The sequence below is a fragment of the Nerophis lumbriciformis genome, linkage group LG17 (assembly GCF_033978685.3).
Source record: "Nerophis lumbriciformis linkage group LG17, RoL_Nlum_v2.1, whole genome shotgun sequence".
Classification (NCBI taxonomy): Eukaryota; Metazoa; Chordata; class Actinopteri; order Syngnathiformes; family Syngnathidae; genus Nerophis; species Nerophis lumbriciformis.
In genome coordinates this window covers 15,108,750-15,252,928 of record NC_084564.2, presented here as the reverse complement: position 1 = coordinate 15,252,928, position 144,179 = coordinate 15,108,750, and the positions used below count along the sequence as shown (strand labels likewise).

The following is a 144,179-nucleotide window of genomic DNA, read 5'->3' as shown; positions in this document are numbered from 1 at the left end:
GCCATTTAAAATTATGTGGCAGGCCAGGTATGGCCCCCGCGCCTTGAGTTTGACACTTGTGCTGCAGGCTAAAGAGTAAGATGAAAGATGTGATGACAGCTGGAGTGAGGAACAGCCGAGACGACATGGCTCATTTGCAACGAAAGGAAAGGCGGTCTAGTGAAAGTTTGGAAAATACAAACAAGTAAAGTAAAAGCACCTTTTTCAGAAGAAACACTTAGGCTGCCATGATCTTTCTTGAAATGAACACATTTGTCTTCCAGGAGTGTTTAGGAGGCATTTTCAGTAAAATCATGCGTTTCCCTGACCACAGGAAACATTGTGTTCCCAAATCTTGAGCAAAAAGTTGTGTACTATATTTAGACAACAAAGTTATGTGCTCTTTTTAAACCTTGTTTTGGTAAACCTAAGAAGCACTTTCCGCTTTATTTTTAGCACAACTCTAAAAGCTGCCACTTGGCCTTGAAATTTCCCTTTCTTAAACGGTGATGCAAAAGGACACAACAATAAACAATGTGCTTTTGCTTTTATTAGGTTTTTGGAAAAAAACCAATACAACAATCTGATCACAGTAAATACGCACTAGACTGAGCCGCACCCTCAATAGTATTTTCTTCCATAAGGCAAACAAGTACCGGTATTCAGTGCATTGACATACAAAGTTCAGGTTTATACTCAACACTACCTGTTCGTCCTCGCCAAGAAACACACTAATGGAAATTTCCCTTATGTGTCCATGGCCAATTATGCAAGTTAGACAATGATGTCATCTATTCACCGCCCCGCAACCCAGTTTCACAGATAGATTGCAGCCCTGTGTGAAACAACACTGCTTTTCAAGGCCAGGACGTCAACACAATTTGATTGTATGTTTGATTGTATGCTACTTAACTGATTCCTCCAGTCCTTGGTGTAATGTAAAAGACCGTTGATTTGCACGTTTATCCAGATTTGCACCTAAATGCATTGCTTTCTCCCTTAACATAACCTCTGTAGCAGATATATTAATTGACATCCTTAGCATTAATTCGGCAGACTAACAATCTGCAGATAGAATTCTGTTGACACGTTTAATCAATTCAAGGAGTTTCGTGGGTCGTGTGTGCTTTAGTCTTCTCTGAGGTAAGCCTCGGGTATGTCTTCCTCAGTGTTGCTCTTCTCCAGCGTGGCGGTGTGCCGACTCATGGCCTCCACCTCCAGCACCTTTGCCTCGGCCAACTTCTTATCACCGTCCTTTGAGACTTTCTGTATCGCGTCCACTTGGGATCGGGCCACCTGGATGTTGTTCTGCATGGTGATGGATGCGTGCTCGGCCCCTGCAAGTACAAAAGGTATGTCACTGTGGTCACAGGTGGGCGCGATTGTGTCCGTCATCCCAGTTTCGCACATAAATCCATCCAAATGTCCCGTTTAGAAAGTCGTATCACTTCGGAATGCACGCATAAACACACACCTGAAGTGTACGCCGCCTCCGCTGCAGTTTCACACAACTTGAGAGCACTGACCCAGGATGACTCGAAACGCTTGCATTCCTCTTGTCTGTCGTTGACCTATCACAGTAGAGAATAAACTATTTTCTTCAGGGCGGGGGTGACAGTCGTACCGACAAACTGAACATTAACATCGACTCACCTTTGCTCGCTGGCCAATCATCACCTGCCAGATGGAGTCCTCCTCCGTTTGGCTCAGTTTACCAAGTGAGGCCAGGTAGTGCTTTTGGAGCGCTATGAGCGTGTGCACAGCCTGTCAGCAAGCAAGCAGGGTTTAGTCCAGTTCAAAGTGTAAACAAGACCAATGACTTTTTAATATTCATGATTACATTTGGGGTATATGGTCTGCACTCATTGTAGGGGTGCTTAACAAAAATAGTTTCACATCCGAATCGTGATTCTTATTATTCCGATTCTACATCAATTCATAATTTTCAATATTGAAAAAAAGTATATATTTTTTTAAATTACAAAAAAAATATGAATTACATTTATTAATTAATTTAAAAAACAATGTAATAATCTGTTTTTAAAAATACATTTTTAAAGCCATCTCCAAACTTACTCGCTGCACATACACGACAGCAGCTAAGAGGCACTTTTGTAACCTGTACACTGTTGTATTATAGATTTTATTATAATTATATATAATTATATAAAAGTTTACATGAAATATGTTGTGAGAATCTGGTTGAATCGAGAATCTATTCTGAATCAAATAGTCAGCGCAATAATCAAAATCCAATCGAATTGTGAGAAGAATCACATCTCTACTAGTTGTGCTTTCTACTGAAGAAAAGCAAAAATGTCAATACGTCATCAAAATCAAAGCTGGAGGTACAATTTTTGATCTTAGGTACTGTTATAAGCAGACAAACCCACCATGAAGTACAAGCTCAATGATACCCTTCCACTCCAGTACAACAGGTGGCGATAATGCCGCTGCGATAAAAATCACCTTTCTTCCCGTTCAACATAATCAGGTCACTAATTGACAGCAATGTTTGTTGACTAGTATTTTTAATGTTAGTCATTTATTATTACGATTTAAGCTAAGTGCTGGTTATCTATACATTTGTTGGTGGAATGTGTTAGCATATGCAACTTATCTTTAATCTTATTGTAACAGTAATACCTCAACTTACAAGCTCTATGGGTTCAGATAGACAGACAACATTCACACTCACATTCACACACTAGGGCCAATTTAGTGTTGCCAATCAGCCTATCCCTGCCCATTGAAATGAATAGAATCAATTTATTCCGTGCTTGGCCCTCTCAGAACAACACCATTTTAATATGTAACGTGACTTTTAAAAACAAAAACAAACTTCTAAATAGGAAATATTGTTTGAAAAACATTACAATAGCATGTACTACAAAACCGCTACAGTAGTTTTATGAAATAGAGTATTAAATATTCTGTAGAATTTAGCTTGCGGAGTAGACTTTTGTAGGTGTCTCTTACTGACTGCTTCTCCGTTGTGTAACAATTGGAACTAGCAAATTCTTGTTTATATTTAAGTGATGGAAAAGAGAGCGAGTATGTATGTCGGTGTACCAAAAGTAATGCTCGACCGTCCAGTTTGTTGAGTCAGGACTAGTGTTGTCCCGATACCAATATTTTGGTACTGGTACCAAAATGTATTTTCGATACTTTTCGGTATTTTTCTAAATAAAGGGCACCATAAAAAATGTAATCATTGGCTTTATTTTGACAACAAATCTTACGGTACATTAAACATGTGATTCTTATTGCAAGTTTGTCCTTAAATAAAATAGTGAACGTACAAGACAACTTTTCTTTTATTAGTAAGTAAATAAACAAAGACTACTAATTTAGCTGCTGACGTATGCAGTAACATATTGTGTCATTTTCCAATCTATTATTTTGTCAACATTATTAAGAACAAGTGACAGAAAATGGATTATTAATCTACTTGTTCATTATATATATAATATATAATATCTGGTTATTTTCTCTTTTAACAAGTTATACCTACACTTATGTTAAAAGGTAATAATCACTTATTCTTCTGTTGTTTGGATGCTCTACATTGGGACGGCGTGGCGCGGTTGGGAGGGTGGCCGTGCCAGCAATCTGAGGGTCCACCTTCTACCAACCTCGTCACGTCCGTTGTGTCCTTGAGCAAGACACTTCACCCTTGCTCCTGATGGGTCGTGGTTAGGGCCTTGCATGGCAGCTCCCGCCATCAGTGTGTGAATGTGTGTGTGAATGGGTGAATGTGGAAATAGTGTCAAAGCGCTTTGAGTACCTTGAAGGTAGAAAAGCGCTATACAAGTATAACCCATTTACATTAGTTTTGGATAATGTATCAATCTGATACTAAGTCGTTACAGGATCATACATTGGTCATATTCAAAGTCCTCATGTGTCCAGGGACATATTTCTTGAGTTTATAAACATAATATACATTTAAAAAAAACTAAAATAGATTTTGTGATGCTAAAAAATATTGATGTAATCATAGTAGTATAGACTAGATACGCTATTGTACTTGGTATCATTACAGTGGATGCTACGTGTAGATCCACCCATGGCATTTGTTTACATTCAGGAACGATGTCATAAGCGGTGACGGCGGTGAGCCATGGTGTGTAGTGAAGCATGTTTAGCTATTCCTCGTCCTGCAGGGATGATACTTGTAAGAAACTTACTTTATTTGTCGCCATGGAGGCGAGGATTAGTGATTTAGAAGTAGCTAAAACACTGCCGACTGCAGGTGGACTTTAGCCGCTAGCTAGCTCGCCATGTCTTAAAGCAGTGTTTTTCCAACCACTGTGCCACGGCACACTAGTGTGCCGTGAGATACAGTCTGGTGTGCCATGGGAGATTATGTAATTTCACCTAATTAGGTTAAAAATATTTTTTTCCACCCACTAATTATAGTCTGCAAATTATTTGTTGTTGTTGAGTGTCGGTGCTGTCTAGAGATTGGCGGAGTAATATTCTTTCATATCAATAGGTGGGAGCAGGTAGCTAATTGCTTTATAGATGTCGGAAACAGCGGGAGGCAGCATGCAGGTAAAAAGGTATCTAATGCTTAAACCAAAAATAAACAAAAGGTGAGTGCCCCTAAGAAAAGGCAATGCAGCTTAGGGATGGCTATGCAGAACAAAACTAAAACTGAACTGGCTACAAAGTAAACCAAAAGAGAATGCTGGACGATAGCAAAGACTTACTGTGGAGCAAAGATGGCGTCCACAATGTACATCTGAACATGACATGACAATCAACAATGTCCCCACAAAGAAGGATAAAAACAACTGAAATATTCTTGATTGCTAAAACAAAGTAGATGCAGGAAATGTCGCTCAAAAGGAAGACATGAAACTGCTACAGGAAAATACCTAAAAAAGAGAAAAAGCCACCAAAATAGGAGCGCAAGACAAGAACTAAAACACTACACCCAGGAAAACAGCAACAAAGTCAAAATAAGTCACAGCGTGATGTGACAGGTGGTGACAGTACACCTACTTTGAGACAAGAGCTATAGTGATGCATGGTTGGTTATGGTTTAAAGTCGTATCCAACAACTGCGACGACTTTTTACTGGCAACTGAGTTTCTTTTCTTAATGATTTATGCTGGTGGCGTGCCTTTGAATTTTTTCAACGCAAAACATGGGCCTTGGCTCAAAAAAGGTTGAAAAACACTGTCTTAAAGCACCTCTTCCTAAGGCGCGTCACCTTTATCTTTAGGTTTTTTTCCCTTTTCTGTCTACACACATTGTCTGCTTGTAAATCGTCCGTGATTGTGCGCATGCTCGTCTGATCGTAATACCAACAATGACACGACGTCACGACGACGGGGTTAACGGGTACTAATTAGAGGCGATATAGTACCGAATATGATTCATTAGTATCGCGGTACTATAACTATACCGGTATACTGTACAACCCAAGTCAGGACTAGACAGTACAAACTGAAGCACAGCATCTGCGGCTTCTCAATATTTTTTTGGATAAATGTTTGAAAACGTGCATGGCTGCATTCCACAGGGACTGGTTGCATCTTGTGTGATGCGAACTGAAAGCTGACTCACTGGGTCGGCTGCTAACTAGTAGGACATATTTTTAATGTTTTGTTTCTCTGATTCGGTTGTCCGCTTCTTCACCTTTGTACTAACTTTCTCAGCTCTAGTGGTCGGAAGGCAGGATTGTGTCGATCTTTGAGCGACACTCAAACACGCACTTCGATTGCCTAATCGAAATGTACGTTTGTTTCTTGTGTAAACAAAGCAGAAACAGCAACGTGTAATATAATAACTCTTTATTGTTAAAACGGCACAACTCTGTAACAAATAGTACTTCAACCGGGTCAGGCTTGGAACTCAAACTATGCGCGCGACAAAAAGCATAACCAAGAGCCGAGACAGCTCGTATCTCAATTTACACTTAAGTTGAGGTGCCACTATATTGCTTATATTTTGGCATTGCGCATCCAGACCATTTGTAAGCAATAAGTCAAATTTCCAGTTCTGTGGTTATCACAACACTTTTCCTATCCCATCACATTTGTGTAGTTAATCAGTTCCTTTAAGATACTGACTATGTAATGTCACACAATCACAGCTTGACTACATTTTCTTCAACTTTTGGGGCATACTTTTCTCGAGTTCTGGATGTACTCCCAAAGTTCACACCTTCTGGGACATAAGGCAACATATAGCTTTTTAATCAAACTAGTAGTTCAAGGAAACTCACCTTTGAATACTCCGTAATGGCATCTATGAGCGCTAAAGTGGTCTGAGAGAGGAACGTGCTGCAACTATCCGTAACCAGAGAGGCTGTTCGTCTGATCAGAGAGTCCTGAGAGCGACTTTCAACCTACAGCACAGAACCAACATTACCACTCATACGGCAAACAAGTCCCAAAGGCGGGGGACATGCTGAAATACACCTGTCGCTCTTACCTGAGTGAAGGGTACGGCGCACAGAAGGCCGCCACCCACAGCCAGAGAGGTGCCGCCTATGCACACAATGTTTGTCCATCTTCCTACTTTGTGTCCTGTGGGTTTGCTGATCCTGCACAATGTGCGAGCATTGCTCCTGCAAGAAAGGGTAGTTTAAACTCTGAGGCTTTTAAATTATAGTGTAAATTAGGGATGTCCGATAATATCGGACTCGGCCGATAAATGCTTTAAAATGTAATATCGGAAATTATCGGCATCGGTTTCAAAATTATCGGTATCGGTTTCAAAAAGTACAATTTATGACTTTTTAAAACGCCGCCGTGTACACAGACGTAGGGAGAAGTACAGAGCGCCAATAAACCTTAAAGGCACTGCCTTTGCGTGCCGGCCCAATCACATATCTACGGTTTATCACACACACAACTGAATGCAAGCCATACTTGGTCAAGTGCCATACAGGTCACACTGAGGTTGGCCGTATAAACAACTTTAACACTGTTACAAATATCAGATATTCGCCATAATGTGAACCCACACCAAACACATTTCGGGAGAACATCCGCACCGTAACACAACATAAACACAACAGAACAAATACCCAGAAACCCTTGCAGCACTAACTCTTCCGGGACGCTACAAAATAGCCCCCCCCGCTAGCCCCTATCCCCCCCACCTCAACCCCGCCCACCTCAACCTCCTCAAGCATGTCCCAAATTCCAAGCTGCTGTTTTGAGGCATGTTCAAAAAAATAATGCACTTTGTGACTCCAATAATAAATATGGCAGTGCCATGTTGGCATTTTTTTCCATAAGTTGAGTTGATTTATTTTGGAAAACCTTGTTACATTGTTTAATGCATCCAGCGGAGCATAACAACAAAATTAGACATAACAATGTGTTAATTCCACGACTGTATATGTCGGTGTCGGTTGATATCGGAATCGTTAATTAAGAGTTGGACAATATCGGAATATCGGCAAAAAAAAGCCATTATCGGACATCTCTAGTGTAAATGCACTTATACTACATTGGTAAACATTACCTTTATAGCAGTGTCAATGAAAAATTGGCTGTTATTTTTGTAAATATTTTGAGATAGGCTCCAGCACCCCCCGCGACCCCGAAAGGGACAAGCGGTAGAAATGGATGGATTTGCTCTACTCAGTTATATTAGCTTGAGCAGGTGTACCTAATATTATGTTACATACACATCATTGGCGGCTGACTAGTCTACCTTAATAGTAACAAACTAAAGTAGGGAGAATAATTTTAAAGTGATCTTGTACAGAAAACGTTGGAATTGTTCATTATGCTATAGTTTCACTTTTGATTACACACATATTGCGTCAACTTAGGTGGGTCCCACTGACTTCCGGTTTAATTGACGGCAAAATACAAACGCCTAATCAATCGCTTTTTATTCTTAAATCACCAAATTCTTAGTATTTTTGTTTTTAAACGTCGCAGTGGCGATGTAGTAAAACGTCATCTTAATTCAAACTGTCCACCTACCGTAAGAAACGGAGGAAGGCTGTTCCTCTGCCGAGCGCGGCCATGTTGGTCCGCCACAATAAAGCCTTCCCTCAACTTTGCACTTGTTCCTGTTTTACATCCGGTATTTGCTGCCCTCTAGTGATCAAAAATGTTTCTACAAGATATTACAATATAACATACAACTAAAGCACTCGATCGATCACTATGGCAGGGCATCTGTCGTTTCATCCTGGACAATATTCATGACAAATGTATTCTATTTATATATATTTATTTACATATATATCTATATAATATCTATTTATTTATATCTGCACCTTATTCGTTTTTTATCCTGCACTATACCATGAGATAATGGAACGAAATTTCGTTCTTATCTGTACTGTAAAGTTGAAATTTGAATGGCAATAAAATGGAAGTCTAAGTCTAAGTCTAAATTTGTGCTTTGTTTTAAAAATGTGCTATTTGGATTTACACAGTATGAAAAAAAATGTTTAAATGAATTTTACCTTTGCAACCTCATTATACTCATTATACCTCATTGGCTAAGTTTTATATTCATAAATGTGAGTTTCTCAATACCCGACCTGTTTTTTGTGCCTTTAAAAAAAATAATTAGAACTTTACTTTAAAACGCTTTCTACCTCTAACAACCAAAAAGCTGTGAAAACTATGATGCTGTGCTCCAAATTTGGATTATTTATGGAACCTGTGCTTCATACTTTGTTACATATATATATATATATATATATATATATATATATATATATATATATATATATATATATATATATATATATATATATATATATATATATATATATATATATAGTATTCTATTTTAGTTGCTTTATTGAGTTTACAACCCCCTGGCGCTGTTTTGTACTGTTTCTCTACTTGTTTTGTTTATTTTTATTTATTTGCTTGTATGTAAATATTGCATATTATAAATAAAGGTTTATTAACAAAAAAAACCTTATAAAACAACTAAATATGTTGCATCTATTTAGGGCACATTTTCAATTAATTTAAGAGCAATTTAATTGGGTCCCTATTAGAAGTGTGGGAAAAAATCGATTCGAATTCGAATCACGATTTTCACGTTGGAAGCGATTCTCACTTTTTTTAAAATCGATTTATTTTTATTTTTTATTTTTTTTGAAAAATTTTTTGAAATTTTTTTGTAATTTTTTTTTTGTAATTAATCACTCCAACAAAACAGTACACAGCAATACCATAACAATGCAATCCAATTCCAAAACCAAACCCGACCCAGCAACACTCAGAACTGCAATAAACAGAGCAATTGAGAGGAGACACAAACACGACACAGAACAAACCAAAAGTAGTGAAACAAAAATTAATGTTATCAACAACAGTATCAATATTAGTTACAATTTCAACATAGCAGTGATTAAAAATCCCTCAATGACATTATCATTAGACATTTATAAAATTAAAAAAAAAAGAACAATAGTGTCACAGTGGCTTACACTTGCATCGCACCTCATAAGCTTGACAACACACTGTGTCCAATATTTTCACAAAGATAAAATAAGTCATATTTTTGGTTCATTTAATAGTTAAAACAAATTTACATTATTGCAATCAGTTGATAAAACATTGTCCTTTACAATTATAAAAGCTTTTTACAAAAATCTACTACTCTGCTTGCATGTCAGCAGACTGGGGTAGATCCTGCTGAAATCCTATGTATTGAATGAATAGAGAATCGTTTGAATCGGGAAAAAAAATCGTTTTTGAATCGAGAATCGTGTTGAATTGAAAAAAATAATAATCGATTTTGAATCGAATCGGACACCAAGAATCGATATTGAATCGAATCGTGGGACACCCAAAGATTCACAGCCCTAGTCCCTATGTGGTTTTGGTTCATCTATTTGGTTACATGATAAGGACAATATATAAATGACTGCTGCCAGTATTATGCATATGCAAACTGCAAGCACACTGAATATCTTTTTAATTAATAACAAACAAAACGGAACATAGATACAACGTAACATAACACAGTTATGTCGTAATGTTTATTTTATTTAGGTGGCCTTGTGGTTAGAGAGTCCGCCCTGAGATCGGTAGGTTGTGAGTTCAAACCCCGGCCGAGTCATACCAAAGACTATAAAAATGAGACCCATTACCTACCTGCTTGGCACTCAGCATCAAGGGTTGGAATTGGGGGTTAAATCACCAAAACGATTCCCGAGTGCGGCCACCACTGCTGCTCACTGCTCCCCTCACCTCCCAAGGGGTGGAACATGGGGATGGGTTAATGCAGAGAGTAATTTCACCACACCTAGTGTGTGTGTGTGTGTGTGACTATCAGTGGTACTTTAACTTTAACTTTATTTATTGTGTTTCTTTTATTATGTCTCATGTATGCATGTGTATCCTATATTTATGTGTAGCAATACACAAGCTGCTGCATGAATTCAAATATTTCATCATCACTGTCGCCCGATTCATTCTGTGGATGCGTATTAGGCGACACAAACAACAAAAGCATCAACAGTCTTAATTTGGATCATTAATGATGCAATTTGGCTGGTAAATATTTGCAGTGGGTTTAATTATTTATACCCGAGGCACAGATGAGCATCCCATGACATCATTACATCTAAGAAAAACAAGCTGCAACTTAACTCAACAGAGAATCATTTGAATAATTCATGAGCACTTTTTTTTTTTTTTACCTTTAATGGGTTCCTTGGGAGTATTTTACATAGGAGAATAGTGCAAGTTGGGATTACTGTTCACTTTGGACTCCAAATCCACATGGACGACTTTACATAGCTATCATCAACACAATAGCTCTCCTCGAGTCCCTCTTAGCTGCTGCTAATGGCTCTAAAAGCAAACGTTTAAAAGTAAAAAAAAAAAAAAAAAAAAAGCGTCCAACACCAGTATTAAATCTTAACTCTTCATAAGGTACTCCTGCAACAGGGGTCGGCAACCCAAAATATTGAAGGAACCATTTTGCACCAAAAATACACAAATAAAAAATCTGTCATGAGCCGCAAAAACTTAAAAACCTTATATAAGTGTTATAATGAAGGCAATACATTATATAAGTGTGTATATTAGCTATATTAGCCTACTATCAAAACGACTATGTGTCGCAGACTGACGCAAATCTTCATTAACATAAATGCTGAAATGAAATATTTATTCTACACATTTTTACAACATTGGAAAACATTAGTAAAACACAGGCTTCTCAGAGTGTCAGATAACTCCTGGAAATTACTGGCTTAGAATGGCTACAGGTATAGATGTGTGTGTCCGAAAAAAACGAAAAAAAACCCGAAAAAAACGGCAGCCGGTCTTCTTCTAATGGATTTATTACCATCTTTGCAAGCCGGGTAACGTTTGCTGTGGTCTGGAACAACATGGCACACAAACAACTATCAGAAATGCAGCCAATAATACATACAGATAATGTGTCATGAAACAAATATAAATTAAAAACAGAGAAGACATAAGTAAAGGAAATTAAATGAGCTCAAATATACCTACAAACGAGACATAATGATGCAATATGTACATACAGCTAGCCTAAATAGCATGTTAGCATAGATCAGCTTGAGCTTGCAGTCATGCACTGACCAAATAGGCTTGATAAGCACTCCAAACAAGTCAATAACATCAACAAAGCTCACCTTTGTGCATTCACGCACAGCATAAAACATTTGGTGGACAAAATGAGACAAAGGAGAGGTATAAAACACGTCTTTCTGTGGCAGAATCAGGGACATTTGTACTTGTAAACAAACTACAGTGAGTTCAAGGACTGCAAAAATTAGTAGGGCAAAACGGCGCTCGCCAAATACTCTCATCAGTGAAGCATGTTTAACATAAACAGTGGGATTGCTAACAATTAAGAAGGTGTGTGTCATGTTAATGCCTCTAATGAAACCATATGAAAACAAAAAATATATTTGACCCCCATCTTTTTCTATTTTCGTAAATGTTTAAAAAAAAACTAGGGCGGCTCTAAAGAGCTGCATGCGGCTCTAGAGCCGCGTGTTGCAGACCCCCGTTCCATACAATCGAAAGCAGTGTTTCTTAACCATACAGATGTGGTCTGTATGTGCCGCAGCGGCGCTCAGTTGTTATACACGTTTCCACCACTTGCGGCAGTAATGACAATATCAAACAAACAGAAGAAGTCTGGAGCAAAAGTCATAGAGAAGTTTCTTAAGCGCAAAAATTATGACTAAAGTGGCGAAGCTTTATTTTCATTTGCACTTAAATTAGATTGAAAGTTTGTTTAAGAAACATATATTATTATTATGAATTTGGTTAGAATCTGTTCATATTAGTAATGCGTATTTTTCATCACTTTTTGAGTCCCTTCTTTTGCAGTATATTTTATACATATTTATTCTGTAATAAACTTAATCCAAGCCTTGATAATAATCTTTGTGATTAACACATAGTTTCCTATCAACTGACAAGGTATATCCTGTTAAACTGTAAGTAGGTTAGATATCATTATTGAACACAATTACAATCAAGAGTAAGATAACTAATTTAATGTTGATATTTGAGTGGGCCCTGGGTCCCTATGTAGTGGAAAAAGTGGGCCCCAAGGTCAAAAAGGTTAAGAATAGAGATGTCCGATAGATATTATCGGCCGATAAATGCTTTAAAATGTAATATCGGAAATTATGGGTATCGTTTTTTTTTAAATTATCGGTATTGTTTTTTTGTTTTTTGTTGTTGTTTTTTTTAAATTAAATCAACAAAAAAACACAAGATACACTTACAATTAGTGCACCAACCCAAAAAACCTACCTCCCCCATTCACACTCATTCACACAAAAGGGTTGATTCTTTCTGTTATTAATATTTCTGATTCCTACATTATATATCAAAATATATCAATACAGTCTGCAAGGGATACAGTCCGTAAGCACACATGATTGTGCGTGCTGCTGGTCCACTAATAGTACTAACCTTTAACAGTTAATTATACTCATTTTCATTAATTACTAGTTTCTATGTAACTGTTTTTATATTGTTTTACTTTCTTTTTTATTCAAGAAAATGTTTTTAATTTATTTATTTTATTATTTTTTTTTTTTTAAAAAGACCTTATCTTCACCATACCTGGTTGTCCAAATTAGGCATAACAATGTGTTAATTCCACGACTGTATATATCAGTATCGGTTGATATCGGTATTGGTAATTAAAGAGTTGGACAATATTGGAATATCGGATATCGGCAAAAAGCCATTATCGGGCATCCCTAGTTAAGAACCCCTGATCTAAAGGGTATCATGCCCAGGGCGTCATGAAGGTGATGTTTCGACCATTGAACTCTCTACCAGAGCTAAGCATTAGCTAGGCATGAATTATTATACATTTTTCAACAAGTCTTCCAAATATGTGTCAGAAATTGTGATTTAAAAAAAAAAGTTAGGCACTATTTTCTTCACAATGATGTACACACATCAATAATACTAATAATCGTATAGTACAGTATAGGTATGCATATGTAAATATTAATGTACAATAATACGATGCTGAAAATTGATGTAAAATATTACAAATATAATTTAATGTAATCTAATTAAAGCTGTTTTAACTTCACCAAGCATTGATTCATGTCAAGTACATAATGCAAATAATGTTAAAAAATAAAAAATAAAAAAAAAGTTTGAATAAAATTATGACAAGGCAAACAATACATTAAAAAAGTAGTAATTTATTTAAAGAAAACGCAAATATATTTTACAAAATGTCAGCCAGACGTTTGATTGTCAAGAAAACGAAATCACCTTTTTTTATTCATAACACACCAGCACATGTCATTTCATAATGCCAAGTCATCAACTGTTGTTTACCCAGTAGCTCCAAAAGCATCAATGAATCAAATAAATAGTCTTAAATAAATCAATGCCTCAAGAATTAAATAGTCTCATTTGTATGAAGTCAAAATACAAATATAGTCTCAGTCCTCTCGTAAATAAGCCTCGTGGATGTCGTGTTCATCGCAGTCCTCCAAGGGTGAGGTGAACTCGGCCATCCTTTGGATCTCCTCTACTTTGGTCTCGGCTAACTTCTTATCCGCCTCCGCTGACATTTTCCGAGCCTCGTCCACATGGGACCGGGCAAGCTGGATGTTAGCCCTCAGCGTGATGGACGCCTGCGCAGCTTCGGAAGAGTATGCGGCCTCAGCAGCCATTTTGCACAAGTTAACCGCCTTGATCCAAGTTGTCTCCAAGCGTTTACATTCAGTGAGCTGCTCGCTGACCTGTTGTGTGAACATCATACAGCTCAATACCATAATAATATGAAACAGTTTTTTTGAGGGTGGCTTTATATTTTATTTTCTGATGTTAAAAGGAGTTGGAGTGTCATATAAAGGGTTAAACTGACCTCAGCCTTTTGTACAAAGATGGCTCGCTGAAGGGAGTCTTCCTCAGCTGGGCTCAGTTTTCCCAGTGAGACAAGATAACGTCTCTGCAGGGCAATGCGTGTGTGTACAGCCTGAGTAGAGACAAAAATAATATATATAAACTATGTACATACACATGACTGACATATATAGAGCCACTCGTAGTAGTTTAGTGGGTCAGTGGAGTATGTCTTACAATAGTATTGATAATATTCAATTCACATTAGATATATTCTAATTCTAAATGTATACATTTTAAGTGTGCATATATATATATATATATATATATATATATATATATATATATATATATATATATATATATATATAAATATATATATATGTATTTAGAAATATTTTTAATCAGAAAAAAATATGTATAGCAAATATATGTATAATATATACTATACTTATATAGAATATATATATTCTAAAATATATGCATGATTCTAAATACATTTCATGTGTGCATATGTATTTTTAAAACTATTTTTAAATTTTATATATATATATATATATATATATACAGGTAAAAGCCAGTAAATTAGAATATTTTGAAAAACTTGATTTATTTCAGTAATTGCATTCAAAAGGTGTAACTTGTACATTATATTTATTCATTGCACACAGACTGATGCATTCAAATGTTTATTTCATTTAATTTTGATGATTTGAAGTGGCAACAAATGAAAATCCAAAATTCCGTGTGTCACAAAATTAGAATATTACTTAAGGCTAATACAAAAAAGGGATTTTTAGAAATGTTGGCCAACTGAAAAGTATGAAAATGAAAAATATGAGCATGTACAATACTCAATACTTGGTTGGAGCTCCTTTTGCCTCAATTACTGCGTTAATGCGGCGTGGCATGGAGTCGATGAGTTTCTGGCACTGCTCAGGTGTTATGAGAGCCCAGGTTGCTCTGATAGTGGCCTTCAACTCTTCTGCGTTTTTGGGTCTGGCATTCTGCATCTTCCTTTTCACAATACCCCACAGATTTTCTATGGGGCTAAGGTCAGGGGAGTTGGCGGGCCAATTTAGAACAGAAATACCATGGTCCGTAAACCAGGCACGGGTAGATTTTGCGCTGTGTGCAGGCGCCAAGTCCTGTTGGAACTTGAAATCTCCATCTCCATAGAGCAGGTCAGCAGCAGGAAGCATGAAGTGCTCTAAAACTTGCTGGTAGACGGCTGCGTTGACCCTGGATCTCAGGAAACAGAGTGGACCGACACCAGCAGATGACATGGCACCCCAAACCATCACCCAACCATGCAAATTTTGCATTTCCTTTGGAAATCGAGGTCCCCGAGTCTGGAGGAAGACAGGAGAGGCACAGGATCCACGTTGCCTGAAGTCTAGTGTAAAGTTTCCACCATCAGTGATGGTTTGGGGTGCCATGTCATCTGCTGGTGTCGGTCCACTCTGTTTCCTGAGATCCAGGGTCAACGCAGCCGTCTACCAGCAAGTTTTAGAGCACTTCATGCTTCCTGCTGCTCACCTGCTCTATGGAGATGGAGATTTCAAGTTCCAACAGGACTTGGCGCCTGCACACAGCGCAAAATCTACCCGTGCCTGGTTTACGGACCATGGTATTTCTGTTCTAAATTGGCCCGCCAACTCCCCTGACCTTAGCCCCATAGAAAATCTGTGGGGTATTGTGAAGAGGAAGATGCAGAATGCCAGACCCAAAAACGCAGAAGAGTTGAAGGCCACTATCAGAGCAACCTGGGCTCTCATAACACCTGAGCAGTGCCAGAAACTCATCGACTCCATGCCACGCCGCATTAACGCAGTAATTGAGGCAAAAGGAGCTCCAACCAAGTATTGAGTATTGTACATGCTCATGTTTTTCATTTTCATACTTTTCAGTTGGCCAACATTTCTAAAAATCCCTTTTTTGTATTAGCTTTAAGTAATATTCTAATTTTGTGACACACGGAATTTTGGATTTTCATTTGTTGCCACTTCAAATCATCAAAATTAAATGAAATAAACATTTGAATGCATCAGTCTGTGTGCAATGAATAAATATAATGTACAAGTTACACCTTTTGAATGCAATTACTGAAATAAATCAAGTTTTTCGAAATATTCTAATTTACTGGCTTTTACCTGTATATAAACCATCTTTTTATGTGCATCTATGTGTATATATATATATACACATAGATGCACATAAAAAGATGGTTTTCAATGAAAACATTTATATGTGTCCAGTGTGTCCACTATATATTATAAACTAGTTAAGTAATATGATAATTCCAAAAATATTTTTTAAATTTATATATGGTGTATTCTAAATACATTTTATGTGTGCATATATATTTCAAAACTTTTTTTTTATTCTAAAAAATCTACTTTGAAATATACAGTATATTATATATATAGTTATTTCAAATTAAAATAAATATGTTATAAATGTACAAATTTTTCTCATGCATATATATATATATATATATATATATATATGTATGTGTGGGAAAAAAATCACAAGACTACTTCATCTCTACAGGCCTGTTTCATGAGGGGTTCCCTCAATCATCAGGAGATTTTTTTTTTGGATAACCTTATTAAGACATATATATATATATATATATATATATATATATATATATATATATATATATATATATATATATATATATATATATATATATAATGTGTTTTTATTTCAAAACTTTTTTTTTAATTCTAAAAAATGTACTCTGAAATATACAGTATATATGACATTATGTATATAACTTATATGGTACAGTTAAAAATATATATGCATAGATAAGGTCTATATATGCATATATGTAGTCTAAAATATATGCATGATGTATAGTAAAAAATATATTTTGAATGAAAATAAATGTATATGTCCACTGTATATCATAAACACTGAAGTAGTTCAAAAAATATATTTCAAATTCAAATGGATATATTCTAAATGTACACATTTTATTCATCTAAAATATGTTTTTAAATTAATTTTTTTAAAATATATATATATATATATATATAGTTGTATATATTGCATATTTGTATGTATATATATATACTATATATATACGTTTTGGTGCAGATCTGGATACAGATGCAAATACTCATATGGAGCTTTAACCACATATTTAACTAGCTTTTGTGCAATAATCCTGCACACAAACTACTTTTGATTGAGCTTTTGCACTGGATGTTTAGACTCCCCCAAAAAATCACCTTTGTGTAGTTGGCGAAGGCATCGATGAGAGCCATGGTGCTCTGCGAGAGGAGGGTGCCCGAGCTGTCAGTGACCACAGAGGCCGCTCTTTTGATCAGGGAGTCGTGAGTGAGATGCTCTGTTTGCTAGAAGAAGGTATAGGCACTTTTAATGATCATGATCCACTGCATGAGAAAATAAATATATACAGTCTAGGCTCACACACCTGCACAGACGGGTTCAAAGTCAACGATGCTGTGTTTGCCTGTGCGGCGTCCTTCCATTGCACCGTCTTCCTGATTGTGGCCTGTCTGCTGCTGATGAGGACACTGGCAGAGCTGCTGTTCCAAAACAATTGCAACAAAAGTGTCAAAAGAAGCCATGCTACCATGCCTGGTGATACAGTTACTCTAAATATACTGTACCTGAGGAAGCGGCTGCAAGCTGCTCCCCTCCTGAGGACGCTCTTCTTGCTCTGCAGCGCCGAAACATCTGCTTGCAACCTCAAAAGTCCTCCTGTGGCCCGGCTGGCACACGCTGAACACTGTCGTACTGCTTGCATTTTCAACCTAGGACTAGATTACACTGTCTGTCTTGTTCTGCTGCCAGTCTGCTGCTTTTGCTTCCTCCAGTCGCGCGCCGCTTGTATTTATACAGCCCCCATTGCGTAAAAGTCATTGATCTGTTGACTCTGCCTGCAAATGTGCGCATTTGTCTTTATCTCGCAAAAGGCCACAGATCACGTACGTGCAGATTGCAGTTGGTCGGAAGTAAACCGCTCTCCTTGGTGCACTCTTGCTTGGAGAGATGTTAGCAGTAAACAACAATTCATCGCCATCATTTCTGCATCTATAACATGTTGTGCTTGATTGCAGACACTCAACGCAGTCTGCAAGGTTGGTTTTCTCTGCGATTTCATGGAAATGCATCATAAATGCATCGGAATGAAAAACTGCACACTAAACTCATCAGGTGTATGGACCACAAAACTCATTTTACAATGTATTATTTATTATTACAATCATTGATGGACAAATAACTTGCAAAGCAAATGCTAGCTGTGAGAATGTTGAGGATTTCTTTCTTTTTGTTTTTGCATTTCAGCATTTTATCACTCAGAAAATGAAACGTTTAAATTCAGTTTAAAATGATTGGATTCATATAGAAAATACAACTACAACACATATCAGCTGTAGGGAGGGCACATTAATTCAAGTCAGTTTATCAATATTAACAACCAAAAAGGGGGCAACAAAAAGCCAGTGAGTGAACAAATCGTTATTATTCTTATTCTTATTTTTTTTTTTTGACTGCTCGTCACAATACTGCTGCCAAGCTACTGCTATTTTATTACAGTACGCTGACTCTGATTTTCAGGGTAAAGATTATGTTGCATATAGTTTGAAAAAAAAAAGAAAGACATTGGCATATCTAATGAGATTTCATCAGCTCAACATGCATATAAAGGTTTCACCCGCTGAATCAGTGCATGATACATTTTCTTTGGCATGTTTCATGCTTATTTGTGAGGCCGGCCACAGAAATGTACACATGTGATAATAACCGTAGAACAGGAAATGGAGCTTTATTTTGACATGGTCAGTAACATAAGAAGAACTGCAGAATGCACTGTGGCGTCAAAAGAGCGGCAAATCCTCGCGCGTAACAACGAGTGATGTGCGGATCGATACGGAAATAGCGATACCATCGATACCAGATCTTGATGCTCAAACATCGATTCTCAAACCAAAATATGAATACTTTTGATACTTTAGTTCAGGGGTGTGCAAACTTTTTCCACCAAGGGCCGTATATGTAAAAGTCATCTTTTTTTTTTTAAATGCTAAAAACAGATGTTGTTTCATCTTTGTATTATAGATGATAAAGTGACTAAATATTTAAGTTGGATTATTATGAATTATTAGTTAGAACATTTCAGCTTTTTCTCATTACTCACAGATTTTTTGCTCTTTTTTCCTACATTTTTACTGTTCTATTTTCCCCTTGTAAGTATAGAATACAAATATTAATATTACTGCATAAACTAGTTTGTCAAAAATTCTGCCTTGACGAAAATATTAATGTTCAGTTACACTTTCAACATTCTAATACAAAACCAAAGAGTCCAGTTGCGATTAATTGAATGCCCTGAGTTTATTATGGTATTTTTTTTTAATTAAAATGCAGCTGAGATAGGCTCCAGCACCCCCCGCGACCCCGAAAGGGACAAGCAATAGAAAATAGATGGTTAATTTTTTTTTTTTTTATTAACTAAACTTTATATATTTATTATATTTAATTTTTATTTTGAGACCTTTTAATGTTGTCTTCTAGGATTGTCTAAACTTTTTCCACCTCGAGCCACATACTGAAAAGTCAAGTAAGGGGCGCCATTTTTAGAATTTTTTTTTTTTTTTTTTTAAATGATTTTTTTATATATGATTAAAGACACAACTTTCTGTTATAGGTGACTAAGTATGTTATTACTAATGATACGTTTCTCGTTACATTCCAATTTTTCCTTACATGTTTTTTAAGATGGATATTATCACGTCGGTGTCGCATTTTACTGCGTGGGTCGTTCTCCCAGGATGCAGGCGGAAACTCCGGAGGCAAGGTGTAGGTAAGACAATGATTTATTCTCATAAATCAGGCAGGAAATAAACAAAAGAGAAGTGTGCCGATCACACGGGGCGCTAAGGCAAAACTTAGCACAGGAATCACGAGCAAAGAAGCAAGAAATCCTCCAACATAACTGTTGCATAGCGCAAACAAGGAAGCCAGACAGTGTGTGGCGAAAAACAGGAAATAGGAAAGCTCTCTGATTAGTGCCCGGGAGCAGATGAGCGTCCCGAACACTAATCAGAGGCAGGTGAAACTAATTTGCACCCATGGCAACTAAAACAAACCCAAGGGTGTACAAAACAGGAATAGAGGGAGTCAAAAAAGTAAACAAACATGATCCGGGCAACGGATCATGACAGATACAGTATGTTATTTGAAAATACAAAACCTTTTTAATTTTTGCACATAGTATTGGTATCTACGATAACAGTCTGGATTTTATCTGGTATCGGATCGGAAAGAACATCTGCGTTATCGCACATCTCGAGTAAAAACCACAGCCCAAAGACTCATTTTACAATCTTTTTGCTCGCGTTGTGATGTGTTTCGCCTGTTCTCTACACACGCAACGTTCCATGGTGTAAAACATTTATATAAATGAATAAATTACAAAATACACTAATGTTAGGTTATTTTGTTTAAAAACTCTAATCTAAGCGACACACAACAAGCCCCCTCAGATTGGCTTTGACCAGGAGACAGTAGGCGCTCAAAGTGACCAATCAGAAGGGAGGGGAGTTGCTGGGCCGTGTATTCAATGCCCGCCCTTAAGCCCAAAGAAGCCAAAGCACGCAGAGTGTGTCTACTGCATACTTGCCAACCCTCCCGATTTTTCCAGGAGACTCCAATATTTCAGTGCCCCTCCCGAAAATCTCCCGGGGCAACCATTCTCCCGAATTTCTCCCGATTTTTACCCGGACAACAATATTAAGGGAGTGCCGTGATGGCACGGCCTTTAGCGTCCTAAACAACCTGACGTCGCGTCCGCTTTTTCACCATACAAACAGCGTGCCGGTCCAGTCACATGTTGTATGCGGCTTCTACAGACACACGTAAGTGACTGCAAAACATACTTGATCAACAACCATACAGGTCACACTGAGGGTGGCCGTACAAACAACTTTAACACTGTTACAAATATGCGCCACACTGTGAACTCACACCAAACAAGAATGACAAACACATTTCGGGAGAACATCCGCACCGCACCGCAACACAACATAAACACAAGAAAACAAATACCCAGAATCCCTTGCAGCCCTAACTCTTCCGGGCTACAATATACACCACCGCTACTACCAACCCCCGCCCTCCAAACCCCCCACCCTCCAACCCCGCCCACTTCAACAACACCCCCCAATCTCCCGAATTCGGAGGTCTCAAGGTTGGCAAGTATGGCTTACTGGTGGTTTACGCACAAGGGTTTTGCCACTGTTTTAAAGCCGTAACGCACGCTGCAAAGTCAGCCATGTTTAGCGTTAACAGTGTGACAATTATTTGATTGATTGAAACTTTTATTAGTAGATTGCACAGTACAGTACATATTCCATACAATTGACCACTAAATGGTAAAACCCGAATAAGTTTTTCAACTTGTTTAAGTCGGGGTCCACGTTAATCAATTCATGGTAAAAACTGAACACACCTCCCAGTCCATCACTGCCTTACACATCAAAGCTTTGATTTTCACTGTTTTACTTGGTTTTACACTTGTCCATCCATCCATCTATCCATTTACTACCGCTTGTCCCTTTCGGGATTGCGGGGGGTGCTGGAGCCCATCTCACCTGCATTCGGGCGGAAGGCGGGCTACACCCTGGACAAGTCGTCACCTCATCACAGGGCCAACACTGATAGACAGACAACATTCACACACTAGGGCCAATTTAGTGTTGCCAATCCACCTATCCACAGGTGCATGTCTTTGGAGGTGGGAGGAAGTCGGAGTACCCGGAGGGAACCCACGCAGTCACGGGGAGAACATGCAAGGACCTTCGTATTGTGAGGCACATGCACCAACCCATTTAGCTGTAGAATGAGTAATTTCATTTATTATTTCCAGTGGTCTTTTTCCATTTGTCGCTATAAAGGGGTGGGGAATTCTTTTGAAATATGATTGAATCAAAAAGCATCCCGGAATGGAGTGTTTTAATCAACCATCATGTCATAAAAATAGGGTCCCACAGTAAATTTTTGGGGTTCCACTTTTTTGTAAGAGTTTTGAAAACAAATGATAAATGTATGCATTATCAATCAATCAATCAATCAATCATCAATCAATGTTTATTTATATAGCCCTAAATCACAAGTGTCTCAAAGGGCTGCACAAGCCACAACGACATCCTCGGTACAGAGCCCACATAAGGGCAAGGAAAACTCCCCCCAGTGGGACGTCGATGTGAATGACTATGAGAAACCCCCCCCCCCCCCCCCCAGGGGAGACCGAATGCAATGGATGTCGAGTGGGTCTGACATAATATTGTGAGTCCAGTCCATCCTGTTATATTTTGGAAAAAGGTTGTCATAAACGTTACTTGATTCATTAAAAAAATAATACAAAAGAAAAAAGAAATTTATGCATATGTAAATGTATTCAGTTATAAACATTCATTCACTTTTTTCTTTCCTTATGGATCTAAACTTTACCTCTGCTGGTATTTTTTCTATATTTTTATTGTAATATTTTCAGAATGTGTTTGTTCTATTTTTGGCCAAAGTAAGACAAAGAAAACAATCTGAATTGTCTTTATTTTTTTGTTTTAATACCATGATTTTAATAGTCCGGCCCGCGTGTGCACAGATTTTCCTCCATGTTAAAATGACTTTGAGTAATGGATACAATGAAACACCAACGAGCATATAAAGTCAACTTGTTGTTCCACTTTACTGGTACTTTAAGAATTGCAAGTTGAATAATAAAGAAGAAAAGAAGAAGAATCAAAACCTTATTTCGAGCTTAAAAGTCCTGCTAATTGCTTAATTTAGGATGTCTCACCAAGTAAAATTAACTAACTGCATGGACTAATAATTTCACTACTTTTTAGTATGTTTCCCTTAAAATATAGCCTTTTTATTTTATTTGTGTCAGCCTTTTTTTTGCCAAGTTGAATTTTTCAAAAGCACATCACTTCTATTCCATAATTGTCACCTACTGAAGTGGTTGTTTTCCCTCTTAAAAAAAAAAAAAAAAAAAAAAAAAAAAAAAAAAAAAAAAGCATTTATCTTAGTGTGGCATAGCTAAAGATATTAATTACGATTTAGTTGAATGATCTACAAAATAAAGTTGTTTGCCAGATGTTTGGCAATGGCGTTATGTCGTGTGTGATATTTGCTCTGGCAGCCTCGCTCCAAGAGTTTGTTTTGGCCCGTTGCTTCAATCCCCAGCAGTGCGTCCACCGGTGACGCAGAAGCGAGGCGCTCCCAGCAGAGTCGATGTGTTTGGCAAACAGTGGAGAACATCAGGGTTGCGCAATAACCCCCCCAGCAGCTTGACGTTAATGATAAGCTTGTCTGGTAATTATTAAAACAGAGAGATAGAGAAACTGGGGACATTGGCTGCTCTGGAGATGTTTGTCTGCACTGGAGCCTGTTAGGAGCTGCATGTTCTACTTAAAATCAAAAATATGCTGCAGCTACTGTAATCTCCATACAGTTTCGATAAAATACAGAACACGTTGGAAGGCAGTAACGACACATTGCCGAGTCATCAGAAACTTGAGTGCAGTGACTTCTATGGTCTGAATTGAACTCGCCAGAATTGTACCAGTCCCAGCCGGTGTAGTCCGCTCAAACATGGCCAGCTTCATCGTCATCATCATCATCATCACAGTCAACATGGCAGGCGTCCATCCAACCGGGATGCGTTTCGTTTAAGGGTCGTTTTGCCACGTTCCTCTGATTAGTGAACGCACTCAATGTTTTTCCAGTGTTGTGTTTACGTGCGGCGACATCATTAGCCAGGTCCAACTTCCAAGCATGTTTATGCACTGGAAAGCTTTATCTGGTGATTTGGTTCCATTAGTGGGGGGGAACAACGCACACCTTTCTAGTGGATATATGAATGTCTTTGTCCCTGGGAATATTGAAAGGGCCAAATACTGGAAAAAAACTAAAGATGCAGGGGCATGTATATATATATATATATATATATATATATATATATATACATACAGTCGTGGTCAAAAGTTTACATACACTTGTATGTGTATATGTACAGTACAGGCCAGAACTTTGGACACGTTTTCTCACTGAATGCGTTTTCTTAATTTTTATGACTATTTACATAGATTGTCACTGATATATCCATCCATCCATCCATCTTCTTCCGCTTATCCGAGGTCGGGTCGCGGGGGCAGCAGCCTAAGCAGGGAAGCCCAGACTTCCCTCTCCCCAGCCACTTCGTCCAGCTCCTCCCGGGGGATCCCGAGGCGTTCCCAGGCCAGCCGGGAGACAAAGTCTTCCCAACGTGTCCTGGGTCTTCCCCGCGGCCTCCTACCGGTCGGACGTGCCCTAATATATATATATATATATATATATATATATATATATATATATATACATATTTTTATATATATATCAGTGACAATCTATGTAAATAGTCATAAAAATTAAGAAAACGCATTCAGTGAGAAAATGTGTCACCTACTGATATATATATATATATATATATATATATATATATATATATATATATATATATATATATATATATATATATATATATATATATATATATCAGTGACAATCTATGTAAATAGTCATAAAAATTAAGAAAACGCATTCAGTGAGAAAATGTGTCCAAACTTCTGGCCTGTACTGTAAATATACACATATATGTATTTATATATATATATATATATATATATATATATATATATATATATATATATATATATATATATATATATATGTGTGCGTGTGTGTGTGTGTGTGTGTGTGTGTGTGTATATACATATATATATATATATATATATATATATATATATATATATATGTATGTGTGGGGAAAAAAAATCACAAGACTATTTCATCTCTACAGGCCTGTTTCATGAGGGGGGGTACCCTCAATCATCAGGAGATTTTAATGGGAGCATTCGCATACCATGGTTTATATAGGGCACAGAGTGGGTGGGTACAGGCTGGCTTAGGGGCGTGGTGATTGGCTCATGTGTTACCTAGGAGGTGTTTCCGTCTATGGCGGCATGCTGTTACAATTTCGCTGCGCTTGTTGAGGGATGACAGGTCTGGACGGTAAATAATAAACAGTTTCTCTTTCAAGCATAGGTTGCATCTTTTATTACCACTATTGTAAGGTGTGCTGGATGCAAGAATTTGCCATGTTATTGAATATTCAACATTATTGTCTTTGAGGTCCCAAATGTGTTTGCTGAGTTCTGTGGTATTTCGCAGGTTTTTGTTCCTGAAAGAAGCCTTGTGATTGTTCCATCTGGTTTTGAATTCTCCCTCGGTTAATCCTACATATGTGTCGGATGTGTTAATGTCCTTGCGTATTACCTTAGATTGGTAGACAACTGGTGTTTGTAAGCACCCCCCGTTGAGAGGGCAATCAGGTTTCTTTCGACAGTTACATCCTTTGTTGGTTTTGGAGTCGCTCTGTCTGGGGGCCGACGGCTCATTTGCAATTGTTTTGTTGTGGTTTGAGATGATTTGTCGTATATTGTTCATGCAGCTGTAGCTCAATTTAATGTTGTTCTTGTTGAATACTTTTCTTAGGGTGCTGTCTTTGGGAAAGTGTTTGTCAATCAGATTGAGGAATTTGTGTCCAATGTTAGTTGAGACGTTTTTGCTGTATGGGGGGTTGTACCAGATGATGTCGTTTCGTTTTCTGTTCTTTTTTGGCTGGTTTCCTGGCGTGGGTTCATAGGTGAGGGTGAAATTGTATCCGCTTTCATCAAGGGCTTTTTGGTACGGGGGGGTTGCTTGGTCAAATTCAGCTTTGCTAGATGACAGCATCGATAGCCTTTTATTGATTCCGGTAGGTATTCTTTTCGTGGTGGTGGGTGGGTGGTTGCTGTCATGGTGCACGTATTGGAGTGTTGTGTTTGGTTTCGTGAATGGTTGGTAGCTGTTATTTCTCAGGTTGAAAGTGACGTCAAGGAAGTTGACGGTTTGCTTGTTGGCTTCAATCGTAATCCGTAGGCCGTTCTCTTTGAAAATTTGGCATATGCGCTTCTTGGTATTCTCGCTGCTCCTTGGCGAGGCGCGACACACTGCCAGTCCGTCATCACGGTAAATACCAAGGTTCAGATTGAGGCTAGCGAGCTGGGAGAGGAGGAAACTCCCAACGAGTTCACACGTTTCTGCTCCGTCAAAACTTCCCATAGTGACGTCAAATGTTGCATTGTTCTTTTTTTGCCATGGTGTACTGTTGTGGATGAGAATGGAGTTTTTTGCGTGGATGATGATGTTTCTTTCGCTGCCTGTGATTGAGTCGTAGTCTGAGGCGAAGTCTAGTGCTTGAGTCAGTAGGTCTTGCGTGATGGAAGGGTAAAATTCCTCGATATCAAAGGAGATAAAGTTGTGCTGTTGTTTGTCTTGGATGTTGTTGAACCATTTGATTACTGCTGCTGTATTTCTCCATTGGTTGAGTGGTGTTTTGTCCTTGATTTTTGTGTTGACTCTGTCCAGGATTATTTTGCTGATTTTTCCTATTTCAGATTTAGTTGGGTTTATTAGTCGGCATGTTGGGTTATTTGCGAAGTTGGGTTTGTGGTCCTTCAATGTGATGAAGGCTTCCTTGTTGGCTGTGGCGTCCACCCTGTCCTCAATGTCCAGTTCAGCCGCGATCCTTTTATTTTCCAGGTGGATGTTCTGTAAGGTGTTGGGTTGCGCTTTTTTGTATGATTTGGTGATGCTTCTGTCCAGTAAGGTGTGGTGTTCTGGTATGTCCATTCTGTAGAAGTTTGTGGTTTTATCGGCAGCTATGATGAGGTTGTTTACTTTCTTGATACGCTCCTTGTCATTTTTCAGCATGGTGAGGAGTGGGTTGCGGATTGGCTTGAATTTGACTGATTGTATCATTTTGGGCATGTCGTTCTCAAAATCCTTTAGTTCCTCAACTGTGGGTGGGTTCTTGGTAGATTTGAATCCGTAAGTTTTCTTTTGCGTTCCTTTTGTTTCAGGGTGGAGGAAAAAATGTGCTTTCCACCGCATCCTTCTTAGGAAGTGTTCCGTCTTTTCTATGAGCCTTAGCTTGTAGTCATTCTGCGCGGGTATGGGAATGTTCTTCGTGGAGTAGTCGATGTTGAATTTTTCCATTTCTGATCGTCGTACAGTGCTCAACAAATGTCAATTTGGAGCGGAGTATATGTCTTAATAAGGTTATCCAAAAAATAGTGCTCGATACCGTAGTAGGGCTCCAAGGCAAACAATATTTTCTTTTGATGCACATATATATATATATATATATATATATATATATATATATATATATATATATATATATATATATATATATATACATACATACATACATACATACATACATATATATATATATATATATATATATATATATATATATATATATATATATATATATATATATATATATATATATATATATATATATATATATATATATGTGCATCAAAAGAAAATATTGTTTGCCTTGGAGCCCTTCTAACTTGCCTTGGTGCCCTAAAATATGAGCCCTCCTTTAAGGCAACACTTGACCATAATAAGTTAAAATTCGAGGCCTGCATCAAAGCAGGATTATGTTGGACTTTATTAACATTATGTTGGCATTTATATGTTTAATATTTCCCTTAGAGTGTTTTTTTGTCACAGAAAACCTAAATATGATAAAATCACACAAATTGCATCTTTAAAGCATTGTCTCGTTGTTGTTGTTGTTGTTGTTTTAAACATTGCTTGGAAGTGTGCAGTTGGGCTTCTTTCTGTCACTATGTAAATGAGAACAATTATGCTTTATGACGCAAGCGCGTACATTGAGCGTCTCTGAGGCAATAGGGCTATACTGTCGTAATAATAATGAGGACATCAGATAAAAGCGGGCATGCATCCCTGAGACGATTCCGACTGAGGACACACCTCATGTTGACAAGGTGAGTTCTGAAGCGTGACATGTTTACTCCCTTACTGTTTTTGTTATACTGCCTTTCATTGTTGTGTAACATTATCATGCTAAAGATGTGGTCTCTGACAGGTGGGCTCATCTGCGCTGCAAACAATGCAGCCTCACAACCTGTCGCTCAGCTCCAACTCCCACAAAAGCCTCTCCGTCATCATCAAGGTGTGCGCGGTCATCCCTTTCTTCTGCCTCTTCCTGTGCTGCGTCATCGTCATGCTCCACATCTTCGCCTCCCACCGCCACTTCCTGGAGACGTCCCGCTACACCCTCTTCGCCTGCATGCTCGTCAACGACACGCTGCAGCTGTTCTTCTCCGTGCTGCTCTTTCTCCTCTCTATGGGCCAGGTGACGCTGGCCCTGGTGTACTGCGCCCCCTTGCTGTTTGTCTCCCTCGTCACCTTCCAGAACACGCCCCTGATCCTGGCCGCCATGTCTCTGGAGCGCTACGTGGCCATCGTTTATCCCCTCCACCAGCCAGCCATGTGGCGCTCGGACCGGCTCTGGGTGATGGTCCTGGTCCTGTTCATCTTAAGCTGCGTCTTCCCCATCGCCATGTTCTCAATACGGCCGCTCGACCCCGCCGAGGACATCCTCACCACGCAGCATGTGTGCAAAAACTTCAATATCAACTCCTCCCCGACGCAGACCCTCCTCAAGGTCGGCGTCCACGTGTCCGTCTTCTCCTTGGTGGCCATCGTCGTCCTCTTCACCTACGTGCGCATCCTGCTGGAGACCAGGAAGCTGAGGCATGACCGGGCCTCTGTGGGCCGTGCCATGCACACGGTGATGCTGCACGCCATCCAGCTGCTGCTCTGCATGCTTGCCTTCTTGTACCCCATCACCGTCAACTTTATCCAGCTGCACGGTGACTGGTCCAAACAGGACGTGGCCTTTTTTAACTACTTCTGCTTCATGCTCATCCCCCGCTTTCTCAGCCCGCTCATTTACGGTTTCCGCGATCAGAGCCTGCGAGGCTACATCGGGAAGACCTTTAATTGCTGCTTTAAGAAGGCAAACCTCCAGGTCCAGACCTGAGACCGCCAACTTGGCACTTTCTTCAATTCTGCCTTTACCAACATAAGTTTGTCATATTTCCTGCTTCCACGGTGACGCAATGCAGTTATACGCTGCAAACGACACTAATAAACAAACATTGCATCCGGATAGTATTCACAGCGCTTTATTATTATTTCACACATTTGGTAATGTTACAGTCTTATTCCAAAATGGAATAAATTCATCTTTGTCCTCAAAATTCTACAAACAATACCCCATAATGACGTTTTTTTTCTTAGATTTTTGCAAATTTATACAAAAAACAAAAAGCAAGAAATCCCATGTACATAAGTGTTTACAGCCTTTGCCATGAATTTGAAAAGTCAGCCTGTTTCAACTGATCATCCCTGACATGTTCCTATACAGCTTTATTGGAGTGCACCTCTGGTAAATGCAGTCAGTTGGACATGATTTTGCAAAGGCACACACCTGTCTATTGTCACATATCTTGTATGTACCGTATTTTTTGGACTATAAGTCGCAGTTTTTTTCACAGTGCGACTTATATGTTTTTTTCCTTTTTTATTATGCATTTTCGGCAGGTGCGACTTATACTCCGAAAAATACGGTACATAATGACTTTCATTAACTATGACGATGATGATGTGACATTTAACCCCGCAGGTCTTGTAACCCCCAGTCAGCATTTTTCATCGAGTGTGCCTCTGTTAAAAACAAACCGTATGCACACAATTCTGCAAGAGTTTCACTGACAATTACACAATTGTGAGAGTTCATGATCTAAGTCGCAGGTGTGTTAGACTCAAGGCCCGTTTTATGTGAGCCCGGAATAGGATGGGATGGACTTGGTTTATCCCACAAGGGGGAAATTGATTAGAAAAGCCCACAACAATAAGGTAAAAACACATAAGAACAAGAGGGAAACAGTAAAGAACACGAGAGACACTACATACATTAAAAAGAGCACAGAGCTGCAAGAGAACAAGAAAAAAACAAAAAATGAGCAATAGATAATACACATTGTGCACATATGATTGTACTATGCATAGACAAACAACATAACACAACAATAACACCATTATACATCGTGGTGGAGTATAATGGAATGGTACAATGTAATATAATGTGTGTCAATAAAGCATGTTATCTTTCCTACTAAATGTATTTGTTAGTTCTGTATGCAATTGTGTGCCTACTGTATATGTATGTATGCATGTATACTAACCTATATTGCAAAAAAAAATGTGGTAAAAAAAAAATGCTTCAATATCTGCTTGTCACTGTCATGTCTGTGATCATATTTTGTTTAGTTATGTTTTGGTTAGTTTTTGGACACTTTTTAGTTCTTGTCTTCACTCCCTTTGTCACCATAGTAACTATTAGTTTCACCTGGTTCACATCGTCATGTCACGCACCTGTCTCACGTTTTCACATTTTGAGTCACGCACCTGTTTTCACTAATCATGTCATCACTATTTAAGCCTGTAGTCGCCAGGCAGTCAGCCTGGTGACATCACTCTTGACACACTCCTGTCACTCTGTTTCATGTTCATAGTCCATGCTGCTCTGTTCACGTCATGTCAAGTAAGTTTTTTTTCTATTTATGCCGCAGTTAGCGACTTTTGTTCATGTCCATAGTTTTTTGCCCACATGCAAGTATTTGTTTCATTAGTCAAGTTTGTACTTCCGCCTTGAGCGCGCTTTTTGTTCTTTTGTTAGTGTAAAAATAAAAATGTATTTACCTTCATGCCATGTCCGGTCCAAATCATTTGCACCATGGGAAAACAAACCACGCCATAGTCCTAGTCCTGACAGTCACCCTGTCTTATGATTTTGCAGCAAGTCATTAACATTAATATAATCAAATGCAAAGGCAGTTGTGTAGTACTATCCTGAGGTATTATACAAAGCGCTATATAAATATCCTCCATTCATTCATTGATTACTATTTATATATACCGTATTTTTGGGACTATAAGTCACAGTTTTTTTCATAGTGCGACTTATATATGTTTTTTTCCTTTTATTATGCATTTTCGGCAGGTGCGACTTATACTCCGAAAAATGCGGTATTTGCTTTTATAAGGGCAACCATGATGTGGCCCTCAATGAAAACCAGTTTGACAGCCCTGATCTAAGTGATTATGTGCAGGGTGGTCTTCCATATAACGTGCTGTTTGGCTAGTTATTTCTACATTGTGTCCACTTTCTGCATGAAGAAGTCCACACAATAACATAACACATTATTGAATGCATTTGTCATAAAAAAAGAAAAGAAAAGCGCATCATTAGTGGTGGGGAGGACACACATATGAATGTAATGACACTGAACCACCTACATGCTGCAGTTTGAGCGCTGCCTAGAACTCAGAGATCACATTTCTCTTGTCTCTTTCTACTCCATGAAGCTCTATTACCTCTTGACTCTTTTTTTTTTTTAATAAGATTTTTTAACACACACACACACACACACACACACACACACACACACACACACACACGCACGAACGCACACACATTCTGGTTATCATGTGGAATGGGGATCAAGTTTTTGATCATCACTTGTGTGGACCACCCTTTACCTACGCATAGGTGATGTGGCGCAGTACCCGTCCACACCAGCAGATGGTGCTTAGATGGACAGAAAAATGTGTCACTTTCTCTTTTAATTGTGAAATTAATTTGCATAAATAATCCTGTAATTGGCTTTCTATTTCTTGCCGTCCCACCTTATCCTTTCTTTCAACTGGGGCGGTATAGCTCGGTTGGTAGAGTGGCTGTGCCAGCAACTTGAGGGTTGCAGGTTCGATCCCCGCTTCCACCATCCTAGTCACTGCCGTTGTGTCCTTGGGCAAGACACTTTACCCACTTGCTCCCAGTGCCACCCACACTGGTTTAAATGTAACTTAGATATTGGGTTTCACTATGTAAAGCGCTTTGAGTCACTAGAGAAAAGCGCTATATAAATCATACTTGCCAACCTATATACAGTATATACTATATATATATATATATATATATATATATTTTATTTTTAATTTTTTAAATTTTATTATATATATATATATATATATATATATATATATATATATATATATATATATATAAATAAGAGAAATACTTGAATTTCAGTGTTCATTTACTTACACATATACACACATAACACTCATCTACTCATTGTTGAGTTAAGGGTTGAATTGTCCATCCTTGTTCTATTCTCTGTCACTATTTTTCTAACCATGCTGAACACCCTCTCTGATGATGCATTCTGCTTCGTCTCCTTGTTGTGTGCGCAGTTGTGCACTGCACTCTTTAAAAGCTGTAGATGTTATTGTCATATATGCATGCACAGTAGATGGCAGTATTGTCCTGTTTAAGAGTGTCACAACATTGCTGTTTACGGCAGACGAACTGCTTTACGGTAGACGAAAACGTGACTGCTGTTGTTGTGTGTTGTTGCCGCGCTGGGAGGACGTTAATGAAACTGCCTAACAATAAACCCACATAAGAAACCAAGAACTCGCCCTCCATCATTCTACAGTTATAACGTGATTGGGCAGGCACGCTGTTTATATTGTGGGAAAGCAAGTCCACCTGAATTTCGGGAGATTTTCGGGAGAAAATTTGTCCCGGGAGGTTTTCGGGAGAGGCGCTGAATTTCGGGAGTCTCCCGGAAAATCCGGGAGGGTTGGCAAGTATGATATAAATATAATTCACTTCACTTCACTTCACTTCTTTGCAGTGTGTGGCAGCAAAGAAAAGTGCTAAAGGGGAAGAATTGATCGTGCCTTTGGAAGTCTGCCTAGCAACAAGTAGTGAAGTGAAGTGAATTACATTTATATAGCGCCTTTCTCTAGTGACTCAAAGCGCTTTACATAGTGAAACCCAATATCTAAGTTACATTCAAACCAGTGTGGGTGGCACTGGGAGCAGGTGGGTAAAGTGTCTTGCCCAAGGACATAACCGCGATAACTAGGATGGCGGAAGCGGGGATCGAACCTGCAAACCCTCAAGTTGCTGGCACGGCCACGCCACCAACCGAGCTATACCGCCCCAAGTAGTAGTCACAGGGGCGCCGCTAGGGATTTTGGGCCCCATGAAAAGAATCTTTACAGGGCCCCCAACACAGTCATTATTTTTTCTGTATTATAATTTCATCATCATTAGGGGCCTCTCTGGGCCCCCCTCCATCATGGGCCCCTAGAATCCGTCTCCTTTACCCCCCCCCCCCCCCCCCCCCTTTTCGGCGCCCCTGAGTAGCCATACACATTTATGATGTGCTACAATAAAAATCAGTTTTAATTTATAAGTAAAATATCCGACAGTAAGAAAGAGCGAGTTCTGTACATGTGTGCCTTTCACGTCCTGCAGGTGTCGCTGTGTGTCCAATTACAAATGTTAAGACGCGTGTTTCTAAATTAATAATGCATAGTTTTTTATTTAACTATGTGATGTCATTTGTTTCATTCCCTCATAGTTTAAATAAGTTATAGTTATAAATTATAAGTTATAAATTATAGTTTAAGTGTCATGATATGAGCGCCCTCTGCATGCGTGCATGTCCACTCGCTGCAGCAAGTGATGCGGTCGTGGAAGTGAGAGGGTGGGTCGTGAGTGGAGTGGACCTCAGCCTTCTTGAAAAAGACATCCACGCAGTTTGTGTTTGCGTGTACTGTGTGTGTGTGTGTGTGTTAATTTATAGAGATGAAGTGTGTTTGCCTCCTGTGGGGCTGTCTGCTCTTCTCGACCGGCAGCGTGGTCCCGGTGTGCGTGGGCGAGATGTTCACGTCGCTGCTCAACGTGCGGCAGGCGATCAGCGTGGAGAGGAAGCTGATCGACGAGCTGAAGACTTACATCGATCACGAGTGGGAAAGGCTGGAAGACATCAAGAGGTGACGTGTGCACACTGCAAGAAGTTATTCCACATGCAGCAATTATACTTCTTATTTTAAATGCTAGTTGAATTGATGGAAACTTTGCTCAAGTACTCATATATATATTTTTTTAAAGTCATACTACAAGAATGCCTTCGATAATTTCCTCTAAAGCCGTAGTCTTCAACAAATACATACAGTACTTACGTACATACAGTCGTGGTCAAAAGTTGACATACACTTGTAAAGAACATAATGTCATGGCTGTCTTGAGTTTCCAATCATTTCTACAACTCTTATATTTTTGTGATAGAGTGATTGGAGCACATACTTGTTGGTCACAAAAAAACATTCATGAAGTTTGGTTCTTTTATGAATTTATTATGGGTCTACTGAAAATGTGACCAAATCTGCTGGGTCAAAAGTATACATACAGCAATGTTCATATTTGGTTACATGTCCCTTGGCAAGTTTCACTGCAATAAGGCACTTTTGGTAGCCATCCACAAGCTTCTGGTTGAATTTTGGACCACTCCTTTTGACAAAATTGGTGCAGTTCAGCTAAATTTGTTGGTTTTCTGACATGGACTTGTTTCTTCAGTATTGTCCACACGTTTAAGTCAGGACTTTGGGAAGGCCATTCTAAAACCTTAATTCTAGCCTGATTTAGCCATTCCTTTACCACTTTTGACATGTGTTTGGGGTCATTGTCCTGTTGGAACACCCAACTGCGCCCAAGACCCAACCTCCGGGCTGATGATTTTAGGTTGTCCTGAAGAATTTGGAGGTAATCCTCCTTTTTCATTGTCCCATTTACTCTCTGTAAAGCACCAGTTCCATTGGCAGCAAAACAGGCCCAGAGCATAATACTACCACCACTATGCTTGACGGTAGGAGTGGTGTTCCTGGGATTAAAGGCCTCACCTTTTCTCCTCCAAACATATTGCTGGGTATTGTGGCCAAACAGCTCAATTTTTGTTTCATCTGACCACAGAACTTTCCTCCAGAAGGTCTTATCTTTGTCCATGTGATTGAAAAATTGAGCTATTATTGGAAACTCAAGACAGCCTTAACATTACCGTATTTTTCGGATTATAAATCGCATTTTTTTTCATAGTTTGGCCGGTGGTGGGACTTATACTCTGCAGCGACTTTTGTGTGAAATGATTAACACATTATCGTAAAATATCAAATAATATTATTTATCTCATTCACGTAAGAGAATAGACGTATATCAACACGTTCTCAGTTGGTTATTTATGCGTCTTATAACGTACACTTATTCAGCCTGTTGTTAACTATTCTTTATTTATTTTAAATTGCCTTTCAAATGTCTATTCTTGGTGTTGGATTTTATCAAATAAATTTCCCCCAAAAATGCGACTTATACTCTAGTGCAGTGGTCCCCAACCTTTTTGTAGCTGCGGACCGGTCAACGCTTGAAAATCTGTCCCGCGTATTTTTTTTTATTTTTTTTTTTATAAAGAAATACAATCATGTGTGCTTACGGACTGTATCCCTGCATACTGTATTGATATACATTGATATATAGTGTATATATTGTGTTTTTATGTTGATTTAATAATTTATTTTTTTAATGTGCGGCCCGGTACCAATCGGTGGTTGGGGACCACTGCTCTAGTGCGACTTATATATGTTTTTTCCTTCTTTATTGTGCGATTTATACTCCGGAGCGATTTATAATCCGAAAAATACGATATGTTCTTTACAAGTGTATGTAAACTTTTGACCACGACTATATATATATATACATATGTGTATATATATATATATATATATATATATATATGTATGTGTGTGTGTGTTGGCAAAATATGTAGTTAGCTAAGAATTAGCGTGCTAGTTGGGAGCTAGAAATTACTGTGCTAGTTGCCAGCAAGTGATTAGCAAGGTAGTTGTTAGCTATTGATTAGTCAACTAGTTTTTAGCAAGTGATTAGCATGCTAGTTGGCAGCGAGCCATTAACAAACAAGTTGTGGGCTAGTGATTTAGCAAACTTGTTACCAACGAGTGACTCATGCGCTAGTTGCCAGTAAGTGTTTAGCGAGCTAAGTGCCGACTAGTGATTAGTGAACTAGTTGCCAGCTGGTAGTAAGCATGCTCTTTGCCAGCTAGCAATTAACGTGCTTGTTTGTTACCTAGTGATCAGTGTGTTGGTTACCAGCTAGCGATTAGTATGATTGTTGCCAGCTCGCGATTTACAAACTAGTTGCCAGCTAGTTTTTTCGTGCTAGTTGCCAGTTAGCATTTAGCAAGCTAGGTGCCAGCTAGTGATTAGCGTGCTAGTTGCCAGCGATCAATTAGCATGCTAGTTCTGACCTAGGAATTAGAAAACTAGTTGTTTCCTAGTGATTAGTTCCCAGTTAGCTTTTACCCAGCTAGGCGCCAACTAGCGATTAGCAAGCTAGTTGCCAGCTAGCGATTAGCAAACCAGTTGTTAGCTAGCTATTACCATGATAGTTGGCAGCCAGTGATTAACAAACTAGTTACCAGCTAGTGATTGATTGATTGATTGAGACTTTTATTAGTAGATTGCATTGTACAGTACCAATTCCGTACAATTGACCACTAAATGGTAACACCCGAATAAGTTTTTTAACTCGTTTAAGTCAGGGTCCACGTTAATCAGTTCATGGTAAAATTGATTTGCGTGCTAGTTCCCAGTTAGCTTTTAACCAGCTAGTGCAGGGGTAGGGAACCTATGGCTCTAGAGCCAGATGTGGCTCTTTTGATGACTGCATCTGACTCTCAGATAAATCTTAGCTGACATTACTTAACAGGATAAGTACTGAATAATTCCGCTGGTAATCAGTGTTAAAAATAACGTTCAAAATATAAAACATTCTCATGCATTTGAATCCATCCATCCGTTTTCTACTGCACCTGTTCAAGAAGTCGCATTAATGGTAAGAAGTATTTTATTTATTATTGGTTAGCTTCAGAATAACAATGTTATTAAAAAGAATGAGAGACTTATTATACTCTAAAAATGTTGGTCTTACTTAACAATGCACGCATTTCGTTGTATTCAGTGTTAAAAAAAAAATATTATATTGCTCTCACGGAAATACATTTTAAAATATTTGGCTTTCATGGCTCTCTCAGCCAAAAAGGTTCCCGACCCCTGAGCTAGTGGTTAACGTGCTAGTTGTTACCTAGTGATTAGCGTGTTAGTTGTGGGCTAATTATTAGCAAACTAGTTCTTAGCTACTGATTAGCTTCTTAGTTGCCAGCTACCGACTAGCAACCTAGTTGTTACCTAGCCATTAGCGGATTAGTTGTTGGCTAGCGATTAAAGAGCTAGTTGCCAGCTAACGAATGATTGTATTATTTCAATGCCTTAGTATTTTACAATAACAAAGTACCTCTCGACAATTTTATACCGGTAGTGGTTCCCGCTCCATCGCTCAGTTTGGGGATCCTTGGCCCTACAATTCAAAGTGAGTGTTATTTTTTCTAAAGGCAGATTTTTGGACACAGCTCTTGTATTGGATGTCAGGGGTTTTTAAGTCACAAAATGGGTTGCTGGACAATTTTTCATTGACAATCAGAGTCAAATCTGTTTTTACTAATGACCAACCTGAAACAGCATTTCATTGCGAATGTCTTTTGCATGCATTTTACTGAAGTAAACCGATGTCTTCCACATGAAGCTTGCCACCTAGCCCTGAGTAAAATGTGCATAAACTCTCTCACTGTTCAACTCAGACGCATAAGCTTCTTTTTCACAAGACAAAGGAGATCTGCTTTGTAAACATTGTAAAATCAAATGTTGCCATTTTGTCAAAGTAGCTTTAATCGTCGTTCATGTTGGAAACATCAAATTGGATTGTGTCATGATCCGTGGTCCGGATCATGTTTGTTTAGTTATTTTCTGTTAGTTTTGGACTGCTTTAGTTCTTGGTTGTGCACCTGTGAGTTTGTTTTGGTTGCCATGGTCACTCATTGTCTGATTAGTGCTCGCCCGCTCACCTGCTCCCCGAGCACTAATCAGAGGCATTATTTAAGTTGCCTTTGCCAATCAGTCGGCCTGGCTTCATTGTTTGCATCACACCTATGCCACGTAAGTTTTGTTTATTCCATGTCATAGTCTATGCTAAGTCTTAGCTTCCTATGTGAAAGGCACGCTTGCCTTTTTGTTGTTTTGCCTGCATTTTTTGTAGTTTGGTGATTTATGTTCAATAAATCAAATCCTAGCTTCACGCTGTCGTCCGGAGCCGTCCATTTTTGCATCTTGGGAGAACAACCCCATAGCAAGCTGCGACCCAACCGTGACAGATTGTGCTGTTGTGCCTAATAAAGGGTTAATTCTATAATGCAGGTTTTATTCCAAGGTGTCACACCTGCACAGTGACACCTACAGAGGCTCGCCAAACGCCATGGCCAACCCACTGGTGGCGTTCACCCTCATCAAGCGCCTGCATTCCGAGTGGCTCAATGTGGTTTACAGCCATGAAGCCTCAGAGAACGCAGAAGGTAAACAAACAAACATACTTTTTAAAACAATATATTATTATTATTATTTATTTATTTTAAATTATTATTAATATTATTATTAGTATTATCTATACATATTTAATTGTATTTTCTTTATTATTTTTTCATTTTGTAAATATTTTCTACGCACACATCTGGTGATGATGACTCAGCCCCCCCACCCACTCTGTCCTCTGACCTGCGTCCAGCCCTCAGGTCCAGTTACGAGGAAGAAGAGGCCAACTTGCCCAAACTGGAGGACCTGCGGGGGGCCGCCAGGGGCCTGATGAGGTTGCAGGATGTGTACGCGCTCCACGTGGCCAGCCTGGCGAGTGGTCGCTTCCGGAGAGTGGCGGACGGAAAACTGGTGGAGGTTTACAAACCGGCTGTGTCCGTGTCGCTGTCTGGTGATGACTGCTTCCTGGTCGGAAAGGTACATTATATAGTTGTTACATTATGCACTACAACAGGGGAGGGACTAATACGGATCTCGCGTGAGAGGAAGAGATTCGGTCAATCATTTTGCAAGGCAGTCTGCTGAAAATTATGGAAACTACCACTCTATATAGCAACTGATGCTGTGGTCAAAGTTGGAATTGCAACAAAACACATTTTAAAGGGGAACTGCACTTTTTTTGGGAATTTTGCGTATGGCTGACAATCAATAAAAAAAAGACATGACGACTGATGTATTTTTTTAATGCATTCTAACTCGTAAATAAAGTCGGCTTGAAATGGAGCCCATGGCAGCTGCTGTATTCTGCCCATAAAGCCCTTAAAAAAACATCCAAAAACCTCCATTAAGGTTTTATAAACATGCTGTAAGTATATATGTAACGTAGTAACAGGCATATTTATAATAACATTTAATATCTACATCAATCAATCAATCAATGTTTATTTATATAGCCCTAAATCACAAGTGTCTCAAAGGGCTGCACAAGCCACAACGACATCCTCAGTTCAGAGCCCACACCAGGGCAAGGAAAAACTCAACCCAGTGGGATGACAATGAGAAACCTTGGAGAGGACCGCATATTTAGCTAATTTTAAGCATACACGGTGCAATAATTTCAAAAACGCAGTTGGCTTTTTTTTCCCAACTCCATCACTTGTTATAACTCACTGCAGAATTCATGAGAGCCGACAAGCATAATAACATATCACTTACTGTACAAGGTCTACTGTCATTAGGATGCCGACTGCTAGGATGTTAATATGTTCCCATTTAGATGAAGAATGACTCATAATTATTTTAAAGAAAAGGGGGGTGGAACCAAGCGTCTTTTCGTGTCGTTGTTATCATTTCCGGGATGAAATTGGCTTTCCCAGTGTACCAACTTGTTGGAATACGTCCTCATCCTTCTTCTGTCCAGGTGATAATAGGATAGGATATCACTAATAATTGGTTAATATTCACGTCACAAAATGTAAATTAGACTTAGACTTCCTTTTTATTGTCATTCAAATTTGAACTTTACAGTACAGATAAGAACAAAATTTTGTTGCATTAGCTCATGGTAGTGCAGGATAAAAAATCAATGAGGTGCAGATATAAATAAATAGATTACTGTACAGATAAATATATTACACTTTTGCATATGCGTCCACGTTTATGGAAGTATGTTATATTGTCTTTATATTCCAGCGAGTTAATCCATTTTTGGGGGGAATTGAGGGGATTATTATGATGCGTTCAAGAGTCTTACGGCCTGAGGGAAGAAGCTGTTACAGAACCTGGAGGTTCTGCTACGGAGGCTGCAGAACCTCTTTCTAGAGTCCAGCAGTGAAAACAGTCCTTAGTGGGGGTGGGAGGAGTCTCTGCAGATTTTCTGAGCCCTGGTCAGGCAGCGGCTTTTTGCGATCTCCTGGAGAGGAGGAAGAGGAGTCCTGATGATCTTTTCCGCCGTCCTCACCACTCTCTGCAGAGACTTCCAGTCTGAGGCACTGCAGGCTCCAGTCCAGAGATGCTGTTGGTCAGTAGGCTCTCTATAGTGCCTCTGTAGAATGGGGTGAGAATGGGGGGAGGGAGCTGTGCTCTTTTCATGCAACGCAAAAAGTGCATGCGCTGCTGAGCTCTTTTTACAAGAGCTCCGGTGTGTAGGGACCAGGTCATATTAAATGATAAATGGGTTGTACTTGTATAGCGCTTTTCTACCTTCAAGGTACTCAAAGCGCTTTGACACTACTTCCACATTTACCCATTCACACACACATTCACACACTGATGGAGGGAGCTGCCATGCAAGGCGCTAACCAGCACCCATCAGGAGCAAGGGTGAAGTGTCTTGCTCAGGACACAACGGACATGACAAGATTGGTACTAGGTGGGGATTGAACCAGGGACCCTCGGGTCGCGCACGGCCACTCTTCCACTGCGCCACGCCGTCCCTATATTGTCAGTTATCTGCACCCCCAGGAACTTGGTGCTGCTTACCATCTCCACTGCTGTGCCGTTGATGACGAGTGGAGCATAGCTGGACTGGTGCTTCCGGAAGTCTACGATGATCTCCTTGGTATTGTTGACATTCAGGACCAGGTTGTTGGTTCTGTACCAGTCAAACAGATTTTTCACCTCCTCCCTGTAGTCCATGTTGTTGTTGTCACGGATGAGGCCAACTACTGTTGTGTCGTCCGCATACTTCACAATGTGATTAGTAGTGGACCTGGCGCAGCAGTCATGGGTCATCAATGTGAATAGCAGCGGACTCAGGATGCAGCCCTGGGGGGAGCCGGTGCTCAGGGAGATGGCACTGGAGGTGTTGTCGCCCACTCTCACAGACTGGGGTCTGTCTGTGAGGAAGTCAAGCAGCCAGTTGCATAGGGGGGTACTGAATCCAAGGGGGGGCCAGTTTGCTCACCAAGTGCTGCGGGATGATGGTGTTGAACGCCGAGCTGAAGTCCAGAAACAACATCCGCACGTGTGTGTATGGAGTATTGTTGGCGGTATTTGGAGGGTTATTTATTGCATTAAAAAAACAAAACATCCATCCTCATGTTTTGTTTTGTGACTGGTAGGCAAAATTCCCCAAAAAGTGCAGCGCACCTTTGAGATATTCTCTATCACACTCTCCTGCCACATGGCGGATAAAGTGGATGGTGCACACCTCAAATTTGTCACGTTTCATGTGTCATGTAAACCGTGACGAATGGGGCCAATGAATCCCCTTCCTACTGTATGTCAGTGCGTACAGTAGCCATTGGCATAAACACTTTGTGTCAGGGGTGTCAAACTTGTTTTCATTTACGGTCTATTTTTAATTGAGGAAGTCACCTTCCTCAATCTCTTTATTAAGAGCAAATGCAAAATGACTGCTGTTGACCTAATGCTGCTTTTCATTTACCTGGGAAGTCGGAGCTGGGAATGACGTCACACCTGAGTTGTGAGCGTTACAGTGACGATGTCGGAAATGAAGATGGCCACATCCACGACAGCTATTTTTACGCGTGCCTTGTCTGAATATAAACAACTTATGGAGAAATATTCACTCTCTCTGCAAACGTCAAACGGGGTGGATGAAGAAGAAACACAGACACTATATACACCACATGAAATAAATGCAGTTTACACTACAGTGGCATTACCGCGTACAAACGTACAACAATACATTATGTATATGGCTGATTTACTGCCAAGAAAACTAATCAGAAGTTCAAAAAACTGATTTTATAGAAGCAGAAATCATTGTTTACATCCAGAGCAGCTTCTCTGAAACCAACTCGGGGGTGGTGAGAGTCAAAAATCCGACCTCGAGGTGCGTTCAGTTGAAATTCCGACTAGGGACTCGGAAATTCCGACTTCCCAGTACAAATGGAACGCACCACGATGTCAGGACCTGTCATGTCAGGCCTGACCTTATTTCTGTATTAGGTTCCTTTCATGCGCTTTTATTTTCATTTGACTTCCTGTTTGCCTTCATTACTCTTCTGGTTTAATCGTTGTCACCCTCACCTGTCCCTGATTGGCAATCTGGACTCATCTTTTCCACGTTGCCAATCAGCATACTTGCCAACCTTGAGACTTCCGAATTCTGGAGATATATATATATATATATAATCCGTACATGAATGAGTATGTCCGTTCGGCCACCATGTTCAATGGTGAAGTCTGATCTACAAAATGTGCAGGCAGCATACCCCTTCCCCTTCGAGCTGTCCTGGATGAACTGAAATTATTTTTTCCAATCATTTTGGAACTTGCAAGCGTATTTCTTCTTCTTGCTCGTCGTCGCCATGTCTCTACTTCGTTCTTCTGCTTCGTCTCTGTTATGTTTTTGGACATTACTACTTGCCGTAGTTTTGAAGCAATGCATGATGGGAATCCGGATGTTGTGTGTCAGTGTATTAACGTGCCGGCTGGAATAAACACACGCTGAGAAATAGCTCCGTGCCTGCCTACTTTTTTGGGTTATAGATAAACTTATGTATAACGGAGACATCCTCTCCCACCTTAACGGGTGAGAGAGGACGCTAAAGGCAGTGCTTTTAAAGGGGAACATTATCACAATTTCAGAAGGGTTAAAACCATTAAAAATCAGTTCCCAGTGGCTTAGTTTATTTTTCGAAGTTTTTTTCAAAATTTTACCCATCACGCAATATGCCTAAAAAAAGCTTTAAAGTGCCTGATTTTAACCATCGTTATAAACACCCGTCCATTTTCCTGTGACGTCACATAGTGATGCCGATACAAACAAACATGGCGGGTAGGACAGCAAGGAATAGCGACATTAGCTCGGATTCAGACTCGTATTTCAGCGGCTTAAGCGATTCAACAGATTACGCATGTATTGAAACGGATGGTTGTAGTGTGGAGGCAGGTAGCCAAAACGAAATTGAAGAAGAAACTGAAGCTATTGAGCCATATCGGTTTGAACCGTATGCAAGCGAAACCGACGAAAACGACACGACAGCCAGCGACACGGGAGAAAGCGAGGACAAATTCGGCGATCGCCTTCAAACCAACGATTGGGATGTGTTTGTTTGGCATTAAAGGAAACTAACAACTATGAACTAGGTTTACAGCATATGAAATACATTTGGCAACAACATGCACTTTGAGAGTGCAGACAGCCCAGTTTTCATCAATTAATATATTCTGTAGACATACCCTCATTCGCTCGCAGATTTCTTTGACTTTATCGTTGGAAATGCATCTGCTTTGAGTGTCGCAGGATATCCACACATTCTTGCCATCTCTGTCGTAGCATAGCTTTTGTCGGTAAAGTGTGCGGAACAAACATCCAATTTCTTGCCACTTTCGCATCTTTGGGCCACTGGTGCAACTTGAATCCGTCCCTGTTCGTGTTGTTACACCCTCCGACAACACACCGACGAGGCATGATGTCTCCAAGGTACGGAAAACAGTCGAAAAAAACGGAAAATAACAGAGCTGATTTGACTCTGTGTTTGTAATGTGTTTGAGAAAATGGCGGATTGCTTCCCGATGCTCCGAGAGCGAATAACAGAAAGGCGTTTAATTTGCCAAAATTCATCCATTTAGAGTTCGGAAATCGGTTAAAAAAATATATGGTCTTTTTTCTGCAACATTAAGGTATATATTGACACTTACATAGGTCTGGTGATAATGTTCCCCTTTAAGGCACGTCCCCAATATTGTTGTCCGGTTGGAAATAGGGAGAAATTCGGGAGAATGGTTGCCCCGGGAGATTTTCGGGAGGGGCACTGAAATTCGGGAGTCTCCCGGGAAAATCGGGAGGGTTGGCAAGTATGCCAATCAGGCCCCTTTTATAAACCAGCCTGTCCTGTACTCGATCATTGTGTCTTGTTGTAACTGGTTTTGCGTGTGCTAGCGTTTTCTCTGCAATTCCCAGGTGCATGAATCCTACTGTTGTCTCTGCATTTTAGGGTTCAAGACCGACAAAGCCTAACATGGGACACAACGAATTAATGAAGTGTTCGTATACAGAGACATATTTGGCACGATCTAACAAAGGTTTGTAAATGGAGGTTCCTACTGTAGCTGTTGGTTTCAGGGTGTGTTTGTAGAACCTTTACATGTGTAAATGTCCTTAATTAGCATCAACTGGTATCATTGGACCGGTTAGCATAAGCAGCAATGTTGTTATTAATCGGGCTGGAGCAGCCACTTGTTGCTAGGCAGAATTACAGTAGCCTTACAGTCAGTATGTCTGCTGCTCACCGTGCCTTGAACACAACTGGATTCCCCAGCGCGTTGGTTGAAATCCAACGCGTCTTATTTCACGTGAAGATGAGTCTGCAGTACGGGGAGCATGAAGCCACAACGCCACAGCGCATTCCAGCGCAGATGTACGGCGGTGTGATGTGTCAGGGCAGGGAGACGAGTGGAAAAGACATTCTCTCATGCTGCAAACGGTGTTTGGACAAAGATGAGGCCACGTGCACACGTACGTGCTCGCGCCCGGGGTGTTGTCAGTCAAGCAACTGCCTGCACATGTCTTAAAAGCCTTCTTTTATGACTCTTGGAGTCCATTAGGGATCCAGGGCTCTGCGCTGTTGTTTCTGCTCCACACAAGAGCAAGATGATTCTGTTTCAAATCAGAGATCATAAATTGCATGTGAATACTGAGATCAACAATATTGACTAGAGCGTCATAGTATATTATAGCCATTGATACGAGCACTTTGACGGGTAGTTAAGAAGTATTTTCCGAAGTGCTGGAAAAATGAGTGTATAGAGAATTTGAAAACATTTGTCTTTGACTTTATCTTGTCTATTCATCAGTATGGTTTCAGAGAAAAAATGTCCGGAAAAAAATGGCGCTGCAATAAGATTGCAACCAATTTAGATCATAAGAAATATACTCTCAGCATTATTTTAGATTTGATAAACACTGTGGTCATTAAACTTTTCTTTTTTTTGTTTTGTTTACCAAGTACCACATCAGAATATACTTGGCTCTCCAGGTACAGTATATAATATATCAGCATGTATTATATACTGTATATATAATATATAAATATTATATATGTTATATATTATAATATATTGCTACTATGGTATATTTTTAGTCAACTTTATACCTGCATTATCCTTTCCATTCTTTTTTTTTCATTCCTTTCCATTCTTACCCTTTACATCCTTTGTAACTGAGCTACTGTGTGGAAAAATTTCCCTTGTGGATCAATAAAGTTAGTCTAAGTCTAACTACCATCATATGGCCATTATTTTAGTCAAACTTGAATAATGCTATCCAGTAACAGTAGAAGAGGAGGTCAAATACAAATAGACAGAGTAGACATTGAAATAGGAAATTAAATCAAATTTCTGGGTGTAATAATTGGTGATAAAATAAACTGGAAATCTTATACAAAAATATTCAACATAAGGTGGCAAGAAATAAATACATTTAATAAATTAATAATGAAAAAAGCTAAATATGTATTGGACAAAAAAAATCACTCTATATTCTTTACTGTTTACTTTACTATGTTACCATATCTGAGTTATTGTGTAGAAATATCGGGAAATAACTACAAAAGTATTTGATTGTTTGAGTGTCACAGTCAGTTCCATATCATAAATGTAGTACATAATATACATACATATATCCAATGGCAATATTGTTGTTTCACAAAAAATAAAATACAATTTAATTAAGAAAATGAAATGAAATTAAACATAACTCAAATGGGTAATGGGAAGAAGTATACACTTTTTGAATCCCCCACTTTTTTTTACATAGTTCACTTTAACTAATATGCAGTTTCCTCTGAACCACATTTTATCACATTCATCTGGATCCACACAACTCGATTTGCCCAGAACAATGTGCTTTCAATTCTCAACATATCATCACACGTAAGTCATATAAGTCATTCATACTCATATTCAAAATAAGCCTAGACCTCACAATACCGAACCAAATAATTAGTTTTGTACAATTTCTTAAAACGCTCAATGTTTGAGCTCATCACTCAGGCTGTTCCATATTTTCATCCCACAGACTGAGACACAAAAAGTTTTCCTTGTGTTAAGTGCTAAAGTGTGTTTATATTTTGCCGTTCCTCTGAGGTTATACTAATATTTGCAGGCAATTGATAACTTCTTGCTTTAAACATGATAAGCCCTGTTAAATATTCTCCTAAATCAGGAAAGTCCGCCATTTTCTCACTTTCGTCGGTGTGTTGTCGGAGGGTGTAACAACACGAACAGGAACGGATTCAAGTTGCACAAGTGGCAAGAAATTGGACGAAATTTGTTCAAAATACGAGGCTGTGGGGAAAGCCGACGAAATGGTCAGACGTTTGTTCCGCACACTTTACCGACGAAAGCTATGCTACGACAGAGATGGCAAGAATGTGTGCATATCCTGCGACACTCAAAGCAGATGCTGACATCAACTCCAAAACTGGACAGATCAGCTTTCAGGAAAAGAGAGCGGATGAGGGTATGTCTACAGAATATATTAATTGATGAAAACTTTATTCATTACTCGCGGTTTTATGTAAATTATTATACATAAACTGTGTTTACCAATAATTTAGCTTAAAAACATTAATTTTTTTCAATCATTCGAGTACATTCGGGTAGTCTTGTGTAATGCAGTATTTTGTGTCTATTTAGGTATGGTTAACCTGAGTGCTGAAATCGTGGAAAAATATATGTTCTTAGCGCGCCTGAAATGGGTTGTCTGCACTCTCAAAGTGCATGTTGTTGCCAAATGTATTTCATATGCTGTAAACCTAGTTCATAGTTGTTAGTTTCCTTTAATGCCAAACAAACACATACCAATCGTTTGTTAGAAGGCGATCGCCAAATTCGTCCTCGCTTTCTCCCGTGTCGCTGGCTGTCGTGTCGTTTACGTCGGTTTCGCTTGCATACGGTTCAAACCGATATGGCTCAATAGCTTCAGTTTCTTCTTCAATTTAGTTTTCGCTACCTGCCTCCACACTACAACCATCCGTTTCAATACATGCGTAATCTGTTGAATCGCTTAAGCCGCTGAAATCCGAGTCTGAATCCGAGCTAATGTCGCTATACCTTGCTGTTCTATCCGCCATGTTTGTTTGTACTGGCATCACTGTGTGACGTCACAGGAAAATGGACGGGTGTATATAACGATGGTTAAAATCAGGCACTTTGAAGCTTTTTTTAGGGATATTGCTTGATGGGTAAAATTTTGAAAAAAACTTCGAAAAATAAAATAAGCCACTGGGAACTGATTTTTAATGGTTTTAACCCTTCTGAAATTGTGATAATGTTCCCCTTTAACAGTTTTGACCTTAAAAATAAGCTATTTGTGTGCTTCTTGAAGCCCACATTATGCATAATTCTAAGCGCCTGTTTTTGTAAGATTGTTAAGGGATGTATGTTGGTTTTATAATTATTTCCCTAAACTTCTGCACAGTAACTTAAGTAAGGATAAATGAGTGAATAGTATAGTTGCTGGAGGGATTTTCCATCTAGCTCTTGTCGTGCTTTTGCCAGCACTCCAACGCTTCTTGATCATTTCAAATGAATATATTTATTATGTGCTTTCCAATTTAATTTTTCATGAATTATTACATCGAGGAATATACTTTGCTCAACTCGCTCAATGTTAATCCCTTCAATCATCATTTTTTTATTTGTGTATTTATCTTATTATTTCCAAATAGAAATATATGTGTACAGTTCAGTCACTAAGTTACAAAAAAGATCAGTTAATACATGAGACCCTTTATTTATTGAATCAAAAATAGTAAAATTCCACAATATAGTGAATTTGCAAACCGCTAAAATGATGTACACGCTAGCAAACTATAACCTGCTACCCAAGAATGTACAACAATTTGTCTCAAAAAAAGAGGAGAAATATAACCTTGGGGAAAAATGCAACTTAAAACATGTGCACGTACAACACTTAACGGAAATCGCTACTTTCCCGAGCGCGGCGCACAGGAGGTGAACTTGGGGATGGGTCAAATGCAGAGGACAAATTTCACCACACCTAGTGTGTGTGACAATCATTGGGACTTTAAAAAGTGGCGACGCTACTGCCGATCTACTGGGAAATGTAGTTAAGCTACATAGCTGATGGTGGCACAGGCATGCTCCATATTTGCTTGTGCGTTGTTGTTGTGGGTCAGTGCAGTGGCGGGGAGACGACAAGCGCCGGTTGGAAGGGGGAAGGTGAGGGGTTTAATAGCCTATGGAGTATTGCGGGGTGAGAACAAGGAACACAACAAATAAGCGGCGTTTGGTCATTTTAACGTGAAAAAAATGATATCGATATTACGATATTTTCTTAATTCAGATCGTATTTAAAAATATATCGCTATATCTTACAAACTCGATATATCGCCCAGCCCTATGTGTTTATTGGATTTTTTACATATACAGTCCAGAAATACAACTTAACACATGTTATTTCTCCCCCAAACAAGTGACCCACAAAAAGTGTATATATATATATATATATCAAATAATAAACTAAGAAAATAAACACATAAATAACATGCGTCAGTCAAATATTGACATGATGCCACAGACAACTGCTCTCTTAAAATGTCCCCAATATGGCGCAGCAATATACAAAAGCAGACAAAAGGCTCATCAATTATCCACCTTTCAACTACCAAGTTATTTGACTCTTAAGGTGTTCGGCTACAAAATTGGCTTAAAAAAGTTAGCATGCGAATGTTAGCGTGTGTTGAATACCAAGTTATTTGAGTCTGAGGCGGTCGGCTGAAAAATTGCCTGAAAAAGTCAGCATGTTAATGTTAGCAATGCTACCTGAGCACGAGCCAATCAGTGGCCACGGTATTGAACAGCGCAGTCTCATTGTTTTGGACTCGTCTAAATGCCAATACTACAGTAGTATTGGAATTTTTCGTTCAATTAGCCATTTTTATGCTTGAAAATGCTTAATTTAGGGCAAAATTACATAAAATATGGTTTGTTACTGATAAAACAAAGCTAAGATATTGATGTTGTGTTCAGATAGTTTAGCATATATTGATTGGCCTAGATTGCATTGGTTTTAGTATTTTTATTGTACAAAATGTATCAACGTGGCCCCTTCAATTTTTCTGGAAAAAGTTTGGACACCCCTGATTTAAAGGATTTACTCCAGATGTGGGTTTTTCTGTGACGCCACCACGGAAAGGGTGGAAAAGTGTGATGATAACCATAGACGCATGTCAACGTATGAGTGTCTCGACACAGGTGGCATACGAGCAGGAGGACTACTACCACTCGGTTCCATGGCTGGAGGAGTCGGTGCAGCTCTTCAGGGGCCCGGGAGGAGAGTGGAGCCCCGAGAACGAGGGCACGCTGGAGGACGCCCTGGACCACCTGGCCTTCTCTCACTTTAAAGTAAGCCGGGACACTTGTAAAAACTGTACCACGGTCCTCTGATTGTCTCTCATTGTTTCAGACGGGGAACATCTCCCACGCTCTCAGTCTGTCTCAGGAGTTGCTGCATCATGGTAATCGCTTTCACAAACACATGATCAATGGTCCATAATCCCACCTGTTCACCTTTCAGACCCGATGAATGGAAGGGTCTTGGAAAACGTTGAGAAATACGAGAGGTTACTGATAGCGAGGCCGCCCGCGTCGCTCCGTGACCGAGGCCTGACGAGACCCACGTCCAAATATTTAAGAACCAGGGACACTTACGAGAGACTGTGCCAGACCCAAAGCTCTCAGGTAAACTTTGCTTCCCACTCACTGTGACTCAAGCAATTTAGCAATACAGATTAGAAATAATCTGTTCCAGGGTCAAACTGTTGCCATCATAAAACATTTATCAGCAGAACCGCAGACTGTTCTGCGACTACTTCACCAACGGGAGCCCGGCGCTGACTATGATGCCTGTAAGACGAGAAGTGCTGAGCCTGCGGCCGTACGTGGTCAGGTACCACGACTTCATCACAGACGCGGAGTCTGACGACATCAAGACCCTCGCCAAGCAGGGAGTAAGTACTCTTTTAAATTATTCATTTGGTTCAACCTGTGTCTCTTTATTGTTCCCACTTAGCAGTACTCTTTGGGTCACTTCAATTTAGTACTTATTTTTGGCGGCCGTGTTTGGTTTTGTTTGTCTTGCAGCGAACACACAAAGCCTGATCGGATTTATGGATACATGCTTTTCTGAGTCGAATTGAACTTAATCAGTTTGTGGGTTTAGGGATTTCACATGTGCAATATTAGAAATACTGTCATTAAATTCCGCCATGGAACTTTTATACCATAAAAGTGCATTCGGGAATCAACCGCATTGCAACTTTCCGTCAAATGAAAAAACAGCAAAAATAAAGTATAGTTTATCATGCAAGTTCTCAACTGAAAGGTCATTTTACTTCACTAGTGGATGCAGCAATGTACATAAACAGGATTGTTTTGCCACTTGTTGCTAGGCAGTATTTGAGAGCACAATGATTCATTGTCCGACCCATTGGCTGATGAATATACTTTTATTCTGTAGGTAGTGATCGAAGTCCGCTGGTGTTCTGTCGATATAAGCTCCTCGTCAAAATGAGCTACCAAACATTTTCTCAAGTTAAATACCCATCAAAATGAGCTACCGCAAAAAAGAGCAGACGAAATATAAACATTTTAAATCTAGTGAAATGATCTGGCTTTGCAGCTAGTTAATTTTACTTGATAAAACTAAATTAAAATGTGTACATCTAGAAATTAGCAGAGCTTTTAAGCTAGAAACAAGTATTTTATTTTTAAAATGAGCAATATTCAACTCGCAATTGTTGAATTAAGCATCCTCGAGATGTTGCAGAATCTTTAAACAAGATTTTATATGTGGGGGAAAAAACAAAATAACATATTCGAACAGTTATTTTTTTAGTGTTAACATTTTTAAACGACAATAGACAAAATATATTTTTTCATGCTAAAATTATGATCAATGATGTAAAGTCAGTGACTAAAAATAAGTAAATGACTCTTAAACTAGGTACATGTCTAGAAATAAAAATGTGTCACTTCCTGTCAACTCTCGGAGGAGAGTTAGCTGGCATCTTCGAACTGCTTTAGATACGGTGCGAGGCACAGATTCGCTGGAATAGGGCGAATTGGAAGAGCCGTTAGCCTCAAGCTAACAACCCCCATCGCAATTCAAAAGCGGTTGCCTCGTAACCACAAGCTACACTGAGATTGTACGGCGAGAGTTCAAAGCTGTTTTAAAGTGTTACCGACCACACAGAGTGATCTCAGTTAAGCAATATGTGAAGGTAGTCAAACACACACCTCTGCAACGCTAAAAATATCTTGTGGCGTACCCCAGGGATCAATACTGGGAACAAAATTGTTCAATCTTTACAAAAACGACATTTGTAAAGTTATAAAATACTTTTTTTAAATTATTTGCAGACGATACAAATGCATTTTGTTCAGGAGAGAACACACAGAAGCTAATACAAATAATAACAGAAGAAATTAACAAATTAAAAAGATGGTTTGACCAAAACAGACTATACTTAAACCTCAGTAAAACTAAAATAGTATAAGCGAAAGTCAAACACAAATACAAATAGACGGAGTAGACATTGAAAGAGTAAATTAAATCAAATTTTTGAGTGTAATAATTGATGATAAAATAAACTGGAAATCTCATTTAAAAATATACAACATAAGGTGGCAAGAAATACATCAATAATGAGTAAAGAAAAATATGTATTGGACAGAAAAACCCTCCATATTCTCTACTGTTCACTAGTGTTACCATATCTAAATTATTGTGTAGTAATATGGGGAAATAACTACAAAAGTACACTTCAATCGCTAACTGTGTTACAAAAGACGTCAGTAAGAATAATACATTATTGAATCAAAAATATTGAAATTACACGATATAGTGAATTTGCAAACTGCTAAACTTATGTACAAAGCAAACTATAACCTGCTACACAAGAACGCACAACAATTCTTCTCAAAAAAAGAGGAGAAATATAACTTCAGAGAAAAATGTAACTTAAAACATTTGTATGCATGTACAACACTTAAAACCTTTAGCATATCTGTATGTGGAATTAAATTATGGAATGGATAAAGTAAAGAAATCAAACAAAGTACTAATATGATCCAGTTTAAGAAACTGTTCAAACTTAAAGTGTTTACAAAGTACAAAGACAAAGAACCATGATAATGTCATGACTTGGTCTGTGGCTTGGTTTGTTCTCTCGAGGTGCAAGTGAATTGGACTGGATATGACTTGTAGGTGAATACATTTTTAATAATAACACTCAAAGGAACAAAAGGCGTGCTCAAGGCGGATGTACAAACTTGACTAACGAAAACAAAAGACTTGCACTGGGGCAAATAACTATGAACAACAAAAAAACACTAACTGTGGCAATAATAAACAAACTTACTTGGCATGGACATGAAGTGCGCAGAGGTGGACAGAGTGTGACAGGGGGCATAAATGCGGGGATGTCGTCAGGACGAACAACAGAAAATGAAAAGCTTAAATAACACAGACATGATTAACGAAAACAGGTGCGTGACTCAAAACGTGAAACAGGTGCGTGACGTGACAGGTGAAGACTAATGGTTGCTATGGTGACAAACAAGAGTGCATAATGAGTCCAAACGTGGAACAGGTGAAACTAATGGGTAATCATGCAAATAAGACAAGGGAGTGAAAAGCCAGAAACTAAACAAAACATGACTTAAAACAAAACATGATTACACAGACATGACAGATAAACATTTTGAATTTATTGATAATCGTCGGGAAACAACTTACTTTATTTTTTATTATTTATTTATGTATTTATTTATTTTTAGAGTTCTATTAGGTATGGAGTAAATTGTGTACAAATTGAGAACAGGAAGTGAAGAAAAGTGTTACCAATTGCTATGTAATGGAAAAGAGGTAGGATTAAATAAGCTCTGCTTCTTCCTACCTTTTCAAACATGCTGTAAAGAGAAACTGGAAATTGTGATGTATCATGTTTGAATCAAACTCAAACCATAAACCAATGTACCCATTCCTAATACTGTATATTAAAAAGAGAAAAACTTAAGGATTATATCAAAGGACTATTTTACATATTCTTCTCAATAAACTTTAATTTCACAGTTGGTTTAGGGCTCTCTATTAAATATAAACACATGTTTTGGATTTAAAATCGCACCCCTGAATCAGAGTAACCACTACACTCCCTTGTGATGCTGTTGTCATGGGAACCGATGCTATTTATTTTTTATTTTTTAATCAAACTCCAGCTGAATAAAAGCGTCCAGAACAAACCATTGGCAACAAGTAGTGGGTCACATTGCAGCACATGATGAGGTGATGATAATAAAGATGAGGAAGAGACGTTCTTGTCTGCACTCTTGTCAAGAAGGAAAACGGAAAAGGGGAAAAAAATTGCTTTCAAGGTTTTCCAGCTGGAATCTGCCATCTGCTTTGTCGCCTTTCCTTGAAAAGTAGAAAAAACTTAACATATTTGGCACTTCCTGTGACTTTCAAAATAAGTCCATCCAGACCTAGATTGAATTTAGGTTTGCACGCAAACATATGTACGCATCACATGGTTCTATGTTTCTCTTCCCTCAAGCTCCTCACTCTTCGACAGCATTTGTGAGGTACACACGACCAATTTCAGCAACTATGGCATGGCATGTACATTAGTGGCGTTAGTCGACGTCATCATCTAATTTACACAATTGGCCATGGATGCAGATACAGCATGTAATAAGGGACGCAAAATCGAGGAAATTAGAAATAAATGACCACCTCTTAGATATCAGTATAAACTATGGCTGCAAATGTACTTGCATATAATCAGTGTCATTTAAACTGTAAACTTAAATAAGGGCGTGCAGGTTTGCCATATTAGCTCATTGGCTGATCAGTCAGATGCTATTTCCTTAATAAACACAACTGTCATTCCAACTTTAATGATATCAGAAATAGAGATGGTCCAGTCCAATCGATCAGTATTTCATCATTTCCGTAGAAAAAGTGTGTTATCGGTCGATGTCGATTAATGCCTTTCAATGCCGATCACAAAAGTCGATCCCCGGCTAACAGCTGACCGTGAATGTCCACAGTGCGCAGCTGCTCCCACTTGCCATACAGCAATAGATATCTGCCTATTACCTGACACCTGACATGTCAGCTACTTCTCTTTATCTATTTTCTATTTTCTGCTGGATCTACACTATTTTATGCTGCTGCTGTCACATATACTGTAATATTGTACATGGTTATTGGTAGGGATGTCCGATAATGGCTTTTTGCCCATATCCGATATTCCGATATTGTCCAAGTCTTTAATTACAGATACCGATATCAACCGATGTATACAGTCGTGGAATTAACACATTATTATGCCTAATTTGGACAACCAGGTATGGTGAAGATAAGGTACTTTTAAAAAAAATGTATAAAATAAAATAAGATAAATAAATTAAAAACATTTTCTTGAATAAAAAAAAAAGTAAAACAATATAAAAACAGTTACATTGAAACTAGTAATTAATGAAAATGAGTAAAATTAACTGTTAAAGGTTAGTACTATTAGAGGACCAGCAGCACGCACAATCATGTGTGCTTACGGACTGTATCCCTTGCAGACTGTATTGATATATATTGATATATAATGTAGGAACCAGAATATTAATAACAGAAAGAAACAACCCTTTTGTGTGAATGAGTGTAAATGGGGGAGGAAGGTTTTTTGGGTTGGTGCACTAATTGTAAGTGTATCTTGTGTTTTTTATGTTGATTTAATAAAAAACAAAAACAAAAAAACGATACCGATAATTAAAAAAAACGATGCCGATAATTTCCGATATTACATTTTAACGCATTTATTGGCCGACAATATCGGCCTGCCGATATTATCGGACATCTCTAGTTATTGGTATATATTGTATGCATTTTATAGACATAATATAATATACTGTACACATATTATGTATATATTTGTATATAAGTTATATTTTATATCGCTATATTTAGTTTATTTATACCTGCATTGTCCTTTCCATCCTTACACTTTCCATCATTGTAACTGAGCTACTGTTTTGAACAATTTCCCTTGTGGATCATTAAAGTTTGTCTAAGTCTAAGAATTCCTAACAAAAAGCGCCAAATCTATCTGTGGATATTTAAATGTATCCAGAGCAGGCCGCATGTTTTTAAAGGGGAATATTATCACCAGACCTATGTAAGCGTCAATATATACCTTGATGTTGCAGAAAAAAGACTATATATTTTTTTAACCGATTTCCGAACTCTAAATGGGTGAATTTTGGCGAATTAAACGCCTTTCTATTATTCGCTCTCGGAGCGATGACGTCACAACGTGACGTCACATCGGGTAGCAATCCGCCATTTTCTCAAACACCGAGTCAAATCAGCTCTGTTATTTTCCGTTTTTTCGACTGTTTTCCGTACCTTGGAGACATCATGCCTCGCCGGTGTGTTGTCGGAGGGTGTAACAACACGAACAGGGACGGATTCAAGTTGCGCCAGTGGCCCAAAGATGCAAAAGTGGCAAGAAATTGGACGTTTGTTCCGCATACTTTACCGACGAAAGCTATGCTACGACAGAGATGGCAAGAATGTGTGGATATCCTGCGACACTCAAAGCAGATGCATTTCCAACGATAAAGTCAAAGAAATCTGCCGCCAGACCCCCAGGAAAAGAGAGCGGATGAGGGTATGTCTACAGAATATATTAATTGATGAAAACTGGGCTGTCTGCACTCTCAAAGTGCATGTTGTTGCCAAATGTATTTCATATGCTGTAAACCTAGTTCATAGTTGTTAGTTTCCTTTAATGCCAAACAAACACATACCAATCGTTGGTTAGAAGGCGATCGCCGAATTCGTCCTCGTGTCGCTGGCTGTCGTGTCGTTTTCGTCGGTTTCGCTTGCATATGGTTCAAACCGATATGGCTCAATAGCTTCAGTTTCTTCTTCAATTTTGTTTTCGCTACCTGCCTCTACACTACAACCATCCGTTTCAATACATGCGTAATCTGTTGAATCGCTTAAGCCGCTGAAATCCGAGTCTGAATCCGAGCTAATGTCGCTATAAACTTGCTGTTCTATCCGCCATGTTTGTTTGTATCGGCATCACTATGTGACGTCACAGGAAAATGGACGGGTGTATATAACGATGGTTAAAATCAGGCACTTTGAAGCTTTTTTTAGGGATATTGCGTGATGGGTAAAATTTTGAAAAAAAACTTCGAAAAATAAAATAAGCCACTGGGAACTGATTTTTAATGGTTTTAACCCTTCTGAAATTGTGATAATGTTCCCCTTTAATGACTGTAAAAAAAAATTGTCATTAGGATCTTTGACTAGCGTAAACATATCGCTTCATTTTACATTAGCCTTTTGATATGAGGTAAAAATCAGAAGGTATGGTAAAACCTTGCTTTGACAATGAATACAAAATAGGAATAAAAGTGTTACGGTTGCAGAGAATGCAGGCGGTGTGCAAGTAGAAGGTACCAAGCAGACTATCCAGAACAAAGAACATTGGCGTTGGACAAGCAGTTAAAGTTGGAAACGCAAAAGATAGCAAAACAATGTAGAGCAAGGCAAGGAAAGTTAAAAAAAAACACAAGAAGGCACAAGACGATCACTCCAACAATGAACAATGTCAGTGGCCGATAAACCCTCCTGATTGGCAAACAGCGACAGGTGAGGAGAACAGGCTTCAGAAGCAATAGTGAAGTCACAGAAAGACAGGAAGAGGAACCCAAATAAGAGCGCTGGACAGGAACAAACACTAAACACTGGAAAAATAACACCAAGGTCCAAAACAGTCATGATGGATCATGACAAAAACTGAAGGAAGACATCCCCTCAGTCAATTCCTGCATGACACAGGTGTCCCAAAACTTTTGTCAGCATAGCCAACATTGTTTTGACTTTAAAAGGGGAATTTGTTTCCTATAGTAATGCGGATGTTTACAGTTAACTGTATGTTTTACTTACTGATCCACTCCCTCCCTCTGTGTGTGTATGAAAGTATAGCCAGAAAGATCCTCCAACCAGGACCTCCGTGCAGGACGGGGTTGCTTTAAGGATGGAGGAATATATTATAAAACAAATTCTTGGCCAGGCAACACAAATGATCCTCCTGGGTTCTGCTGGCACGCGCTCTCACCTTTCTGCTTCATCTGTACGCCGTTTGTTCCAATGAAAGCTTTTTACCGGCGAATGTATGTTGGAGTTTCTCGGCTATCACACTCGAGTTCCTAGAAGTGCTGTAGGTTTTGGCACTGCTGAGTGGGTTTTCCACACTTTGCTTTCTTCACACAGGAGGTTTGAAAAAAAAAAAAAATTTAATTAAAAGGACAGAAGAGCTAATATGTTTGTGCAAAAACCTTGCTTCACTTTTATTGTCCGCTAATTGTAGAGCGTGGCACCGCTTCACGACTTGACACTTTCACTTCATCACAGATGATTGCAAGGCAAGCCCAGAACATCTGGAGACTTTTGGCCGCTGTCAGAACTTGTGGCTTAATGTAAATTTGAAGCATTAATTATCATAAATTTCACATGTGGCAGCTTTGGGAAAGGCTTTTCCATGCCAAAGCCTGACGCCGCCTGGATTTTCGGTCGTCTGCCATCTCATCCTGTGGTGATCCATCTGTGCTTGCGATGTCAGGCGTAATATGATATTTATTTATTTATTTTTGCTCTTTGCTGTCAAGTTGAGAAGATCCGTTGTGGCAGCTGGAGAAAAACAAGCCACGGCAGACTATCGCATTAGCAAGAGGTACAGTATGTTTTATTTTAGTTAGTTCTTTATTAGTTACATGAATTGATTAATTGGTATTTTTACAAATAGTATTTTTAATCAAGCTTTGTAATAATTGATGATAATAATTCATAATTTAAAAAACCCTTTCTGAACTAAAAAAAAAAAAATGTGTCAACTGAATATATACAGTTGAATACTGCTATCCACTGGCTTGGATCCGGAGACCCTCAGCTAAATAACGCAAATAATGGATGCTCCAGTTAATGCTCGCCACGAATGACTGATAATGAAAGAAAATGATGACAATTACTGTGCTTTTCAGTAAAGACAATATGCAGGAAGTGCACATAAAAATTAAAGTGCTTAATAAATTACTAACAAATTAAGTAGAAAAAACAGGTGTCCTGTAAAAAAAAAAAAAAGCCTACTACTAGAGAGAAAATGCTTGAATGGGCAGGTTTTCCGCATTTTAAAAACAATAATTTGATTACATTTTTTGTAAAGAAATCTGCGAATATGCGCGGAATCTACTGTAATTCTTATTTTTAGGTATCTTTTTTTAAAAATAGTTTATAATTGATTATTTATGTTAATCAACTACAATTATTCATAATTTATGACATTTGTTATTTAAATATAGATATATTTTTAAAAGATACGGTTTCTGTTGGTAAATTAAAAAAATTTAAATAAAATAAACAATGAATACTTTGCTACAAAAGAGTTTCTTCTTCAGACAGCAAACTACCGTACCGCATTGGTATTTAAGCCGCACCCATTAAATTTTAGAATAAATTAATATTTTTACATATATCAGAAGCTCCGGACAATAAGTTGCAAACACTGTATTTAGCGGTACGAGCGATTTTATAAATATTTGTATACATACCTTAATTGTTTCCAAATGGTGCTTGTCACACAGCAGTAAAACGGCTGATCAAACAAAACAGAAGTCCTCGTCATGGGCCCACCAGCCAGGGAAGCTAAACAGGCTCAATATTTCCACAAGTGACCTTTTGGTGAATTTACGAAACTGAAACAATACAAAAAGAATGCTATTGTAAGTAAATAATACTAATTCAGACACTTGTTAGCATATTCACTGATTACATTAAGCTAGCACGTACAAATATGCATGAAAACACGCCTACAGACATGACACATCGGACGGTTTAGAATTAATAAATTGTTTTAGTTATATTGTAAAACTTACAAACTTGCTTGGAGTGATGAATGAAGAATCTTTTCGAGCAGAACCGCTTTGGACAAATAGTAGACGAAACGGGATGGACTTTAGTTTTTTCCAGTTTTTAAACCCGCAGCACCTGCAGTGAGCGAACTCGCCCAAAAGATGGCACCTTAGCACAAACAATAACACACATTTTCAGTGTTCCTGTCAGTGTTGAATACAAAACATTATGGCCGTTAGTGAAGAAAAATCCGCAAATTTTATAAGTAAGAAAAAAGTAGTGGCTTATAGTCCAGAAAATACGGTCGAAGAGACAGACTCAACAGCGCCTCTGCTGGTTGTTGCCAAGTAGTGCACTCCATTGCTTAGACATGAATAATTAACAATAAACTGGAATAATCGATACTTCAGCTCAAGTTATTTTGCATCAGAGCTTTCTACAGCTCCAAGCGTCATGTTTAGGGTCAGAGGTCAAGGTTATAATAAATGATAAATGGGTTGTACTTGTATAGGTTGCAGCCTAGATAATTTTTCCTGTCTTACATGAATTGTGTAACTGTTATCATTCCAGTGCCTGGCTGAAGGACACAGCACACTCCATGGTTGGCAAGCTGGACCGCAGGATCTCTGCGCTCACGGGTCTCAACGTGACACACCCGTTTGGCGAGCACCTCCAAGTGGTGAATTATGGCATCGGCGGCCATTATGAACCTCACTTTGACCACGCCACGGTGAGTTCCGCTCAAAGACTCGACTTATGATGGACCCACTGCAAAGAATGACGTTTCTGTTGAATATTTCCGCAACCAGTCGCCCTCAAGTCCTGTGTTTCGGCTGAATACTGGCAACCGGGTGGCCACCTTCATGATTTATGTAAGTGTTTTTGTTTTAATGAACAACGCATGTAGATGTTGCACCATTGCGGTACCAAAGACAAAAGCAAAGCATATTTGTATCATTGTTGTCATACACTGTCATCTATTAATCACTGCCATTTTAGCACAGCATGTCTTTTTCCGCGCACTATTTCTATTGTCTGTTTCAAAGTCTTCTTTAAAAAGAAAAACAAGTCACAGTTTGGCCGTGAGTGCTGCTCAACTCTGGAGCAACATCCCTATGAGCTCATCCTTAACACAGTCATGATTTTAGAATTGTTTCCTCAGCCTAGCATTGCCTCCAACCTCCAATTACAGTATGACTCCTTTTTTCTTCAGCCCTGTAACAGCTTTAACATGCGTCAGTCTCATCTGCAGTCTCTCTGCGGTGTGTGTCACAGCGGCGGGTAGACTATGAAAACATTACATCTTAAAACAAAAGAACACGTTTTTTTCAAGGGGAAGTCAATACATTTTTTGGAATGGTCCCCATCATCCACGATCCTGAGGCAAGAACCAACATGTAATTCCCTTGTGTGTGAATTCTAAATAGTAAACAGCTGCTAGTAAGAGGAAGATACCAATGCAGGAAATGGGGATACAATCTATTCCACCAATAAAGTACTCAAAAAACCTCCAACACCATTTTATATACATGCTGTAAATATATAAGTAATAATACAAAATAACAGGCACATTCATTATAACATGTAATATTTGCAGTGTTTTACTCATTTTAAGCACTACTGTAACTTCTTTCTCCGGTGCAGTGATTTCACAAAGTGCATAGAGAGAGCACTTTATTTTTTGTTTGCTACCACTAGAGCCTTAAAGCGTTATCATGTAGCACTATTGCTAAACGTTTCAAACAAGAACATAAAACAGTGACTTACAGTCCGCTCTCACTGGGATGTTTGTATCTTTCAGCACTTTTTGGGGACGGCGTGGCGAAGTTGGTAGAGTGGCCGTGCCAGCAATCGGAGGGTTGCTGGTTACTGGGGTTCAATCCCCACCTTCTACCCTCCTAGTCACGTCCGTTGTGTCCTTGGGCAAGACACTTCACCCCTTGCTCCTGATGGCTGCTGGTTAGCGCCTTGCATGGCAGCTCCCGCTATGTGTGTGTGAATGGATGAATGTGGAAATACTGTCAAAGCGCTTTGAGTACCTTGAAGGTAGAAAAGCGCTATACAAGTATAACCCATTTAATTTTTCCTTCCTCGAGCTGCTAAATTTCAAATAATCCTCACTCCTCGGAAAGAAAATGCTTCCTAGCGATGGTTTTACACTGCGTTCCATTTGATGAGAGCCCTATAGTTTCAAGTTGGTAGCGTGTGGAATTTCAAAGTTGACTACAACCTTCTACTGTACAAGTGAGATGCACGATTTATGATTTTGCATGAACTTTTCCTAACTCAAAGACAATACAACAGCAGCAGAACAAGCTCAAGCTCCTACTCCTTCCTTATTTTATGGTGAATCGCAGCTAACATTATTAAGTTAAAGTACCACTGATAGTCACACACACACTAGGTGTGGTGAAATTACTCTCTGCATTTGACCCATCCCCTTGTTCCACCCCCTGGGAGGTGAGGGGAGCAGTGAGCAGCAGCGGTGGCCGGCAGCTCAAGCTCGCTCATAGCTGGCTACTCTCGCTAGTGGTCAGAGGAGCAGTGCGAGCAAGGTGAAGTTGTACGACGCCAGAAAAGTAGTTCCTCTGTGTTAGCGCTTACATTAATAGTGTTACTATAGCTTGGTTAATATGCAGATCACGGCATGTTGTTGTTTTTTTTCATGTATTTTAGAGCACTTTGTTACCTGCTGCCTCGTACTAGCAGTTTTTTACCTTTTAGAACGCAAATAAATGGAAAATATGTGTGTTCTTGTCCCACATATGTATTGGAAATGATGGGCAAAATACAAATAGAAAAGTGCAGTTCCACTTTAAAGAGAGTTTGTATTCACAGCTCAGCTCTGTCGAGGCTGGTGGAGCCACAGCCTTCATCTATGCCGACTTCAGCGTACCTGTCATGAAGGTAAACACAGGAGCTGCCTCCATGTTATTTTTTTTGCTTCAACTAAGCTATTATATATCTATTTAATATTACGGTTGTCCCTCGCTACTTTACTCTTAAAAAAAAAAAATGCCATTACAATTATTTGTTTGGTTACGCCTATTGTTAGTCAGAAATATGACTATTTAAGTACATTTTTAGCTATTTTTGGCCAAAAATGAGCACTTTCAAGCTTAGAAATTGCTAAATGAACTTAAAATAAATGTAAGCTACTGTACTATATTGCACAATAGATCATCATCATCGAACAAGTTGCAGTATTTTTAGAAGTTAGTGGTTGCATTCAGGAGCTGTGTGTGTGTGTGTGTGTGTGTGTGTGTGTGTGTGTGTGTGTGTGTGTGTGTGTGTGTGTGTGTGTGTGTGTGTGTGTGTGTGTGTGTGTGTGTGTGTGTGTGTGTGTGTGTGTGTGTGTGTGTGTGTGTGTGTGTGTGTGTGTGTGTGTGTGTGTGTGTGTGTGTGTGTGTGTGTGTGTGTGTGTGTCTTATTTATGTATTACAGTACAGTATGTGTTACTGTATATTACCATGTCTACTCTGGTATATTATGTGAAACAAATGTAAAGGTGACTATGGGTGTTTCATGTCTAAAAGGCTCTAATAATGTGACAAACTTATTTCGAAGGTAGTAAACAGTTTCTTCAATGCTCTAACTATGAATATATTTGATTTATAAATTAGAATTATTACTTGGTGAAAATTCACTTGCCCGGTCTGGAACAATTAACAACGATAAACGAGTGACGACTGTATTATTTTTTTTCATCACATATACATTTAAATGAATATTGTGTATTATTTATAGATTTGTTATACTACTTTTTTTTGGCCTGAAGGGGATTTTTGTGCAAAACTTCACAACAAAATACAAAACATAATTATGTAGATAGAATAGATTGACACTATAATAATAACATAATTCAAGTATCCAGTATATGATCTATTTTATGAATATGATAAAAATAAGGTACAAATGAAGTAAAAAAAAAAAATTTTATGTTAATAAAATAATGTAACATACAGTACAGGCGAAAAGTTTGGACACACCTTCTCATTTCAATGTGTTTTCTTTATTTTCATGACTATTTACATTGTAGATTGTCACTGAAGGCATCAAAACTATGACACCTGGGAAGTGAAAACCATTTCTTACCATTTCTTGAAGCTCATCAAGAGAATCCCAAGAGTGTGCGAAAAAGTAATCAGAGCAAAGGGTGGCTATTTTGAAGAAACTAGAATGCAAAACATGTTTTCAGTTATTTCACCTTTTTTTGTTAAGTACATCAGTGTTTTTCAACCACTGTGCCGCGGCACACTAGTGTGCCGTGAGAAAACAACGGGAAGCAGCGTGCAGGTAAAAAGGTGTCAAATTCTTAAACCAAAAATAAACAAAAGGTGAGTGCCCCTAAGAAAAGGCATTGAAGCTTAGGGAAGGCTATGCAGAATGAAACTAAAACAGAACTGGCTACAAAGTAAACAAAAACAGAATGCTGGACGACAGCAAAGACTTACAGCGTGTGGAGCAGACGGCGTCCACAAAGTACATCCGTACATGACATGACAATCACCATTCACCACCAAAATAGGAGCGCAAGACAAGAACTAAAACACTACACACAGGAAAACACCGAAAAACTCAAAATAAGTCAGGGATGATGAGACAGGTCGTGACAGTACACCTACTTTGAGACAAGTCCTATAGTGATGCATGGTTGGTTATGGTTATGGTTTGAATTCATATCCGACAATTGCGACAACAACTTTTTACTGTCAATTGAGTTTCGTTTTTTAACAATTTCTGCTGGTGGTGTGCCTCCGGATTTTTTCAACGCAAAAAATGTGCCTTGGCTCAAAAAAGGTTGAAAAACACTGAAGTACATAACTCCACATGTGTTCATTCATAGTTTTGATGCCTTCAGTGACAATCTACAATGTAAATAGTCGTGAAAATAAGGAAAACGCATTTAATGAGGTGTGTCCAAACGTTTAGCCTGTACTGTATATGATATTTTTTTTAAAACAATACACATACTTTATAGACCTATATAATTACCTTTAAAGCTAAGTTATTTTACTTGTGTGCATTTGTGCATGTTTTTTGTCTGCTTGTTCAATTTCAAAATTAAATACAAAATATGTATGATTGAATTCCCATAATTGTTTTTACTTACACTTTTCACATTAGTTGCGAGGCAGATTATCACCTACCCAATTAGAAAAATAAAATATTGCCATACACAATGCTGATTCCTTGGCAATTTGTCTTTTAGACAGTTTATAGACAATTACAATGTAACTTGGAAAGAAAAACAATCCCCTTTTTTAATTACAGGTCCATCTGCTGGTCCTGTTGTAGTATAGCCTTGCGTGCCCCTAAAGGAAATAGCTAGAATTCAGCCTTGTTCAGGTCTTTATTGATGGTTTTGTCAATATTAGCCTTAAATAATAAGTTGTATTTGAACCAAACACAGAACTCCGCCATCTTCTGGTGGAATCTGCACAGAAGTGGAGCAGGAGACGACAACACCCTGCATGCCGGCTGCCCTGTGCTTATTGGCGACAAATGGGGTAAGGAACACGAGACATCTGTATTTTATGAATGATTTAGTTCAGTCACATAATTCTTGTGGGAGTTAAACATGTGGTGCTACTTGTACACTTCATAGTACGTACTGTACTCCTAGTACTAGTACTAATACATGGGTTATGTGTTTTCAAAAAAGTGACATCGCCATTTACTGGACTGGCATGCATATTGCGGCAGTCTCAGTGAAGGCTATGTTAGTAAATAAACATTGTGTAACTCACTAGAGGCAGGTAAGGCCCCGCCTCACCTGCCATCATGGAAAGAAAAAAAATGTAAAAAGAAAAAAAATTGATTAAATTGTTATATGTATCCAGTGATTATACTATAAAGTTATTTTCCATTTAACTTCACCAGTTTTAGATTATTTTTATTCAAAATCGCTGAATTTTCACATTTGCCGTTCAAATACTGAGAAGAGACGGTGCGGTGAACAGCAGCCAGTTGAGGCACGTCACTCAGTGCCTCAACATGGATTCCGGACTCGGCTAACTGCTGGCCTGCTGTGCAGTGAGACCGTATTGCTATATGAATTATATTATACATTTCCATAGTTTAGTTAGCTGAGGTATATAATGTACAGTGTATTTTGTCAACAACTGTATGTGTGTAACGTATTTCTTGTGCTGAGCGATCATAAAACGGCTGCAAAAGACGCACTGGCTGAGGCTCCAGTAATCCCGCCTCCTGCACCCCCGCCGTAGAATTGTTATATCAACTAAAGCCCACACTTAAACTTTCCACGTGCAAGATTGAATCTATTTAAAAAAGTTATTTCATAAGAAGCCAAAAAGTGCAAAAACAATAATGTTTGTGTTGGAGGAGTTGTGAATGACTGCAGTGCCACAACAAATCAAATCAAATCAAATCAACTTTATTTATAGAGCACATTTAAAATTTACCACAGGGGTAGCCAAAGTGCTGTACAATGAGCAGGTTAAAAGATAAAACGAGTACCGAGCAAACACAACACAACACAAACAGAACACGATAGAAAATAAATAATTAAAATAGAATTAATAAAAACATAAAAACATAAAAACAGGATCACAGCAGGTGTATTATGGGGCGCCATTGCAGGATGGATATCACTCAGTGTTAAAAGCCATGGAATAAAAGTATGTTTTTAAGAGAGATTTAAAAACAGGAAGAGAGGAGGCTTGTCTAACACTCAGGGGTAAGTCGTTCCAGAGCTTGGGAGCAGCAACGGCGAAAGCTCTGTCACCTCTAAGCTTCAGCCTTGTGTCAGGGACCGTCAACAGCAGCTGATCGGCTGATCTTAAGGATCGGGTGGGGCAGTAAGGCTGAAGGAGGTCGGAGAGATAGGTTGGCGCGAGGTTGTTTAGACATTTAAAAACAAATAAAAGGAGTTTAAAATGTATTCGGTAACGCACAGGGAGCCAGTGAAGGGACGCTAAAATAGGGGTGATGTGCTCACGTCTGCGGGTCTGTGTTAGCAGACGAGCAGCAGAGTTCTGCACGAGCTGCAGGCGGGCGAGGGAGGCCTGGCTAATGCCAACATACAGGGCATTACAATAATCAAGACGAGTCGAGATAAAAGCGTGGATTAATTTCTCAAGATCATGTCTTGATAGAAGCGGTTTCACTTTCGCTATTTGGCGTAATTGATAAAAGCTTTTTTGAACGACGCTGCTGATTTGTTTTTCGAATTTAAAATCTGAGTCAAACTTTACCCCCAGGTTTGTGACAGAGTCGCTGAGATACGGGGTCAGAGTGCCGAGGTCAACGTTGGGGGAGGGAGAGCGACTTGGACCGAACAACATAACTTCTGTTTTATCTTCATTTAGGCTCAGGAAGTTAGCTGAAAGCCAGACTTTGATGTCGTGCAGGCAGTCAATAAGACGTTGAACCGTGTTATTTTGTGCCATGGGAAAATAAATCTGGCAATCATCGGCATAAAAATGAAATGCAATACTGTACTTCCTAAAAATAGAACCAAGGGGGAGAAGGTAAAGCGCAAATAAAATTGGGGCAAGGATTGAGCCCTGGGGGACCCCATGTGGTAAAGGAGCTGTGGACGACATAAAACTGTCTACTTTTACACAAAAACTCCTGTCGGTTAGGTACGACCGGAACCAGTTGAGGGCGGCGCCCTTAATGCCCACACAGTTCTCAAGACGAGTGATTAAGGTGGCGTGGTCGACGGTGTCGAACGCAGCAGACAGATCTAAAAGCACCAGGACAACATATTTACCAGAATCAGTGGACAGGAGGATATCGTTAAAAACTTTTAGAAGCGCTGACTCTGTGCTGTGGAGGGCTTTAAAACCGGACTGGAACAGCTCAGTGATACCATTATCCTCTAAGAAAGGCAACAACTGACTGTAGACAACCTTCTCTAATATTTTGGAAATGTATGGAAGATTAGAGATAGGTCTGAAGTTAGAGAGGAGAGAGGGGTCGAGGCTGGGTTTTTTAAGTAGAGGTCGTACCACTGCATGTTTAAACTCTACTGGAACTATTCCAGAAGAGAGGCTACTATTGATAATGTTAAGGACACTTGATCCAATAGTAGCAAGTACCTCCTTCAACAGGCGAGGTGAGAGGGCATCTGCAGGAGAACCAGAGGGCTTCATATGACTAACTGTGTCACTTAAAAAAGAAAAGGACACCGGCTCAAACTGATGGAAAACAGAAGAGAAATGCAGGGGAACAGAAGGGTCATATGAAGGCTGAGATAGACTGGCTCTAGTTGACACAATTTTGTCAGTGAAAAAATGGAGACAATTTTCACAGAATTCAAAAGAAGCATCAAAACCAGCAGATTTGGGAGCATCAATGACAGTGTTAATAGTTTTAAACAGAACTCTGGGGTTGTTACAGTTAGAAGATATAATCTGAGATAGATATATATTCATTTCTGCTTTTACAGTCATCTGAAAGGAAAACAGGCTTTCTTTAAAAATGGCAAAGGACACATGCAGCCTGTCTTTTTTCCATTTTCTCTCTGCTCTTCTACATACGCGCCTGGCAGCCCGAGTGACGTCATTCAACCAGGGCTGAGGCGTGGCTTTAGCGCGGCGGAATTTGAAAGGCGCGATCGTGTCCAGTGTTTGTAAACAGATAGAGTTGAACCCAGAAACCAACTCTTCAGTATTCAGACACACAGATGCTGCAGAATTATCATCACAAAGAGTCGAAAAAATAGAGGAGAACCGAGCAGGAGACGAAGAATTAAACATGCGAGAGCGTTGGGGCGGTGCGCACAATTTAACTGGACACTGCGTGGCAATATCAAACAGGATCGGCATGTGATCAGAGAACACAGCGTCGCAAATGTCCAAATTAAAAACACACAAACCATACGAGAGCACTAAATCGAGTGTATGCCCGCGTTCATGTGTAGAACCACACACAGACTGTACAAAGTTAAATGAGTCGATTATATTCAGGAAGCTCCTGGAAAGCGGCTCATCTGGACAGCAGGTGTGAATATTAAAATCACCCACAATAAGGACACGATCATATTTGGGCAGGATTTCAGCCAGAAATTCAGAAAAGTCAGTTATAAAGTCTTTGTGGTACTTGGGTGGTCGATAGATGACGGCACACAGGACGACATCAGAAAGACCCAGTTCAAACATGCACAGTTCGAAGCTTGAAAAGGAGGATTGTAGGTGGATCTGACGGCATTTAAAGTCATTTTTAAAAACGACTGCTAATCCTCCTCCTTTTCGACCGGACGGCCGTGGGGAATTAAAGTAGGAACACTCCGGAGGCAGAAGTTCATTAAGAGGGGCGGACTCACCGGCTCTCAGCCATGTCTCCGTCACACAGAGGAAGTCCAGTCCGCGGGAAGTGAAGAAATCCTTCAGGATAAAAGTTTTGTTTGTCAAACAAAACAACATTAGGTACACCTGCAAACTGCAGGTGTATCTAATTCACAACTCCTCCAACACGAACATTATTGTTTTTGCACTTTTTGGCTTCTTATTAAATAACTTTTGTAACCTAATTTCATGGGCTTTCCTCTTTGTGATGTTAAGTTCCTGTTGTGCGCTGTTATACAGTATATGCCTTGAGCTCTTATTTTGAAGGCGCTAAGAGCGGAAATGATGACACGGAGTGGAGCGGAAGTTTTTGAAAGAAGGTAAATAAAGTGGTCTTCGTGTAAACTGGAGCCTCCGTGTTTGTTATTTCGTAGTTTCATACAGTATAGGCGACATTTATAAACCCTCGGTTACACTTTTTTAAATAGATTCAATCTTGCACGTGGAAAGTTTAAGTGAGGGCTTTAGTTGCGGCCATGGACTTCATTTATAAGTAAAGGTAAGACCATAATAACTTTTTTTTTTAATTAAATGTGTTTTTTTGTGTGCTACAGTTTGTATGTGTAAAGTTAAAGTTAAGTTAAAGTACCAATGATTGTCACACACACACTAGGTGTAATGAAATTTGTCGTCTGCATTTGACCCATCCCCTTGTTCACCCCCTGGGAGGTGAGGGGAGCAGTGGGCAGCAGCGGCGCTGCGCCCGGGAATCATTTTTGGTGATTTAACCCCCAATTCCAACCGTTGATGCTGAGTGCCAAGCAGGGAAGAATGCTGGTATGAGCTTTTAAACATAACCCATTAACTGCTGCCAATCAAATGGTGAATAAGATACTCTTTAGGGTTCATATGTTTGTAAATCTGACTGTGATGGTCAGTGCCTCACCAGCCATCAACCTCACCGCACGTCACTGTTTTGTAAGCATATCCATAAAGATGCTTGAAACATAACAGATGGAACATCTTTCCAACTTGTTTGTTCCAGTGGCAAACAAATGGATCCACGAGCATGGCCAAGAGTTCCGACACGCCTGCAGCCTGAATCCTGAGGAGTGAGGTGGGCGGAGTGTATTCCTTTTGGAGTCAACCGAGCGAGGCACACGTGCAGCCTTCAAGCAACTCGAGTGGATCGCACAAACCCGAGCGAAAAGTAACAGAGGCGTTTATTGCGACGAGCCTCCAGAGGCCAAAAGATGTACTGGCCAGGTCCTGCAAATGGACACAAGATTGAGAACACTGCTGGATTCACTTAACGGTCTCAAAATCCAAACATGCTTGCTTGGATTAAAAGTTTTCTGAGTCTACAGTGACAAACACAACATGACAAGCTATGTTTGGATGCTGACAGCCTAATTACCTCCTCCAATTACACAATTAGTGCACTTCCATTCTGAGTGTACACTCTTGCACCGAACAAACACGCCCTGAATGGTTTGTGTACAGCAGTGGACCCTAACCGCCCTCAATCATCGCCATCTTGATAAATAGCTAACTTTGGTGGTTGCAATTCCCAAATGAAAAAGAGAGAGAGACAGAGAAAGCGCACAAATGCAGCAGTACCTCAACTTACGAGCTTACTTGGTTCTGTGACGGAGCTCTTCACTCAAAACACTTGTATCTCAAATCAACGTCGTCAATTAATTTGGTGCTTGGCCATCTTAAAACAGCACAATTTTAACATGTAACATGCATTTTAAGAAGAAAAACAAACTTTTAGATATGAAATGTACAAACAACTACAATAGTTTTATCAGTTAATGATTACGTATATCCAATCCAATCCCCTTTATCTGTATAGCCCTATTAACAACAGAACTGTTTCCAGAGTGCTGCACATAAAAAGAAACATTAAAAAGTAATTACATTAAAATAGTTTAAAATAAAACAAGTAAAAAACAAATCAATAAAATAGAATGAAACAATAAGAGACAAGTCAATAAAATAAAACAATAAAAGACACAGAGGACCACTAGACTCATTTAAATTTAAAAGCCAGAGAGTAAAAGTGGGTTTTAAAAGGGAATTGCACTTTTTTTTGGAATTTTGCCTATCGGTCACAATTATTATGAAAGACAAGAAGACAAAAGGTTTTTTTCTTCACATTCTAACATGTGAAACTCGTCTTGTTTTAAGTACCTAGCAATGCAGCTAATGGGGGCCATCAATTCTACTTCTAAATCACTTTAACAATGCATTAAAAAAACGTCAACAATACTTAATTTACGTTCTGTAACTTGTATATTAACCAAACTGTAGTAACATTATTGTAAGAGCGAACACTGAGGAACTCTTTTTTTCTATCGTACTAACACATCGGCGTGCTACGGTATTAGCCATAAAAGCTAACTACGGCAAGAGATAAGGTAACTTCTACATTAGCACAGAACGCGTGTGAGTTAGTAATGCACAACACAATGCGATAAGACACCAATCTGTACTGACTGAAAAACATGAATAATCATATTACATTATCTGTAAAATATTAGCCCACATTTTTACGTTTTGTAGATAGCCAGATAGCATATGCTGTCTGTAATGATACACACGTGATGTGTACGTGTACCATGATTAATACAAAGTGTGACTCAATGGATGGGCAGTTGTCTCTTTGGTCCAGCTGACCAGGGACGTTTTTTCAAACTTCTTTGGAGTAAGCACGCCATTTATGACGAAAAAGCTTGTCTCCAAATTCCACATTTGCAGCTTCGATTCACTTTCACTTCACTCTCTCGGCTTTCGTCTGCTCCAACGCTTCACCCTCTTCTTCGTGCCGGCTTCTAGAAGCAGTAGTTCATCCTCCATAAATTCAGATTCAAAAAGATAAAGTTGTGAATCCTCATTTGTTCAAAAATAGTCATCTTCGTTGTTACCAAGTCTGCCATGATAAGTGGTTTGTATCTGGAAGTAGGAACACGCTCGAAGTCGGAAGTGCGCTGCTATGTAAACGGAAATCAATGCGCCAAAATATAGTAAATATTGTACATAATACATATTGTTATGAACATGTCTGTTACTACATTATATATAAACTTGTTGTGTGTATATAAAACGGTGATGGAGGGTTTTGAAGTTGTCTTAGAGGGCTTTGAAGGCTACAACGGTGACTGCCATTAGCCGCATCTTTCAAGCGTTTTTTATCATCGCTAAAATCCTAATTAAAAAAAAGACATGTATGTTCTTGTCTCTCATATTGATTGTGAACGATAGGCAAAATTCCCCAAAAAGTGCACTTCCCCTATAAGACGAGACCTAAAACATTCAACAGTGAGGGCCGTGAGGGGGCAGAACATTCCATAGTTTAGGGCCCACAACAGAGAAGACCCTGTCTCTCTGTTTTAGCCTCGTTTTAGGCCCCACAAGTTGGAACTGGCCCTCGGGCCTCAATGCGCGAGCTGAGCCATAAATTTGGATGAGGTCCGTGGTGTACTTTGAGGCCAGTCCAATCAAAGCTTTAAAAAACAAATAGTACAATTTTTTTTTTATCAATTCTAAAACGAACAAGATGCCAATGCAGGTGATGTGCTCCCTTTTTTTGTGCCGCAAAAAAAAAATACAAAAAATAATATTGTGCCGCACAGTCCTGGACTAATTGTAACTGACTTATATTTGAATGAGAGTAGACTTATACAGTATCTCCTTCCAGCTGCTTCTCCGTCAAACACACCATCAGCAGGTTCTCCGTAGTTTCATGGATAAATGCCCGCCGTTAAAGGGGAACATTATCACAATTTCAGAAGGGTTAAAACCATTAAAAATCAGTTCCCAGTGGCTTATTTTATTTTTCGAAGTTTTTTCCAAATTTTACCCATCACGCAATATCCCTAAAAAAAGCTTCAAAGTGCCTGATTTTAACCATCGTTATATACACCCGTCCATTTTCCTGTGACAACTATGAACTAGATTTACAGCATATGAAATACATTTGGCAACAACATGCACTTTGAGAGTGCAGACAGCCCAATTTTCATCAATTAATATATTCTGTAGACATACCCTCATCCACTCTCTTTTCCTGAAAGCTGATCTGTCCAGTTTTGGAGTTGATGTCAGCAGTCCAGGGAAGCTAAGGTCGATATTCTTCTCTTGATCATCTTCGGTGGCATAAGTGACGGTGTGAGCCAAGACATCCAGGGGGTTTAGCTCGCTCGTCAGCGGGAACAAACTGCCGCCATTGCTTGCCGTGCTACCGAGGTCCTTTGTCCCTGAATTGCTCACACACTCCGGCAGATTCAATGGGGGTCTGGCGGCAGATTTCTTTGACTTTATCGTTGGAAATGCATCTGCTTTGAGTGTCGCAGGATATCCACACATTCTTGCCATCTCTGTCGTAGCATAGCTTTCGTCGGTAAAGTGTGCGGAACAAACGTCCGATTTCTTGCCACTTTCGCATCTTTGGGCCACTGGTGCAACTTGAATCCGTCCCTGTTCGTGTTGTTACACCCTCCGACAACACACCGACGTTGTGACGTCATTGCTCCGAGAGCGAATAATAGAAAGGCGTTTAATTCGCCAAAATTCACCCATTTAGAGTTCGGAAATCGGTAAAAAAAATATATGGTCTTTTTTCTGCAACATCAAGGTATACAGGTAAAAGCCAGTAAATTAGAATATTTTGAAAAACTTGATTTATTTCAGTAATTGCATTCAAAAGGTGTAACTTGTACATTATATTTATTCATTGCACACAGACTGATGCATTCAAATGTTTATTTCATTTAATTTTGATGATTTGAAGTGGCAACAAATGAAAATCCAAAATTCCGTGTGTCACAAAATTAGAATATTACTTAAGGCTAATACAAAAAAGGGATTTTTAGAAATGTTGGCCAACTGAAAAGTATGAAAATGAAAAATATGAGCATGTACAATACTCAATACTTGGTTGGAGCTCCTTTTGCCTCAATTACTGCGTTAATGCGGCGTGGCATGGAGTCGATGAGTTTCTGGCACTGCTCAGGTGTTATGAGAGCCCAGGTTGCTCTGATAGTGGCCTTCAACTCTTCTGCGTTTTTGGGTCTGGCATTCTGCATCTTCCTTTTCACAATACCCCACAGATTTTCTATGGGGCTAAGGTCAGGGGAGTTGGCGGGCCAATTTAGAACAGAAATACCATGGTCCGTAAACCAGGCACGGGTAGATTTTGCGCTCTGTGCAGGCGCCAAGTCCTGTTGGAACTTGAAATCTCCATCTCCATAGAGCAGGTCAGCAGCAGGAAGCATGAAGTGCTCTAAAACTTGCTGGTAGACGGCTGCGTTGACCCTGGATCTCAGGAAACAGAGTGGACCGACACCAGCAGATGACATGGCACCCCAAACCATCACCCAACCATGCAAATTTTGCATTTCCTTTGGAAATCGAGGTCCCAGAGTCTGGAGGAAGACAGGAGAGGCACAGGATCCACGTTGCCTGAAGTCTAGTGTAAAGTTTCCACCATCAGTGATGGTTTGGGGTGCCATGTCATCTGCTGGTGTCGGTCCACTCTGTTTCCTGAGATCCAGGGTCAACGCAGCCGTCTACCAGCAAGTTTTAGAGCTTTTTTGTATTAGCCTTAAGTAATATTCTAATTTTGTGACACACGGAATTTTGGATTTTCATTTGTTGCCACTTCAAATCATCAAAATTAAATGAAATAAACATTTGAATGCATCAGTCTGTGTGCAATGAATAAATATAATGTACAAGTTACACCTTTTGAATGCAATTACTGAAATAAATCAAGTTTTTCAAAATATTCTAATTTACTGGCTTTTACCTGTATATTGACGCTTACATAGGTCTGGTGATAATGTTCCTCTTTAAGATATAATTTAAACATCTTTGTCTGGCATTAGACTCATTCTCCTTTATAGCAGTGATGCGCTCGTACTGCTTTGTCAAGTGGACTACTAAAGCTGTCATGTTTCTGATGATTTCTTTCTTTAACTCACTGAATATCATCCGCCTCTTCTCAGCAGTGTCCGTAACGCTCACTTCTTCCATGTCTTCCCCGTGGTTGGAAAAAGAAAAAGAAAGTTACGTCGATCTCTATAAGCTAACGCTAACGAGTAAGACCAGACATTTTGGGGCGGATCTTACAGGGTTCACTGTTGCATTCGCAACGCTACCCAATGGCGGAGATGCTTGTACGTCACAATGGGCCCCATTCAGCAACCGTTCTTAAGAACAAATTTAGTTTTTAGGCCCACTTACGAAGTTTTTAAGGAGATTTTTGTATTCACCAATGTTTTCTTAGCTGGGATTTGTTTGTAAGTAAGAACAAAATCTACGAGTGCTCCAGAGCACTCTTAGGGTGGCCTATTTGTTCTTAAGTGTGACAAGTTCCCTTACTTCTATTGTCTAATGTTAAATTAATATCATAGATAGATAGATAAACACACACACACACAATGGCAATGCTTTTGCTGCTACTCAAAGATGCCGCAGATGGTGCCCTGTGAGGGAGCGCATATTTGATGGCCATGTAAACCTATTTCCCCCAAGTGACGAATATTTATTTGAACGCTGCAGTCCCCCCTTTCTTAAACTTACAAATTGACATTATGTATTTCCCCAGCGGGATAATACGAATTTCTCTTCTGTAATCTGTTTGTGTTTTCTCCGTGTGTTTGATGCTCGGCTTTTCCGCCGAAATTGTGCCCTCATATGGGGAATTAAGGGCGTTTACCTATGCAAATTACAGAATTAAGGGTGTTTACATATGCATATTGGGGAAATAAGGGTGTGTTTTTATGCAAATTATGATAGACACGCACGTGCTAACCATTTGGCGTTCAGCAACTTAAGAACAGCAGGTGGGAACAATTTGGTCGTTTAAGAACACGTCATGAATTTGAATGGACTTCTCTTAGGAAATCCCTTAGGAAGAAAGATAAGAGGAAAAGTTAGGAACTTATTGCTGAATGGGGCCCAGTATTGCTTGCAACTTAAAGCATAGCAATTAGCCAAGAGACACCTCCTATCTCAAAACACTCTTAAGTCGAGGTACCACTGAATTGCGACAGAGTGCAAAGTGTCTCATTTGGGAAAGAACTACGATGTCAGGAACAAAGTACGCTGTATGCAAGTCTGGAAGTGTGTGATTTGGAGCACAGTGCATTACACTGCTCATTGCTGCCACCTGCAGGACTGGAGTGGAACGCCAACGCTAAGTTAGCATGTCATTTCTTTCCAGTCAAACAAGTGACAAGATATTTGTTTGCCTTTTTGTGTGTTGGTTATTTATTTTGTCAGTTAGTAACTGTGTTAAAATGTGAGCCACAGAAAGCCACACGTGGAGATTATAATTAAAACCTTAAGTTAAATATATTTATCTATTTAACAATTATGCCTAATAAACTTACATACAATAGAACCCGAAGCTGTGATTCAAATGAAGAAATTACCGGTTGTTTATTTTCAGGCACTGTTTTAATGGCGGTTTTCTTCAAGCCTGAACTCACACAACATGCTCTGTCCGCAGATGTCTTCTCCAAACTGCAGCGAGGGGCCCCAGACTATGTAGTTGGAAATCACTGTTTGTCTCCAAGGCACAGAGGGGCCTTTGAGTGTATACATGTGTGTTTTCGATGCGCCATGCTGCTTCAATGACAGGACTGTGAGAGTGAAAAACGAAGGCGGCGCTCTTCTTGCCCATAGCAAAATGTGACAGTTCGGAGCTTATAATGGCAAACATATTACATCCGTATGGAATTCTCAGAATCAATGGGGATGCTTTGGCCGCATCTGTTTCTGTTTTTAATTGCAATCAATTATTTATTCATTCCTCAGAAAATATTATTACATCAATAACGATGTACGTATTTATGTAAATTATTAACAATTATTATATCACTAATTTTCCATATATTCTAATGCTATTTAATTAATAATACTGTAATAATTCTACACATTAAAAAATGGTTGGCATTTTGGAGGAAAAAAAGTACCTAAAGTAACCTTATGTGTCTTTTTGCATTTATTTTTTAATTTTTTTTAATTTTATGTTCATCAAATTATTAAGTAATGGCAATAATTATTAGACACTCAATTGTAATAGTATATAAAAAAAAAGTAAACGAGTAGTATTAATAATAATAATGATAATATATTTTATTTATAGTGCGCTTTACAAAACTCAAAAACGCTTTACAGGTAAGGTAAAAAAAAAACAAATCAGAGTGTATAAATTAGCAAAAATAACAGTAAACAATACAAAAAAGTAGACTGTATATCATGTGTCCTTACAAAAAAAAAGTTTAGTTTTTGCCTTATTATCAAAAGTGCTGTATGTGTGTTTGTGTCTTTGTTTTCTTCTCTCCGTCTATTATTGTTAGTATTTTTTTGTTGTGTTTTGTTTTGTACAGCACTTTGTGCTTGCCACTTGTATGTGCATGAAAAGTGCTATATAAATAAATTGGATTTGATTTGATTTGAAAATGGTCACGAAAAACAATCCTGTGGCCGTAATGAGAATAAGTGCGGTATAGAAAATGGATGAATGGTACATTTTTTATTTTTTTTAATCAAAGTGATCTAAAGGGACACGCAGTAGAAAATGGATGGATGGATGGATGAATAGAAAATGGATGAATGGTACTTCTTTTTTTTATCAAAGTAATCTTATCAGGTGTCTTCTATATATATATATATATATATATATACCCCCAACCGGACAGCTCAGCGTTCTTTTGGTCTTTTAAACTCTTTTGCCACCTCGACGACCTGCTCGTTCCCATGGCAACCAAACAAACAGGCCCGCAGTGGGATTTGTTGCCAAGCAAGAGAGACATTTCACCCAGCTGTCCAAATACTGCCTTAAACACATGACACTGACCTTAAAAAGTGGGCAACATTCTTTATATTGCGCGAGTGAGGACTTTATTCACTTTTTTCTGTGATATAATGCATTATTTACCTTGACATAATTGTATTCTGCTTATTTACTTGCTAGTGCACTGGTAAGTACATGAAATCCCAGCATTTAGGAAACAACTAGAACATAAAGTTGACGGGTAATAAGAAGATAAGTGTTGCCATCTGCTGGTGGCAGCAAAATGCCTGTTTGTCCAAGAGAACTACAATTCCCATAATGCACCTGTGAGCGGAAGCCGGATTCAAGCCTAACAGTTGGGCGCGCTATAGAGACGTCTTGTGTTTGTATTTCCCCACCACACACTCCTTTTAAATGTTTTACTTTACCAGCCTATCATTTAACATGCATACCAAAGTCCTGCTCGCCTTGTTGGCCATTTTCGCACTTTATATCCCCAACGTGGTAGCATGAATAGCCAAAGGCTGAGGTCCGTCAAAGTCGGGGACTACAAGAAGAAAGGTAAGCTCTTTGTTGTTGTTAGTAAGCTAGCTAAGTTTTCGTGCATGTAATAGGAGTTGTAATATTGCTTAAAGTCGTATGTTTTCTAACTTAAACGGTGTTCACGTTGCAGGGTGATATTTTATTGTTTATGCAAGTAGCATAATAGTCTAATTTAATGCCAGTATGCCGAAGGATGCTAACTATGGCTTAGCTTTAAAAAAGCTCTCAATGTGAATGTGGTTATTTGTCAACAGTATGTGGTTTTAAAATCGTCTGCAAAATCTGAGGTATTCTAGAATTCGTTTCAAAGTACATTATTCTATACTGAATGATCAAAGGGTTATTAATGGCATCATAAGAAGATCATAGTACTTACCACTGTGGTAATATAATCAATCAAGTTAAAGGGGAACTGGGTTTTTTTTTTTTTTTTTTTTTAGAATTCATTCACAGTCCTTATGTAAGACAAGAACACATGTGTTTTTCTTTTTTATTTAATGTGAGTGTGAATGTTGTCTGTATGTGTTGGCCCTGCGATGAGGTAGCGACTTGTCCAGGGTGTACACCGCCTTCCGCCCTGATGCAGCTGAGTTAGGCTCCAGCGCCCCTCGCGACCCCGAAAGGGACAAGCGGTAGACAATAGATGGTATTTTAAATATTAAATAAATGCGATCAACAGTCAGCTTCCAATGGAGCCTATAAATTAATAATATTCTACCTATAAAACCCTTAAAAGACATCCAAACACCTCCATTCAGGTTTTATATACATGCTGTGAGTGTGTGTAATGTAGAAATGGGCACATTTATAATAACATTTAATATTTAGGTATTCTGCTCATTTAAAAAAAAAATTTAATTTATTTTTTTTTGTCCTGTCCAGCTTCTCAGGCAAATCATATAGTTGATGTAGATGCCCATATCGGCTGTTCAGATTCACTTTACAAAAGAGACGTGTAGGATACTTCTCTTGTTGCCTTATTTGTATTTGACTTTATTAAATGTATTTATATTATCATTTGGTGCAGCCGGGCCGGAGCAGGAGGGGAGAGAAAGAAAAGAAGACAGAGGGGGAAATTGTGGGGATAAGAGGTGGATTAGACAGAGAGACAAAAACAACAACAGCAACAACAACAATAGAGCAACATCAGCAAATACGACATGTACAAATATGATGGTAAAAGTGATAGCAAATACCGGTAAGCAGTTAGCGAAAATAATACAGAAATGACAATGAGCATTATTACACTACAAATGGAGCAATAGAAATACCAATAGAAAAAGCGCTATTGATAATGAACAATACCAATAATTTACCTCTATTATCAACAATACAGTTGTTCAAATGCAACAATACATATACGTAATGATAACTTGAGATACGAAAGAATGCAGAAAAACGGAGGGGGAGAAAGAGAAGCAACCTATATTAACCTTGTAGATTGTTATAGTAACAATAGGTTAAGCTTTGTCAGTGTGCCATGTGTTATACCCAGTTTACCCTAGGGCAACAACGTTAATATATGTTATATATTCTGCTCATTTTAAGCATACGCAAGGCTAGGGCTGGGCGATATGGTCGAAAAAGTATATCTCGATATATTTTTACTTAAACTCGATATTTGGTATATATCTCGATATATTTTTCGGTGAAAGTATACATATAAAGATATTCATTTTTGAGCGATATTCAGTGAAATTGAAGTGAATGGCAACTGTACTGGCACTTTTATTAACCTAGTTAGTCAAGATGGGTATTAACAGCACAGAAAAGAAACTGTTTAAGTAGTACAGATTTACATAACATAAATAACATAGAAAAATATTATTTCTACGTAAAATAAATAACATAGCTGTGCAAATAATACAAAATATATCAAACTCGGATAAAAAAAAAAAAATTGCAGGCAGGCACTTTGTGATTTCCCTTCATGGCTCGATGACCCGCCCTATCTTGCCTCTGATTGGCCTGTCACTAACCGATCGTGACTCATCATAGTAAACAACCAACCAATCATGGAGGTTATTATACGTGCAAGCACGTCTTGGAAGGAGGAAGGGGAGGGGTTTAGTAGCCCATGGAGGGGGAGCGACGGAGAACAAGGAACACAACAAATAAGCGGCGTTTGGTAATTTTAACGTGAAATAAATTATATCGATATATTTTCTTAATTCATATCTTGTTTAAAAATATATCGATATATCTTACAAACTTGATATATCACCCAGCCCTACGCAGGGCATTATTTCAAAATAGTATCACGACTTTCGCTTTTTGATTTTCAACATCACTCAGCTGGGATAGGCTCCAGCACCCCCCGCGACCCCATAAGGGACAAGCAGTAGAAAATGGATGGTTGGATGATTACTACTAACTGCAGACTTCATGAGAGCCAACAAACAATAAAACATCACTTACTGTACAAGGTCTGCTGTCATTAGGATGCTGACTGCTAAGACGTTTATAAAGTCCCGTTTAGATGAAAAATTACTCATAAACCTCGCAAACAAAGTTACAAAACAGGGGCGGAACCAAGCGTCTTTTCATGTCGTTCTCGCCATGTCCCGTTCTAAGTTGGCTGTCAAAATGTACCAACTTGTCGGAATACGCCCTCATCCATCAAGGTAAGAGGCATGATTTATGATCTACAGTAAACTTCTAGGGAGCAAGGAAGAGAGTAAACCGCTCATCAGTCGATCATGTCGAAATAAACACACACACTCGTTATCACGGCGCCGCTATCAATAGTGCGTCTGCAACAACAATATCACTGATACTTTTTGTGGGCGTAATAGAGGACCTCCTATTGGCTCCGCTGTAAGCAGAATTTAATTTACGAGTTAGAATGCAAAAAAAATACATCCGTCTTCATGTCTTTCATAATGATTCTAAACGATAAGCAAAATAAAATAAAAAGTGCAGTTCCCCTTTAAAAGCATGGCACACGCAGTCACTCCACAGTACATTCATGTAGTAAAGACTACTCAGCAAAGTCGATTAAATAATGTAATCGCTTCTCCTGCAAGCTGATGGTTGATTGCCATTGGTCGTAATGCTAACCAAAAAGTCCTACTAAATGGCAGCGCCTGTTTGTGATGCAGCTCGTGAAGTAACGTTTTCCAAATTATCAATATTTAGATTATTTTTCATTTCTTTTTAGTCTTCAACTGTATTTATTGAAAATACCTTCTTCACAGTCCCAAGCGATGTGTCGCCCTCCACAAGCCTTCCTCCTCTGGTGGAAGGTCATCTCAGTTGCTTCCTGCGGGTGACGGTCAGTCAGTTGCTCTGGACGACCCCAAACCCTCCACTGGCGACGTTTGTCAGGCTGCGCTGGTGGGGAGAGTCATCCAACGGCACCTTCTTCAACCCACGAGATGCTTCACTCTCCTTGCAAAAAAACATCAGGACCACCGCGCGCTTCCCAGTCCACCTTAGCACCAAACCGTTCGTCTCATATCTGGCAGGTATGAAACATCAGAGATGGCTTTTTATATAAGTTGCATTTTTTACAACGAATATGTAACATGTGTCTCTCTTAAACAGATATGGGGTCATTGACGCTGGAAGTTTTGAACAAACAGGATCATTTGCTGATTGCTCAAGCTCAAGTGACAGAAATCGCCCGTCTCTGTCAGTCGTACACCATCAGTGGCTTTTACAACCTCTTATCACCAACTTCTCAGAAACTTGGGGAGTTAGAAGTAAGTCATTATGTCTTTTATATCATTATTTTTCAGTGATGTTCATTCATGTACCAGTGTAGCAAATCAGTAGCGACCTTGCAAATATTAGATATTTTTTCTAAATGCTATAAAGTAATTTTAACAAGAGCACACTGCAAGCACTTATCTCTGCCAACGCTTATCGTCATATTGGGACCCTCACTTTTACAGCGAAGATTCCTCCCAGATTATTTTATTCGAAGGCTGTCTAATTAAAGAGAGTTGACAAGAATTGAAAATAAACCATTTTTTCTACAAAAAGAAGTAAGTACAAACAATAGCAATACCACTCTCCACACCTGGTGCATCTTAACGCCACTAAAACTAGAGGGAATAATACGTGCGTGTTCAAATAAATAAGAAACAGGATGATATTAAAGCTGCACGATTATGGCAAAAATAATAATCAATATCATTTTAATTGATAATGTAATCACGATTAATTACATGATTATTGATACATTTAAAAACATATTTATTGTAGTACCAAAACTTAACTTTAAATCTAGTTTAAAAAAAAACATGATATCAATTAGTAACAAATAAACCACAATAAGTAAAATAATAATAAGAGCAATGGCAATATAATAAACAATAAAACACAGTTTTTCCGTTTTGTTTTTAATTCATTTGTTTTACCTTTTACACTTATGTTACCACCATAGAGTGTGCACTTTTCGTGTAAAATAAAATGTTTGTTAATTAAATGCTAAAATCCTCACATTTATTAATGCAATACATCTTTGGATAGAGTGTCGAGTATTTTAGGTCAAAGCATAATAGTTTTGTTAATGTATCAATAAGTGCTTTAAGTACATTATACTTGTGCTAGGTACTTTTTTGAAACTTATTTTGTTCGCGCAGTCAGACCGTATGTGGCACACCGCGCTATTATTGTAACGGAGGGAAGTGTGCTGTGTTGTTCTCAGCCATACAAGTAAAGAGGCGCCTTACTAGAGGCTGTTAAAAAAGAGAGCGCCTCTCAAGTTGCAACCACTGTTTATATATGCATTAATGTTACATCAATGATGTCATTCACAACAACACAAGCAGATGAAATGTGTTGAGGGTGTATGGATAGTTTTCGCAAGCTTTAGGCTCGTAGTTAAGTCGCTATTTTAAGTGGCTGTCTCGACATTATTTGCTAAGCTCAGAACAGGGCGGTGGAGTGTGTCAGGGATAAATGAGCGCTACCGAACACATGCAATAATGTGCATTAAAAATGATCAATTATCAATTGCCCTCCCAACAAATAAACAGATCTATTTGTGACTTTTTCCACCCCATAAACACTAAAACCCACACATAAAAAAAGAAACACTTTAGAGCTTGGATAGTTTAGTATGGTAGTCGCATCTGCCCCACCGGGATTGGCTTCGGGTCTGGCATAGCGTCAAACTCACTTAATGTCCGACGATTGGACTGCAAGGTTAATTGTCAAATCAAACTCGATTTAAGACACCCCGAGTTTTATTATGAGATTTACATTTTCCTAAATCGGTGCCATATTTTTTGGTTCACGTTTTATGGAAGTATTATTGCAGCAAAATTATTTGCAAAAGTGTATCTCAATTTGTGTGTCTGTAATCCAATTTGTGTGTATGTGTGTACTAGGGCTGCAACTAACCATTAATTTGATCATCGATTAATCTGTCGATTATTACTTCGATTAATAATCGGATAAAAGAGACAAACTACATTTCTATCTTTTCCAGTATTTTATTTTTAAAAAACAGCATACTGGCACCATACTTATTGTTTCTCAGCTGTTTGTACATGTTGCAGTTTATAAATAAAGGTTTATTTAAAATAAAATAAATATTTAAAAAAAATTGCCTCTGCGCATAGCATAGATCCAACGAATCGATGACTAAATTAATCGCCAACTATTTTTATAATCGATTTAATCGATTAGTTATTGCAGCCCTAGTGTGTACTAGATTGTGTGTCTGTATATCAATCTGAGTGTGTGTATTCAGATCCGCGTACGTGTGTTTTCGATCCGCATACGTATGTTTTAAGTTGTCTGTCTGTCCCTAATCAGAAAGAGCCCTCGATAGGCTATCTACTTACACGAGACTTTTTCGACACTTCTGCCGTGTAAGATTTGAGCGCACACGTCCAGATTCATGAACTTGTAATACAACATGTGCGTGTGCATTCAGAAGTGCGTGCGTGTAATACAATATGATGTGTGCCTAAATTTAACCAACCACTGAAGACACTGCTCAATTTAAACCATTCAGAAACAATGTACAGAGATACGCCAAGACCCGTCTTGCGTTGTTTCTCATTGGCTTAAATTGCAGTGTCTTGCGTGGTTGGTTAAATGTAGGCACTGTGGATTGAGGACTTGGTCCAGGATTGGTTATTGCGATCTGTCTGTACAGCGATTGGAACGTGTAAAAAGAGTTGTCTGTCTGTAACTCCACCTTGCCTTTCCTTATACTCACCACTAGTCAGCGCCTTGCAGCCACTGATGATGTTATTCTGTGTTGAAGTCAACAACGATGGGCCACTCTCAAACACTTGCTCAGAGCTGCCAAGTTTCAATAGAGCGTCACAGACACGCCCTTTCACACACAACACGCCACACTTGTAATTTCTCACGCTTATATTCTTCATTTACTACTCCCAATTATTTTCATAATAATAAACTTTGGTTTTGCAGCTTGTCATAGTTCGAGTAACTTTGATTAATTGCCAATGCCAGACCAAGCCATCAATCCACAGTGCCTACATTTAACCAACCACGGAAGACACTACACAATTCAAACCAATTAGAAACAACGTAAGGCAGGTCTTAGTGTCTCTCTTTTGCATGCCTCATCTGTACGTTGTTTCTGATTGGTTTAAATTGCGTGTTGTCTTCAGTGGTTGGTTATATTTAGGCACACCTCAGATACGCATACGCAGATTGTATTACACGCACGCACTTGTGAATGCACGCACTCAAATTTTACACGGCAGAAGTGTCGCAAAAGTCACGTGTAAGTAGACAGCCTATCAAGGGCTCTTTCTGATTAGGGACACACAGACAACTTTAAACACACGTACGCAAATCTGAATACACACGCAGAGATTGAGATATACGTTTGCAAATAATGTTGCTACAATAACCAATAATACTTCCATATTGTTTTACCCTCATCAAAGTTAATGGCAATATGTTGAGTTGATACATTTTTGCTTCCTTGGCTCTGGTAATAAACATTCTCCATTGCTTCTCTAAAACTCGTAGGTGTCCCTGAGTTTGGAGCCCCTGGTTGAGGTCCATGAGAGCATCAGCTCAGTGCCAACTGCAGATTTCAGCACTGAAGCACTTCAGGTCTCCTCGCTGGCCACTACGTCTGTGGAGCATGCAGATCCTAAAGAGAGCAGTGAAAAAAAATCTGAGCTTTGCAGCAAAGGAAACACAGCAAGGTTTCTCTCATTATTATTTTAGCACGTCTAAAATGGAATTATAATCTTCATTAAAATGTCTGCTTCCAGAAGGAAAGAGCACATGTTTTCCCAAACCACCCAGGTGGATAAAGATGAGCTAGTAGAGAATGTGAAGCTGATAGAGAAGCGCGGAATGGCTGTGATTCCTTCCAGTCAGAAACCCTGTGCCCAACCGAGCAATGACATTCTCTCAGGTACGTCAAAACAAGTTTTCTTCAAACCAAAACTCGTTCGATAGATATGGTATGGCTTATTTCAAGGATTTAAGGAACCAGAATACATGAGATGGCACACAATTTAGTGCCCAAGATCTCAGATTTAGCCCAAAGTGTGTGTGTATGTATATATTTATATATATATACATTAATTAATGGCATACATTAATAATAGGAATACATTATGAATAGAAAAATAGAATTGTTTGCGATATGTAGTGCAAATACGATCTAAAAACAATTATACCAAACTGAACCAAATAAAAGCCCAGCTCAGCACAGTTGGGACATGTGTGCTCGATAAGTGGTAGTCGATGAGGCGCGGGGGATTCATATCCATTGCTATAGTGCACCATTGGAGATTAGCAGTCTTAACAGCTTCTGGAAAGAAGCTGTTCTTCAGTCTGGTGGTCTTACTTCAGATGCTCTGCAGCTTGCCTGCCTGAGGGTAGGGGATCAAAGAGAGATGGTGTGATTGTTGGTGATACATAGAGCCCTGCTTTCTGCATCTGCTGATGAAGATGCCTCTTCTGAGCAACTTTAACCACCCTCTGCAATGCCTTCCGCTGATAAGCCGTGCAGCTGCTGTGCCACGCCGTAATGCTGGTGCTGAGGGTGGTTTCCACCACACATCTGTCGAAGTTCCCCAGGATGGCGCGATTTCATCCAGCACGCCACAACTTCTTGAGGAAGTAAAAACGTATTCTCGAGCAGACAGGAAGTGTTGTGGCTGGGGCGGGGGGGTGTCTGATCTTCCTGAAGTCCACCAGCATCTACATTGATGCAAAAGTCCCACCAAATGTTCTACCTCCTCCCTGTATTCGGACTCATCGTTGTTTGTGATGCGTCTCGAAACTGCTGTTTGTGTATTTGTTTCAACAAGCTTAAAAAGTTACATTGAGAAACATCACATGATTACATCATCCAACATGTCCGAAAAGGAGTCGAAAGAAGCCAAGCTTTTTTCATCCTTCCTGTTCTCCATGTTTATTACAGATCATTCAATTACACCATATGTTAAACATGTTCAACAAACATTTGTTCCCTTTTTAATTGTTGACAAAAATGTCATACAAAAAGGAGTTAAAAACTGATACAATATTGCTTGTGAAGATAATTTGATTTAATGAGATTAGGATACATCTACTGTAGATATGAGATGAATGTGTGAATAAAACACGAGAGTAAAATCTGATAATAATTGATCAGTTATTCTAGAACGTGGGAGCAAACTTAGGGACGCTATGGTGGTTTCAGCATTGAAATTTGACATGGGTCCTGCGCCGGTTCTGACTGACCTCCAACTCCCACTGCAGAGGGACAACGCCCAACCACCCTCCATGTGAGTTGCACAGATAAAATGCTTGAAATCCCTCGATGAGACATAGTTTAGTAGTATATTTGTTATGTCTTAAGGCCCTCTCCATCTGCAATGTTCCTGGAATATATCCTGCCTGGCAAGTCAGCTCTCAAGCACGTAGATGACGTTGTCACAGGAGATTTCCGTCCTGGTGAAATGGATCACATAGCTGTGGATCTCCTCCTCGGCAGGTACTTTACGTTTTGTATTTTTACCCATCTTATTTCCAGCCAGTTCCCTTGACCCTAGGACGCTTCGTCTTCAGGTTGAAGACACCTCCTCCACCACTCTGTGAGGTTGAAGCCCTTTACCCTGAATCTCTGTCCACTCATAGCAGTGTTTGCGGAGACAGCGAGCTCGGCGACCCACAGTATGATCAGAGCTTGCTGGAGCATTTGTTTTATAAAACACCTGTGAGTAGTTCATATATTTTCCTACAGTGATAGGCTTTTTGCTTTTTGGGGGGAATGCATTTCTTGTCCTGTTTGTACAGATGTCAGATTCAAGACTAGATGACACAGAGGTGGACGTTCAAAAGCAGAAAAACAGTTCATCCAGGACCAAGAATCAGTTAAGACAGTCAGAGTGTAGGATGAGCGACAAGTAAGAGTCTTTCACTTACCTTGAGATTTACCTGTCTGATCAAGCCAAAAGACTCATTATTTGCATTGCTGGTACGCTGTCTAGTCCAGTTGAAGAGCTCCATCCCTCTCTGGGTGAAGTTGATGTTCTTTTAAGTCCGGAGCAGATGATGTTTCTGAGCTTGATACGACAGGCCAATGTGAGCATCGATTCCATGAGCGTCCCAACAGAAAGCACAACGCTCCCTGCAAGAAAGTCAGTGAGCAAAGGGAAAGCTCCTTTACTGCAACGTAACAAAAAGTGGTAGGTGAAGTTTTATAGGGTGCCATTTTGTAATGATTTTAAAGTATTTTAAGTAGTAAGACCTATCTGGAACCGTCTGGTGTGTCTGTCGCTTTAATGCTAATGAGCTGTTGTCTGTCGCCTGTGAGGGCTCAGCCTAAAATTTTTATTTTTTTTATTTTTTATACAACACTTTTATAACTACACTTCTCTAACGCAAAAATGCCATATATCAGGGGTTCTTAACCTTTTTGACCTTTGGGCCCAATTGTTTCACTACAGAGGAGCCCAGGCCCATTTAAATATTAACACTAAATTAGTAATCTTACTCAAAAATGATATCTACCCTACTTATAGGTTACAACCTTGTCAAATGATATGAAACAATGTGTTAATCACAAATATTATTATTTATTTAACACATAAACCGTAGGCATATATCAGGCTGATTAGAAAAAGTACTAACAAATATACTGCATTAGAAAGGAGTCATAGATACCTGCAAAAAATACATTTACATACAATTATTTTGTGCTGAAATAAATAAAATTAATAATGAATATAGTTGGACCTGGCGACTTGTCCAAGGTGTACAACGCCTTCCGCCCGAATGCAACTGGGATAGGCTCCAGCACCCCACGCGATCCCGAAAGGGACAAGCGGTAGAAAATGGATGGATGGAATAATTAATATGTTTCTTACCTAAGCTGTCAATAAAAATAAAGTACTAATGAAAATACACGTTCACCGCTTTAGTCATAATTTTTGAGCGTAAGGAACATTTCTGTGACTTTAGCTCCAGACTTCTTCTGTTTGTTTGATATTGTCATCACTGCCACAAGTGGTAGAACGGTATATTACAATTGAGTGTACTGCTTTGTTTTAAGATGTGTAGTGAAGACTTCTTTTTTAAACTTTGATACTATACCAATATGAGGGCAATTGAAATATACTATTGTAGTATTCTTCACCAATTTTAAATAATAATTTATTAGAAGTGTGTTGTCAGAGGTCTACCCATGATGCTGGATTTAGATGTTTAAAAGTATAGTTTATAAAAGTAGTTTATAAACTCCACTGGGACGCGTCACTTTGTGTGTTTGTAACATTAAAAGCTACAGACACACAAACCGACGTAAATGCAAAGCAAAACTTGCTTTGTTTACCAAGCTTTCCTAAAAGCAGTGGTGTGTATATACACAGGGAGCTAGGAGATACCACCTGCACAACAGCTAAGCACACAGTAGTACACAAGTTAGACGTGCGTAATAAGTGTCATTAATTGAACAATATTGCAGTCTAAAACACAACATTTGTCAATGTAAACCGGTATCAAATAAATATAGATTCAGTTCAGAATGTCTCCATTAACAAATGTGTCCACATCAAATTTACTGTGTCATGAGCTTAACTTAATCATTAGTGGTGGCCAAAAAAAACGTCATTTTAACTTTATGGCTACATAAAGCCATTTTAGATGGTTAATAATAAATAGGTTAGGGTTTTTCATGCCTACCAATGATCTCTTGTTGACACTTTTGACACAGTTCACTTGATCAAGCCTTGCCCAACATTCCACACTACATAATGATAAAAATATATGTATGATTTGTGTCGTATCGAATTAATATTGGTATCGGCCAATAATCAGGGCTCCAATATCAGCATCTTACCGGAAGTGAAAAGCTGTATCGGGACACACCTAGTTAGAACATCATTAAAAAAGTCGCATTTGCATTAAAGGTATTTGAAATAATGATGTGAAACTAAAATACTGTTTCTTTTTTTGTAGCACCTATTTTGTCGAGTATACGTTACCAAAGACTTCCTTATCCAGTCGACGTGGTCAAAATATTGCAGGAGAGAGGGAGTCGACCAGAGTTGTTTCCAGTAAAGTCACAGAAGGAGGTACGACATGTTGGAATCAGCCACAAAAGCCTTTATTAAAAACATTTTTTTTGGCAGTTACCTGATTCACAATCCACACTTTTATGTATTTTAAGTGGTGACGTTCCAGCAGCGTTCCGTGTTTCCTGTGCGCTTCAGTAAAATCGCCGTTGAAGAGTGGTGGGCAATGGATCTCCTTTTCAAAATTTACTCCAGAAGAATTGACCAAAAAAAGGCGAGCCTGTTACAATACAAGATCATAAATGATAATACCTGTGTTCTAACGACTGATGTTCTTTTTGCAGGCGGTTCTTGTCGGACAAGCCACATATCCACTGCGCCGTCTACTGCAGAGCAAGCAGCTCAGCCAATCTCTTGCTTTACCAGTGCATGGTATGGAGGACAACAGCCAAACAAAGGAACTAGGACTTCTCAGGGTAAAACAAAATGCCTTAGTGGAGCCACTGCTGATTTCAGGTCTGTTCAGCCACATATGCTGTTTTGTAGGTGCTGCTAGAACTTTCTGCCAACAGCAGAGAATCTCCTGAAACATTGCCACATATTGTGTACAGTCCTCAAAGAGAGTCCTCGCGTGTCAGCATTTGCGCAGAGGACTTATCTGTCCACTCTTTAGAAGATTTCACAGGGAATGTCCCCAGCCAGCAGAAAGGCTTGAAAGTAGCCTCTCCACATCTTAACCCCCACACAGCCTCTCCTCGTAGATCTCAGCAGCAGATGGAGGAAGACCCAGAGGTCTTGTTGCATATGCTGCTCATGGTTACAGACGGAAAGAATTTCAACTGTGGGCCTATGCAGGCTGTTAACGTCTACTTCAACTGTAAGCTCTTCTGGTGCGATGAGATGGCGAGGTCTGTGGTCAGCTGGGGGCGTGTGAACCCATCCTTTAACTTTGCTCAGGTTCACCCCACACACTGAACTTCCTTTTTAAAGTACCAGGAATTTGGACTTTAATTTGAATAAGCTTTTTATCTGGACTTTTAGGTAACTCCTGTGGCTTTGACTACAAAGCTACTGGAGAGGATGAAGGACAATGTGATGGTAATTGAAGTGTGGCAGAAAACTGGAAGCTCTAGTGAGGAGAAACTACTCGGTCTTGTCAAACTACCTCTCCACCAGTTCTACATGTCATTTAGGCAAGTGTTTTAGAGGTTTTTTTTAGCAGTGGTGATACGTCATGCAAACTCGCTAACTCTGCACTCTTTCCTCATCCTTTCCAGGGACTCCAAGATTGCCCACCTTCTTCTACGGGCACAGTACCCTGTTTTAGGGGTGGACTGCTACCTGCCAGTCATGGATGTGTTCTCCAGCACTTGTAATGGACACCTCAGGGTCACTCTGGCTATGGGCCGCTTCGAGCAGGTACTCGCTCTGCAGCGCACCAGAGAAGACGAAATCCAGTCACTGGGCTGCCCCGTGAGACCATTGCATCTGCTTGATCACCAGCCTCATCCACCAGCAAAGGTCGGTGGCGCAATGGTTGTCTTTTTTTTTTCCCATACTGCCCATGCTCAGTTGCAATGTTAGTGTTTAAGTATTGCTTTTACTTTCACACTTCCTGTTTCTCCCCTAGGTGACTCCAGCGCAAGCACGAGCAATGAAAGAGCATGTGTTTATGATTAAGGTTGAGAAGGTCTCTGGGCTGACACCGCTCCAATCAACGGTGTGGGGTGAGGCTGACTGTTACGTCCAGTACAGTTTCCCTTGTCAGGAAAGTGCAGAAATCGACGCAGCCCTGGATGAGCATTGTAATGCACTTTGCTTAGATTTCTCTTTTACTGTTGTCTGTCATACCGTAGTGTCTTATTTCCAACAGACACCAACCTGAGGCCCTTTCGTACCACCACCACTCTCTGTGTTCCTGACCCAGCATTTGGCCATACAGAGACACACGTGCTTTTGGCTCCTGAGGGCGTCCCAGTCCAGAAGCTGCTGCTCAGCTCTCTTTCAATCCAAGGCCTGAGCAGCGGAGGCGGTGTCCATTTTGAAGTGTGGTGCAGGTTTGTAGCCGTCGAGGCAGTGTTTTTCTGCTATTTGTAGCCAAGGTTGCGTACTAAAAAATCTAAAGATGCGAGGGACCACTTTGATGTTTACAAATGTTTTAACATTTTGTAAAAAGGCTAGAAAAATAAAAGCTATATACATATATACACAATATATATAAGACAGGAGGTTTATGTTATTAAGAGGTTGTTCATATCCTAATGTCTACATTTTCTCTTTATTGTCTGTTTGATCTATTTTCTAAATTTCTGCTTTTAGGTTTTGGTTTTATTTCATTTCTACAATGTGCTATAAGCAAATAAAGGGGAAAAAAAGATCCGCAAGTTCCAAATACGGGGGTCTGGAAGTGCAAAACACTTTAACATCTCATGAAACAAATTACAATTACACAAACCAAATTACCAGATACTAACACAATTTAAAATGACAGAAAATGAATTAATAAAAGACAACACAACTAACAAAAGACAAAACAACTTACAACTACACAAACTAATTTAACAAAATACAAAACCACTTACAATTACACAAACCAAATTACCCAAAGACAACACAATTTAAAATTACCGAAAAAACTAACAAAAGACAACATAACAAACAATTGCTAAAATGAATTAACAAAAGACCAAACAACTTCCAATTACGCACACCAAATTAACAAAGGACAAAAAAACCTACTAATATACAAAACATCCATCCATTTTCTTCCGCTTAGCCGAGGTCGAGTCGCAGGGGCAGCAGCCTAAGCAGAGAAGTAAACAAATTGACAAAAATAAACCAACTTACAATTACATACAATAAATTGACAAAAGACAAAACGACATGCAATTACACAAACCAAATGAACAAAATACAGAACAATTTACAATTTCACAAATTAAGTTAATGAAACACAAAACAATTGGAAGAAGAAGATGCTTTATTTGTCACTGCACTTGAAAAGTACTGCGAAATGTGTTTACACTCAACCCGTCCAAGAAACAGAGGTGAACAAGAGCGGAACACTGATGGCTTGCCACATGGGCGGCGCCCCGTAAAAGATCCGAGAATGAAAAACAAGAAGAGGGAGAGGAAAAAAAAGCCAATCCCAAACTATGATACTGTAGGAGGGGCACTGTGGGACTAGGAGAAAAACCTCGGCAAACATAAGCACACATTACGACATACAAAAACAAAGATGTTCCAGCGCAGACAGCCTGCCACATCAGCAGTCAACACACAGCGCACCTTTGTGGTCGAGGAGATGAAGTGGCGAAGGCTTGGGATGGTGTGTGCGTGCGTGTGCGCGTCTGTCTGTGTGTCTGTATTGTCGTATCCATAGATGCATGTGTGTACATGAGCCTGGAAGTCGCTCCGTTGGGCGTCACAGCCTTGTGCCTCAGAGTGGCATCTTGATAACATGTCAGAGTCCTTTAGGGATAGGGGAAAGGATGTCAGGAGCATCTCACCACACTGCCTTACTGGGAGAGTTATCATCAGCAACAATGCCAAGGCTGGTGTGAGGGCGCAATAATATAGATAATGATTGTTTTGGTTAGGGCGATCAGATGTGTTTTAATAGCTCGTCTATTTAATTGTCCGTTCTGGTCCTCAAATTATTTGGCTTTGCAGAGAAGAAAGCTTCTCCGAGATGTTATCCAGTTTGCAAATTAGTTTAAAATGGTTTGAGTGCCTGCAGCCCTGCCTATCCCATCAACTTCCCATCTCATTATAATGACGGTCAACTTCTGTCTACCTTCAACGGCTGCCATCGTCTTACGAATTTGTCAATACACAAAGGCAACACACAATCCGAACAGCAAATGAGCTGTTATCATAGTTCCAAATACAGTAGATGTCGATGTCCTCAACAAAAAGAGTCACCAGGCACACAATCCTCCACTTCTCCCATTGTGTATGCAGCAACAAATGTTCCGTAAAGATAGACAGGTTGTTGTTGTTGTTTTGAGTTAATTTCGAACATGCGTACATTTACAATACGATACATCACATATTTCCATTTTCTCATTACAACATGTCCGAAAAGGTTCCTCCGAAGCTGAACATCTCATCGTGAAGATCTTGTCAATTTCGTTGGGAAGTTAGTCGATCAATTCTATTGTTTAGATTTTGGAGAGCAGTGCAAAAAGAGACTCCAAAAGTCAAGACAAGACAAGACAAAAAAGCAAAAGCAGGGAAGATGAGAGAGAAGAGAGGGAAGCGTCCGCCTTTCTTGACATCCAGAGAGAAGAGTCAATTTCACAAGCCAAATTAACAAAAGACAAAACCATTTTTCATATGCACAAACCGGAAAGGGAATGTCCAAAATCACAGTTTGACAACTAAAACACTTAATTATTTTGTACATGTTTTTTGTACAAATTGTCTTTTGTTAATTTGTGAATAGTTTTATATTTTGATAAATTCGTTTTGTCTAATTGTAAATTGTTTTGTCTTTGATGAATTTGTTTTCCATAATTGCAATTTGTTTTGTGAAATGTAAAAGTGTCTTACAATGCCAGGCTACCGTAATTAGGCAATTCTTTCAGCTTGTTTATTTTCTTACAGATACTATTACCCGAATGTCAGAGACCAGCTAGTGGCCAAGGGAATTCTCCCCCTGTCCAAGTTGTGTGCCATAGTCACAATGCAGGGACAGCTTGGTGATAAGGCCCAGATGTTTTCTTTGCCTCTGCTACCGAGGGCAGACAACACCTTGATGCACCAGCCTCAGCCGTCTGGTAAGCACGCTTCCAGATCAACACTTTCACTTGCATGGTATTTAGCAAATGTTAGTACCCTTGCGTGTGCGTTTCTTCAGGCCTGCTAGATGTGTGCATCCGGTACAAGTGCCGTCCCGTGAGAGCTGATGTGCAGACTGGCAGAGGAGCTGCCTCTAATGTGGTGACACTTGTGGTTCAAGTGCACAGAGGGTCCGGTTTGCAGGCAGCAGCCAGGTACTTTCCCAGTGTCCTTTTTTATAGCGCTCCAAACATCTTCGAATTTCTTATCTTGCTGGTGTGAATTTGCACTGCAGAGTTATATCCCAACATGACGAGAAGTACAGTTACTTTGCTGTCGTTGGAGTGAACTCCTACGTCACTGTCCAGTTGTCCTTCTTGCCTGAGGAAGAGCAAAGGTGCACCCGTTTGATTGCCAGGACCTTCTGCCCAGAGTATAACTACCACACAGAGGTTTGCTGTGACATGCTCGTTCACAAGAGCACCGGGGAGACCTTCAGTCTGGCCGAGCAGCTGGCAGAAGCTTTTGCCATCTTCACTGTTTGGAATAGAGACAACCGCAAAGGTTCAATAACACTTGTCTTTAGTTTTAAACGTCCTTTATAGCAGCTCAATATCTTTTCCTTCCAAAGAGAGCCTTCGCTGCCTCCTTGAGGTATTTATAGCAGACTATCTCTGTATTATTCACCTTTTTCTGGTAAGATTTAAATCATAATTAAAAGTAATGGGTTGTTTGCAACTTGCTCAAAGTTTCTTTGTCTGTACTAAAAATAATACCCCAGGCTGGTTTATGTTACCATAAGTGGTTTAACAGAACATACTGTAAATATTTTTAAAGTTTTTATTTGTTTCGTAATTACTGATTATATTTTTAAAAAAACTGCTTGTTGGTCCTAGGAATTTGTCTGGCGGTCAGGCTTGTCCCTCGCCGTTGTCCCATCCACGTACACACAAAAAATGTTCAATAGAAGCAAATATCAAGTTGCAGTCATGATGTTTTTATGATAGAATATACATTCAATGACAACTAAAGTTTGCTAAATCACTATCATTAACTGACCACACCCAATTCTAATGAATGTACGGGTATGTGTATGTTCCATACAAGCGTAGTTAAGTCATCCTAGTCACATCCGTTCACTTTTGCTCCTGATGGTTCGTGTTAGAGCCTTGCATGGCAGCTCCCGCCATCAGTGTTTGAATGTGTGGGTGAATGTGAAAATAGTGTCAAAATGCTTTGACTACCTTGAAGGTAGAAAAGTTTAACCAATTTACATGCTTAAAAACTAGAAGAGGATGGGTTGTATCCTTAAAAATTCTAGGCCAGTGGTTCTCAAACTTTTTTCACCAAGCACCACCATAATAACCAACATTAAAATACAGTCTTGAGTATTAATTAAAAACAAGGCAGAAGTATATTTATATGTTTTGGCCACTGTAACATTACACACAGTTTGAACAGTAACACGGTGTTTATATGTAGGAAAATAAAACACTGTACTTTAATAAAGTGATTCTTTGGCGTACCATTAAATGGTGCCCACGTACAACTAGTGGTACATGTACCACAGTTTGAGAACCACTGCACTCTGCATTTGTATAAAGTTTGCAAACCACTCCTTTAAAAGTATGTTAATCGTCTTGTATTATAATCTGTCGTTTATTTCTTCCAGGCAATACTTTCAACCCTCCAAATGTGATTTTGGGCACAGTGAAAATTCCGCTGCTTGATCTCCTCCGGAAAACAACAGGTGAGATCCACTCCACTCACTCGCACTGCGTGATGGATTTTTTTCCCCCACACAAATATTCTATAGTTGTGTTGATTTTCTGTGCGTCAAGGTATTTCAGGCTGGTTTGGGGTCTACACGCCCCTTGAATCCACACAAACTCAGCACACCCTGATTGGCGGCCTTGAGATCTCAGTCGCCTTTTCCCACCACTCCGAGCGGGAACGGGTCATTAGGGCTGCTCTGGATTTGGGCTGGGAGCTGCCTCAGATCCAGAATGACAATGAATGGCTTAACGAACAGGGAGACTGGGAACACCACACAAGGAAAATATCCCTGACCTTTTCCATGCCCAGGGTTTGGATCCCTGTCCACTGCTTGCTCCTGCCGGGACATGAGGAGCTACAGCGATCCACATACTGCTACTTTCGCTACAAATTCTACGAGCAGGAGGCTGTCTGCTCGCAGATGAAACACCCGTGTGTGACTGAGGGCAGCGAGGCCACCGTGACCTTCCAAGGAAGTCGCACTGTTGAGCTGATGAGCTCCCAGCCTTTGTTGTGGTACCTTCAAGAGGAGCGGCTGGAGGTTCAGGTATGGGTAGCTTTCCAGAAGGACAAAAGCCAACGGCCCCGTGACACTGACCGCCTGGTGGGCTCTGCCTTTATTGGTCTGTCCTCCCTTGCAAAGACCCACCAGCAGAAGTTAGCTCTCAGCGGTATGTGATATTTCTGAAGGCTTTATTGTAATTATTTGGCACAGCTAGATTTATGTATTCTTGTTTTCTAGGAGTGTATCCACTGTTCAGACGCTCGGCGATGGACCTACAGGGTGCCGCTCTGAGGGTGCACATCAGCCTGACGGTAGGCCGTGCGCCGACTGTAGAAGACAACCAGGCGGACTCTGACAGCCAGGAAGAGATCTTATTCGAGGCGACAGAGCCACCACATCGTACACCCCCACCTTCCCCTCCAAAAATATCCGATTTGGAAAGCCCGATCAACTCGAGTGAAACAACTGCACATGTCCCTATACCTCAGCCGTCCAAAATTAGTGAGGAAGATTCCTTCCTTGTGGAAATTGCAGTGGACAGAGCCATGCACATTAATCTGAAAGGTGAGCCTAAACTGTGATCTCTCTCTTAAGGTGCAGTTTGGTGCTGCTGATGCAAATTGGGATATTAAGCTCTCCAATATGAAAATACTTTTTTTTTACACTTGTGCCATCATTGTTGTTAGATTATCCGAAATCTGGGAGCAGTGAAGGGGCGTCATGTCTCTGTGTCTCATACATCACTGCTGACTCTGCAGAACCAGTGTCCACGGCTGTGGTGGCCAACACAAACTGTGCCACCTGGAACCATCAGCATAAATGCCGGTTAGCACCATTCTCCGGAAATGACAGATAGTCGACTCCTGTTGCATGTTCAGTAGACCAATACTTGTTTTTCGTCAGGCTTTCCAAGCAGCTGCTAATTGATCCAGAGCAAAGCCTGGTTTTCAAAGTTTGGCATAAAGGCAGCAGAGGAGGCAGGTTTATTATTTTAGTATTTTAAAATGAAAATGCATTTATTTTATTTACTCTTTGTTTTGTTTTGTCAAAAGAAGTGGAGCAGGTGGTTGGGTTTGCCTCTGTATACCTGTCCCCTTTGCTGTCTGGGTTCCAGTCAGTATGTGGCTGGTACAATGTCATGGATTTCAATGGTCAGTGTAATGGTCAGCTCAAAGTCTCCATCACACCACTCAAGTGGGTCCAAAACTTGCGTGGGCAGAGAAAAGCTTCCAGTGACAAAGATGGCCACAACTCAAGTGTAAGGCAAATATTCAGTGCTACTGTAGAATAAATTGTCAATGTATTAACACATGTTTCCCTCCCAGGATTTATCCCAGGCTGCACCATGCAGCTACCAGACCAGTGCCACGTACAACAGCTTTCCTTCTCACATCAGCCGATACCCCGAGCAGCACATCTCATCGCCTGACCACATGGACAGACTATTTCTCAAAACGTATGCACAACACAGCGTAGTATCCTCCCACGATACATTCAATTAACAGTTTAATATGTTAAAAAAAATTTTGCGGTGCAATCTCTAGTGAGAGCGACCGTCACCACGAGCACATGCAGAAAGTGCGTCTTCATCATCAGAGTCTTCAGGAACAAGCTGAGACTCATTTGGTCTGTAGCAGCAGCAACAGTGGTGACATCAACCTTCCCAGCTCTGTGGTCTTTTCAACACTCAGGTATCTCTGCGCAGCATCACTTTTTTCAAAGAATCACAATCAATTCAGCTTCCTTACCCAGGAAGAATCTGAGCGATCTGGACATAATCAACCAATATTTCTACAGTAAGATGGGTAAACGTGATTTTTCGCCCACAAGGGAACGGGACTGTCTTCACGAGAAAGACACCCGTAAGGAAAATGAGCTACATCTTCCATCCCAACAAGTCCACAACGGTGAGTGTCTGAACTTGATTGTTCCCTCAGACATACTGTGGACAGTATTGTAGTTCCCAAAACCCTCCAAAAAGTCCTGCAGCCTGTTACTCTAAACAATGATGAAATAATCAAATTATTCCAATGCATGTGTACCGGTACTCACAATAATGTGCATTACAGTACCGTATATCATCTCCCTTTCATGGTAGATTCCCACTATTTGTGGGGGTTACATTCCAAGACACCCAGCGAAACTGAGAATAATGGACGCACCCCTATAAAAAGGAATTTTTATACTCTAAACTTAATCTAAATTGATTACAGATTGATATCTTGGGGGGTAGTCCTAAGATTAAGGCAACCCTGCCTATAATATGTCTTAAACTTTTTTTAGACACATTTAGAATTAAGTTTTACGAATGAAGAAAAAATTACAGGCCAACAGTTTCCTGCTGTAAAATGTTGAGTAAATTGACTTTTGAGACACCACCCTCTCCTTGATTCATAGCTGCAGCACTCTTGTCTCCTGCAGATAGTGCCATCAAACCACTTTACATTTAAAGGGGACCGAGTATGAATTTTGTCTTTTCTGACTTATAAATGTTGTTACAATGTTGGATACTCGTCAATGCCAAAGCGTCAATTCATAAGGTTGATGCATTTTTTTTCCATGAGTTTGCATACAGTTTTGGATGCCTCTGTTCGCTGGGTTTTGCAGTCTGGCTGCGCAGTGACATCACTGCAAGGTGGAAGCACTTGTTTATACATTAAGTAGAGTTCTAAACCATAGGGCAAGGAGATAATGTATTATTTTTATCTTATCATGGCATGTGCATAATAATACTGATGTGCGACATGCAGTGCCATTATTGCTGCTAAAAACAGCTATTTTATGCACTCTTTGAATTGATCGGCGCGTGAACAGGTGTACCTAACGGTGTGACCGGGTGAATCTATATAATGTTTTTGGAGTTTATTTTCGACCGTGCCCGGAAAAAAAATTGCGGTGGCAACTTCAAGATATATATTTAAACTTGACATTTTCCAAAGATAAATGATGATTCTTTTGAAGTGGGTGGGGCGTGGTTTCATTTGCAATCTGGGTAGGCCTACAGAGTCAAACATCTTGCAGACAGACTAAAAAAACGGATCGACGTCCCACTGGGGTGAGTTTTTCCTTGCCCTTATGTGGGCTCTGTACCGAGTATGTCGTTGTGGCTTGTGCAGCCCTTTGAGACACTTGTGATTTAGGGCTATATAAGTAAACAATGATTGATTGATTGATTGATTGATTACCAAAGGGACTGCGGAGTAAAAGTTACACCAAAGCATATCCAATACGTATTATCTGGAACACAAGAAAGTGTTTTAAATGTAGATTAAAATCATTATAGGTCCCCTTTACGTTGCCTGTGGAAAAAAATCATAATTCAAAGAAAAAGAAAATAAATCAACAAACAATGATGAACCGCAAATATGCAGGGATCTACTTAATTTATTTGCTCAACAACTATTCCGTCTTGTAGGTCAATGCCGACAACCAACTTCCACCGTCCTCCACAGCAACTCAACATCTTCTCCCACCAAAGACAAGACCTCAGGCATTGTTGTGGAGATCATCTCCAGTCCATGCGACCCTTGCATGTTTTCCCAGGAATCTACATCTTGTCCAACGACGTCTGCAGGCCTTGTCGCACAGAACGTGCCCGAGGTAGAAGCAGAAGACACGGGCAGTGAAGCATGTAGATCACCATGCAGTATTTCCCAGGAATCCACATCTTGTCCAACGACGTCTGCAGGCCTTGTCGCACAGAACGTGCCCGAGGTAGAAGCAGAAGACACGGGCAGTGAAGCATGTAGATCACCATGCAGTAGTGAGGATGACGAGGAAGATTACGAGGAATTTGTCGTGGAGCCGAGGCATTTGAACGAGTTGACAACTTTGACGGATAAGACCAGTCCTTGGAATAGCATCGTGTCAGACTCTGTTTCAATTGCCTCCGAGTGCCCAGAGGCTGAACTGAGTCAGGATAACGAAGATAAAAGTCAAAACGAAAGACAGGAATCCATCAGGAAAGACGCAGGAGAGGCGAGCCAAAGCGACTCCAGTGACAGTTTTGACGATTTATCAGAAGTGGCATCAGACTCAGACAGCGACCAGGATGTAACGCTGCTAACTGTCAATGCCAACATGGCGGGTGATGCTGAGTCATTGCCCAATGAAGCTGTGCAGGCCGACAACCCCAGACTCCAAGTGTATCCTTAACTGTGATTGTCTATCTTTGAGACGCTTGTAGGATTCCATTATGTCTTGTTTTTAGTTTAACTCTTCGCTCAAAGCTCGGTCCCCAACTTTTTCCTGCCCCCGCAGCAGCTGGAAGCCTCTCTAAGGGGCATTCGCTTAGCGCCCTCGTTTGCTAATTCGTCCAGCGACACGGTAAGTTTATTGCTCAATAATGAGAAACCAATCAGTCACCATTCAGCTGACAGGCTTGCAAGTGCAAGACGTTTGGGGCCAGGAACACATTACACACACACATCAGATAAGACGAGTGAAGCTGCGTACATAATCAGTACGCAAACATCACTATTAGCGTGTGTGTTAATACATTACAAGTCGAAAGAGAACACCTGCTAAACACTTATGGACCCTTTCAAGTCTTATGTCCACATCTTTGACTAAGCATTCGACAAATCAGGTGAAAGGTTGGCTGGTTTTATCGCACAGGACTATTCAGAGGCATGACAATATCTACAGCTGCTTTTGGTTTTTTTGTCATTCCAAGAACAAAACATTTCCTCTCCACCCTGAGAATTAACCCCTTCATCTCAAGTAACAGGTGCTAGTGTTTTTGAGCTTGGGCGACTATATATATTAGTAGAATACTGTACTTTAACTTGTACTTCAAGTATAGTATGCAGCCATCGCATTTTAATAACTGCAGTTCAACTCTTGCTCCACTCTTGCAGGACCAGTGCGCTCGACCTCGCAGGCCTCCAAACATGTCACCTACATCCATGAACAGAGAGACGCAGAGAATCCGTAGAATACGACGATAATTAGTACGACAGTGTGTGATTATTTAACATGAATTTATAAGCAGGTATGCGAACACTTTTTTTCTCCTGTAAAGTAAGAGGTATATATTGTATTTTTATAAATAAATGTTTTCTTGTCCATTAATTGTCATCGGGTGTGCCTGTCTGACAGCGTATAATCAGAAAGCAACAAATATGTGTCAGTACTGTAATAGTGCAGGTGGAGCAGCTCATTTGGGGCGTGTCTAAAAGCTAAGCAGCTGTTCACCCGGCTGGATCCAGTCATTCGGCAAGCACACAAACACATGCACGACTTGACTAGTCATCATGGATTTTTTTACATTTTAAAAAAAGTGGCAATTAGCAGCTAACCATTGCTTGGCTTTCAAAGGACTAGCTTTCCATGATCTGGATCTGTAAGAGCGAGCCTGGTGTCCGCTGGGAATGACCTCAGGGCAGTCATTAGCAAGTGAAGTAACATCTTAAATGCTGCTCTTGGAGTTGTCTTCCTGCTTTAAGACAACCCTCCACGGTTTACGATGGTCTGTGGAGGTTCCAGCGATCTGACACCGAGCGTGCCTATCAAGATCATTTCGGCTGGGCTCGCTGGCTGCGTGGCGGACCTGGTTACCTTCCCGCTGGATACCACCAAAGTCAGACTGCAGGTGAGGATCACTGACCAATGCAAACATTACAATCCATGCATATTACATCTTCCTGTGCTTTAGATTCAAGGGGAATCCAAACCTTTGGTGAAGGGTCAGAGGGCCACATATAGAGGCGTGTTTGGCACCATCTTCACCATCGTGAGAACCGAGGGGCCCAGGAGCCTCTACAATGGACTGGTGGCGGGTCTCCACCGACAGATGAGCTTTGCATCGGTCAGAGTGGGTCTGTACGACAGCATGAAGGACTTCTACAGCAGGAACTCGGAGAGTAAGTGATGCAAACGTGTGAATGCATTTGTGACTTTCACCGATGATAAGAAAATGCTTCACTGTTTTCATCAGCATATGAGAGAACATATAAGTTCTGACTTATATTTTGGGTAGAGCGATAGATCAACTGCACATTCTATTGTGGGTTTTCAGCTAAAGGCCCTCTCCATAAACTATAGGCAGCGTCAATAACCGGCCGAGTCATACCAAAGACTATAAAAATGGGACCCACTACCTCCCTGCTTGGCACTCAGCATCAAGGGTTGGAATTGGGGGTTAAATCACCAAAAATGATTCCCGGGTGCGGCCACCGCTGCTGCTCACTGCTCCCCTCACCTTCCAGGGGGTGATCACGGGTGATGGGTCAAATGCAGAGAATAATTTCGCAACATCTAGTGTGTGTATGACAATCATTGGTATGTTACTTTAATTTTATAATGTAATCGTTAACATCTTAAGAGAACTACCTGCAGTACATATCCTGCTGATAACTTGTTTGACCAGTTTGAAAGTAATGCTACTCACATCCGAGGCACATGAACCGCCCACCTTTTATTATACACATTTTCATCCCCGCAGCTGTCAATTTAAGCCCACATTTAATTACAGCTTCAGGACACTCTGTGCCGACTTGCCCAAGCTTTTCTCACTCTTTCAAGTCTTGTCTGTCACAGGCGCCGGCATCGGGTCCCGGCTTCTGGCAGGCTGCACCACAGGGGGCATGGCAGTTGCCGTGGCCCAACCCACCGATGTGGTGAAAGTCCGATTCCAGGCGCAAATCCGCCTGCCTCAGGGTGGCTCGGTGAAGAGATATAGCAGCACCATGGACGCCTACAAGACCATAGCCAGGGACGAGGGGATCCGAGGGCTGTGGAAAGGTAAAATGTGATTAGATAAAACATGGTTACTGTAAGTGTGTGCAAAAACTATATTTAGCTTGACACACATATCTTTTGGCAGTTTTGTCCATTCCTATTTGCAGCACTTCTAAAGCCCCATTGGGTTTTATGGGAAACAGTGTTGCACATCAATTTTCACATCTCAACAGAGATGTGAAAATGGCCCTGTGCCATCTCCGTGACATTGGGAGTTGCCCTGAAGCCACTTTTTTATATCTTGGCTCTGTAATTAAGATTGTTGTTCTGCTGAAAAAATGATGTCATCCCAATCTGAGGTGTAGAGCTCTCTGGATGCATCGCTCCCTTTATCTGCCCCTCTAACATTCACTGTTCCTGTTGCTGCCACCACCATGCTTTACTGCAGGGATGCTATTGTCCATCTTTGCCCTATCCGACCAGATAATACATTTTCTCATGGTCTGAGAGTACTTCAAGCACCTTTTATAAACTCCAGGTAGGCTCTCATGTGCCTTTTACTGAAGAGTGACTTCTACCTGGCCACTCTACCATTTAGAAATGATTGGTGGATTGCTGCAGAGATGGATGTCCTTCTAGAATATTCTTCTCACTCCACTTAGGAACTAGGGATGCACCAAATTTTCAGACAAAATACTTTTATCACCGAATCAACATTGCCAAAACTGGATGCTGGGCTTGTCTGGAGTGGGGGTATTATGTCTGCGCCTGCAGTGTGAACGTACTTCAATATATTTGAGAAAGACCAGCAATATTCAAAATGTGCAATGGGGAAATATCAAGAGGGGGATCTTCTCGGAAGACGTGCTCGACATCAGGTTTAATCACCTAAAGACCAAACCTTCCTATCGCCATTCTGATCACGTCAATAACACCACACAGAAAAGGAAAGTGCCCCCTAGCGTGTTGGCATGAACGTAATTATTATTTTTAATATAATGTATTAATGTAAAATCAGTGGTAAATTTAAAAAATACATCATTTTAAGATTGTTTTATACTTTCAAGGTTACACATTAATTTGTGTTTAGTGAGGTTAGTACACAGTCATAGCCATAAATGCAGTGGTAATAATAATTGACATAATAACTTTGTTCGATTTTTCGCGGTTTTCAGCCTTGGTTCCCTTGTTTTCGGTTTTGTACACAAATTTTCATTTCAGTGCATCGCTAAAAGGAACTTTGGAGCGCTGTCATATAGAGATTTTTGGGTTCCTGGTCGGGCTGCGAATCTTTGGGTGTCCCACGATTCGATTCAATATCGATTCTTGGGGTCACAATTCAATTATAAATCGATTTTTTTTTTTTCGATTCAATGCGATTCTCGATTCAAAAACGATATTTTTCCGATTCAAAACGATTCTCTATTCATTCAATACATAGGATTTCAGCAGGATCTACACCAGTCTGCTGACATCCAAGCAGAGTCGTAGATTTTTGTAAAAAGCTTTTATAATTGTAAAGGACAATGTTTTATCAACTGATTGCATTAATGTACATTTGTTTCAACTATTAAATGAACCAAAAATATGACTTATTTTACCTTTGTGAAAATATTGGACACAGTGTGTTGTCAAGCTTATGAGATGTGATGCAAGTGTAAGCCATTGTGACACTATTGTTCCATCCATCCATCCATTTTCTACCGCTTATTCCCTTTAGGGTCGCGGGGGGCGCTGGAGCCTATCTCAGCTACAATCGGGCGGAAGGCGGGGTACACCCTGGTAGGGATGTCCCGATCCGATATTTGGATCGGATCGGCTGCCGATATTTGCCAAAAATTGCGTATCGGCAAGGCATGGGAAAATGCCGATCCAGATCCAGTTTTAAAAAAAACTCCGGTCCGTGTTTTCCAACGCACCGATTTAAATAATACATTCCACTTTTCTGCTGCTCCCTAATCTCCGTTCCGCATTTTCCAGCCCACCTTCAACACATCCACAGGTCTGTGAATTCTCACGCAGTTGCTTTTAGCTGCTGGCATTACACGACAGGCTCTTCTCACTCTTTCCTGTGTCTCCCTCTCACAGACAGCAAGCGCACCTTCTTACACACGTCACATACTGTCACGACACACGTCACATACGTATATGTCCTCCCCGAGCAGAGAGGTAGCAGCATGGCTAACGTTAGCTGTGATGCCAGCGCAGCCGTGTGACCAACGCTCCCTCTAAGGTGCGCGCCTGTGCAATTGCGCACTGTTTAAGCGTCCTCTGCGCATAGCAATTATATGCCACGCACAAAATCAAATAAAAAAATAAGCACATAACAATTTTCGACACACGGACACGACAGAGAAAACAGTTTTCGTCATCATTGTTCAAATATTGTAACGTCTGTCGAGACGCTTATCTCCATTCGGTGCCACACGCCCACACCATCAAAATGCCGAGGCAAACATTTCCACATCAACACCGTATGAAAAAATTAGTGATTTTTTTAGTTGTGATTTCCTTCTCTGCATGAAAGTTTAAAAGTAGCATATATTAATGCAGTATGAAGAAGAATGTTTTAATGTAGACATGCAAGCTTTGAAAGAAAATTTTGAAAATCAAGACTACATTTCCTGCAAATGGGTGCATTTCTACCCTATATTTTAACTTTAGATTTATTCTCATATCAAACTCTTTTGGCTGTCTTTTTGACACTTACATCCGGCGCCCCCCTTCACACCCTGGATTATAAATAATGTAAATAATTCAATGTGATTATCTTGTGTGATGACTGTATTATGATGATAGTATATCTGATAGTATATATCTGTATCATGAATCAATTTAAGTGGACCCCGACTTAAACAAGTTGAAAAACTTATTCGGGTGTTACCATTTAGTGGTCAATTGTACGGAGTATGTACTTCACTGTGCAACCTACTAATAAAAGTCTCAATCAATCAATCAAAACACATAGAATCATCATACTGCTGTGATTATATGCATCAAGTGTTCATTCAAGTCTAAGGCAAAATATCGAGATATATATTGTGTATCGCAATATGGCCTTAAAATATCCCAATATTAAAAAAAGGCCATATCGCCCAGCCCTAGTTCAATGATGCCATTTCTGTTTGTCATGTATAATTTTGTCTATTTTGTGTTTATCCTTGAATAAACAGGTCAGTTTCTTGTTACCAACCATTGTGTATTATTCAAACTCCCCTAATTCAGCTGGCTAGTTGTTATCAAGAGTACTAAAACCCTTTTCAACATGATTCTGACAACTAAGTAGGCTAAATAACTTTAAACTTTAATACATGCTCGGATAGGCCAGTATCGGTCAGTATCGGTATCGGTCGGTATCGGTATCGGATCGGAAGTGCAAAAACCTGGATCGGGACATCCTTACACCCTGGACAAGTCGCCACTTCATCGCAGGGCCAACACAGATAGACAGACAATATTCACACTCACATTCACACACTAGGGCCAATTTAGTGTTGCCAATCAACTTACCCCCAGGTGCATGTCTTTGGAGGTGGGAGGAAGCCGGAGTACCCGGAGGGAACCCACGCAGTCACGGGGAGAACATGCAAACTCCACACAGAAAGATCCCGAGCCTGGGATTGAACCCCAGACTACTCAGTACCTTCGTATTGTGAGGCAGATGCACTAACCCCTCTTCCACCGTGCTGCCCCACACTATTGTTCATTTTTATTTATTTGTTTTTTTTATAAATGTCTAATGATAATGTCAATGAAGGATCTTTAATCACTGCTATGTTGAAATTGTAACTAATATTGATACTGTTGTTGATAATATTCATTTTTGTTTCACTACTTTTGGATTGTTCTGTGTCGTGTTTGTGTCTCCTCTCAATTGCTCTGTTTATTGCTGTTCTGAGTGTTGCTGGGCCGGGTTTGGTTTTGGAATTGGATTGCATTGTTATGGTATTGCTGTGTATTGTTTTGTTGGATTGATTAATTAAAAAATATAAAAAATAAAATCAATTTTTGAAAAATGAGAATCGATACTGAATCGCACAACGTGAGAACCGCGATTTGAATTTTAATCGATTTTTTCCCACACCCCTAGTTCCTGGTCCACATCCCTTAATAAGGCCTTTCTTCCGTAATCCCACTCACTGTAGATGGCGGGCCCACTACAAGAAGAGTCCTCATATTCCTGATCTTCTTCCATTTATAGAGGCCATTGTGCTCATTGACAAGCATTTTTCTCGCTTGTCTAGATTTGAGTACCATTTGACAGTCCGGCCTGCGAGATCTACAGACAATTCCTTTGACGTCGCGCTTCGTTTATGCTCTGACATGCGCTGTCAACTGCAAGACCGGTGTGTGCCTTTCCAATAAATGTCCTATCAACTGAATAAGATGGTAAAAGGAAGCACCTGAGCTCAATTCGTGTGATTGCATGTAAAGTTGTTCTTTTTTCCACTTTTTTTACTTTGGCAAACGTATCAAAAATATGTTTTCCACATTGTCATTATGGCCGGTGTCTGCAGATTTTCAATAGGGGGAAATTAATTAAATTTTGGAATAAAGGTGATACATAAAATACTTTTTGTGGGCATCCGAAATTAAAGAGTATTGTGTTGATTATTGCCTGTCCCTGCAGGTTGTCTGCCGAATATAACCCGCAACGCCATTGTCAACTGCTGCGAGATGGTGACCTATGACATCATCAAAGAGCGTATCCTGCAATACAAGCTGATGACAGGCAAGTACAAACACTCTTCTGTGAAATCAAAGGTCGGAAATATCGAATGTGTTTTTTGCCAACCAGCTTTTCCCCACAGGGTAAAAAACATTTGGCTGTCTGCCGCAGATATGTAGTTAATTTTCTAAAATAAGTGTGGGCAACCTGCGGCACATGGGCCATATAACGTCTATAGCTTTTTTACATTTATTTGTACCCCCCCCCAGACAATATGCCGTGCCACTTTACAGCAGCCTTCGCCGCAGGGTTCTGCACCACCATCGTGGCATCCCCGGTCGACGTAATCAAAACGCGCTACATGAACTCTGTGCCGGGCCAGTACAGCGGCGCCATCAACTGTGCCTTCACCATGCTGGTCAAAGAGGGGCCCTTAGCTTTCTATAAAGGGTATGTGGCTGCGCACTAGTGTAAGTTACAATTTGATTTCATTTCATTTGTGTCGTGTTTTTTTAGATTCATGGCTTCGTTTCTACGCTTGGGCTCATGGAACATCGTTATGTTTATGAGCTATGAGCAGATTAAAAGAGGTGCGGTAAGGCTGCAACAGTCCTTGGAGTCGTCACAGTAACGTGTCCAACAGGTTGTCACTTTGTCCTTTTGGACAAATGCTGTCAAATTAGCCTGCACTCGCATTTTCCTAAAGTCTAAAGGGATGCCAACACAGTAGTGTTTTGCAATTATCATGAGATGGTGTCTGTTGAGTAAAATGTATTTTGAGGTGGTGCAAAGTTGAATAATTGTGGTAATTCTGTAAGGCCATTGTTGACAACAATGTAATTCCTAATAATGTGACTACAGTTTGAAGTCTATCATGGAATGACTGTGGACAATTGTATGGACAGTTTCATCAACATCTCAGGAAATATTGCTTATTTTTCTTTCTTGTGGAGTAATGTGCTTTCATTAACAGCATATTTATTGGTCTTAATCATTTACATGATATTTAAACAGCGTTATTATGTATGACAAGTGTGCTGAAAAGTGCTGTAAAAATAAAACCTCCCTGACCTTGACTTGCTTGCTTGCGTGTATACTCAGGTTGCATACCACCCAAAACAGTCGTGCTCCAGTTTGAAGAAAACTTGTGAAAAAGGGTTAGAAAAGGGTTTCATTTATGTGACGTAAAGTGACAGTCTGTCAGAATAGAACCATTGCCATGTGAAGTAAAACAAGTATGAGCTAGTCTGGAGGAATGTTACCGGTTTTAATTAGCAGAAGGAAAAAAATACTTAATTTTTAGTAAATAACCTGTGGGTAACATGTTCCTTTTGCATGCAGATCAAGTTTTTCAGGATGGTTCTCTTTTTGTCTGCTCTTGCATATTTTGCACATTCTTTCCGTTTTGAATTCCATAAAGTGCAAAACAATACTATGCAGATTGTTTTTTTAACACTTTGTCATCTACATTACTGCCACCCACAGGGCTGCAGTGGAACATTGTTGTTGATAGCTTTGTATAGGGAGAATTTGTGACATAGTTCTATTTTTATGTTGTGGATGCTCCAGGTTAAATCACCTGCTGCTCACTGCTCCCCTCACCTCCCAGGGGGTGAACATGGGGATGGGTCAGATGCAGAGGACACATTTCACCACACCCAGTGTGTGTGTGACAATCGTTGGGACTTTACCTTAACTTAACTGATTCTTCTATGTGGTGTGAATCAGTATGCAATTGTGTGAATGGAGACAAATGTATTCCCCTGTCCTAGGTCGTGTGTGGCTTGTAGTCTCTCGCTCAGGTGACCACTGGCGGCCTTTCTGGGGATAACAGTGCTCAGCTGGGCTATATGTGGCCTCAGTTAATCCCCAAGACGAGTGCTGCCGACGTCCTTTCCTGATTATCAGTGAAAGTCCTCCACTGAGACACTAAAGCTGTCCCATCCTCCCGATCAAGCACACCGGCCACATGATGCCCACCTACAACCCTGACTAGTGTGTAAGTATCATTTCATCTCACCCTTGTTTTTTAGAATCATTTTCAGTGCAGTAGCATTCATGTTTTCTAAACAAACATGTTATTTATCAGTTATAAATATGTAAATTTGCTGTGTACCCAAACACAAGAGGCACATACATGTGCTTGACTCGCTGCAACTTGAAGGCTTGCACACTTGTGAAAGTGCGCTGAATGTTCCGGCACCGTGTTTGTTGCATAAGAAGCTTTCCAGCTTTTTATTTTAGGCAACACTGCCTTGTTTTTGCTGCCCCGACGCTCACAGGCGTGTCCATTCCAAACAGTTCACGCTTCAATTTATTTTCCTTGACTTTATTTATTGCTCTGTGTACTTTTCTTGTCGTCACGTGATTACCAAGCTGTTGAGACATGTTGAAGTTGTTAGACTTGAATGGCAGCAAGACACTCAGGACTGGATCCCACTCCAAATGTTCGCTTTTAAACAGGCACCTTCCTACTGTCTTAAGTTTGTAATCCAAATTCAATGAGAAATTGGTCGATTTTTGTGAAATTCATGAGAGCAAACAAATTAAATGTTGATGACAGTATGACCTCCATGGTAGAGGAAATTGGTTTAATATAGATATTTGTATAATAATGTATGGGTGGATATCATCATGTTATGTACAATACAGGCCAAAAGTTTGGAAGGCATCAAAACTATGAATGAACACATGTGGAGTTATGTATTTAACAAAAAAGGTGAAATAACTGAGAACATGTTTTATATTCTAGTTTCTTCAAAATAGCCACCCTTTGCTCTGATTACGGCTTTGCACAATCTTTGCATTCTCTCGATGAGCTTCAAGCACACCTGTGAAGTGAAAACTATTTCAGGTGACTCCCTCTTGAAGCTCATCCAGAAAATGCCAAGAATGTGCAAAAAAGTAATCAGAGCAAAGGGTGGCTATTTTGAAGAAACTAGAATATAAATCATGTTTTCAATTATTTCACCGTTTTTTGTTAAGTACATAACTCCACATGTGTTCATTCATAGTTTTGATGCCTTCAGTGACAATCTACAATGTAAATAGTCATGGAAATAAAGAAACCGCATTGAATGAGAAGGTGTGTCCAAACTTTTGGCCTGTACTGAATGTACTGTGAAGGATAATTGTCTAATTTATATAATTGTCCGTTATGGGTTAAACAAGTATAAGTATAACATGTACATGTCATTTTTGAAAAAGGCCTAAAGAAAAGTTATACATTTATTTAAAAGCACATATTAATTAGTATTAACCTGTTTTTTCTTGCATTTTAAAATATGCCTTTTTGCTCTATTTTCCCATTTTGTTTTGTTTATATTATTTCTACAATGTTCAGCAGGCTCTGTTGTAGTACGAGGGCTGCAGCTATTAAATATTTTAGTAATCGAGTATTCTATTGATGAGTTTGTTCGATTAATTTAGTAATTGGATGAAACGCAATTCGTAGCCTCAGTGCGTATTATAGTGAAAATAGTTTAAATTTTAAAAACATTCTGCTTGTTATAACCTTCATTCTTTTTTCCCAATAAATACACAACAATGGAATAACACTTAAAACATGTGTGAATTAATAAAATAAAAAATGATTCTCCGCTTTTTGCCGCCACACAAATCAGGGCACCCACACAACACCGTTCTTGCATCTGAGCTCTATTGCAGCGGAAGTACGGGAACTATGTTTGTGTGTTCATAAAGTGCAGTCTGGGTAAAGTCACAGTCATTAAAAATTAATCGACACAACAGAATATAAATAAAAGCTTTGTTCTAAATAAAATTGATCAATTTTAGCAATTAAACATTGCAGCACTATTGCTTGTCATGATTTCCGCTAGTCAACGCCAGGCTGCACACTTGTAGAGTTGTTATGCACGCTTCCACACCTCGCCTTTCTCGACAGTGGTGATTAATACGCAATCCCTGGAGGTGCCCTACCTGTCTGGATCTCTGTTCCCGCTGCGAATGCTTCGCCTTTCGTGACCGCTTGTATTTGATTACTGCAAATGCATGACACAAGAATCGCATAATGTCTTTGACAGAAGATGAATAGTTCATTGTTACACTTTTAATTTTTAAAGGGGTCTGAATACTTACTAAATATAGCGAAAAGGTTGCCAAGTTGGCAACACTGAACACTCTCACTCTTGTCTTTTTATTTTCTGGCAGACCAGGTGTGTTACGATACATTCCGCCGCCTAAATGGTAGTGCAAAATCTTTCTCAAAAAGATTGAAGAAAATGCTTTAAAATAGAGGTGTGGAACACAACATCACTAAAGTGATATAAAGAGCAACTAACTATGCCTCCTTTCCTGTTTCATCTTCCTGCAGTGATGTTTGCCCTGTGACCTTGCGCCCTTTCTGAAGGCCGTCAGCCAGGGCCATCATGAGCACCGACTCCGAACACCACGGCGAGCTGGCCGACCAAGTGGCGGCCATGAACGTGGCCTCCAGTCGCGCCACCACGCCCAATGGCTATCGGCCCACGGCCTTTCACCGAGCGCGGCTCTCCGACAGGAAGATGTCCCTGCAGGAGCGTGGGAGCCGCATCAGCCGGCAGCCGACCATCGAGACCAAACGGGTGTCCATCACGGATGCTGAGGTAAAGGTGCTCTCACACACACACATAAGCGTTAATGTTTGCGTGTTTTATGCAAAGCAAATAATTAAAAACAATATATAAATGTACTGTCCCCAGGATTGTGTCCAGCTCAATCAGTACAAGCTGAAGAAAGAGATTGGAAAGGTAAGGAACAGCCACCAGATGGCACTGTTTTCCCTTCTAGTAGAAATCTGTGTATCTACTGCAACTGGACTTTGTTTTCCCTTCTAGTAGAAATGTGTATATCTACCGCAACTGGACTTTGTTTTCCCTTCTAGTAGAAATGTGTTTATCTACCGCAACTGGACTCTGTTTTCCCTTCTAGTAGAAATGTGTGTATCTACTGCAACTGGACTTTGTTTTCCCTTCTAGTAGAAATGTGTGTACCTACCGCAACTGGACTTTGTTTTCCTTCTAGTAGAAATGTGTGTACCGGTATCTACCGCAACTGGACTTTGTTTTCCCTTCTAGTAGAAATGTGTGTACCTACCACAACTGGACTTTGTTTTCCCTTCTAGTAGAAATGTGTTTATCTACCGCAACTGGACTCTGTTTTCCCTTCTATCAACCAATCAATCAATCAATCAATGTTTATTTATATAGCCCTAAATCACAAGTGTCTCAAAGGGCTTCTAGTAGAAATGTGTGTATCTACCGCAACTGGACTTTGTTTTCCCTTCTAGTAGAAATGTGTATATCTACCGCAACTGGACTCTGTTTTCCCTTCTAGTAGAAATGTGTGTATCTACCACAACTGGACTTTGTTTTCCCTTCTAGTAGAAATGTGTGTACCTACCGCAACTGGACTTTGTTTTCCCTTCTAGTAGAAATGTGTATATCTACCGCAACTGGACTTTAAAATAAATTAACGTTAAAACTACTCACCCTTTGAAGATATGATCATAAAATAGAGTCAACCCGTTGGTCATATTATACTAAACAGCCAGACACTTCCCTATCTTGCAGTAAAGCCTGGATTATGATTCTGCATAGTCAAAGTCAATTCTGTGAGCAACCACAGCTCTTGGAGGCTTGTTAGCTCCCTTGGTTGTTATAGAGAAAAAATAGAGAGATGTGATTGGCGCAGGAACGAATACAATTTGTTACACAACGTTGATCTGATATCAGACGAGTGGCGTTTACATGTCGTAAACACAGGAAATCCACAAGTGCATGACAAGCTTCATAGGAAGGTTTGGAGGGGTAGGAGCGAGCCGCCTAGACATGAGCATGATCCCGTTACATTTTTGGTTTGGTTTGGTTATCGTCACTCTTTTCCTTTTTTGGTGAAACTAATTAATTCCACCTAGCAACAAGTGGCAGAAAAATGTAACGAGATCAGGACGAAAGTTTAGTTTGTTTACGTTTCAACTATGAAGCTTTTATAATGTATAAGTAATATTGTGTGTGATTTATAACTGGGAGAGCACAGTAGTCCTACCAAAGTGGATGGCGCTGCCCATTCTATGCATCTAAAAAAATTCCACTCTTGTGAACAAAGGATGACAAATGAGTTTAATAAAAGTCTCCTGTTTTCTACACACTCTAGGGTTCTTACGGAGTGGTGAAACTAGCTTATAATGAAGACTCGGAACAGTATTACGTAAGTTGATGGTTTTTTTTACATTTCACTTATTTGTTGTGACAGTACCATCTTTTTGGTGTAATGTCATCTAATAGCACCACTTTCCTCCATCCAGGCAATGAAGGTCGTGTCAAAGAAAAGGCTAATGAAGCAGTATGGATTTCTGCGTGAGCAACAGGACAACCACCCTTTTACCGCTGAGGCGCCGACCTTGCGGTGATGTGTTTTTGCCTCATTGCAGGTCGTCTTCCCCCTCAGGGCGCAGACTCCCAGCAGCAGGAGGGGGCGTTTCCTAAAGCGATGATGCCTCTGGAGAAAATCTACCAGGAGATCGCCATCCTGAAGAAGCTTTACCACCCTAATGTTGTCAAGCTAGTTGAGGTGAGTTGGGAAAAGATGCTGGACACTTCATTAGGAAACCCTGCAGTGACAATGATGCAGTGCAATCATATCCAATGACATGCATTATAGTTTGCATGATTGTAGACCACTTTTGGCTTATTTTGTTTTTGCAGGTGCTTGATGATCCTGAAGAAGATGGCCTTCACATGGGTAAGATCTTGTTTAGCGTCTAAATAGTACGTATTCTCCTAGTGGATAAATGTCTATCCGCTCCTTTGTCCTGAAGCCTTCGAACTGATGACAAAAGGGTGCGTTGGTACACTTCCTGTAAAGAGGCAGAGTAGATACAAAGTGATGTACCTAAAGTGTTGTCTTCTTTTCTGTCCCTCCATCCAGTCCAGTAATGGAAGTGCCCACAGATGATCCCTTGACAGAGGAGCAAGCTTGCTTTTACTTCAGAGATGTTGTCCTGGGCACAGAGTATTGTACGTTAACATAAATGTTCTTCAAGGTCCCATCCATCTATGTTCTGTACTACTAGTCTCTTATCAGAGTCACAGGTGAGCTGGAGCGTATCCTAGCTCACTTTGGGCAAAAGGCGGGGTGAACCCTGGAATGGGTTTACCCGTGGTCACGATACAATTACAATTTTTGGGGTGACTATTCGATTCAGAATCAATTCTCAATTCAAATAGATTCTCGCAATATATTATTTGGTATTAATGGTTACAGGTTACAAAAGCTTGGAGCGCTGAAATGGCCTAAATCAGTGGTCACCAACCTTTTCGAGCCCAAGATCCCTGGTCTCAGCCAAAAATTAAAGCACGATCTACCCCTGCGCCATCTATATATCTATATATATATATATTTATATATATGTGTATATATATATATAAACCCATTATCGGACATCCCTAATATATATATATATATATATATATATATATATATATATATATATTAGGGATGTCCGATAATGGGTTTTTGTCGATATCCGATGTTCCGATATTGTCCAACTCTTTAATTACCGATACCGATATCAACCGATACCAATATATACAGTCGTGGAATTAACACATTATTATGCCTAATTTGGACAACCAGGTATAGTGAAGATAAGGTCCTTTTAAAATAAAATAAGATAAATAAATTAAAAACATTTTCTTGAATAAAAAAGAAAGTAAAACAATATAAAAACAATTACATAGAAACTAATAATTAATGAAAATGAGTAAAATTAACTGTTAAAGGTTAGTACTATTAGTGGACCAGCAGCACGCACAATCGTGTGTGCTTACGGACAGTATCCCTTGCAGACTATATTGATATATATTGATATATAATGTAGGAACCAGAATATTAATATCAGAAAGAAACAACCCTTTTGTGTGAATAAAGCAGTATGGATTTCTGAGTGTAAATGGGGGAGGGAGGTTTTTTGGGTTGGTGCACTAATTGCAAGTGTATCTTGTTTTTTATGTTGATTTAATAAAAAATAAAAATAAAAAATCCATACCGATAATAAAAAAAAAAACGATACCGATAATTTCCAATATTAAATTTTAAAGCATTTATCGGCCTATAATATCGGCAGGCCGATATTATCGGACATCTCTAATATATATATATATATATATATTATGTAAATATAAATATATTTAGATATTTTTTGTTTTGTTTTTTTAGGACAGAGCTTTGTGTCATTATTATTGACTGATGTCAACAATTAGTTTTTTCTCATTGTCCTTCTTGCTGTTTTCCCAATTTTTGCTTGTGTTTTTTTTTTCATGTGCCCAGGGCCATTGACAAAGGAGCCATGGGCCACAGATGCCCTCTGTGGCGCACTTTGGGCACCCCTACTATTTATGGCCACTATAGTCTTAGTACTGTAGTATATTGTTCATCCGATTTGTATGGGACGCGAGTCGCAAGGTTGTCTTACGTCAGCGCCGGAAGTAGTAAAATTAGCTGTTCACCTGGCGGGTTTTTCCTGTGTGATAAAGGGCGGATGACGGCAAAGTCCTTTTTTAGCTGCCCCCTTTTTTTTAGTTATATATTACTGCCTTTACACATGTCAATGTTAATTTTTTTTTATGCACAATAAATCAACACAAAATCCGTACTTTGGAGCAATGTTCACAGACTCTAGTATTTGGCTTGTTAGCTTTCCGTCATAGGCGAGCAATGATGGCCGTGGTTGAAAGAAGAGTTGTTTGATGTTGGATGCTTTAATGCATTGTTGCAGCTCGATGATTTTTGTGCACGTCATGCAACGCGCGTTTGCGAGATTAGCGAGTGCAGTGGGCGGCCGTGCTTGGGGGGTTTGGCCGCGGCGTCAAGAGTGGTGGGATGTGAGGCTGAAGAGAGAAGCAGGGGCGTGTTCAGAGGTAAAAATGAGAGCCTGTTGGTTGGTCTGGTGGTCATATTAATACTTTTTTTCTAATATTTGGGACCTTTGGGACACTACCCAAGGTTGATCGGCGATCCCCTTAAAAAAATATGAATGTACATTTCTTGGGGGAATATAATGAATTGTTTTAAAATTTAAATAAATAAGAATTGCGATTTGTTCACCTTTTTTTTCAGCACGCCTAATAAACAACCATTGACACTCTCTAGTACAATTAAACTAATGTTTTTTGGGATGTGGGAGGAAGCCGGAGGAATTAAAACACACACACAGAAAACATTCAAACCCTCGAGATTCTGAATGTGAGGCCAACATGCCAACCACTCATCAACTTAAAGATCTTAAGTCAAAGATTCAGTCAGGGGCCCCAGGCTAGTGTGTTGGCCAGAATCTAGCCTTGATGCTGGAACGTAGATAGTTTTAAGATGTGTAGCAAAACCTCTTTTCCATGCCTATGATGAAGGGGATTTAAAACGTCTGTTGTTTTTGTCCCCTGACTAGTGCACTTCAACAGGATCATCCATAGAGACATCAAACCTTCCAATCTGCTGCTGGGGGACGACGGCCATGTCAAGATCGCCGACTTTGGCGTGAGCAACGAGTTCGAAGGCACCGACGCCCTGCTGTCGAGCTCGGCAGGGACGCCGGCCTTCATGGCGCCGGAGACAATGACAGACCAAGAGCAGGGCTTCAGCGGAAAGGTGAGCCTTGCGTAATATGCTGCAAATTGTTGGTTTGTTAAGTGTTGACACCTGTACTTGCTTACAGGCTTTAGACGTGTGGGCGATGGGAGTTACGCTCTACTGTTTTGTCTACGGGAAGGTAAACAAGCTTACACGCTGAATACCAACCCACTCACATGCAACAGCACAAGCATTCACAAAGTGGCCTCTACTCCTTGTCTAGTGCCCTTTTTATGACGAGTACATTGTCTCCCTGCACAACAAGATCAAGAACAAACCTGTGGAGTTTCCAGAAAAGTGAGGCGAACATTGAACTGAGCATGATTATCTTTCTAAATACTGTATTGGATATCATTAGATTTAGTACTTAATGCAGTGTACTGGTTTCTCTTCCCCACAGCCCCTCGGTTAGTGTTGAACTAAAGCATCTCATTAAAAAAATGTTGGACAAGAACCCTGAAACCAGAGTCACCATCCCTGAGATTAAGGTGAGCTACAAGAAACCTGTGAAATACACAAGGGGTGTGGGTTATACTTATATGGTCACAGCTCAACCCGTGGGTGACTGAGGGCGGCGCCAGCCCTCTGCCCCTGGAGGAGGAGCACTGCACGGCGGTGGATGTCACAGAGGAGGAGGTGCAGAACAGCGTCACACTCATCCCCAGCCTCTCCGCTGTGGTGAGTGACCACATAGCGTTTTTTCCCTGATGACCAGAGGTGTGTGTAGAGTACCGGTACTTACTGCCTGCCACATCGTTTTATGCGGCCTGCGAAAGCCTCGAAATAATGCGCGTCAATAAGCATTTCATCTTTCTTGATAAATGTTTTTAAATTTTGACTGAAAGAAAAATGTTATGAATGCAATTAATCTCTTAAACTAATATTATTTTAAACAACAAGCTTTTTTTTTGCCAATTAACCCTTATCAAATTAAATTATTCACTAGCGAAACTTAAATATCTGCTTGGCATTTTGACTTCTGATTCCAAAGCAAGTTTTCCATCATGTTGTTGGCAAATAATTATCTAATTAAGGGACAACTGTGTAATAATCAGCCCCCCAGGATATTTTGTGGCCTTTTTTTGTGATTGTTGCAGCTTAAAATGTCTGATTTCGCTGCAACATTTTTCAAAACTTTGGGTCAAAATCATCCCCAAGTGATGCAGGAAAACGTTTGGCTGGTTAGACAGTTGCGTTGTGTTTGAGTGCTGCTGGGACAAATTTGATTAGCTGTTGATTGACTAAAATGTGGGGTGGAGATTGCGACGGTTGGGCAAAGTTGCAATATTTATTGCAACAATTCATGCGTATTTGCGTGAATTGGCACGATCGCAACATCTCAAAATCCTGAAGGGACTGAATGATGTCATGAATTGGCCCTCTAGGGACTTCTGTGACTGCATTGTGGCCCATGATGAAAATGAGTTTGACACCCATGCTTTAGAGCAAATTTGGCCCGCCGTGTAATTTCACTTGGCCCTTGAGGCGATATCAAATTAACACTAAAGCTGGCCCGTCGATCCTCCCGTGAGTCTTCCAAACGCCAGCCAGCCAGCCAGCCAGCCAAACGAGTGCTGGCCCAGTCACATGTGCGGCTTCTGCACGCACACACATTAGAATGCAACGCACACTTCATCAACAGCGATACAGGTTACACTGAGGGTAGCCGAATAAAAAACTTTAACACTGTTAGAAATATACGCCACACTGTGAATCCACACCAAACCAGAACCCTTTGCAGCACTAACTCTTCCGGGACGCTACAAGGTGTGTGTGTGGGGGGGGGGAGGTTTGGTGGTAGCGGGGGTGTATTTTGTAGCGTCCCGGAAGAGTTAGTGCTGCAAAGGATTCTGGGTATTTGTTCTGTTGTGTTTATGTTGTGTTACGGTGCGGATGTTCTCCCGAAATGTGTTTGTCATTCTTGTTTGGTGTGGATTCACAGTGTGGCGTATATTTCTAACAGTGTTAAAGTTTTTTATACTGGCACCCTCAGTGTAACCTGTATCGCTGTTGATGAAGTGTGCGTTGCATTCGCTCGTGTGTGCGTACAGAAGCCGCACATATCTTGTGACTGGGTCTGAACGATGTTAGAATGGATGAAAAGCGGACGTTGGCCCGCGGCTTTGTTCAGTTTTAAATTTTGGCCCGCTCTGTATTTGAGTTTGACACCCCTGCTTTAGAGTAATGTAATGACTAAAAGTAAAAAGTAATCTTACAAATAATTACTTGAGTAAGTATTCAGTGAAAAACTACTGGTAACTGGTGAGTGACTTCTGATTTATTTAGTAGCTATTTTGTAATGGTACTTGCACTACAACCATAGTTGGTGTTTGTCAGGTGCTACAGCATGAGCTGTACCACAAAAGATGCACATTTCACCGTCACTTATGATGTTGTAACATTGATAATGTTAGCATATGCGCAGCTAAATCATAAACACAATCTACAACTTACCGCAACATGTCTTCTCAAGTTGGAAGTTGAATTCTTGTCGGCTGAAATGTGAACATTTCTACTGACACAGATGACAGCACATCATAAACATGTTCTTTTCCACCCGTTATGCTACTTTTTACAGTGCGGGGCTGACAGTGCGGTCATGTGACTGCCAGACTCTGTTTGATTAGTGAAATGGAGTCAAATGTCTTAACTAGTGCTTACGTTGGATTGGTGAAACAGAGTCATGAGACAATGCCCGCTGGAAGAAGTCTCTCTGACAGGCAGCAGTATGTCTTTGCAAGCAGTGATCATCTATCCATCCATCCATTTTCTACCGCTTTTCCCTTTTGGGGTCGCGGGGGGTGCTGGAGCCTATCTCAGCTGCATTCGGGCGAAAGGCGGGGTACACCCTGGACAAGTTGCCACTTCATCGCAGGGCCAACACAGATAGACAGACAACATTCACATATGTTACAATTAATTGTAGCAATCGGAATTAATTTCAATGTAACAGAGTAAAAGTAGCGTTTCTTTACGAAAACACTTAAGTAAAAAGTATGTTAGTACAATTTATCCAAAAAGCGACTTCAGTAAATGTAATGGAGTGCTGTAAATGTATCACATTTTGATGACCATAACACTGTCACTTTGTCAATGATGTTTGCTATTGTATTTTGTATTAAATTGTGCACATCTTTTCCATTTTGTATGTGACCGTGCCTGCAGATTCTGGTGAAGTCCATGCTGAGGAAGCGCTCCTTCAGTAATCCCTTCGAGTGTCCTGCCAGGCGAGCGGAGCGGTCCATGTCTGCCCCCGGTCTTCTTATGTAAGTCTCCTCTCTTTTGACCTCCCTTTGCAAATCCGCCCTCCAAGTGCCAGCCAGCCAGCCAGCCATCGCTGCGACTACGCTTTAAGGCAGCAACTACAAAGCAGCCAGCAGCAGCTTGGATAAAAATACATTCCATCAGTTAAAAATATGCCCGTCTCTTATCTTATCAGAAATAATCTACCGTACGTAAAAGCCTTCATATTTTTGTGGCAGTCATCATGACTGTGCTGCTTTTTTTTATAGTTATCTTATTTAGGTGTGTAAAATCCAAAATGTTGGCTTTCCTTGGCGCTTTAGCAGTCACAGTCTAAACCCAATTCGCTGAAATGTATATCCAAACAAGATCCTGGCTGCCCACTAATATGAAGACCGTGGTGTATTTTTGCAGTGGTTCTTGGGGCCTGTTGGGATCCTCGGCTCACCTTCATCCTTCTTTGAGGTAAATCTTTGAGCAGCAAGTAGATGAGCTTTAAGTATGATGAGAGATGAGACAAAGCTCCCAATAAGTTCCTCTAATGCAGAACAATCAGTGGTTACTCATCCTCATCCCTTTTCATCGTCCCCTGCTTCTCCCCATGCTTATAGATAACTTTTCACTCTCATCCTCATCCCTAACTTTTCATCATACCCATTTTCTCCTCATGCTTATACCCAACGTTTTATTCTCATTCTCATCCCCAACTTTTCATCATAACCATTTTCTCATGCTTATACCCAACATTTTATTCTCCTCGTCATCGTCACTAACTTGCCGTCATCCCCAGTTTCTGCTCATGCTGTTTACTCTAATACATACTCTCATCATCTTGCCCACATTTCCTCATCCTCATCCTCATGTCCAAGCCCAAATTTCTCATGCTCTGTCATCCCCATTATTTTTTTCATCCTCCCTTTTTTCCGTCTTTCTCTTTCTCATCTTCAACGTTTCCCATTTGCTCATCATTATCCCTGTTAATTCCTCTCCCTCATTGACAACTCTCTCATCCTCATGCTCAGCCCAATATATCCATATTTCTGACTCCTCCTCATTCCCATCTTCCTAATCCTTATTCTCATCTATCTTACTCATCATATATATACAGAGCGGTATAGCTCGGTTGGTAGAGCGGCTGTGCCAGCAACTTGAGGGTTGCAGGTTCGATCCCCGCTTCCGCCATCCTAGTCCCTGCCGTTGTGTCCTTGGGCAAGACACTTTACCCACCTGCTCCCAGTGGTTTAAATGTTACTTAGATATTGGGTTTCACTATGTAAAGCGCTTTGAGTCACTAGAGAAAAGCGGTATATAAATATAATTCACTTCACTTCATCATCATCATTGTCCTCACCCTGTTTTCTCCCCCATGACTATTACCATCTTGTATTCACCCCATCCAAACTTTCCCTTATCTCCATTCGGATGTATACGTCATCCTCATTCCATCCACCCTGAACCACAAAGTTTTTCTCCTCACCTTTATCCAATGTTGTAATCCTTCACATTTTTTCTAATTCTTATCTCAAATTTTCCTCATCCCTAAATGTTGCTCATCCTAATTTTTTCCTCATCCCTATTTTTTCATCTGTATCCCAATTTTACCACACCATTGCAATGGTTTCTCATTCGTCCCAATGATTTCCTCATCTTCAACTTTTTGCTCATCTTCAAACTAACTTCTCCTCATCTTTATCCTCATATGTTTACTCATCAACATCTCCGTTTTCCTCATCCTCGTTCTCAAGACCAACGCGTCCTCCTTATCTGTGACTTTCCCATATCCCAATGTTTCCTCGTTCGTATCCCTTTCCGACCTCATCCCCATTCCCAATGTTTTCTCATACTCATTCCCAATGACGCTGTATCCTCATGCCCAACTCCTCCTCGCCTTCGCCCAGCCTTCATATTCATGAAGCATCTGGTGACTCCACAGGAACATCAGCCATGACGGCAGCAGAGACGGCGAGCTGGAGGACTTGTATGAAGATGACGCCTTCACAGAGTGCACAGATGACACTGATGCATGAGGCTGTTGTCGGTTGTGTTATTTTTTTGTACTCTAGCATGACCATTGCCATTGTTGCATCTGTTTCTCACAGTATCAAATACATCTGGTGATACGGAGAATCACCAATTACAGAAATTCCACACTAAAGTCAGTCAAAGAAGGAAATTAGATCAAGTGAAGTAATTGATAAATTATTGGATATTTTATGCATTGTTAAAAACAATGTGTTCTGTGTAAAAAAAAATATATATATTTGTTTACATTTTCCTACTATAATAAAAACGTAATCTCAGCCATGGCTCTTGTGTGAGGCTGTCATGTCGACTTTAAAACACTAGATGGCGGTGTTTATTCTTCTTTGCCAAACAGATGCCTTTCCACAGGAACTGGGTTGTTCCATTTTCAACGTAGAGCCTACGGAACTTTTTCTAAAAGGCTATAATGTGATGACTGAACAGTTTCTCGTTAGATTAAGATGTCATGATGCACCAAGAACAATGTAAATACAATTTGATGGCAATTGTATTTTGAAACAAAACTACTGTAAGAGTTTTAATGTGTGTTAATTTACAAAGTGTGTTTTATACATTTTGTTGTGTGGCAGCCTTATTCCAAAAAGAAATCCATCCATCCATCTTCTTCCGCTTATCGGGTCGGGTCGCGGGGGCAGCAGCCTAAGCAGGGAAGCCCAGACTTCCCTCTCGCCAGCCACTTCGTCCAGCTCTTCCCGGGGGATCCTGAGGCGTTCCCAGGCCAGTCGGGAGACATAGTCTTCCCAACGTGTCCTGGGTCTTCCCCGTGGCCTCCTACCGGTTGGACGTGCCCTAAACACCTCCCTAGGGAGACGTTCGGGTGGCATCCTGAACAGATGCCCGAACCACCTTATCTGGCTCCTCTCGATGTGGAGGAGCAGCGGCTTTACTTTGAGCTCCTCCCGGATGACAGAGCTTCTTACCCTATCTCGAAGGGAGAGCCCTGCCACCCGGTGGAGGAAACTCATTTCGGCCGCTTGTACCCGTGATCTTGTCCTTTCGGTCATAACCCAAAGCTCATGACCATAGGTGAGGATGGGAGCGTAGATCGACCGGTAAATTGAGAGCTTTGCCTTCCGGCTCAGCGTCCGCATTACTGATCCTGTCGATCTCACGATCCACTCTTCCCTCACTCGTGAACAAGATTGTGAACAAAAAGAAATACATTCATTATTTTCCTCAAAATTCTACACTAATACCCGGTAATAGCAAAGTGGGGAAAACAAATCTGGAAAATGTTTGCAAATGTATTATCAATATAAAACTAACAAATAGAATGTACGTAAGTATTCACAGCCTCTATTTAACCTGTGGAAAGATGATGCACCTGAGCTCAATTTTCAGCTTCATGGTAAAGACTGAATACTTATCTTTTTGGCAGTAAATATTTCCATTTTTAGAAAATGAGTTCCCTTTTAGGATAAAGCTGTAATGATATGTGAAAAAAGTGAAGCAAGCAGCTCATTTCCTATCCTCTCTGCTCACAAGAGAGGAAGTGGATGCTCACACTAAGATTTAAGATAATGATTAATCTCAATAGTCATAATTCCTTTTTGCTGGCAATAGATGGACTTGTATGAGCAGGCCGGGTGTGTTGTTTTTTTGTGCCATTACTGTAAGGCAGGGATGCTGGGAGGAGGCGTGATGCTGCACAATTCATCTCGAGCCAGAGTGGGCTGCCAGTCCCCATCGCTGGCCAAAAAAAAGTGGCGTGATCAGCAACATTTGAAGCAGTGGCTGCATCACTGCTGCGTCTCTTGTGTGCCAAGATGATAATATTAGCTCCATTTTGATTTGATCATGTAACAATATGTTTTTTTTGTCGTGTATGTATTTTGCAGCACTGATGCTCTCTGTACTGCTGGTTCTCGGGGAAGATTTCTGTGGAAACGGTTGCCATGCAACAGCACAAAATACCTTGCTCGTGCACAGTAGTAAGCTTTTTTTCTCTCTCCCACTCCTATTACAATGCCAAATGTTTTATTTTTTCCTATCCCCTCTTCTGTTTTGTATGCCTTCTCCCAAAGTCTTCCACCCTCCACCCTTACAACATTCTTTTTATTTTACACGGGGAATCCCCTGTGCCCACATACATGATGAGTCACCCACAAAGACAACACAAACCTGCACGGTTGTGTCAAGAAATTGATTCCAAATGCCCTCAACTTGTTTTTATTTTAGGAAAGATCCCTAAAAAATCCTGAGATACCCCCCACCCTGATTCACCCAACTCTGCCATTCGTGAGTAATATATCACCATACGTCATCTTGTTTCCCAGGCTATCTCATTTGTATTCATCCACTCATAAATAGCACATTAGAATTCATTTAGAATAAATGTTTCATTTTGCCAGGGACTAAGGCGCGGCTTTAGGCCTTGGAGATGAGTGACGTCACTCTGAGCGAGGCGAAGGGGGCGGGCGTGGTTATTTTAAACTCACCTCTTGTCACTTCATCACACCGAACCTTCTGAAGTTATGAATCATCATTTGGAGTCGTGCTGTGCTCCTGTTTGTAGAGTGATGGAAGAGGATGCGCTGTAGCGAATAGCGGGACACATGAGGTGCACCTTTCCAAAAAAAAACAACTAACCCCCCAATAGACAAATGGATACCACATGCCTCAACATAAGGCTCTACAACCATGGGATTTCTCCCAACAAATCAAAACAGAGAGTAATGATGATACATTTGTCATAAGAAAAATGCCTTAACTAAATAGGGCAATTGTGGCAGTGCCCTAACAGTTGATTTAGATGGCGCTATCAGTACATACTTTGAAACCTAATACAAAGTAGTGGTTTAATTGTGCAGCCTGAATGACACCCAAGTACCCATTTTTATTGTATTGCCTTTGTGCTCCAAATGATTGTGTTCCCATGATTGTGTCGACAGGAGGCAATGTGCAGTAAAAAAGTCTTCCCTGTTGATCTGCTGAGACTGCTGTTAGCTAATGTATATGTAATGTATACAGTATTACTCAATAATGCATCCATCCATTTTCTACCGCTTGTCTCTCTCGGGGTCCCGGGGGGTGCTGGAACTTATCTCAGCTGCATTCGGGCAGAAGGCGGGGTACACCCTGGACGAGTCGCCACCTCATCACAGGGCCAACACAGATACACAGAAAACATTCACACTCACATTCACACAATAGGGCCAATTTTTGTAGTGTTGCCAATCAGCCTATCCCCAGGTGCATATAATACAGTAAATTACAAATGTTTATTGTTGGTGATTGAGTTCTATTCAAATAAATATTTAATTTTATTTTTTTACATAAATCAAAACACACACCAATCTAAGTGGGAGTTGTCGCCCATTTTGTGATATATTTACATGAACATTATAAAAATGATAATATAGATTTTTCTTTCAAACCATTGATAAATACAATTATTAAATACATTGTGGTATTGATAAAGAATATATATATATTATTTTGTAGGATTAGGTTTTGTCTTTTTCATAAATGTTATTTATTTTTACTGAAGCACATGTAACTCCTCAATTGTTTAAAAAAAAAAAAAAAATTCCTCATCTCTCATTTGTCATTTTCAGAAGAAAAAATGACAAATTAATAAATGGATTGGAATTAATTAAAAAAAAACAGATTTGTTTTTAATTCAAATTTTGGTTTTTAATTTATTGCTTTATATTGAAGCACATGTGACCCCACAATTGTTTGATTTTTTTTTATTCTTAATATCCATCCATCCATTTTCTACCGCTTGTCCTTTCGGTAATATATCCTTTAAAAATATTAATAATTTTACAAATGGTTTTGAATGAATTATTAATCTATGCAATTAATCAAAAATAAACTGATTATTTGATTTGATTAATATTGTTTTGTTTTTATTTAGACCCCTCAAATGTTTGTTTTTTTATTCTTAATATCGCCGTTCAAAAAATAAAAAATAATACATTATTAAAGTTGCAAAATAAATACTAAAAATAATAAATAATTAATAAAATATACATAAATAAAACACAATACAAAAATAAAACAATTATTTGATTTTATTTGCATTTTCTGTTTTTATTTTATTTACTTGTACTGAAACACATTTGACCCCTCAGTTGACTGTTTTTCTATTCTTAGTATTTTCTTTAAAAAATAATAATTCATTTTAAAATGAATTAATAAAATATGAAATTAATAAAAAAATAAACAGAATAATATATTTGATTATAATGTTTTTGTTTTATTTTTATTTATTTGAATTGAAACACATGTGACTTTCATTTGTTAATTTTTTGTACTCCTTATATCTCATTTAGAAATAACTGGTTATTATCTTATTTAAAACAGGTTTTGTATTTCTTTTGTACAACTCCTGCATTTTTAAGGGAATAAGCGGTAGAAAATGGCTGGATGGATGGATAATACTATTTCTTTTCATTCTCAATATCTCTTCTGAATAACCACTCTTGTGAACCCTACTCAACCATCATGGCCCCTCCCATCTAAGGCAATCAAACCTGCACGAGTTCAGTCACAGGCCTCACCCATTACCCACTGGTCCACACCAGTGCTCCCTGAAATAGTGTCTTAAAACCTTCCTCTTTGTATAAATAATACAAAGTCTAAATGGGAGTGTGAATAATTCATGTTGCAGCCGCAGTCTTTTTGTGCTGGCGTCTTTGCAGCATTGTCAGGATGAACCCGAATGAAAAGTGCAGCACATATTTGACTTATTAATCATCTTAGCCCTGTAATTTCCTGCCGTGTCGCCCATGTCGCTCCTTACGGAAATCGATGAATCAGATGTAATATTTGTTTTTTTTGTTTGTTTTCTTCAAACCCAAGACAGGAAGTAGAGAGTGGCTGTCACATTGATGTCTTTGGTCTACTCCATGTCTACTCACAGGCTGCAGGCAGGGAGGTTTATTTATAGAGCTGTCTCACATCGTCCCCTCGTTCTTTTTCTTCTCCTTTCCCCACGTCTGATGGTTGGATATTTCTGGAGTTCTCCTCTTATCTTCTGTGCATCTTTGAGGTGTGCAGTCACGTCAGTAAACTTCCACAAAGCTGAGTGTGAGTGTAAAATACACCCACAGTAGCCTAAAAAGAGCCTCGCTTTATGATCAATAGCAATTTTTGCATACATAGCAATGCGGGATGATATCACTATCATCACTGCTGTTTTTCTCACTTAATCTCTCTCTGCATAATTCTCTGTTTTTCCATTATTACATATTACTAAACATTATGTCATTTTGACACTGTGACTTTAAAGAACCACATGACCAAAAATGTCACTAACAAGTTGTCTTTATGTATTTTTTCCTCCTGGAAATGAATCGGTCAGTCATTTCCCATAATATCAATTAGTTTTTGAGTAGTGTTTGGAACGCCCCCTTTCCATCACCAGACTTGATTTCCTGCCCCCTCATGGTGTGACGTCATCTTCAGAAATGGAGCCCATTTCCCCACCTAGACATTTGATATCTTTAACATTATGAGCAAAAACGAAATCGCCATTTCCGGACATTCCTCTTCCTCCATAGACACCATGGCCTCATGATCGTTCAGCATTTCCTCTAACATCTTGAGGAAAACCTCAATAGAAGAGGACACAAAATAAAATACTAACATTACTTTCTTTTTCTCTCCTTTTTGAGTTATGGGTCTGCTCTTTCTCCATGGCCTTGTTTACACTGCAGATCAATTCCGATTTTTTTATTACCGCTATGCGAACTCTATCTGATTTTTTTCATGTCCTTGTGAACAGTGCAATTCTGAATTTTTCTTATCTGACCCAGGCCTCTTTCGCATGTGGATATAAATAGGATGTATATGCGTTGCGCCATCAATGTGAACGCTCCCGCGCTCAGGTGGCATTCATCCGATCAGAACGTCATCAAAAAATGCTAAGCGTCACAATTATTCGCTAAATTAGACAATTATAAAATAAATAGTTGACAACGGAGCAGAAAACCGGGGAAAATAATGTTTGAGGCACTCACGTGAAAGTTCCACCACTCCTGTCTCCAACTGCTCGTCCATAGACACACTCTTCAAGCAGACATCAAAGCAAAATAACCCGTAAAACTTCGGGAGCCAAAACACTTGTCCCATTCCTTCTTAATCTTCTACGCGCAGTCATTTGATTCAGAAAATGTTGACTTTGATTGCACAAAATCCTTGAATTTGCCACAAATGCGACAAGAGGTGTAGCCATATTCACTTCCGTAAACACTGCAGTCATGTCCGCATGCGGGTCAGATTGCATTCACATTTGAAATCTCTTTTTTCTGTCATGTGAACAGCTACTAAAAAGATCGGATTCGACAAAAAAAATCTGAATTTGACATCCAACTTTGCAGAATTTTCCTGCTGGTTTTGACTTATTCTTTGCTCCTGATATTTCGGGAATACATTTGGCATGAGTCATACATTTTTTAAATAAATTTCTTGTTCAAAGTCATGAAAAAAATCGCTGGTCTGTCCCATTTTGCATGAGTCAATATGAGGTCCATACTTTCCTCACATTCCCATCATTTGGAAATGTATGCAGGCGGACCCCTTCATTAGTTTTATTGCTACAATCTGCAACAATGCATCTAACAGACATATTTGATTATTCCTTCAAATCAAATTTTGCCCCAAAATATTGTGATTCAGGATGAAGAAGCTACCAAAACACATACTACACAATATGAAGTTGCCTCCAGTCTTCTGTTGGTGTAGGCCCGCACACGTTTTGGAGCTAACAATAGGTGTTCCAAAATATGCTGAACCTCGTTACGAAACAAGCCTAAAGTCACTACTGTGTTTATTTGGTGGGGAATTTTACCTGTCGACAACAATTTTAGAACTATGAAATAAGTGCCATTGTTGTGCCCTTTAATGCACTTAGGTTAGCATTTTACCAGCATGACTGTGTTTTGCAGTGCTTTTTTTTTCATGCTTACCGTACTATTTTTAACCCAATAAGCCGTCATATGCAGAAAATCTACAATGTGCGCCCCCACTGCATGTGGCGTGCTAGTACTTTCAAAGTAATCCACCACTAACGGCGTTATGTGGTGTCACATAAAGGGGCGGTCATGTTGTCATCATTATAGAATATACACTCAGTAATAGCTAACGTTAGTAGCTTAACTGGGCTAAATCGCCATCATGAGCTGACCACACACAAAGTTAATGCATGTATGCGCGTTTTACGTACGAGCTTTGTTAACGTCATTACTTGCTTAAAGCCGGAAGATGGCGGGGTGTACCATAATTTCAGAACTATAGAGCACACATAAGACGCACCCACTTAATTTTTTCGCAAATTAAATTTTGTATACATGGGTTGCACAGTTGAAACATGAAATATTTACACAGGCGCTTGTGTTCTTTCACAAATTTAACAAAAGACAGGGCCTGTAACACGGCGTACACACTGTTTTTGAAACCGCTGAACTTCTTCGGTGTCAGGAGATGAAAAGACTCAAAATTGCTCCGTCCGACATTTTCTCAGACTTTGTTTTCACTTTAATCTCCAGGCAAATTCGCCTCTGAGCTTGTGCCGTCCTTTTCACACGTTTCCCAACCTACTGGTGAAAGTGGATTTCCGTTCCCCACAATAGTTCTATTTCCTTTTTCGATAGCCAGATTGATTGCCTTCAATTTGAAAGCTGCATCGTGTGCATTACGTTGTGTCTTTGCCATGATGAGGGTGAGTCCATAACGCCTGACGAAATGACTGTGTGTGTGTGTTTGATTTCATGTGAACAATTTAGATTGCTCCACTGTGCCCCGTTCGGCAATGTCATTGGTCTGATGTGACTAAGCTAAATTTATAGGCAGAATGTGAAGCTTACAAGCCTGGAAAAATCCATAAATTGACCGCAGCATTGTATGTGCAGCAGGGTTCAAAGCGTCTGAAGAAAATTACGGTAATGCTTACGACACTCTGGAAAGTTGGCGCCCTCCAGGCATCCCGGTTAGGGTTACAAACGGCCACTTTAACGCCAAAGCACTCCACCTCACCTCTTGTAATGTGGATTGACTTGAAATGTCTCATACAAATCTATTCATTAACAGTTATCACCGCATTTGGTACACAACAGGACAGACATAAATTGGTTCTGAAAACATGACCACCACTGACTGAACCAACTTGACAGGAGGGTGTGGGGAAACAGCATAGCATAGAATCCTGTCAGGCCTTCAAAATAAAAGCACACCAGTAAAAAAAAAAAAAAAAAAAAGACTAGACCACAGCAGACAATTGTCTTTTCATCAGCATACGCTCATTAACAATGGTATTTTGTACTAGTCTCAAGTCGTAATGTATGTTTTTTTCCGTCTTAATTTGTATGAATGTTTTGGTACGTACCCTATGCTTCTAATGTGAAATGACTTCCTCTGCAACTGTCTAAATTCCCTCTTGACAGATATTTTACATTACTGTTTCTTAATTGTTGGGCCGTTTCTCACATGTGGTCCGTAAAGACCGCAGCAGTACTCAGTTGTAATACAATTTATCCCCCAGTTGTGGCAGTAATGACAATATCACGCAAGCAGAATAAGTCTGGCGTAATAGTAAAAATCATTGGGACGTTTCTTCAGCGCAAAAATGATAATCTTTATTATTAAAACATGGTTTCATATCATTTGACAAGGTTGCTATCTTCTTAAACTGTATGTACGTTAGATATAATTATCGAATACGACTAAAACATGAGTAAGATTACTAATTCAACGTTAGCATTTGAGTGGGCCCGGGCCCCTCTGTAGTGTAAAAGTTGGGCACTGAGGTCAAAAAGGTTAAGAACCCCTGTTTTAAATGACTTGTGCAAAAAACATAATACTGTAATGAAAATTTGCCATCCCCAATTGTTGACATGTATGCTCATTGACCATTAGGCCAATCAATATAACTGAACATATGTCTTGGATTATCCTCCAACCCATTAGGGGGTGCCACAAATGCCGATATGGTATTAGCTTTAAATTAAACACAGACATGGCGTCCTGTTAATTATGCCAATAAATGTCGACATAAATAAAAGCACATCTGTATGGCCTAAATATAGAAAATGCTTGGTGTGGATTATTAAATTTAATTTCTACTTGCGGGCGCTTCTATCACTTATTCCCAGAGTGCTTTGGGGGGGTTGGGGGGTCATGTGATGTCACAAAAATGTTCCAAATGTCTCCATAATTGTATCCTAAGCATTAAAACACAGCCTGGCGTTGAATCCTAATAGCTCCTTTTTTTTTCCCCAAGATACAATAGGTGTCAAAGCGGTGCAGCGAGAGCGAGCAGCAGTGGGGGTACTTTTTATAGCCATAGCAACAACCTGCTGATTGGTGGCTGCGCCCGCTGAGCTTCTCTCCGATTGGCCGGCGAGGAGACCGCTCAACGTGCAGAATTTCATCTGGTGAGAAGTGCTGCAAGAGGCTGCAGTCAGTGGGAGAGGAAGAGAGGAGGTGGGGTAACAGCTATAGTATAGCTCATCAGTGTGAAATTATATAAAAAAAATGCCAAATTTGAACATAAACGCTACCTATTCTGAGCAATATGTTTGGTTTAACGCACAATTTACTGCATTATTATAGTCTACTATTCGCATTGGACTGCCTCTTGTCTAATTAGATGCATTTACAATATTTTCTACTGTTAACTTGATTCATTCAGTGTCCTTCACAGAATGAAATTGTGCGTTTGTTTCACCAAATATGGCAGCCCGTTCCAATGTGGACATACTGTACCGATACAGTTAGATGGGGCTTAAAAGCGGTTCATCAATCGCTATAAAAAAATTTTTTAAATGGAAAATAATAATATAGATACACAAAATAACTTTATATGAGCAGCAGATGGCCACACCGAAAAAAAACCCACACCTCACAGCCTTCCAGGTCAACTTAAGACCTTCAAAAGTAACTGTAAATTAGAAATCAATTAAAAAAAGGTGATGAGTAAACAGCAGTTTAGGCTATTTATGGCAGCTTTAAAGGGGGTTCCATGCAAGCTGAGGTGGTCTGGGGGGCCTAGGGGGCCTCCATCGACTTAAAACTAAAAATAAACGCAAAGCAGTTGCCGAAATAACATGTGTGTACGCTTATGGCGGCTGAGTCACGTCGGTGACATCATTTGCAGACAATCTTTAAGACCCTGTTTGCTGTTATACACCATATAATCATGCGTTAATTGTGTTTAAGGTAGTAATGTGGAGAAGTGAATAATGATGCATTCAAGGTGCATAGGAATATTCATGCAGAAGTGGGTGCACATATGCTTAAATATACTGGTGGGAAAATCAATACTTTGTCACAAAATAAATACAATTAAAGATGCTTCATCTTCATTATATGCGCTAAATCTGATGAGGATCTGGCCTGGTGGAGACGAGTTTTTGTGGCAAAATGTCAGATCGACCGTAAGAGTTTCTCGCCATGCCCAGCCCAACTCCTATGACATAGGATACAATACTTTGTGATTTGTCATCGCCCAACTGTCTAGTATCTGTGATTTTGATTTGGGCTCATTTAGTCAAAATCTCTAGAAGAAGTATGTTAAAGTAAAGTTAAAGTACCAATGATTGTCACACGCACACTAGGTGTGGTGAAATTTGTCCTCTGCATTTGACCCATCCCCTTGTTCACCCCCTGCGAGGTGAGGAGAGCAGTGGGCTGCAGCGGTGCCGCGCCCGGGAATCATTTTTGGTGATTTAACCCCCAATTCCAACCCTTGATGCTGAGTGCCAAGCAGGGAGGTAATGGGTCCCATTTTTATAGTCTTTGGTATGACTCGGCCGGGATTTGAACTTACAACCTACCGATCTGAGGGCGGACACTCTAACCACTAGGCCACTGAGTAGGTAATGACTACCGGTTTTGGTCCAAACTGACCAGTCCAAACTAAAATGGAAACTTCCTGTTTGTTTGCGCGACATGTCTTCTTGAAACTTTTTTTTTTGCGTCCTGTCATGATAGATGTCTCCACCAAATTTGGTGACTTTTAAAAAAAATATTATTATTATTATAGGGGGCGCTACTGACTGACTTTCTGTGGTTCATGTCCAGGACCCCTGAAATATAAAATGTTTCTTTGGTGCCTTTCATACATGTTAAAGCCCCCCAAATGCGAGGAAACATACAGAACAATTATAATAGTAATGCACAGCAGTTCCATTAGGCTATCGCTTGGTGCTCAGCCCCTAATAACAACAGTACACTAGACCACCAGAACGGTGCACTGATCGTTCAGTCATAATCTTTTTTTATTATTATCATAGCTGTTGTTTTCGTTTCTTGTGCAGCTGCTACATAATGACTCACATTCAAGATATTTGTTGTCACTCAGGAACAGGTATGAAAACAAAAATGGTCCATGTTGGGGGGGAAAAAAAGGAGTCACCATTAATCAAACCAGAATGCATGACAGAGAAAAATAATAATACTGATGTGTCATATTTTATATTTTAATGTGACAAACACCATCTGGCAAGATAGAGTGAGCAGTGGTGAGGTTCTAGCGTCCTTTTTTTTAATTTTTAATTTTATTATTTTGTTCTGTCATTGACAAATTAAACACATATTGCATGTCACTAAAGCAACGCCCAGTACAGCTCAATTTTATTTTATAGAGATATATGTATATATACATATATATATATGTATTCTTTTTTTTTTTTACGATCATTTCGATAGAGCAAATAAAAAAAATAAAAATAAATTAGACAGAAGGCTTGCGTCATTTTTCTCAGTCATATGAATACTCAACACCCACATTATAAGTTAATAAAGTCAAGCTACTGTATATAAATACATCACCAGCATGCACAATATTGAATATTATTATGGTTCGTCATCATCGTACACTGAAGAAACAGTATAGTAGGAAAGTGCATTAAATGAAAACAAACACAGGAATAAACCACAAACTCTGAAGCTGCTCATTCTTTTTTTTCTCGCTTTTTTTTGTTGTTGTTGCGTCGCCGCCAAAAACGTGTGCTATTTAGTATTGTTATTTTCTTTTCAAACAATCAAATGCATCATTCCAAATTATTGCCAAATCATTAGAAATTAGTCAGACTTCCTGGGTTTGGACTAGTTCCTGGAACCAAGCGGTGACGCACGTGCTCCCTGCAGGACGCGACATTATCACGCAAACAAATAAATAGAAATAAAATGTGTTTTAAAAAAACAAAACAAAGTAAGCAGCTTGTCTCGACAGACCAGTTCTGGTGCCGGCGCGGGGTGGCCATCTCAACCCGACATAGTCGACGACCGCTCGAGCCTGATTGGCTGACGAAGTATCAGTGGAGCAAATGTGAAAGAGGAAATCAACAAGACCAAGAAGGAGGCCCTTTCGACCGTATATATATTACTATATATATTTAAACTAACCTCTCTCGCCTTCTTTTTCATTCTTTTCTTCAAACACATGGAAAAATAAAGAACTGCTGCTGCGCTTGTGTCGTCGGCAAAAGCGGCTGCCAAAGTCCACCGGCCTTTTTCGCAATGACTCTTTTTTAATTTTCTCTACTCGGGAGATTTCCCCTTTTTTCCTTTTTTCCCCCCGGTTTTCCCCCTGTTTAGTTGTTGCCCTCCCCGCCCTCGTCGTCCTGCTGGTCACTTGTCCACAGTGTCAAGTTGTCTCGCAGCAGCTGCATGATGAGCGTGGAGTCTTTGTAGGAGTCCTCGTTGAGGGTGTCCAGCTCGGCGATGGCGTCGTCGAAGGCGGTCTTGGCCAGGTGGCAGGCCTGCTCGGGCGCGTTCTGGATCTCGTAGTAAAAGACGGAGTAGTTGAGCGCCAGGCCCAGGCGGATGGGGTGGGTGGGCTGCATGTGCTCTTTGCTGATCTCGTGCGCCTCGTTGTAGGCCTTCTCTGACGACTCCACCACGGTGGCGCGCTTCTCGCCCGTGGCCACTTCGGCCAGGTAGCGGTAGTAGTCGCCCTTCATCTTCAGGTAGAAGACTTTGCTCTCGTGCTGCGTCTCGCTGCAGTTCTTGATCAGGAAGTTGTCCAGCAGGTTGAGCACGTCCTGGCACACCGCCTCCAGCTCCTTCTCGATCTTCTCCCGGTAGGCGCGCACCATCTCGATTTTCTTCTCGTTGCCGTCGGCCGACGTCTTCTGCTCGATGCTGGAGATAACGCGCCAGGAGGAGCGGCGGGCGCCCACCACGTTCTTGTAGGCCACCGACAGGAGGTTCCTCTCCTCGTTGGACAGGGCCTCGTTCAGCTCCGTTACCTGGAAAAAGAAATAGTGCGACGATTTATTGGAGGACATGAACTCACAAATAGCGTAAGGATGCTGGAAGATGCCAGGGAAAGAACCGACTGGAGGACTTGTTATATTCGTAATCCCAGAGTAGTGGCTGTAAACATCCTAAAAGGATGACATCATTGCTTTTGCTTCGTAATTGTAGGCATGCCAATCTCACAACAACTTACGATTCAAGTTGTTTCTTTAGGTGACGATTCGATCCAGAATCCATTCTCGATTCAAACCGCAATTATCGTAATAAATTGATTTGTATAAAAATTATAATAAACAGGTTACAAAACCTCCTCTTGGCTTCTGACATATGATGCGAGTATGCTGGTTATAAAACTTTTTTTTTTAAATATAAATATATATTTTTTTTTCTATATTTGAAAATTACGAATAAAACTCGCGGTTCGGTCGTGAATTGTTTTTTTTCAACCCCCTTTGTAACTTACACGCTGGAAATATATGACGGTGGCACTCAAAATCGGATTAGCTGTTGAAGTCGACAAACATCGACATTGCAGGAATCGTGCGGCAATTAAGAATTAACCGATAAAGTAAACCGTTACCATTATTCTATTCTGTTTGCGTACAATTACTAGGTAAAGTCGATGTGATATTTTGCCAATAGTTAACGACACTTATTTTTAAAATCATCGAAATATAGAACTAACATCTACGATAAGCTAAAAATATTTATCAGACGTTACATATTTCAAGAATATAGCGACGATTGTCTGTTGTTTTGACTGCGGAATAAAATTTACGTAACAGGGCAGTTAAAAACAAGGAAAAGTTACAAACTTCTGACCGTAAAAATATCGATATCCGGTGCTGACGTATCGGCACTGTACGATAATTTTGTCTTGTGCATTGCCATTATCTTTCAGCATCTGGACAGTCCTCTCATACCAACTGTTGACACGATTATTGAGATTGTCGGCCATGTTGCATGAGATCAGACATCGTACACTTCAAGCGATAACTTCCGACTTTCTTATATTATTCCTGTTGACTAAAGGCGGTGTTGGAATGTACGACCGAGCTGGAGATTTGACTTTTAGTATGTGTACTAAGTTTGTCCCAGCTAGCATCGCCATTAGCTTTCTCTCAGCATCTCGGGTATAATATTCCTCTAATACCAACAGTTGACGCACTTATTGAGATTGTCGGCCATGTTTTATGAGATCTCACCTGGTATTAGCGACAATTTACGACTTTCTTATATTATTGCTATTGACTAACGGAAGTGTCGGAAGTGTTGACAATAAAAGAGTAAAAATAAATATAATACATAATAAAATGATAAACAAATAAATGTTTCCTCACTGTATCGAAAATGAACCAAACTTAATACCGAGGTACGTACTCAATGCCGTATCATCATGCTTTCCAATATTATTGCTATTGACTAACAGAGGTGTCGGAAGTGTTTAAAATAAGTAAAAATAAATAATTTAAGGAAATAAATAAAACAAAATAATATGAATAAATATAAAATATATTAAAAATACTAACTAAATAGATAAGGGTTTCCTTGCTGTATCGAAAATTAACCAAACCTAATACAGAGATACGTACTCAATGCCGTATCGTCATGCTTTCCAATATTATTGCTATTGACTAACAGAAGTGTTGGAAGTGTTAAAAATAAAGATAAAATAAATAAAAATAAACAATTTAAGTAAATAAATAAAACAAAAAAATTTGAATAAATATAAACTATATTAAACATACTAAGTAAATAGATAAGTGTTTCCTTACTGTATCGAAAATTAAACAAACCTAATACCCAGGTACGTACTCAATGCCATACCGTCATGCTTTCCAATATTATTGCTATTGACTAACAGAAGTGTCGGAAGTGTTAAAAATAAAGATAAAATAAGTAAAAATAAAAAATGTAAGTAAATAAACAAAACAAAAAAATATTAATAAATATAAAATATATTAAACATACTAAGTAAATAGATAAGTGTTTCCTTACTGTATCGAAAATTAAACAAACCTAATACCGAGGTACGTACTCAATGCCGTACCGTCATGCTTTCCAATATTATTGCTATTGACTAACAGAAGTGTCGGAAGTGTTAAAAATAAAGATAAAATAAGTAAAAATAAAAAATTTAAGTAAATAAAAAAATAAAAAAAATATGAATACATATAAAATATATTAAACATACTAAGTAAATAGATAAGTGTTTCCATAGTGTAACGAAAATGAACCAAGCCGTTACTGTACCTTAACACCGAGGTACGTACCGAACGATGTGCCGTCACGCCACTTGTATAGTGTGATAGCTTGTAACTCTTTTTGCCAGCTTTTCATGGGTTTTTCTTTTCATCGTGGCCCCAATCCTCTGTTAAAATGTCCTGACAGCGACAAAAAGAACTTCCGGCCTTAAATAACTATGTGTACCCTTGTTGTGGAGAGTCTTTTATTTAGATATGTCATGTAACCATTTTAATACTACGTTGCTGTGGCACACGCGTAGCTAACGCCGGCTTGCCAAGACTGTTGAAGATGTTGGATGCGGTCGTAGTGGCAGTGGAGTGGGGTGGGGTGGGGTGGGGTGGGGGGGTCACTAGGACGGGAGGGGCCGTCTGCAGATGACTGAAATGTTCCCATGAGCACTCAGGGCAGCTGCACTGTAAGGGAAAACCATCGCTGCACACATGACCTTCTCTATGGGTGAAACTGACCTCTCTCTTTTTTTTTTTTTAATATCATAATATATTGTTATTATACAATATATTTATATATATATATATACATATATATATCGAGAGAGAGAGAGAGAGAGAGGCCTGATGTGGGACTCTAGCAAGAGATTCAACCGATTTTGGAGAAACTCTGTAAGCCTTTGGTGTGTTAGCGGCTCATGCAGATGCAAAGATGGCGCAGGAGGGCAAGGCGGGGGTTGCCCTTTCTCTGCCTGCATAGAATTCCAAAAGATTTAAACGCCAAAGTACTTACCTACTGAATTAAAATAGTATAAAAATGACTTTGACCATCGCTCTTTTTTTTTAACACTGAAATAAAGAGCGGTTTCTTGTCACCCATGGCAACCATGGCGAGGGAATACCTCTGATAGAGGAGTGCACTGTGGACATCAAAGCCATCATAGTCATTGTTTTATTTGCTTTAAATTTTGAATCTTTATGGTAACTTAAAACAAAAATGTGGTTTGATAAAGGGGCGCTGCAGTTTTTTTAATCCAGCAGAGGGCGCTCTGCTTCTTGCAAGTCAATACACTTAACATTTTCCAGCAGGTAGAGGCTTTGAGAAGTTTTAATTAATATGTTTAACTTAAGTTAGTGCAATACTGTATGTCTGTGATTATTTATTACCGTGAAACATTTGCATTTTGGGGATTTTTATGGGTGTGTCCACTATTTGCGCAAAACTCAAATGCACCAAATGCGGGGCGGCTACCTACTTTTTGGACGATCCAAAGTAGGTCAGTTCACGCTGAGCTATCTGATGGTATGTGACAAAGCAGAATAGTGTAATATCTAATATTAATAATCATTTGTTTTCCGAATAAGCCGCGGGCCGAAAATGGCCCCCGGGCCGCACTTTGTACACCCCAGCGCTACAGGAACCTCCATATGAAGCTTTTTCCCACCATTCAAAGCTGATTTAGTTGTATAAATTTGCAGCTGGCGTGACACAGCACATTGTACATGTAATTTAGCACAGGCCAGGCGGACTGCAATATGACAAGAGAATATTCTAGAAGAGACCTTCTACTGCCTCCTACGTCTGAGTGGATGGCAGAGCAGCTCCTTTCCGCCTTTGCAGTATTTCAGCCATTTATTTTATTTTATGTATATATATATATATATATATATATATGTAGAAAGATGACTTTATCATTTCATAATCATATTTTCATTTCAGCGACAAAGATAGCGGAGAGGATGAAGAGGGCGTTTTTGTGAGTATACGCACTTTTTTCTCCCCGTGTAACATAAATGTTGCAAATAAAGATAGTTGCATGAGCAAGGCAGCAGAGGACCTTATTATGCAGGCCACCATTGTCATTGTCATGTCATACATATAGCAAGGCACCGCCCAAACAGCAGCCGCATCGCAGCATACACCCAAATAATACATCATTAGGGCTAATTGTCCCGCGTGTGAGCACAAGCCCTCGTTTGGTGGAAGGAGGGAGACGAAGAGTGATTATTAGCGTGACAGTAATGTGTTGCATGCATGAATGGATGCACTCACCGACTTCATAGCGGCTGCCATGTCGTCATATCTCTCAGCCTGCTCGGCCAGCCTGGCTTTCTGCACCAGCTGCTCACGGTCGACCATCTTTGGGCAATATGGATGTTTTGGGGTTTGTTTGTTTTTTCCTTGGTTTTTTTTTTTTTTTTTTTTTTTAAAGGTGAGTCGAGACTCGCCTTGTAGAAGGGGGGCGGGGAAGATAGGAGTTTGTTAACCCCTCTTTTGAATTCGCAATGCGGTGAAAATCCTTTGCGATGTGAAGGTTGCAGCTGCTCTCTGCTTGTCTGCGGACGGGACACCCTCTCTCACTCTCTCCACCCTGCACCCTCTCCCTCCCTCGCTTGCGTCATCCCCCAGATAGGTGGGCGTCAGTGCCGATGATGTAATAGTCCCTAGACTGGAATGCATGGGCGAAAGGCATCGTGGGTAATGTAGTTCTGATTGGTAGCTTTGACTTAGCTAGCTGTCAAAATTGCTAAATAAAATGCTTTATTTCATATATTCTGTATACATCAGTGACCTGCCATCATGGAAAGAAAAAAAATGTAAAAAGAAAAACAATTAAATAAATTGTTATATGTATTCAGTGATTATACTATAAAGTTATTTTCCATTTAACTTCACCAGTTTTAGATTATTTTTATTTAAAATTGCTGAATTTTCACATTTGCCGTTCAAATACTGAGAAGAGACGGTGCGGTGATCAGCAGCCAGTTGAGGCACGTCTCTGCGTTGTGCCTCACCATGGATTGCGGACTCGGCTAACTGCTGGCCTGCTGTGCAGTGAGACCGTATTGCTATATGAATTATATTATACATTTCCATAGTTTAGTTAGCTGAGGTATATAATGTACAGTGTATTTTGTCAACAACTGTATGTCTGTAACGTATTTCTTGTGCTGAGCGATCATAAAACGGCTGCAAAAGACGCACTGGCTGAGGCTCGCAGTAGTCCCGCCTCCTGCACCCCCGGCGTAGAATGCAACCCCTGACGGGAGTGTTATATCAACTAAAGCCCACACTTAAACTTTCCACGTGCAAGATTGAATCTATTTTAAAAAGTTATTTCATAAGAAGCCAAAAAGTGCAAAAACAATAATGTTCGTGTTGGAGGAGTTGTGAATGACTGCAGGGCCACAACATTAGGTACACCTGCAGACTGAAGAATGCTGGTATGAGCTTTTAAACATAACCCGTTAACTGCTGCCAATCAAATGGTGAATAAGATACTCTTTAGGGTTCATATGTTTGTAAATCTGACTGATGAAGTCAGTGCCTCACCAGCCATGAACCTCACCGCACGTCACTGATATATATATATATATTAGGGCTGCAACTAACGATTAATTTGATAATCGATTAATCTGTCGATTATTACTTTGATTAATCGATTAATAATCGGATAAAAGAGACAAACTACATTTCTATCCTTTCCAGTATTTTATTGGAGAAAAAAACAGCATACTGGCACCATACTTATTTTGATTATTGTTTCTCAGCTGTTTGTACATGTTGCAGTTTATAAATAAAGGTTTATAAAAAAAATTAAAATAATTAAAAAATTGCCTCTGCGCATAGCATAGATCGAACGAATCGATGACTAAATTAATCGCCAACTATTTTTATAAACAAAATAACAAAATATATTTATGTATTCATTTAGATTGATTGATTGATAGAAACTTGTATTAGTAGATCGCACAGTTGAGTACATATTCCGTACAACTGACCACTAAATGGTAACACCCGAATAAGTTTTTCAACTTGTTTAAGTCGGGGTCCACGTAAACCAATTCATGGTACAAATATATACTATCACAATACAGTCATCACACAAGTGAATCATCAGAGTATATACATTGAATTATTTACATTATTTACATTATTTACAATCCGGGGGTTGGGATGAGGAGGGTTTGGTTGATAACAGCACTTCAGTCATCAACAATTGCATCATCAGAGAAATGGGCATTGAAACAGTGTAGGTCTGACTTGGTAGGATATGTACAGCGAGCAGAGAACATAGTGAGTTGAGAAAGCGTAAGAACAAGTATATACATTTGATTATTTACATTTGATTATTTACAATCCGGGGGGAGGGTGTTAGTTGAAGGAGGATAGAGATGGACTTTCTTTTGCACTTGTTGGGAGTACATTCCATATTGATGTGGCATAGAAGGAGAATGAGTTAAGACCTTTGTTAGATCGGAATCTGGGTTTAACGTGGTTTGTAGAACTCCCCCTGGTGTTGTGGTGATGGCGGTCATTTACGTTATGGGATATATTTATATACACACATTAGGGTTGTCCCGATACCAATATTTTGGTACCGGTACCAGTACCAAAGGCTCCTAATTAGTCTGCTGATGTCATCATCGGCGGTCACTCGAAGCGAGTATGACGATCCTCCTGTTGGGGTGTATCCCTTTATGGAGGATGCCTGTGCGTGACTTTGTTTAACGTGGGGAGACTGGTGCACAGACAGTCACCGCACGATCCTTGACAGATCCGGGTCAGGGTCCAGTGGCATGGAGTCCAAGACGAGTGGGGACCCTTTTCTGCTGCAACCTTCATCCGCCATCCCAGCCGTTGTGACGCTCCATAGGGTTAGCAATCATCCTCCGCCTTGAGTTGTTATTTCCCTATCACTGGGCCCACATGGATATGGGGGTGCCTTCTTCCGCCATCGCAGCCGTTGTGGTAGTTCTTACATCTACCGTCTTCCGCCTGCTCCGCCGTTGAGGTCTTCACCGTATCCCTGGCTAGGGTGCAGTCAGGTACTAGGCCTTTGCCAAGGGCCACCTGGGGTAACAGTAGTAAAGGGGTTAACCTCCTCGTGCCCCAAGACCCCATAGAGGAGCCCACACTGCCGGATGCACTTTAACGTCATGCCCAGGACTAGTCTTCTGACGTATGCAGTAACATATTGTGTCATTTTCCATTCTATTGTTTTGTCAACATTATTAAGGACAAGTGGTAGAAAATTAATTATTAATCTACTTGTTCATTTGCTGTTAATATCTACTTAGTTTCTCTTTTAACATGTTCTAGCTACACTTCTGTTAAAATGTAATAATCACTGAAATTCTTCTGTTGTTTAAATGCTTTACATTAGTTTGGGATGTTACCGCAAATTTGTGTATCGATCCGATACCAAGTACTTACAGGATCATACAATGGTCTTAATTTAAGTCCTCATCGGCTCCATGAAGGACGTATTTTCTGAGTTTATAAACGTAATATACATTTTAAAAAATCTAAAAAAGATTTTGTGATGCTAAAAAATATCGATGTAATCATAGTAGTATCGACTAGATACGCTCCTGTAATTGGTATCACTTCAGTGGATGTCAGGTGTAGATCCACCCATGGCGTTTGTTTACATTTTGACGCCGATGAGCTACGGTGTGTAGTGAAGCATGTTTAGCTATTCCTCGTCCTGCAGGGATGATACTTGTAAGTAACTTACTTTATTTGTCGCCATGGAGGCGATGATTAGGGATTAAGAAAGTAGCTACAACACTGCAGACTGCGGCTGGACGTTAGCCGCTAGCTAGCCAGCCATGTATTAAAGCACCTCTTCCTGAGGGCTTTTCAGTGTTATAACTTCACCTTTATCTGTAGTTTTTAAGTCAAAATGCGTCCGTTCTCCCTTTTCTGTCTCCACACTGTGTCTACTTGTAAGTGCTGTGTAATTGTGCGTTGCCGAACACGCTCCTCTAATGGGAAAACTAGCAATGTCATGACGTGACGACGACTGGTAATTTTTCGAGGCGGTATAGTACCGAATATGATTCATTAGTATTGCGT

At 39.8% G+C, this 144,179-nt stretch overlaps 8 protein-coding genes across 18 annotated transcripts; 5 read left to right on the top strand and 3 right to left on the bottom strand.

Annotated features, from left to right (window-relative positions):
- Nucleotides 1-509: 509 nt before the first annotated feature.
- LOC133614206 (diablo IAP-binding mitochondrial protein-like) lies at nucleotides 510-8,036 on the bottom strand. Its single transcript, XM_061972043.1, has 6 exons — nucleotides 7,938-8,036; nucleotides 6,427-6,562; nucleotides 6,218-6,340; nucleotides 1,633-1,743; nucleotides 1,454-1,550; nucleotides 510-1,316 (listed from the first exon to the last, which is right to left on the bottom strand). Exons 1-6 carry the CDS (start codon nucleotides 7,979-7,981, stop codon nucleotides 1,108-1,110), a joined length of 720 nt encoding a protein of 239 aa, XP_061828027.1. The 5' UTR covers nucleotides 7,982-8,036; the 3' UTR covers nucleotides 510-1,107.
- Nucleotides 8,037-13,632: 5,596 nt separating this feature from the next.
- LOC133614205 (diablo IAP-binding mitochondrial protein-like) lies at nucleotides 13,633-18,133 on the bottom strand. Of its 2 annotated transcripts, none has more exons than XM_061972040.1 (5): nucleotides 17,948-18,133; nucleotides 17,749-17,863; nucleotides 17,543-17,668; nucleotides 14,323-14,433; nucleotides 13,633-14,197 (listed from the first exon to the last, which is right to left on the bottom strand). In XM_061972040.1, the coding sequence occupies exons 1-5, from the start codon at nucleotides 18,082-18,084 to the stop codon at nucleotides 13,895-13,897; spliced, it is 792 nt and encodes a 263-aa protein (XP_061828024.1). In that variant the 5' UTR covers nucleotides 18,085-18,133; the 3' UTR covers nucleotides 13,633-13,894. The 2 variants fall into 2 exon arrangements, with proteins under 2 accessions (XP_061828024.1, XP_061828026.1); XM_061972042.1 differs by having other exon boundaries at nucleotides 17,749-17,860.
- Nucleotides 18,134-28,341: 10,208 nt separating this feature from the next.
- Nucleotides 28,342-29,507, top strand: or95a1 (odorant receptor, family 95, subfamily A, member 1). The gene has a single exon (XM_061972039.1). The coding sequence runs from the start codon at nucleotides 28,360-28,362 to the stop codon at nucleotides 29,293-29,295; it is 936 nt and encodes a 311-aa protein (XP_061828023.1). The 5' UTR covers nucleotides 28,342-28,359; the 3' UTR covers nucleotides 29,296-29,507.
- A 4,474-nt stretch (nucleotides 29,508-33,981) lies between these two features.
- On the top strand, nucleotides 33,982-72,577 carry p4ha3 (prolyl 4-hydroxylase, alpha polypeptide III). Its single transcript, XM_061973269.1, has 13 exons — nucleotides 33,982-34,169; nucleotides 38,494-38,648; nucleotides 38,858-39,081; nucleotides 49,798-49,947; nucleotides 50,009-50,060; nucleotides 50,120-50,283; nucleotides 50,391-50,552; nucleotides 58,285-58,349; nucleotides 60,095-60,254; nucleotides 60,334-60,396; nucleotides 62,363-62,431; nucleotides 64,938-65,034; nucleotides 69,827-72,577. The coding sequence occupies exons 1-13, from the start codon at nucleotides 33,982-33,984 to the stop codon at nucleotides 69,895-69,897; spliced, it is 1,620 nt and encodes a 539-aa protein (XP_061829253.1). The 3' UTR covers nucleotides 69,898-72,577.
- A 5,331-nt stretch (nucleotides 72,578-77,908) lies between these two features.
- c2cd3 (C2 domain containing 3 centriole elongation regulator) lies at nucleotides 77,909-101,657 on the top strand. 8 transcript variants are annotated; one of them, XM_061972604.1, is made up of 34 exons: nucleotides 77,909-78,151; nucleotides 81,331-81,600; nucleotides 81,680-81,837; nucleotides 85,100-85,281; nucleotides 85,351-85,496; nucleotides 86,727-86,859; nucleotides 86,934-87,068; nucleotides 87,143-87,290; nucleotides 87,371-87,480; nucleotides 87,565-87,762; nucleotides 89,534-89,649; nucleotides 89,745-89,863; nucleotides 89,934-90,065; nucleotides 90,136-90,546; nucleotides 90,631-90,782; nucleotides 90,867-91,110; nucleotides 91,220-91,394; nucleotides 91,463-91,646; nucleotides 94,198-94,370; nucleotides 94,451-94,586; nucleotides 94,667-94,935; nucleotides 96,044-96,121; nucleotides 96,213-96,694; nucleotides 96,791-96,818; nucleotides 96,890-97,216; nucleotides 97,339-97,477; nucleotides 97,556-97,629; nucleotides 97,705-97,910; nucleotides 97,978-98,108; nucleotides 98,197-98,343; nucleotides 98,405-98,559; nucleotides 100,068-100,797; nucleotides 100,882-100,978; nucleotides 101,512-101,657. In XM_061972604.1, the coding sequence occupies exons 1-34, from the start codon at nucleotides 78,100-78,102 to the stop codon at nucleotides 101,599-101,601; spliced, it is 6,327 nt and encodes a 2,108-aa protein (XP_061828588.1). In that variant the 5' UTR covers nucleotides 77,909-78,099; the 3' UTR covers nucleotides 101,602-101,657. The 8 variants fall into 8 exon arrangements, with proteins under 8 accessions (XP_061828588.1, XP_061828589.1, XP_061828583.1 ...); XM_061972605.1 differs by having other exon boundaries at nucleotides 96,213-96,818; nucleotides 100,068-100,252; nucleotides 100,367-100,797; XM_061972599.1 differs by having other exon boundaries at nucleotides 85,354-85,496; nucleotides 96,213-96,818.
- Nucleotides 101,658-102,101: 444 nt separating this feature from the next.
- Nucleotides 102,102-109,989, top strand: LOC133614558 (dicarboxylate carrier UCP2-like). The gene is made up of 7 exons (XM_061972610.2): nucleotides 102,102-102,245; nucleotides 102,309-102,516; nucleotides 103,193-103,396; nucleotides 107,964-108,065; nucleotides 108,272-108,452; nucleotides 108,519-108,592; nucleotides 109,775-109,989. The coding sequence occupies exons 1-7, from the start codon at nucleotides 102,120-102,122 to the stop codon at nucleotides 109,831-109,833; spliced, it is 954 nt and encodes a 317-aa protein (XP_061828594.1). The 5' UTR covers nucleotides 102,102-102,119; the 3' UTR covers nucleotides 109,834-109,989.
- Nucleotides 109,854-123,462, top strand: camkk1b (calcium/calmodulin-dependent protein kinase kinase 1, alpha b). Of its 3 annotated transcripts, none has more exons than XM_061972607.1 (17): nucleotides 109,854-110,001; nucleotides 112,336-112,612; nucleotides 112,703-112,750; nucleotides 114,156-114,209; nucleotides 114,307-114,358; nucleotides 114,433-114,572; nucleotides 114,707-114,743; nucleotides 114,820-114,841; nucleotides 114,930-115,018; nucleotides 117,445-117,644; nucleotides 117,712-117,765; nucleotides 117,850-117,923; nucleotides 118,027-118,114; nucleotides 118,176-118,304; nucleotides 120,792-120,892; nucleotides 121,284-121,334; nucleotides 122,803-123,462. In XM_061972607.1, exons 2-17 carry the CDS (start codon nucleotides 112,391-112,393, stop codon nucleotides 122,894-122,896), a joined length of 1,455 nt encoding a protein of 484 aa, XP_061828591.1. In that variant the 5' UTR covers nucleotides 109,854-110,001; nucleotides 112,336-112,390; the 3' UTR covers nucleotides 122,897-123,462. The 3 variants fall into 3 exon arrangements, with proteins under 3 accessions (XP_061828591.1, XP_061828592.1, XP_061828593.1); XM_061972608.1 differs by having other exon boundaries at nucleotides 112,336-112,606; nucleotides 122,803-123,460; XM_061972609.1 differs by lacking the exons at nucleotides 121,284-121,334; nucleotides 122,803-123,462 and having other exon boundaries at nucleotides 120,792-120,896.
- A 10,651-nt stretch (nucleotides 123,463-134,113) lies between these two features.
- On the bottom strand, nucleotides 134,114-140,709 carry ywhag2 (3-monooxygenase/tryptophan 5-monooxygenase activation protein, gamma polypeptide 2). Its single transcript, XM_061972595.2, has 2 exons — nucleotides 140,370-140,709; nucleotides 134,114-136,111 (listed from the first exon to the last, which is right to left on the bottom strand). Exons 1-2 carry the CDS (start codon nucleotides 140,454-140,456, stop codon nucleotides 135,455-135,457), a joined length of 744 nt encoding a protein of 247 aa, XP_061828579.1. The 5' UTR covers nucleotides 140,457-140,709; the 3' UTR covers nucleotides 134,114-135,454.
- Between the last annotated feature and the right edge of the window lie 3,470 nt (nucleotides 140,710-144,179).

Coding starts and splice junctions, on each gene's coding strand:
- or95a1 (XM_061972039.1), top strand. CDS start 28,360: ATGCAGCCTCACAACCTGTCGCTCAGCTCCAACTCCCACAAAAGCCTC.
- LOC133614206 (XM_061972043.1), bottom strand. CDS start 7,981: ATGGCCGCGCTCGGCAGAGGAACAGCCTTCCTCCGTTTCTTACG. Junction 1,551..1,632: donor TGATTGGCCAGCGAGCAAAG/GTGAGTCGATGT, acceptor CTACTGTGATAG/GTCAACGACAGACAAGAGGA. Junction 1,317..1,453: donor GGAGGCGGCGTACACTTCAG/GTGTGTGTTTAT, acceptor TTGTACTTGCAG/GGGCCGAGCACGCATCCATC.
- camkk1b (XM_061972607.1), top strand. CDS start 112,391: ATGAGCACCGACTCCGAACACCACGGCGAGCTGGCCGACCAAGTGGCG. Junction 112,613..112,702: donor TCACGGATGCTGAGGTAAAG/GTGCTCTCACAC, acceptor TACTGTCCCCAG/GATTGTGTCCAGCTCAATCA. Junction 118,305..120,791: donor TCCCCAGCCTCTCCGCTGTG/GTGAGTGACCAC, acceptor CCGTGCCTGCAG/ATTCTGGTGAAGTCCATGCT.
- LOC133614205 (XM_061972040.1), bottom strand. CDS start 18,084: ATGCAAGCAGTACGACAGTGTTCAGCGTGTGCCAGCCGGGCCACAGGA. Junction 14,434..17,542: donor CCTTCGCCAACTACACAAAG/GTGATTTTTTGG, acceptor GTCTCTACTCAG/GCTGTACACACACGCATTGC. Junction 14,198..14,322: donor TCTTTGTACAAAAGGCTGAG/GTCAGTTTAACC, acceptor TTCACACAACAG/GTCAGCGAGCAGCTCACTGA.
- LOC133614558 (XM_061972610.2), top strand. CDS start 102,120: ATGGTCTGTGGAGGTTCCAGCGATCTGACACCGAGCGTGCCTATCAAG. Junction 102,517..103,192: donor CTACAGCAGGAACTCGGAGA/GTAAGTGATGCA, acceptor TGTCTGTCACAG/GCGCCGGCATCGGGTCCCGG. Junction 108,453..108,518: donor CCCTTAGCTTTCTATAAAGG/GTATGTGGCTGC, acceptor GTGTTTTTTTAG/ATTCATGGCTTCGTTTCTAC.
- c2cd3 (XM_061972598.1), top strand. CDS start 78,100: ATGAATAGCCAAAGGCTGAGGTCCGTCAAAGTCGGGGACTACAAGAAG. Junction 86,860..86,933: donor AACGCCCAACCACCCTCCAT/GTGAGTTGCACA, acceptor TTATGTCTTAAG/GCCCTCTCCATCTGCAATGT. Junction 96,819..96,889: donor GCAGAAGTTAGCTCTCAGCG/GTATGTGATATT, acceptor CTTGTTTTCTAG/GAGTGTATCCACTGTTCAGA.
- p4ha3 (XM_061973269.1), top strand. CDS start 33,982: ATGAAGTGTGTTTGCCTCCTGTGGGGCTGTCTGCTCTTCTCGACCGGC. Junction 34,170..38,493: donor AGGCTGGAAGACATCAAGAG/GTGACGTGTGCA, acceptor TCTATAATGCAG/GTTTTATTCCAAGGTGTCAC. Junction 60,397..62,362: donor TGGCCACCTTCATGATTTAT/GTAAGTGTTTTT, acceptor TTGTATTCACAG/CTCAGCTCTGTCGAGGCTGG.
- ywhag2 (XM_061972595.2), bottom strand. CDS start 140,456: ATGGTCGACCGTGAGCAGCTGGTGCAGAAAGCCAGGCTGGCCGAGCAG. Junction 136,112..140,369: donor TGGCAGCCGCTATGAAGTCG/GTGAGTGCATCC, acceptor TTCTTTTTCCAG/GTAACGGAGCTGAACGAGGC.